Raw genomic sequence first — 110,888 nt, forward strand, 5'->3', positions numbered from 1 at the left:
TAGCTGGGGGGTGGTAGATGATGTCATCCACCCTCACTGCCATATCTTGGTCCAGAGCGCTCAAGACATGATAGAACATCATGGCATCTGAGGTGATATTGCAGAGTTGAAATTGTGCTTCTGCCTGCCCAAACTGCGTTCTCTGTCAGTGGGTCCAAAAGGGGAGAAGCTTGATGGAGACAGCGTTTACCTCTGCTGAATCCATGGTGTTTTGAGTCCAGAAAAATGTCTGGGCTTGTTGGGGTCACCACTGTGGGGGAGTGAGCAGTGGGAGAAACACAGCCACCATGTTGAGAGTCATTAACGACTGTTTTTATTCAAATTCAGTGCGTCCTTATAAGGGCAGCAGGAGCTCAGTCACCTGGTACATTGTGACATCATAATCACTGCCCAGGATGCAGCTGGAAGGGATGCTGGAGTCAGAGAGAAACCTCTGACGACGCCATTTCCCCATGGCTGCCCTGCCGCGTGGCGATACAAGCGGGGCCGGTTCGCCATGAGGATGGGGGCCGCCACAGTATAACTTTAATTATCAGAATATTCCAAGAGATTACTTGGGAATGAAAATGACTTCCATTGTTGCTTTGACTGGCAAGTCAATGTGATTTGAATTCATTCTGAATTTCTACAAGATCTTTCAGGCTTAGATATTAGATAGTGTCTTCCCTATGGACAAGAACATGGTTTTAAATTTTCTTGTGATTGTGCATTGCGATGTTTTATCTATAAATCTTTTGCTTGCTTTTTAAATAGTTCCTCTGATGTATTTCAGTAAATTATTTGCATGATAGATTGAAAGTACAATTAACATGTCTCCACTGAATTGGCCATTTTCCTGAGGACTATTTAGTTAAATTTGAATTTCTGCTAATGTTTACTGCTCAATGGCACATTGCATTCTGATGTACTTTCTCATGATCTACATTATCTGGATTCACTGAAGAATGTTAAAATAGCAGTGATATTTTTCAACTTGTTGCAAACTTGTCTTAATTTACTTCAGGTGCTTGCTCCCGAGTTGAAACCACAGCCAATAATCCAGGGCTCAGTAGATATACAGCTTCTCTGCTTAAGGTACCATCATTACTGAGAATTGTAGCTTTGGTGCTGAACATCAATTTGTTAACCATTTTCACAGTATTCAGAGATGGTCAAAGCAAGAATTTTCTCAGTTTCTTGGCATATTTGTTCCTGTTTGTTTTGGAGCCGGTTTGAGTAGGGAGTGGTTTTCTTTTTTCATTTCTTTATGATGCTAAAGGTGAGTAATTATTAATTGTCATGAATTTGTTCGAATTTCTTTGCAATTAAAAATGTATATTATTGTACAGATTTAAATATTTAAATTCTCCTTGACATACAGTGATCCTTTTAATCTGATTTTTGATGGAGAGGAAATGTAAACTGGGAAGAGAACAGGTAATTGACAAATGTTAGAATGTTACTTTTTTTGACTAAAATCATTTAGATCTCTGAATATACATATGCAAAGAATACTTGATCTCTCCAAGACACTGCTGGTGGATTGTGATCATTCTGGAAACTTACCAAATGTTGACACAATTTTTGTTTCTTCTCTACAGTTTTGCCAAAAATATCCAAGGGGAACAAAAATTACAGATTATAAATTGTATTAAAAAAACTTTTTCCACGATTAATGCATCCTATTTCTTTGCCTGTGAACAGATAAAAATGTTTACCGTAATTCTGGTATGGCACAGTGATTTTCAGTTTGTAAACTGAACACTAAACCTATGACCCTGTTTGACTTCTAATAATTATCAGTTTCTCACCTCACTTTTTATTATTACACCTAATCAGGAGCCCTGATGAGACATATTGGGCTTTAAGTAATTAAATTGTGTTGAAGTGAACCCTGAAATGAGAATGCTTTGATGAAGAGCAAGTTTCCATATGTCAGGAATATTTTTTAATCAGTATGTCTTTAGGCAATGTAAATGTTCCAGCCTGCAGAATGTGAAATGATTCACAAGCAAGGACAGATGGATACTGTTTTCTTCCAGTCTGCTCTTCAAGTTGTTCCTTTGAAATGGCTTTTCCTTTTTAGCTTTGTTTGGCCATCTGTGGCCAGGTTTTTCCTCTCTGTCGCTGTGTCATTGTCATCCAAGCACCAGCAATGCTTGTGCCTGTCAGTAAAAGTGCAGCTGAATTTTTTTTTAACCAGTTCTTTTTATAATCCTTGGTACAGGAAAAGTCTTTATTCAGCAAACATTTCCTTTAATTGCTTTCTAATATTTGCAGGAAAAAAATGAGTTAAAGCAGATACTCTTGCTATTGGCCTCTTTATTTCCTCCCCGAGCAACTGGATCGTGTTTCACTTTGTGGATCCTTGTGTTGCTGCAGTTCCATTATGATTTTCCCCATACTTTTGACACTTGCTAATATTTCTTAATGTTACTTTAGCTCTTTAATAATTTGTTTTCTTTAGAGGAGACATTCTCAAAGGGGGTCACAACACTTTTAAGTAAAAGGCTTGTTTTATTTTCACCTTGTGTAACACAAATATTTTTAAGTAGTATGGAAGAAACAAAACTTATCTGCTTTACAGGGTGTACTGACAACTACAACAGCAGTGCGAGTATAAGACAGCTTTAATAAACTAATATGTACACTAAGAGGTCTTGTCTCTGCAAGATGAACCTGGAAGGCTAGACTGTAGCTCTGGACTGCTTTACAGACAAGGTCACCGGGATGACCCCTGGTGACCTAGTGGTGGAATTACATCTCACCTCACAGGAAAGGGGAGACAATACACTTTGAGTAGAGTACTGGGGGGGGGCACAGCTGAAATAAAGGTTAACTGTTTTGGTTATTTTTAGTGTTTAATTTTGCTATTTTTCAATCCATCTTTTAAATATTCAATCCCATTTTGTTCCAAATTTGAGAATAGGCATATATGTGGCCTTCTGAGCAATTCAAAATGTATTCTTGGACATTAGGGTGAAAGGTTGAAAGGAAAAGACATACATTTGCATGCAGTCAGAACTTTTGCTTAAATTGTAAGTGAGGAAACCTAAATCTGCAGCAAAGTTTAAATGTTGATTTTTTAAAAATGCCTGATCTAAATGAATAATGGCAATCAAACCTTGAACCATCTGATCTCTTCCAAAAGACATGTCTGCTATCCTTGAATCCTGAGGTGAGATTGCATAACCACATCTTATTATGTGCCTTATTAAAATACAGAATTTAAAAGCATCTTTCTGATGTAAAAATCCAACTTCCAGCTTTGAATATTTTCTAATTAACTTTAACATTTGCTTTTCTCACAATTTCTCACATCAGAGTAGTTTGGATCAAAGGAATTCATCAGGAAGACTAATTAACCCATCAAACTTGTCTTTCAAAAAGCAAGTCCAACTAAACAGCATTTAAAAGGCACCTAAAATATTAGCCTTTCCTGCCCAGATGTACTGCTTTGAGAAATTTCTCATTCTTTTGTGCTTCAATGACAGAAGATGTAAACAATATTTAAGGAATTCATCAGGAAGACCTGATGAATTTTACATAACTTTAGTTTGATATTTACATTCTAATAATGGTATAAGAGGCCCAGTTCCATGCTGCATTTCTCATTGACGCTGTGACTACAGGTAAGACTATGATGTCCTGGATAACAGAGATAATTTAGATTTGCAGCAGAAATCTACATCTGAGAGAATCTTGATATTCACAGTTTAGATGGCGGGGACAAGAATTGCTAATTTCAGTAGAATATCCAAACACTGTCATGCTCTAAAAGCCATGAAAATAACTATTAGGTTTCAATTCCACGTGGTTTCCAGAACAATGAGAACTTAGAAATGCTAAGGCCACTTAAGGGCTTTTTTCACATCCAGAATGGTTATCACTTAACACTTGTGGTGCAAATATCACTTGTCCATGCTTGTAAGCGAGAATGGTGTTTTTTTTTTTAAAAAAGATGACTTCTGAATAATGAAATTAAACTGTCCTATCCAACCACAACAGAATGCAAATCAGGGGTAAAGCAACTGTGTAATGTTCCAGCTGAAGCTGCTTCAAGAGGACACACACTCCCATCTCTCAATCAACTCCTCCCCCTCTCTCAATCAACTCCTCCCCCTCTCTCAATCAACTCCTCCCCGTACTAAAATATTAAGGTCATAAATATTGGCCACTGACCACTCTAATTAATATCTTTAATAGCAAGCAAAAATCCAGTTACAAGTGTCTTCAATTTGATTCCCGTTGATTTCTGTTTCAATAAAGAGTCCTTGGTACAGCTTCCTTTTGTCACTGAGGCTACTCCTGTCCTGGTTCAGCTTCTCACTGCCCATAATATGAAACAAAATGAAAAAGATCAGAGAAGCTTATCTGTTTTAGGAAAGAGCTGAGGCATTTTTAGTCTGGCATTTTAAAAGGTAAGTTTCTTAGATTATGAAATATTTTTATTTTTCAATATATAGATTCTAACTTTAGAATACTTCAGATAATGATTGGTGTCATTCCAGCTCCAGTTTCCATGTTCCTGCTGCCACCATGTGGTACATTGTTACTTACAAGGTAAAACAATATCTCTTCAAACAGTGTCGAGCATTGCTCATAGATCTTGTTTGGAAACTATTCATCAACTGATTTGGCAGAAATTAATTACGTGTCAGAGTCATTCAAAGTCGCTGAGCTACTTCATGACTTTAAAAAGCTGTAGATTCCATTGTCTACAATTGTCTCTCTGCAAGATAGAAAATCAAGTTTGAAAATTTTGTGATGGCAGAAATGAAAAACTGTGAACAACCAACCAGACCAGAGGATGATTCAGGTGTATGTGTAAGTGCATTACATTCTCTTAATTTATTCATGTATTTGGGGTTATAAAGTGCTGGTGAAGTCTAATATGGTAAATATTTGCTTGAGTGGCTGATTTAGGAACAAAACCAACATTAAACATGTAATTTAGTTCATGATATTTTGTGCATTGGGGTGTAATAGTTTGAAGAAAAGATATCGTTGGCCAATCTATTCACTGTGAAGCATATGGTAGTTTTATAATTAATGAAAAACCATTCAACATTCTTCTGTTATTTCCACTGTTGAATTTTGTTTTACTTTGTCAGTATTGGATCTACCAGTATTTATTAATTGTCATACTCAGTTTAAGTAAAAAGAGACAAAAAATATTTATTTGTAGTGCTTTGTTCACAGAATATTTGTGGTGATTATTTAGAATAATTCCCTAATGAAATAGGAACTGAAGTGCAGCAGGTGACAAAAGTGGAAACTGTTCAGAATAGTGAACAATCAAGCAGACTTCAAACTGGAAAGGGCAGATGAGCAGTGAACGGACAATGGGACCAAGAACAGAGGATGAAAAGTATCATGGAGACAAAGTCATGATAAAGATGAAACATATTATTGAGAGGGAAGGAAGCAGAGTACAAGATTAAATTTAACCAGAGAATACAATAGAATACAATTCCACTGCTCAGAAAAGAAATGAAACTTCCTCCTATCTAATGTACATTTCAGAATCAAGCAACTGTGCATACACTAAAAAAATAGCAAGCCAATAAAAGTCAGTCCAGAGAAAGGGTAGTTTGCATACATGATAAGGTTATCAAACTGGTATTTTTGAGGATATAAAGTTTTCATACAGCATGCTTTTTTGACTCCCGCCAACACCTATCCTTGCAGCATTTTCCCTTGCAGCCATGGCAATGCAATGCTCATAATTTTCACCTATTCCCTTCCTACAATCCTGGAACTAAAAAGGTCTCTCCAGGTGAAGCCATGATTTACTTGCATTTCTCCCAGATTAGTGGATTACATTCTGCATTCACAATGCGATTCCTGCAGCAGTGGAGAAAATGAATGCAGATTAGATGGCAGTTAATCTGCAGGACCTCCGTAGCCACTCTGGTTTTACCCTAACAGAGATGTACCCTTGCATCTTACTGACTTTATTTTCTCTCGTCCTCAGTTTTGATGAAGTTTCTTCAACCAGAAGCGTTGACACCATTTCTCTTCCCACAGATGTAAACTGTCTTGCTGAGTATTTCCAGCATTTTCTGTTTTATTTTAGATGCATTGTTTTCCATTTTCACATCCCTTGTACTTCATTGGAGTGTTTATTCTGCATGACCATGTTGGAAAAATGTACACTTAATTTGCTTCCATCTGACAGGGGGCTAATATGATCACAAAAACCAATATCTGTATCTAATCTAAACTGTTTTTCTGATATTGTTTTTTCAAAAATTATTATTGTTCAAGAATATTTTGGATTATGGGGAAATATTAATTCGACAGCTCCACTTTCAGATGAATTTAAAGTTGTAACAGTGGTTCCACTGTCCATTACAATGAGGGGGTGTTGTATTTCCTCAATGAATGATTCCATCAGGATAAAAGGATATTCTATACCATGCAGTTGCCCGGGTAACATGCTATCCTGTTCTGTTTATTTTAAATGATGGAATGGAACATTTATTATTTAAGATATTTACAATGAAATAGAAGGCTCTTAGCTATTCAGAATGTTGTAAACATTTGAAGTTGGTTATTTTAAGATTTATATTCTTTCATACTTGATTACATTATAAATTAAGAATCTAAATTGCTGCAAAATGTAAACAGCAAAAAATACTGGTGACAAGAAAACAAGATGATTATTTGAACTTGTTGAAATATATTAGAGTTAAACAGTTAAATTCTGAATGAAAATATTGACTGTATTCCATGAACATTAATTACAAATACTAAGGATTTAATTGGTTTAAATTATGTTGATTGAGGAAGTTGTATTAAGTTGCTTTTGCAGATAATATATAAAAATATGATTATTGTTAAGAATATTCTACATCATAAAAATAAGTTTGCATTGAGAATAATATGCTGTGAAAAGATTGTAACACCAAATGCAGTTACTAGTTTAAATGCAAATCAACAATGGTTATTACAAGATCCCATACCTGAATTCCATACTACAACTTTTTGGTACTTCCCTCCAAATGCTCTCCAAAAAATGCTCATTTATCTCCTGAATAGTAAGTGAATGAAGAAATTGCAAAACATACCAGGCTTTGCTTTGTAGATTTATTTTTGCTTCTGAATTAGAAAGTTGTAATTTCAAGCCTCACTGGAGAAACTTGATATTCAGTTTAACACTGAGAGAGTTGGAAAAGTTGCCTTTCAAACTTAAAAATTCAGATTTATTATCAGAGTACAGACAATCCTGAGATTCTTTTTCCTGTGGACCAGGCAGTATTTTTACTTATTGGTAATGCAAAAAAAAACTGTACATGACAAAAGATGCTCATACAAAAGAAATGTAAACAAACTACAATGCAGAAAAAAATCAATAATAAATAATGTGCAAAGGAAGAATCCTTAAATGAGTCTAAAGCCCCTTTTACACTTGCGTCCCACTAAATCGACTGTTCAGTGTCCTAGGATAGGAATGGTGATTTTGCTGTTCACACTTGACCACTCTTAATTGGGACACTGAACAGTTTCACACTTGCAAGGAGTCATCCCCAGGGTTCGGACTGTTCTACCTTTTACCAGTGACATCATGACATAACAAGTGATGGTGGACCTGCCCTAAATCCTGATCAATGTATTATGATCTTGTATTTGAACAAAATTAATCATGCCTAGTTATAACATAATTAAGCTTTATGTACAGCACAGTATGAACCCTTCAGCCCCTGTTGTTGTTGGGCCAACCTATTATAAACCTTTACAAGAGACAGTAGAAAAGTGCTAGCAATAGCAGACAATTTTTAAACTGCATGGGAAAGTTGGTAGCGCTATTTATACAGTGTGGGAAAGTTGGTAATGCTATCATGCACAATTTATAAAGACCATGGGGGAAAAAGGGATGGTGGTCCTGCTCTCAGAGAAAGGGCTGCATGCACAGAACACTCATGCAGGGGTTTCTTTGCCACACAGAATTCTGGGAGGGCAGGTCCACCATCCCTTTTTCCCATGGTCTTTATAAATTGTATGCAATAGTGCTACCAACTTTCGTATGCTGCTTAAAAATTGTCTGCTATTGCTATTTATTGCAGTACTAGCTCTCGTGCTCTCCCCTCCCTTCCCTTCATTTTAATCTTCCTTCACATTTCTGCACTCACACAAAAACTTGGGTCATTTCTATCCTAGAATGCAATTGCCCATTCTACACTTGCCTGATTACAACACAGGCATCTGCAGAAGCCAGGGTTTGACAAGATTTTCATTTCACACTAGATCCTTTTTAGGCCAGTTGGCCATTAATTCCTGGGAAACTTGCAAGTGTGAAAGGGGCTTAAGTTTGTTTAGGGTAGCAATTGTTCCGGAACCTGGTGGTGAGAGTCTTTTGGTATCTATATCTCTTTCCTGATGGCAGCAGCGAGCATGTCCTGGCTGTTTGCTGCTGCTCTCTGACACCAGCGTTCCATGTCGATTTTCTTGATGGTGGGGAGAATTTTGCCTGCAATATACAGGGCTGTGTCCATCACCTTTTACAGGGCTTTCTGCTCGGAGATATTGGTGCCCCATATCAGCCTGTGATGCAACCAGTCAGTACACTTTCCACTACACATCTGTAGAAGTTTGCCAAGGTTTTCTATGTTATACCAAATCTCCGTAAACTCCTGAGAATTTGGAGGTGCTGATGTACTTTCTTCATGATGACATTAGCATGTTGGGTCCAGGAAAGGTCCTCCGAAATGGTGATTCCAAGGAATTTAAACTTGCTCACCTTTTCACCTCTGATTTCTCCCAATGATCAGTGGATCGTACACATCTTGTTTTCCTTTCCTAAATTCTACAATCAGCTCCTTGATTTTGGCGTCATTGAGTGCGAGAGTGCTGTTAGTACACCATTCAGCCAAGTTTTCGATCTCCCTCTGGTATGCTGTTTCATCACTTTTTTAATACAACCCATTACCATGGTGTTATTAGCAAATTTGTAAACGGTGTTGACATACTGAGCCACACAGTCACAGGTGTAAAGTGAGTAGAACAGGGGGCAAAGAATGCAGCCCTGTGGTGCTCTAGTACAGATGGAGATTGTAGAAAAGATATTCTTGCAAATCCTCACTGATTCTTAGATGACCTAAACTGAATCTTGTGTCACTCAAATGGATGCAAAATATTTCCCGTTTTATTGCTGTGGCTTGTCCTTGGGACTATTTCATTTTGCATATCTGGATGCATCATGAAGAAAAGTTTTAGCGAACTGTACATGCTCCAAAATAAATCTTTTTAAAATAAACAATGCTGCCTACATTCTTTTGTGCATTGTCCTGTTCACCTATCACTCCAACTCATTGACCTTCACTATATTCAAATTCAAGAGCCACAAAACCACTCAAAGTTCTCTGCTTCTGGCCTCCATGTATTCCCCTTCATCAAGGAACTGCAAACAGAAGCCTTAATTATCTGCTTTTCCTTTTTAAATCTTTCTTAGAAGTTTTTAGTTGTTGTTGAAGCTTATGCCAACACCGATCAGTAATTATACCTTTGCTTTCTCCTTTATTTGTGAATAATTAAGTATCCATGAAATAGTTTGTGACTTTTCCATGTTGGACATGCTAAATGAATGAGGTAGTCGCTATGAACTACAATGTAGATTTTCTTCTGTTTTATATGCAGGTATCTGAAATATCCACTTACGTGACCAATGTCGATGGAACCAGGCCTGTGAAAAGGAAAAGCCCACGAAAAGCAAATAGGAAGACCAAATTATCACAGAGATATCAATTTGGTGAAATGACCGAGTGCTTCTTTATAAACAAAAAAATTCTCCTCCTTACATTGATGCTGGTTATTATTGTAATAATAACGTGGACCCTACTCTGGGTCTTTGTTTGTGAGTATTTCACTCGCCTACATCTGTGCTAGATTACAAACAAATGACAAGTTGAAAGCATTCATTTTGTTCTCAAATCTATCTGTTTGAGTGAGATTAGATGCTGATCCAAATATTTGATCATTTTCTATGACAACGTTGTGATCTCCTGCATTTATCATGTCTGGATCAGCAATACTATTTGCTCCTACAAATGACTTTCTGTTGTTGGAGTTGATTCACATTTTCCTATGCAATGCTTGCATGATAAAATACTTGAAGCTTCTAAGATTTGGACCTTGTTGTGTACTAAATTGAATATATGTGGCACCTCATCAATTTTTCAGAGCACAGATCAAGACCAGGCTTGTAATCAATTAATTAACTGTTTTATTGCACAATGTGATGAATATTGAATCATAAAAGTCATGGAATAGGCCTATTAGGAAAGAGGCTATTAAGTCTGCACAAGCTCTTAAAAAAAAACCATTGAATTAGTCGGTCTGTTGCACTTTTTTATCTTTTTTTTCTATAAATTTAATTGATTCAATTTTTGAAGCTCTGATTAGAATGTATTTTGGAGTACTTCATTCAGTTCTGGGTACCAAGATTTGAGGGCATGTAGGGCTTGCAATGGGTGCAGTTTATCTTCCACTGAATCACGTGGCTAAATGGAATAAATTATGCAGGGAGGTTACATAGACTTGTTGCAGAGACAGCTTGATTCTCAAAGGGGAAAACACAATTAGTTGTGAATATAATTAAACAAATTGATGACCAATGCTAATTTTGTTTGGTGGGAGGATCATTTTAAATTGAGTATCATTTTGGGAGGAACTTTAGAATCAGAATTTATTGTCCTGAACAGGTCATGAAATTCATTGTTTTGCAACCACATCATAGCCCACACATTGCTGTAAAATTGCATTGAAAAATAAATTAATGCAAAAATAAGATAAAGTGAAGCGTTAGTGGTTTTCTGTCCATTCAGAAATCCAATGGCAGAGGGAAAGAAGCTGTCCTAGAACCACTAGGTGTTCATCTTCAAGCAGCTACACCTCCCTTTCAATGGTAGTAGTGTGAAGAGGGCATAGCCTGAGTTGTGAAAGTCCTTTAGGATAGAGGTGCTTTCTTAAGTTAATGTCGCTTGTAGATTTCCTCAATGGAGTGGAGACTGATGTTCATGCTGGCACTGGCTGAGTTCACAATTCTCTGCAAATTTTTCTTGTCCTATGTATTAGCCACCAGACAGTGATCCAACCAGTCAGAATGGTATACCTATAGAGTCTTTGGTGACATACCAAATCTCCTCATACCCCTCATGAAGTATAGCTGCTGGTAAACCTCTTCATGATTGTATCAACATAGAGGCCCCAGGATAGATCTTTAGAGATGCTGACACCCAGGAATATGAAGTCCTTAACCCTTCCCACTCCTGACCTCTGAGGATTGGTTTGTATTCTCCTGATTTCTCTTTCCTGATGTTCACAATCAGCTCCTCGGTTTTGAGGGCATGGTGGTTGTTGTTACACCACTCAACTAGCTGATCTTTCTCCTTCCTGTACGTGTCCTCGTTGCTGTCTGTGATTCTGCCGACAACCGTGGTGTCATCAGCAAATGTGCAGACTGCATCTGAATTGTGCCTAACCACACAGTTGAATGTAAAGCAAGTAGAGCAGTGGGCTAAGCACGCATCCTTGAGGTGTGCTTGTATTGATGGTCAGTGAGGAGGAGCCATTGTTTCCAATGTACACTGACTCTGGTCTTCAAATGAGGAAATCGAGGATCTGGGTGCAGAGGCCCAGGGTTTGGAGCTTGTTGACCAGTACTGAAGCTATGATCATGTTGAAAGCTGAGCTGTAGTCATTCAAGAGTAGCCTGATGTACATGTTGCTGTTGTCTCCAGGGTTGAGTGGAGAGTCAGTGATATTACATCTGCTGTGGAGCAATTGTGATGGTACGTGAATTGTAGGGGTCTAGATCTTAACTTGGCAATGACCAACCTCTCAAAGCATTTCATCATGGTAGATGTGTGTGCAACTGGGAAATAGTCATTAAGGCAGCTCATCCTGTTCTTGGGCACCAGGATGATAGTTGCCCTATTGAAGCACATGAGAACCTCTGACTGCAGCAATGAGTGATTGAAAATGTCAGCGAACACTCTGGCTCATTAGTTGGCATAGATTTTCAGTACTCTGCCAGGTACCCTGCTATCAGGGCCTGACCCCTTGAGGGTTCACAGTCTTGAAGGGAGTTGTGACGTTGGCCTTAAGAGACAGATATCACAGGGTCATGAGCTTCTGCAGGAATTCTCATGGGGGTTGTTGAGTTCTCCTTCTCAAAGAAAGCATAAAAGGTATTCAGCTCATTGGGTAGTGAAACATCACAGTCATTTATGGTATTCGGTCTCGCTTTGTAGGATGTAATGGCCTGCAATCCTTGCCATAGCTGTCGAGTATCTGACTCTGCCTCAAGCATCCTTCTGTATTGCTGCTTTGCTGCTATGATGGTCTTCCGCAGGTTGTACTTGGACTTCCTGCAGGGATCTGGATCACCAACCTGAAACGCCATGGATCTTGCCTTCAGCAGGTTGCAAGTCTTTTGATTCATTCATAGCTTCTGGTTGGGATACTCCCCCTATGTGGGCACACACTCATTCACATAAAGTTGATGAAGTGGGTGACAGCTGTGGCATATTCATTTAAATTTGAAGATGATTCATTGAATATCGCCCAGACCACAGATTCAAAGCAGTCTTCAGGCACTCCTCTGCCTCCCTTGACTCCATACTTTCATAGTCTTGACCAACGGTGCTGTAGTACTCCATCTCTGCTTGTCTGCTACGTGTAGAAGTACAGCCAGGTGTTCAGACTTGCCAAAGTGCAGTCTCGGGACTGCTCAGTAGAATTGCTTCATGGTGACGTAGCAGTGGCCAAGTGTGTTGTCATCTCTGGTTTCACAGGAAAGGTGATGGTGGTAGTCACATTATTGAAATCTAAATCGCTCAAAAAGTTGTTCAGGCTCTGTCAATTGAATATTTTAAAACTCTGGTTATTAGGTATGAGGCAAGTGGGATTTGAGTGCAAATCAGCTTAAACAGAGTAAAATAGCTGAAAAGGTTTGTGGGTTTAATAGCAAATTCCGAATTGTATGTTTCTGAACCCTTGTTCTTAAGAGAGGCAGTCTGGCATGGGAAGAGCAAAGGTTACTTGTACAGCATTCCAAGTGAAGAAGACTACTCTTTCTGGCTTAACTTAAATATGGCTGGACTACTAGTTGAAACTGAACTCTATATACAGTCTTCTCTTCATCCAGTTGAGCTTGAGGGCCTCTTGGCCAAACAGGAATTCATTTAAACACTTAAACCAATGCCAGCTAATATTGATAGCTGAAAGTCAGTGTTCTAGGAACCTTGTCAAACATGTAAGACATTGGGAATTTAATAATATATTTGCTTAAGAAACTTTGAATTGTTTTTGTATTTGTTGCTTGAGCCAAAGGAGTCATTTCTTTCTTTTGTGCTAAAATATAGTTTTCCTTCCACTGAACAGTGGGAATTCAAAACAACAATGCTTTGTATTTTGCTGGATTATTCCGTATAGCTGATGTTAAATATATTCCTGAGTATCGAAGAAAAGACTCTACTGAATTTCTTCACATGGCAGATAAAGTTCTGCAAGTGGTAAGAAACTTTAATGCCACTATTTTACATGTGGTCACATAGGGAAAGTATTCGTGAACAAATTGTGTTTTAGTAAAAATAGACATCATTTGCTATAAATTGATATCTGAGTTGTTTATTTGAACACAATTGTGCTTGGATCAAACCTTTGCCATTATTGCACATTGTTGCCTTTATGTTGGTCGATTTTATATCACTGGGCAAAACTCTCTGACAGTAAAGGTTTTTTTTCCTGTCCTCTTAGATTCTCATGAGCCCAATGTTTGAGGTGTAAAACCCATTGATGGATATCACACATGATAGTTAAGGGAGGACTTGGCCATGGTGGTTGTTCCTTTTGCCTTTGCTTTCTCTCTCCAAGTTTGATCACTTTCTACATAATGGAAGGATGCTCCATAGAGGTTGGCCTCTGAAGTGCTTTCTTCATTGTTCAACTTTGTAAATTTTTTCAGGCATGATTTGAGGGTGTGAGTAAAAGAGATGAAAATAGAGGAATATTTTTTCAAAATATGGTCAGAACCTGAGTTCAAATTCTGGATGACTAAGCAAGTTAATGCATCTACTTTTAAATTTTGTTATAATGCTCGCTATACGTAGCCATCAATGTTGCTGACAGACAAGTCCTCAGCAGTTAACACTGATTTTGCTTTAAATTATAACTCCAATTTTGTTATCTTTCCATGGGACGTATTAAAAGTTCTGCATATTGTAAAAGGAATATCACAATGGGAGGTTTAAACTAGCCCTGCCTAGAAGCCTGAGACACAGCCCATGACTAAACTGAATCTGTTCTAGACTTTTATTTTAAATCTGAATATTCCTGAGAAATAAATTCAGAAACTTAAAATGTTAGAAAACTGTCAAAAAAGAACCTCAAATACATAACAAATGTAAATAAATAAATCCTTAATGAAAATAATTGCCGTATATTTCAGCGTACAAGTTGACACTTCTCCCCACCCCACCCCCAGCCTCATTTTAAGGGTTTTATGGTATATCTGGCATGACGATCCCTATTTTCTGGCTGCCTGAGGTGCCTCGTTAACCGACATATTAGTCAACACCTTCCCCGGCCCCCAAAAGCTCGCGATGCCTGAGATGGGCTGTTGACTGGTGTATACGTTGACTCTCCCCACATAGATCGCACATATTGATCTGCTGGGTGTTTGCTGGAGGTGGTTGCTAACATGGAGGGTCCATTGGCACGACGTAGCATGTGCTGGAAATATGAAGTAAGCTTTTAAGTTGAAAGTGATAGAAATGGCCAAGAAAGCCAACAATTGCGCTGCTGCAAGAAAATTTGATGTGCATGAGAAGTTGGTAAGAGAGTGGAGGAGGCAAGAAGAGACTTTTAAGAAAAATACCAAGAAAGCAATGTTCTTTGAGAAAAGGAATCACTCGTTGGCCAGAGTTGTAAAATCACGTTGCAGAATGGGTACACGAACAGAGGCAAGATTGCTACACAGTCACCCAAAATAAAGTAAGAACATTTGCACTGCAGTGGGCCAAGTCACACCCAGATCTCAGTGATGACTTTGAAGCTACTGCCTGCTGGTGCAAAAAGAAACCAAATTTGCACAGAAACGACCAAAAGATCTTGATCATGGAGTTGTAGGTTTTCACCAGTTTATTATATGTAACTGGCAGAAACACCAGTTTGCATTGGCAAATATTGGAAACATGGACAAAATCCCCATGAATTTTGACAGGATAGGCAATAGGACAGTGGAATGGAAAAGTGTTAAAACTGCAAACCAGAGGTGTAGTCCATAAAAGGACCAGGTTTACCATAGTGTTATAGTGCATGGCCAACAGGACAAAATTGAGACCCATGGTAATGTTTAAATGGTGTAAGACTATGGATAGACAATTTGTGGAACAGGTGGCCAGGGGGTTTACGCAAAGAACGGAGTTTGCTGGTCTGAGATGTTTCATAGCCACTAAACTGAGAAAACTAAAAATAATTAGCACTAAATAATACTTACATGGCAGTCATCCCAGGTGGTTTGACGTCTATATTATAAAATCTCGATGTCTGCTTGAACAAGCCATTCAAAGACCATGTGCACGAGGAATGGGATACATGGATGACGAGTGCAGAATGACGAGAGCATCACGATGTGCTGTGTAACTTCATGCTCAAGCCATGGGACAAAGTTAAAGTAGAGGCTAAAAATCATTTTAAAAAGTGTGGTATCTCTTGTGTAATTGATGGCACAGAAGATGATTTATTGTGGGACACTGACCACAAAGCTGAAGCTGCCTCATCAGATACCGACTGAGAGACGTACAATAACTGTTTAAACAGTGATATTATGGATGTGCTTCCTGCCATCTTTACTTCAGATGATGAGAGCGAGAGTGATTTTTGAAGGAATTCTAAATGTGCTGTTGTTTTCAGATGATTATAGAGATTTTTGAAGGGTGCTAATTATGTTGTTTTCAAAAAAAATGAAAATCTGTCGCAGTCAAGTTTCTTTTTTGGTTTTCAAGGGTAGACTTGTACACCAGATCAGTGCGGATTGGATTTTGAGCTGGATTTAAGGTCTCAAAAGCATATATGGCGTACAAGTTGATCTCAATTTTTGAGAATTTTTGGGTTTCATGACTCCACTTATACACTGAAATATACGGTATACTATCTTGAATGCAATAAAAGTCCAATAATCTAAACTCTCAGCTCTTTGATAGTGTTAGACAAGTAGATTTTTCCATTATTGTACAAGCACACTTTTATTTCACTTTAGTATAATAAATTTTCCAAAAAGCTCAGTGAATTTAAATAGGTGGGAAATATGCAACATTCAACCTATCCATATACTTGATCCCTGTTAATACAGACCCTAATCTACACAATTGAGACTGTGGAGATTATGGCTTTAGATACACTCTGAATCCTTTGCTCTGGCCACATCCTGTTGACAGTTTGGACATTGAATAGTAGTCCCTTTCTCTCCCCAGTTTTTAATTCAGATGCATTTTGCTTATACTTTGAAAAAGGGCTCAGGCCAAAAATTTCAATGAAATATTTATTTTTCAACTCCTATCGAAACTGTGGCACAGGCCTTTGGCTCACCATGTCTGTGCTGACCACAATGTTAATCTAGACTAATGTCTACCTGCACATTGTTCATCCCTCTATTGTTATTCTACAAAATTTCAACCTCCATTAAATGTGAAGTAAATTTAATGGAATTAGTATACAATCCCTGATAATATCATCTAAATGTATTAGGGATACATTATGAACTATCATTTTTAAGGATATTGATCTTAATTTTACCATGAGATCTTGAATTGGGAGCAGAATTAAGCCATTTGGCCCATTGAGTCTTGGCTAATGTATTTGCCTTCTCACCATAACCTTTGACACCGTTACTAATCAATAACCTATCAATCTCTGTGGCAACAAATTCCACAGATTCACCATCTCTAACTGAAGAAACTCCCCATTTTGTTCTAAAATTATGACCTTTCATTTTAATTCTGAGGCTGAGCCCTCTGATTGAAGACCCTCCCACTACTGGAAACATCCTCTCCATCCCCTTTCAATATTTAGTATGCTTCAAACAAGAATCTCCCGCCCCCCCACCCCCCCTCCCCTTCATACTTATAAACTCCTGTGAGTATAGATTCAGAGTCATCACATGTTAACCCCCTCGCTTCTGGGATCATCCTTGTAAACTTCTTCTGGACCCTCTCCAACACCTTGGAATATAGTGCCCCAAACCACTCAGAATACATCATCGGTGGTCTGCTCAATGTTTTATAAAGCCTTGGCATTACCTCTTTGCTTTTATATTCTTGAATGCTCAGAATAAATGTTAATGCATTTGCCTTCCTTGGTATCATTCAACCTGCAAGTTAACCTTCAAGGAATCCTGCACTAGGACTACTAAGTTCCTTTGGACCTGCACTTTCTGAATTCTCTCTCATTTAGAAAATAGTCAACATCTTTAGTCTTTCTACCATAGCGCATGACCAATCATGCTGTATTCCATCTGTCTCTTCTCCCAACCCATCTATTTTCTCTGGTCTTCCAGCTTCCTCAACTTTACCTGCCCCTCCACCTATCTTCAGATCATCCACAATGCTGGCCACAAAGCCATCAAATCTACCATGTAAATAATTTATGCACAGCGTGAGAAGGAGCAGGCCCTACACAGACCCCTGTGGAACACCACTAGTTACAAGTAGACAGTCCTTCATTCCTGCACTTTGGCTCTGTCAGTCAGACAATTTTCTATCCATGCTGGTACCTTTCCCTTAATACCATGGGCTCTTGTGTTGGTTAGCAGCCTTATAATCTATTATCTTTACTATTTTGTATGACTCAATGGTATAATCTTCACACTTGCCCTCAAGGCATTGATGCAGGAACATCAATCTACTTTGAGTACTCAGTGATGTGTGCACAAGAATTTTTAAAAAGTCAGTCTAATGCATTCTTCAAGTCAATCTTCTTTCTGAAATTTAACTTCATTTCATAAGGAGTACTTTGGAATTTGATTTAGTGTCTGACCACTCCATCGCAAATTGACATGCATAGAGCCACAGGCTTTGATGTTTAAGGCCATATTTTGTCCTAAATATGTTCTTAACAAGTAAAATATTTGTTTTTATTTCACTTTTGAACATTGTACTTCTCTTTCAGATGAACAATGTTTATCGGAAATCACTTTTCTCCAAGATGTACAAGCAATCGACCATTTCTGACTTGAGGTATTGCATTTCTAAATGTGTTCTTAGTAAAGATCAAAGGCTGAATTACTGGAATTTATGTCAAGTTGCCTAAACATTGTGCTTTTTTAATATAAAAATGAATGAAGCCTGAGAGAACAGTGGCATCTCTGAAAAATTGCGGGGGCGGGGTGGGGGTGGGGGTGGGGGGTGGGGGTGGGGGGTGGGGGTGGGGGGTGGGGGTGGGGGGTGGGGGTGGGGGGTGGGGGTGGGGGGTGGGGGTGGGGGTGGGGGGTGGGGGTGGGGGTGGGGGGTGGGGGTGGGGGGTGGGGGGTGGGCGATGAATGGAAATGTAACAACTTGATGAAGAACAATTATTGTATCTTTGTTCTCTTTGAGGTTGATTTAAGGTTAGCATTGACAGAACACATCAATCAACAACATGGTATTTTGAAATAATGTTCCTGGTTTAAAGAGAGTTTACAATCAGCTGTTAAACCATGACAGAGTAGAGGCTGGGTTTTGGAAAGGTTCCTTGGGATGCTGGTTCGCAAGTTTCAGGCTTTGTCATCACAATCTTGGATACTTTTGTCCTTGCAAGTTAGTCTGAGTCTATTTATGCCAGTTGAAGTAAAGATTTTATGCTTGAACTATTCTCCAGAGTTTCTTTTGTAACCTTTGCTATTAGTGCCTGATCAATGATAAGAACAATGTTTCAAAAATAATTTTCTTGGAAACATTTCCGTGTAGTAAGTTTCCATATAAGGAGATATTATTTAACCTAATGAATTAAAAAAAACTGCAAATATGGGTATCCAAATTAAAAACAGAAAATGCTGAAACACTCCAAGTCAGATGGCATCTATTGAGAGAGGAAAAGAAGTTATTTCAGGTCAATTACTTTATTAGAACTGGAACATTGTTTCTCTTGTGGCTCATTTGAACATAAAGTACATTAGAAAATAAGAAATGGGAGCAGGAGTAGGCCATCTGGCCCATTGAGCCTACGCTACCATTCAGAGTTCATGGCTGATCTGATGATAGGCTCATCTCCACCTATCTGCCTTTTCCCCAAATCCCTTAATTCACCAACATTGTAAAAATCTATCCAATCTTGTCTTAAATATATTTACTGAGGTCGCCTCCACTGCTTCAATGGGCAGCGCATTCCACAGATTCATCACCCTCTGGGAAAAGCAGTTCCTCCTCCTCTCTGTCCTAAATCTACAACCCTGAATCTTGAGGCAATGTCCCCTAGTTCTGGTCTCCCCCACCAATGGAAACAAATTAGCAATGCTTTTCATAATTTTCTAATAGCTATCACCAAAGAAGTCCTCTCATTCTTCTAAATTCCAGCGAGTACAGTTCCACACGACCCAACCTCTCATCATAGACTAACCCCCTCATCTCTGGAATCAACCTGGTAAATCTCCTCTGCACCGCCTCCAAAGCCAGTACATCCTTCCTCAAGTACGGAGACCAGAACTTCATGCAGTTCTCCAGATGTGGCCTCACCAGTACCTTGTACAGTTGCAGCATAAGCTCCCTGCTCCTAAACTCAATCCCTCCAGCAATGAAGGCCAACATTTAATTTGCTGCCTTGATCCAATCTTTTGCAGTTCATGCACAAGCACCTGGTCCCTCCCCCCAAAGTACTTCTGCACGGCAGCATGCTGCAATAGTTTTCCATTTAAATAATACTCTGATCTTTCATTCTTCCTTCCAAAGTGGATAGTCTCACATTTACCAACATTGTACTCCATCTGCCAGACCCTTGCCCATTCACAGAATCTATCTATATCTCTCTTTATCCTCTACACAATTTGCTTTTCCACTCAATTCGGTGTCATCAGCAAACTCAGATACACGACACTCTGTCCCCTCTTCCAGGTCGTTTATGTATACTGTGAACAGTTGTGGGGCCAACACTGACCCCTGTGGCATCCTGTTCACCACCAATTGCCAACCAGAGAAACACCTCTATATCTCAACTTTCTGCTTTCTATTGGTGAACCAATCCTCTATCCATGTTAATAAATAACCCCCAATTCCATGTATCCTGATCTTCTGCACGTCTTAGTGACACTTTATTGAACTCCTTCTGGAAATGCAGGTAAACAACATCCACCTACTCCACTCTATCTATTGTGCTCATTACATGCTCAGAGTTCCAGTAAATTTGGAAAACAAGACCTACCTTTCCTAAATCCATGCTACATCTGTCTGATGGATGGATTTTGCTCCAGATGCCTCACTAATTCTTCTTTAATGACAGCTTCAAGCATTTTCCCAACTACAGATGTTAAACCAATTGCTCTATAGTTCCCTGCCTTTTGGCTACATCCTTTTTTAAATAGCGCCGTGACATTCCAATCCACCAAGACCTGTCCAGGGTTCAGAAAATTTTGATAAATTACCACCAAGCCTCGACTATAACTTCTGCCATTTCTTTCAATGCCCTGGGATGTATTCCATCAGGATCAGGGAACTTGTCTATCTTTAGACCCTCAAGTTTTCTGAGTATTATCTGTTTAGTGATAGCTATTACATCAAATATTATCATTCGAACAAATAACACCGATGTGCACCATTTTTTTATCCTTTTATTTCAATCACAGTCAAACCAAGTTAAATCAAATACCATCCAATAACCTCTCATGCAAATAAACAATATATTTATTGACAACACTATTTTAACCAATGAGTTGCAAGAAGAACGGTGCTCATGGCTCAGCATACTGTTTACTGTATGAATAACCATGTCAGCTAACAACAGATTCCATATAGTGGAGGAAGATGAAACTGCAGCAACTCCTTCCAAACATTTACAATAACTAAGATTGATCATCTCCACTCTGGTGTCCTATAACTGGTCACAATAAGCATCCATAAATAAATGGAAATTCTAAGCTTCAGTTTAAAACAAAAGGTGAATCCATATAATTCAAACTTAATGCCATGTTGATGGAAGTTGTTTTTGATGAGAATGAACCTACTTAGAAAGTTGCTTGTGTTTCTTCTGCAGTGAGAACAATAATGGTGGTGTCCTTGTTCATTTCTGGATCGTCTTTATGGTCCCATATATGAAGACTTTGTTTGTGTGTGAGGACTGTGTCAGTGCTATCTTGAAGGACTCTATCCAGACAAGTCTGGTAAACCGTACATCAGTTGGTTACCTCCTTGGACTTCCTGTGGACATGGACTCGATTATTGTTAATGGTATTTTTTGGCACACTGAATCTTGTATTTGTTTGAAAACACCATCTTGTGCAATATATGTAAACAACCCAGAATTTGCAAAGTAATGAGGCCAAGACTGCCACACCTGCCCTTATTATTGTTGAAAAGTAATGGGTAAATTCCTGCTTCAATACATATGCTGACAAAGGCAAAAATTCAGTTTGCTATAAATGATGTCACTTCCACAAGTTCCTCTTGTAGACTTAGCATATGGAATCAAAATGAACTTCAGCTACTTGTTATTCTGTTGTGTTGCCCAATGAGAGCAATCATGTATCATTTAGACAGAGCATCTGATATGATCTTCGTCCGATACTGCATTCATTTTGAGTGTAAAGTTGCAGTTCCACAGATTAAAAACTGCAAATTAAAAATAAATCAAATATTTGTAGTTTGCAATCTGATACTTTTTTTTTCAAAATCCTGCACATTTATCCCAACCATTATTTCACCTTGTGTACAATAATGTCATCAAGGACAATATTTCCTGCTTCATGCACGAGACTTCTTTCATCTATCTGATCAGACAATTTGGAGACTGTCCAGTGGTTGGATTTCACAGATGCTGCCAATAAGATTATATATTGAAGTTGATGTCAGATTAGGGAAACTCTATGCTTTAGAGCCTATTGAAATTTTGGACTAGTTTTTGTTTGTCAATGGATGACTACAAAATCTTGGCAATCTCTTACTGCTTTGAATCTGTTAACTGATCAACCCAACAATGGGCCATTAAAGTTTAAGTTCCAATTCATATGCACACAACTGTACACCAGTGGTCTTGGTTAAAGATGGTGTGGGGGAAAATTGAGACATCGTTCTGAAACTACTTCACTCAGTTTTGTAAAGCTGTTGATCTGTTAATTTGAATATTTCCATAAAAAGAAGAAAGAAAATGGTTAAAATCAACTGGTGAAATATTGTGATACTGCTCTTTTAGTATAATTTTGTAGCAATTGCTTTAAGTAGGTCCTTAAGAAACACAGATTGCTAACCAATTAGTTACATTAAGCTCTGAAAATTACTCAGACATGTACAAGTTGAATGTATGTTTTGGTAAAAGTTTAAATTCTACCACTGTATTTTAATACATTTTATACTGAATTCTCTTTATTTGCCAATAGCAGGTCTTCGTTCAGATTACATTGCTACAGCTACAACAGGTAAGGATTTGAAATTAAATTTCACTTTAATAAATGCTCAGAATAGGTACTTTTTAAGAAATAAAAACCTTATTCATGGAGAATCTTTTTCATCTGTGAGTACCTGAGGGATAAATATTAGCTAGTTTTAACAAATGGAATTCGGAAGGTCAGAGACCGTGATGAATGGAGAGACATGATCGCCCACGCTGAACAGCAAAGCACCTGGGTATATATAGTTAACAGAGAATATTCTGCACATCCCTTTATAATAGTTATGAATCAAGACTCCTATCTTGCATTAATTTGATTTGAATTGGCTCCCAATTAAGAGATGTGATTAAAAAGCATAGTAACAGGCAATAATGTAACTTAATTTTCAATTTAGTTCCAAGTTTTAACCTTCCCAACATCATAATTTCATAAGATATTAATGTCATTTTAGTCTGCCTAGTCGATGTTGGCTCTGAGCATTAACATTAGTTTTATTCCCCTAATTATTTTTTATTCCTTTCACATGCTTATAAACATCTACAAATTCTCCTGCCGTCATCTACTCTAGGTAATTTAAAGTTGTCAATTATTTTGCCAATCAACACATTTGGGATGTGGGAAGAAAGCAGATGGAGGAGAACATCACAAACCACATAGACAATATCAATGCTTTGGATTGAATCTAGGTCATTGAAGCTCTGGTTAGGTGGAGGAAGGAGAAGTATCACCTGCCGCTTATTGTGAAATATGATCTAAAATCGAGCTCATCTAGAATCTGAATCTGCGACCTCTCATGCAGCATGAGTCATGCCTCTACCCTACCGAGGAATATCTGCAGTTCCAAGTTTTAACCACACCACCACTGGTAGCCTTGCCCTCAACCACAGCCCTAAATCTAAATTTCCAACCTAAAACTAAGATTCTCATAATTGGTGACAGTACAGTGTACTTCTTTGTGGCTTTGTACTCATTGTAAAATATTGCACCTGTGGAGTATCAGAATCAGGTTCATTATCACAAACACGTGTCACATTTTTTTTGCGGCAGCAGTATTGTGGAGAACAGGTGCAAAATTACTATAAATTATAATTCTGGAAATAAATAACTAGTGCAAAAAAGAAGTGAGGTAGTGTTCTTGGATTTATTGCAACTTCAGAGATCTGATGGCGCAGGGGAAGAAATTGCTTATCTAAGGTTGAGTGTGTGTCTTCAAACTCCTGTACTATCTTTCTGATGGTAGCAGTGGGTGGGCATAGCATAGTGGCGAGGGTCCTTGATGATAGAAGCTGCTTTCTTGAGACACTGCCTCTTAAAGATGTCCTCAGTTGAGTAAAGACCAATACCCATGATGGTGCAGGTCAAGTTCACAATCCTCTAGCCTGTATACATGTAAACAAATACTGATAATGTAAACAAACTGTACAATACAAAGAGGGAAAAAAACAAAGTGCAAAATTAAGTCCTTAAATAAGTCCCTGATTGAGTTTATTGTTGAGGAGTCTGATGGTGGAGCTATTCCTGAATGCGATGGTGTGTATCTTGTGGCATCTCTACCCTTGCTGGTAGCAGCGAGAACAGAGCATGTGCTGTGGATCCTTGATGGATCAGTTAGTCCACTGAAAATATATTTGAAGCACTTGTGAGAATTTAGCAAAAGATGAGGAATCAAGAAAGGAATAAAAAAGGATTTCATAGAATACAAATTCTCATGTAGGTTTAGAGAATGATGGAAATAAGTGGTAGCTATAGAAAAAACTACTTGATAAGTTACATTAGTTCATGTTTTTTTGATATTTATTTGCACTATGGAAAGGAAGGTGGACAAATATTAAAAAAACATCCAATAAATTATATATAGTAATATCTATAATCATTTTTATTTTCTCAGATTCAAAATATGTTATAGATAAGCATGTGGAGCAGGCGCGAATTCCTGTTCCTTTTAACTTCTCTGCAGCCACAGGAAGAGTGAACTGTCACTTCAAGCTCACTTCCCTGCTAGGTCATGTGATTCGTCTCTCTCTCATTGCCTTGAAGATTGAACCCGACAATTGTGTTAAAGATTCACTCCATATTTATGATTCTCTCATGCCAATCAGAAGTAGGAATTTATACCGGTATGCATTGAATCACAGTCCATTTATTAATCTATTTCATATTCTTGTTGATTTTTGCATTTCTCTCTCTCTCTCTATAGTATCATGTGCATTGTTTTCATTTTGCATGTTGTAATGATAAAACAAGCATTTGGATAAGCTTAAACTATTAGAATTTTATTTCAAGCAAGCAGTTTAATCAATTATATCTGAACCTTACTGAACAAAACAAAAATATGATGCAAATGTTAGTTCTGAGATTAATGACAATGTTTAATATATTTGGAATGACATTCTTTTATTTTCTATTAACCCATCTGATATATTAGAAAAGTGAGATTTTATAAAAGGAGCAGCCTATCAATCATTAAATATTATCAGCAGGTTATGCCCAGGATACAAACTATTATTAAGAAAGTAGAGCATATTTGGCTGGTAATAAAAATATATAAACACATTGGAAAAGAAGGCAAAATAAACTAAGCGTAACAATTGGTCGTGGACAATTGCAAAAGCTAACAAAAAACTGCAAACCAGAAAGCAAAATTTTGTGGATGCTGGAAATTTAAAAAAAAATTGAAATGCTCATCTGGTCTCAGAGAAGCTAGACTTAAATTTTGCTAGGATTTGCTGTCAGTTCAGCACTGAATTTCGGACACATCCATATAAGTGCCTGTAAATTTTGTGAACTGCATGAATGTGGAAACTTACAAATTAAAGGCTAGTATAGGCCCTAAAATAGCCATGCTATTGTGAATGATACATTTTCGCCTTGAAAAGTTTTCCAGTTGTAAAGTGAATGTGCAGCTTTGAGATGCAGAACTACATGATTGTGTTTCCTTCCTAAAGTAAAGTCTGGTGCAATGCTGGCCAGAAGCTGAACAAGTTAGCCCAGCAAGAATAAATGGAACAGCCATTATGCATTATTCATGGGGACCCAGGACATCTGTACAGTATTCAGATGGAAATAGCACTGACCTAGAAATTCACCCTTTTCATTAGACATCTGTTTGTAAGTTGCTGGAGTCTTTAACAATGACATTATTTCCAGTTCATATTTCATTCTAATCAGGATAGCACATAAATGAAATAATATATTTAACTTCTAGGAAAAAGAAATAGCTAAAAAAGCTTTTTATTTTGTTCCTGGTTGTTAACAGCAGATAATTTGAGACAGTTAATGAAGTGAATAGCAACATTATTCTCAACTCATTTTAGCATAATGGATTTTATCCAGATGGTGAGCGATTGCAGAGGTGTGAGATGCATTGGGGTGTGTATATCTTGCTGCACAATTCACAAAAGACTAGAATACAGGTACAACAAACAGTAGGAATGAAATAGAATATTATCAATTTTTTGCTGGAAATTAACAAAGTGGAGAATCTGTGCTTCAGTAATATAGGTACTGGTGATGTGACATCAAAAATATGCCATCAATACTCTGTGATTAGTAAGGGATGGCTTAAGGTGGGATGTGAGTGGGAAGGGAAGGTTGAGAATCACTGCTCTAGACCCAATTGTTACTGAAATATTTTGCTTGAGAAAAATTGACATTGGCCCATTTCCGGTGGAGTTATGAAACCCTGCACATTATGAGCCAATTTGGTACAAATAATTTTTTTTTCCACCCACATACAATCTTAAGCCATCCCTTACTAATCACAGAGCACCTATGGCATGGGGAATAATTAGTGGTATGTGAGTGGAAAGAAAAAGGTTGAAAACCATTGCTTTTAATGTTCTAAGCCAAGGATGTAGCTTGCTGTTCATGTTTAGTTAAAGGCAATTGCAAGAACTGATGAGGTCATGTGTTCTCTCATATGAGTAGAGTAATAACTTTTAGCTATTTATATGTAGTTGATAGTGTAGAGCAGGGGTGTCAAACTCAAATTCACAGAGGGCCAAAATTAAAAACTTGGACTAAGTCATGGGCCAAACTAAATATTTATTGAAAATTTTCAACAACATTTGCATGTTTTCTCTTCTTTCAACATATGTAATGTTAAACTTTTTCTTATTAAAATAAATGTTTAATAATAGTTTTGGTTAAACTCTTTCCAGAAGAAGCATTAACAAATGAGAAATAAAATATTCAATAAATAATATTTCTCTATAGTCTTTAAGCTCCTTTTAAATGTATTTTTTTTTCACAAACCAACAAGTCAAGAAAATAACAACTTGCTTCAATGAAAATCCAATCTTTCAACTATGAACAGTCCAAAGTTAACCAAAGAAAATATTAATCCAAGCTTCGCTTGCTCCACTGTGATTTACTCTGATGCATCTGGGTCTAAACCAGATACTTGGCATCTCTTCTTAGATGCAAGTTCATCAAACTCTGGGGTCAGAGTTTGCCTCCCACCTGTCTTGAAAGGTCCTGTTTTCTGTCTTTGGTTTGGCCATTTTTTGGTAAGGGGTTTATTACATGTGAGTTGGGCAGATGCTAATGAATGTAAAGAGAGGAGGTGGGGGCAATTAGCGGGCTGACGGGCCGGCTCCAACACATTTGCAAAGCATTCTGGGATTTGTAGTATTAGCTGTGCATGCGCTGTACTGGCGCGGCAGCCAGCAGGCCAGCTCTAATACATATTTGATATGATCTTGTGGGCCTAATATAATTATATCACGGGCCAAATTTGGCCCATGGGCCTGAGTTTGACATGTGTGATGTAGAACAATGCCCCGAGAAAATGTGAAAATGGACAAGGAACCTTTGTGAGAAAACTGAATTATGGCTTTGTCAAGAGCATGGGATTACTGGAACATTTAAAGGTAGAGTGAGAAGTCTACAGCCTAAAGAAGAGGAGGTGAGATTATTTCAACAAAGTCACCAATGAAATGGTGATTGAAGAGAGGATAGACTGACCAATTCGGGGAACTGGAAATCACACATAGATTATGAACTTGAAAGTGGTTTCCAACAATGGGTGGAGTAAGCTTATAAATTAATTCAAAAAGATTATATGAATTTAAAAATAATGATGTTTAAAGCAGGCAACTGATATGGGTCATAAATGTATGGAGCGAGTGAATCTTGCAGAGGTCAGTATATGAATGATGAAATGGATTTTGTGGATTGTGGTAGTCAGAAGGCCAGAGAGGTGCAGGTTTGAAAAATCGTACAGTAGGTAAAGATGGATAAAGATGTGGGCTCCAGATTGATATTGGAATTAAATAGTGATGAACGTGAGGTTTGAAGCTAATTGGGTTGAAAGGACCTATCAACAAACAAAGCATCAGAGAAAGGATATTCTGAACAGAAGAACTAGTTATTTAAAGTAGGGCCCAATTTAAAAAAAAAAAATAGTTTAGTCACTGTTAAGATACTAATTGTACATTCATAGCAATGGGAAAATATAATTCTCTTTTTGGCTTTTTGTTGTCTTTTTCTCTATGGCATAAATCCTGACCCATAACACATCAAATGATGTACCACACACTCAATTCAGATTCAGTTTAATATAACATGTATATTATAAGTCATGCAATCTGTTGTGTCTTACTTATGGATTAATAGTTAAATTTGTTTATGTCAGTATTAACTTTTTATTCCAGAGCCTGTGAACCCTTTGGTTCTTTCCCCGTTTCTTTTGTATCTACTGACAACGGCATGTTTCTATCGTTCAAATCCCTCAGGGTGCATGGAAATAAAGAAATAAAGGGATATTTTGAAGCAATTCCCAAAGAAAGTAAGTTGTACAGTAGGGTTACATACTGCATTGTAACTATTCAATTTCTTAAAGCTCTGAAAGTTATTAAAACCTCAAAACACATACTCCTTTTCTAGTTCACATTGTCAAGACTTTGCAGCATAAATCATAATTTAATACTAATATGATTATTTTATTCATATTTCTAATTAAACCTAAGCTATATAAGCTAAATTGATATCTTGTGTGTATGTATTTGTGTCTATATGTGTGTATTTGTGTATGTATTTGTGTGTATATACGTATATATATGTGTGTGTGTGTATACACGTATATCTTTCTTTGTCTTGGCTTCGCGGACGAAGATTTATGGAGGGGGTAAAAGTCCACGTCAGCTGCAGGCTCGTTTGTGGCTGACCAGTCCGATGCGGGACAGGCAGACACGGTTGCAGCGGTTGCAGGGGAAAATTGGTTGGTTGGGGTTGGGTGTTGGGTTTTTCCTCCTTTGCCTTTTGTCAGTGAGGTGGGGTATATACACATGCATATACATATATACACACACGCATATGTATATACACATGCATATACATATATACATATGCATACACATGTGTATACACGTGTGTGCATGCGGCATATATATGCGGCATATATGTGCGGCATATATACGTACAATAGAAGAAACCCCCTTCAAATGCAAGAAAAAAGAACAGGTCAAGAGAACCACAACAGGGTACTTCACATTTCCTTTCATAATGTCATTTAAATATTAATACCCACATTTTGTAAATATGGCCACCATATTTTCCAAAATATTTGATATTTATCTCTTAAATTATGTAATTTTCTTAAGTGGAATACAACTCCTAATTTCTGCATGCCATCTATCCATTCCCAAATAAATATGCGACTTCTAAGTTATAGCAATACATTTTCTAGCTATTGCCACTTGAGTTTTTTAATTAAATGCTTTACCAGAATACAATACAATATAATAAATAGTTTTGTACGCTGTCCAGGCATGTCGGCTTATCCTTGAGCACCACAGGTAGTGCAAAATAAGTGACTTCAGCAAGCTTGGTTTGAAATCAAATGATCTCACTAACATGTTGAAACAAGCTATGAGAATGCAAATAAAATGTGGACAGCGAAGAATCTTTTCGAAAAAAAGTTCTGGTCAAACCATTAATAATTTTTTGTTTTTCCTCAGAATTTGAAAGCACAATACTTTCAACAGATGGAATGAGATTTGAGGGAAATATAACCAGTCCATATTATCCAAGTTATTACCCTCTAAAATGTAGTTCTACATGGATATTTAAGGTAAATTTTGATTTAAAAAAAAAAATACATTTTACTATTTTTGTAATCTAACTTCAAATGCTTGCAAGTTTTGTGCTTAATTCGGCACATCATTGATTTATCACTTCAAACTAAAATTAATGCAGGTCGACAAATGGCAAAATTTTGTATTTGTGACTACTATTTTGAAAAAATTTTTATTGAAGCTAACAAAACTTCCATGGAACAAATTGTGAGAACATATTTTCTTGTGTTAAATGAGTTTCAGACATATTCTTTGACTGAAACAAGTCTTATTGCAATGGTAACAAAGGAACAAAACAAATAAATATTGTATATTAACTCTTGTTTTAATTACTCAGTGTGTCTTTCAATTAGGTCGTTTTATTTCATCTATCTAATTTTCTATTATTAAAGTTACTTTTGTCACATTGGAAGTGTGGTATATGAGGTGAAAAAATGGCAAAAAGAGAATATTTCTTTCAATAACTTTTGAAAAGGAAATAAACATGAAAAAGTACAAAAGCTAAAAGGATATCAAGAAAATTGGATCCAATAAACAGTTCGTTCAGAGGCACAAAAGTGCAGATGCTATTTGCCTGGCTTTGAACTTTATTGGCTGATGGGTCAATTTTCAATGCTTATAAGCCTACTGTGTTTTTGGTTTTAGCAGATTTCTGCACCTTCTTTTGGATTAGCATTGAAATTTCACAACTACACCTTGAAAGAAAAAGGACTTGAAGGTTGTGATCATGGCTGGTGGAAAATAAATGAAAAAATGTATGTACTTTTTATTATTTCCATTCCATTTATGTAAAAGAATAACCAAGTTAATTTTTATTTGCTTTTTTATATTATTATTTCAGTGTTAGCACATTACAAAAATATTAGAAGTCAAGGAATATATCAGATTTCAAACCAATTTATGACATGGGAAGAAGCTAGTTGGCTTTGTGTCTATGTTGGCTAAAGAAGCTTTTAAAGCTCATGATACTGTCATCTGCAGATTTGTAGATTACAGCAGATCTGGCACTTTGAGGAATTCTGCTTCCATTCCCCTTTCAGTCATTGAGCACAATATATCCACAATCATTTTGGCGAAACCCCTTCCCTTCTAACCCTTTAACTTTAATTCTATTCCCACTGAGTTATTTATTTCGCTGCCAAATGAAATACATCTTTTCTCTTCACCCATCTCAATCTTTGATGCTCCTACATTTCTAAAAAGAAGCTTTATTTTCTATTTTCAGTGCAAAACATGTCACAAAATTCATTGTTTGCAGGCTGAGCATTTAATTGTCCATTGATAATTGTCTTTGAGAACATGAAACAGTGTAGAACAGAAAAAGGCCCTTCAGTCGACGAGCCTTCTCCAAATCGGGTGCCTAAATTAATCCAAACCTCTGCTGTTTATGCATGATACATACCCATCTATTCCTTGCATATTCTTAGCTATTTGATAGCCTCTTAAGTTCTACTATTATATCTATCTTCACCTCTTTTCCTGACAACCCGTTCCAGGCACCTATCACTCAGTGGTTGGGAGAAAAAAATATCCTACACACCTCCTTTAAACTGCACACCCCCCCCCCCCCCCCTCCATCTTAAATGCATGTCCTCTAGATTACTCTGGGATAAAAGATTCTGATTGTCTCCTCGATCAATACTTCTCATAATTATGGTTTGTGCTGTGGTTACCTTAAAGTTATTACACAGCACCAGAGGCCCAGGTTCAAATCCTCCACTGTGTATGAATATAGAGTTTGTACATTCTCCCTGGGTTTGTATGGGTTTCCTCTTGGTGCTCCGGTTTTCTCCACTGTTCCAAAGATATATGGGGTTAATAGGTTAATTGGTCACATGGGTATATTTGGGCAGCATGTAAGCAGGAAGGCCCTGTTATCATGCTGGATCTCAAAATTAAAATAATTATTTAAACATATCTGGTCTCCTCAGCCTTCATGGCTCCAGAGAAAACAACACAAATTTGCTTACCCTCTCTTTATAGCTCGTATCCTCTAATCCAGGCATCATTCTGGTAAATCTCTTCCATATCTTTTCCAAAGTATCCACATCTTACCTGCAGTGGGGCAACATGATGTCCTTTAAATTCAATTTCCTAGTCAATGAAGCTTGCATACCAAACAACTTATTTTCTACCTTATTGACATGCATGGCCACTTTCAAGGTTCAATGGTCCTGAATCCATCTGCATACTAGTAGTTTTAGAAGCCCTGCTATTAACTATCTGTGATCCCCGTACATTTAACTTCACAAGAAGCAACACCTTACACTTGTCTAGATTAAACTCCGTCTGTCATTTTTCTGACCATACCCTTTTGTATCTTTTGATAACCCTCTACATTGTCTAAAACTTCACTGATTTTTGTGTAATCTGCAAACTTGCTAACTCACCTAGTTTTCATGCAAGTCATTTGTGTCCCCAATACTGATTCCTGTAGAACACTACTGTCCATGGCGCTCCAGCCAGAATAATAATTCCACCACTACTGTCTTCTATGAGTCGGCCAATTCTGAATCCAAGCTATTAATTTACATTGGATCCCATTCATCTGAACCTTTTGGATCAACCTACCATGATAGACCTTACTAAAGTTCATAGAACAACATCCAATACCATACATGCATCAACTGCCTTTATCACTTCCTGAAAAAGGCTTAATCAAATTTGTAAATCAAGATTTGCCCGTCACAAAGCCATACTTTCCCTAATGTGACAACACCTTTCCAAATATGTGTAAATCTTCTCTATCTTACCATTATTGTGAGGCTCATCGGCCTATAAATTCCTGTTGATGGAGAACTTGAAGCATTGCAATCCTGAGGTGAATCTACAATGGAGTGAGTTCCAGGATTCTGACCCAGCCATGGTGAATGAACAGTGATACATTTCCAAGTGGGGATGATGTGTGGCTTGACTAGTGAATTCCAGGTAGCAGTGTTCCCATGCTGTCCTTGTCCTAGCTGGTAGAGGTCATGGGCACATTCAGTGCAATCCAAGAAGTCTTGGTGTGTTGCCTCAGTTCAGTGTACTCTGTAGATGGTACAAACTATTGTGATGTGTGTCACTGGTATATTGAGTGAATGGTTGTGGATGGGGTGCCTATCAAACATGCTGCTATGTCCTGTATTGTGTTAAACTTCTTGAATTTTGTTGAAGTTGTACTCGTCCAAGCAAGTGGAGAATATTCCATCACACTCCTGACTTGAGCCTTGTCGATGGCGGACAGGTTTTGGGGAGTTAAGTGTTCAGTTACTTGAGTTTAATTTTTTTTTCTTTGGCTTGGCTTCGCGGACGAAGATTTATGGAGGGGGTAGAAAGACCACGTCAGCTGCAGGCTCGTTTGTGGCTGACAAGTCCGATGCGGGACAGGCAGACACGGTTGCAGCAGTTGCAGGGGAAAATTGGTGGGTTGGGGTTGGGTGTTGGGTTTTTCCTCCTTTGCCTTTTGTCAGTGAGGTGGGCTCTGCGGTCTTCTTCAAAGGAGGTTGCTGCCCGCCAAACTGTGAGGCGCCAAGATGCGCGGTTTGAGGCGTTATCAGCCCACTGGCGGTGGTCAATGTGGCAGGCACCAAGAGATTTCTTTAGGCAGACCTTGTACCTTTTCTTTGGTGCACCTCTGTCACGGTGGCCAGTGGAGAGCTCGCCATATAACACGATCTTGGGAAGGCGATGGTCCTCCATTCTGGAGACGTGACCCATCCAGCGCAGCTGGATCTTCAGCAGCGTGGACTCGATGCTGTCGACCTCTGCCATCTCGAGTACTTCGACGTTAGGGATGAAAGCGCTCCAATGGATGTTGAGGATGGAGCGGAGACAACACTGGTGGAAGCGTTCTAGGAGCCGTAGGTGGTGCCGGTAGAGGACCCATGATTCGGAGCCGAACAGGAGTGTGGGTATGACAACGGCTCTGTATACGCTTATCTTTGTGAGGTTTTTCAGTTGGTTGTTTTTCCAGACTCTTTTGTGTAGTCTTCCAAAGGTGCTATTTGCCTTGGCGAGTCTGTTGTCTATCTCATTGTCGATCCTTGCATCTGATGAAATGTTAATTTAGTTGGCTACTAATTAGCAGCTGACGTGGACTTTTTACCCCCTCCATAAATCTTCGTCCGCGAAGCCAAGCCAAAGAGAAAGAAAAGAATTAAAACATACTTCACCCTGTCCAAGATACAGCACCAAATGTAAATAGAATGTTGAAATTTTTGATTGTTTATTGTTTGGGTAATTGCAATTTATCATTTACATAAAGGTACTGTGGTTATCAAATAGATCACCAAACAGTATTCCACGTAACTAACTTCCTGGTTAGTATCACATTCCAGTGCAGTGGAAAACAATCAAGCAAGGCATTTCTGGCTGAATACAGCAGCTACAACATCAGTCAACGTAAGTATGTTCTTACTAATTTTTAAAAATAAATGTGCACAGCCTGATTAGCTCTTTTACTGTGTTGAAGTTTTAAAAAAACCACGCAAATGTAATTGTATGAAGGATCAAGAATTAAGTGGAGATGTAGGAAAATTCAGACACTGAAATCTAGAGCAAAACATTAACAAAAATAAACTACTTGAAGGGAAGAGCATTTATGCCTGCAAAGGAATTGTCATTTCAGATTGAGACCCTGCTTCGGGACATGTATGAGCAATCTCTCTGATCTGGCAGACAGCTCAATGTTGTGACAAAAAGATGGCATTTGGGCTATTACATGCTAAATGTGAAATTATCCACTTTACCAAGAAGGGTAAAAATGTAAAACTTTTTTTTTGCAAAATGTAACATGAGCCAATATTGTGATTCGGAGGGGTTTGCACATTCATGCATGAGTAAAAGAAAATTAAACGCATGCTACCTGAGCTATTTTTGTTTCAGATTTCCAGCATTTGTAATTTTTTTTGCTTTGCAAGTGGGTTGAACTATAGTTGTAAGGAAGTCTTGCTTTGTTGGTATCACCCTGAATGATGTTTGGTTTTCTTAACTTGGGTTGTATTGGCAATGCAGATGGTTCATTAGATTGAATTTCTGGGTGGTGAGCTTTGTTCTGTGAGGAAACATTGAGTAGAATTTAGTGTAAAGTAGTAAGCCACTTTAGTCTCAAGTTTAAATAAACATGAAGTAATCTTACTGAAATATATTAAATTCTTGAAAATGTTGTAATGCATTTGGATGTTATCTGTGAGTTTTGTTCACTTTTCTAATCCCTAACAGTTTCCAGAAGCTTCAGAATTTGTGTACACACTAGCCTTTGATTTATTGGCTTTAATTTTTTTCCTCAGAGACCTCACAACCAAATCTATAGGAACATTCAAAGTGTCACTCATGTCCTCTAGACTATCCACCTGTAGATCATTTGTAGTAATGATCCACAGCCCAGTGGTAAAAGCAAGTCAACTGCTCTTTCAGTTATCGTATCCCTCAACAAGCACCCACCATAATCCCAGGAAGTTGGCCAGGATTAACCATTAGTCTGAGTAGGCTAAAGTCTAGGGGCCCAGAAGGTAAGGGGGTCCATCTGTTGAAGCACATCTTGGATGGAACTGTCCAAGGCTGGCTCTTTGGACTTTTGTATAAATGATCAGTGATGAGGAAATGGAAAGGGCAAGAGGTGTTGCGGCAGAGAGGTGAATCCACAGTGAACACTTCTCCAAGCAGTCTTTGACTCTTCCGCGCAGAATTTAATCCAGTCCATTTCCAGGCATAGCATCTTTAATGGATAGATCAAAAAGGCCACGATGCAGAATATATATTGGACAGGACTGAGTAAACACAAAGTGCCAAAGCTGAAGGAAATTGAGCATTGTAACTGCCTTTTGGAGAAAGGACTTACTAGGACACGAAACCACACACAAAACCTGAAGCATCCTGCTCACTTCCAGTCATTCCCCATAAAAAAGCCATTGCTTTATGCCTAACTCAAAGCAAACAGCAAACATAATAAATTCAAAATCATTGGTTTTACGCAAAATTGGTGAAGATAAAGAACAGAGAGCAGACTGAACTCTGGCTGCCAAAATTAATACTGCTTATTAAAATATACTATGATCCTCATTGATAATGTGAATTAAAGTCAAAACAAACGGTATAGTATTATTCAGAATTGGCAGGTGCATCATTTTGTTATTTTTTAAAAATTCAATTTTGTCTGACCTTTGTTCTAGGGCCATTTGTCCTGTCCCTGGGGAGTAGAGGGGTAACGGGGCAGAGGCCCTTGTTCAAAGGCTTCCATGCAACTGTGAGTCAGGGATTTCTCCCTTCCCCGCGCTACAGGGCCTGGGGACATGACCTCTCCCTGCCCAGTCGGACGGACCCTCTGGTCTAACATTTCATTGAAATTGGAAGGGTCAGTAAAAAAAAAAAGTTGACATTAAATTAATTGTTGGATTTGTGTATTAAACTAAATCAGTGATTTCTCTTCAAAAATACAACCAAAGCTGATAGCAATTGTTTGAACGTTAATGTGTCTACGTTTTTAATCATTGTTGTACTGTGATTTTATATATTGGGTTTTATTAATAATGAAAGCCTAATTCATTCCTTCACTGCTGCAGGGATATTTGGTCTGTTATTATTCGTGCAACAGTTGTAGAAAATGTGTAATGTGTAAATTGTTTTGAATGAAATCTCAGCAAATCGAAAGGCAGAAGCCAAACTCTTGTTTGAAAATTGAGTTGTAAAATCACAAAGCTGGAGGAACTCTGGTCTCGCAGCATCCGTAGGAGGTAAAGATGTATTACCGACGTTTTGGGCCTGAGCTCTTCTTCAAGGTATCTTTACCTCCTGTGGATGCTACGAGATTGGCTGAGTTCCTCCAGCATTTCTGTGATTTACCACAGTCACAGCATTGGATGAAGGTGGGGACCATGGGGCGAGGGGGGGGGGGGGCCTTACTAAAGCTCAGCCTAGGGTCCGAGTGGTAGTTAATCCACCACTGGGTACACTTCCAATGAACACGGAGATATATCTTTCAGACACTTTAAAAAAAAGCTGTCACTGCTCTCTCAGACCTTGTATGACTTTATCTTGAAGGAAAATTAATTGCATTATTGACCCACAGATTTCTTGGTCACCACAATCTTGGTGTTACTGCTGTGTGCAAATTACCACACAGTGACTTCACAGCAAAAGTTGCACTGGCTGAAACTGTGAAAGGTCCAATATTAGCTAAAAGTCCTTTATTTTGTCTATACAGTACTAAAAGTCTTTTATTAGGTTGAAAGTAATAAGATGGCATCTCTGTAATTGATAGTTTGCTTGTATATTGCAGATTGAATGACACTATTATGCTTTGTCTAGAGAAATGTTCAGAATTTGCCTTGCTTTTTAACTTTTATTTGAATATAATTGTCGAATAAGAGTTTTTAGCCGAAAGAAATAATTGCAACAGAACTTCCTTTTTCTCCTACAAAATATAGTTTGGACAGGACCTAAAGTTCATAACTTGAAAGTTATCACCATTTGTTTCTGATCTAAATACCATGCATTTTCTGACAAAATTAATTTTCCTTGGTTGGATACATATAAAATGTGACTTTGATGGCAAAGTTACCTTGTATGTATGGTAGAGTTTGTTCTTTTAATGATTTTGTTTCTTTCGCTTATTCCCTCCAGGACAATGTTAACATTGTGCAGATTAAATGAGTTCAATTCTCTTTTTTTTTTTCGAAAGCTTGTCCTAATGGATATTATGTCTGCTCCACTGGTCTGTGCATCCGACAGTCTCAACGTTGTGACGGATCAGATGACTGCTTTGACGAAAGTGATGAAGTATTTTGTTGTAGGTACCTCCAAAGAATGTTTTGCCTTAAAGGTGCATGAACTTTATGAAATTAAGACTGAAGACCTGGAAAATGCTGCAGATTGCAAATTATACCAGTTGACTCTGGGCAGATTTTTGATGTGTGATGCTGCCACACTATTTTCCCTGTTGGAAAAATTGATTTTTAAAAAGATTCACTGTGCGATTGATGCACAATTAAATTAAATGTGTATATTGGGCCAGACATAATTAGTAAGCTGAATGACCTTCATTGTTTTTATGCCAGTTACACTTGGACAAGGTGAGATTCATGCTTAAGTGATAACTAAAAGTTGTTGACTCGCCGATTTGCTATGCTCCATGGTTCATGGCATTCAACCATCTGTGACTTCATTGAATCATATTGATCTTCACAAAGCTGATGCTTCCGAACAACAAATGTAATCTAAACAGAGGACAAACATGCAAGTATACTTTTAAAAATCGAATAAATGCTAATTATTCCTAATTCTGTTGTCACAAAAACACAAATATTGCAATAATGCATTCTCATTTCCTAAGCTATTAATAATTTGAGCTATAAAAAATTTCAATTTGCTCTCTTTTTTCATCTGTTATTTTTCCCTCAATTTTTCTGTAGAATGGACTCATCCATTCCTTCTACTTTTAATTTTGTCATAATTCTGTCTAATTTGACTAAGAGATGCAATCGCTTTTGCTGATCACTGAGAGGTCACAGATATCTGATTTCTCTCGACATGACATTAACAGCCAGCACATGGACATGAAGAGTAGAAAATATTTGAAACTCGGGATTTTTAAATTGACATAGAGCACAGTAACAGGCTATTTTGGCCCGTGGGCCTGTGCCGCCCACTTGCCTCCAATTGACTTGCAGCCCCGATAGGTTTTGAAGGCTGGGAGGAAACCAAACACCCCGGAGAAAACACACGCAAATGCGGGGAGAATGTACAAACTCCTCATAGAGAGCGCAAGTCCCAATCGCTGGTTCTGTAACAGTGTTGCACTAACGCTGCCCAAATTTTACATTTCACGTGCAAATCTAAATCATGTTAGACACCAATAAATTCTCTTCTCCAGCAGTAGAGCCAACATTAGCAACACGTATTGGTGAATGGAATAACTTGAATGGACACAGGTGAACAAATAAATCAATTTGAACTCCAGCCATGGAAAATTAGGAAACTATTTTCTTGGTTCAAATTTCCTTTGGTCATTTGTTATCCATTATTTTTGATATATAGCCATTTTAGTACTGATTAGGTACATTTTAACACAAAAACAACTATAAATAAAAAAGTGAAGTTTATGGAATAGAAATCCCTCTGTGGAAATGACCAAAATATCAAAAAGCAAATCACTGCTTCATCATTGTTCTGTGCAGTAATATGAAGTGCTGAGTGATTTTTTTTTTACGTGCTGGGCAAAGTTGCAACAATGTAAAATGATTCCCCTCCTTAATGACTTCCACTCTGCCAAATTCCTGACATGTTGAGATGTTGGATAAAATGCAGAACAAGAGACAGAAGAGGAAATCTTGTTAACTTTTTATAGCTTCAAAGATTAATATCTTGGGGATTTTCATTCTTGCAACATCAAATTTTAATACCAGAATATACGATAAGGAATAATTAGCACTTATTATATTGTTAAAACTCTACCTACATTTTTGTGCTCAGTTTAGATTGTGTGTTATAAAAAGGCAGCAGTTTCACCAAGTTCAATATTAATCAATGATAAAACACTGACCATCCTTCTGCTTCCATGGTTTGCTGCCTGATCCACTGCATTCCTCCAGCAGTTCATTTTTAACTCCAAATTTCAGCACCTGCAGTCTTTTGTATATCTAGGTTAAAATGTTCATAGACTTCTTGAAACCCAGAGTGACTGAGAATGATCAAGAATAAATGATTTTTTTTTTAAACCAGCATTGCTTTTATTCAAGATTTAATCAGCTTGGCACTTTTATTTGCAGTTAAGAGGGAGTGATTGTCGTAACATCATCGATGTCTCAGTGTAAAAGACCTAAAATACTGAGATTACAGTAATTTGATAAAGTGACTCATTTCTCTGCCTCAAACTAGTTTCCTGAATTACTTTTTGTTGGTCTGGATTCCTCCCTCATTGTTTGAATTCTGAGACTTTCTGATCGATCCGGCCCCCTCCTTTTCTGATTCTTCCTTGAAGAAGGCTCAGGCCCGAAATGTCGGCGATATATCTTTGTCTCCTATAGATGCTGAAAAGACCGGCTCAGTTCCTCCAACATTTTGGTGGGTTTTCTGAATTAGGGTGTCTTTGTAATGTTATTCTTACCAGAAAGGAAGAGTTTTTTTAAAGCAATCCCAGGAAAATGAAATTGTAGTTCAGTGGGACTGCCCCAAAAGAGCAATTAATCAGATGATAAGACTGAAAGGTTTGGCAACTCTGACAAAGTCCTTGACCAATTTAGAAGGGAAAAATGAAGACTTGCCTCCTATCTCTTGTATGCATATGGATGGCTACGATCTCAACATGGGTGGAGAAATTGGAATGAGGCAACAGTGGCACAAGTCTTGCTTTGATGCTAGATTGTGCTTACTAACCCTTGCATTATCAGTACGAGAGTGAAGCAAAGTGCTTCCTAGGAAATACTAAATCACCATAAAACTGAAACATCTTGAGAATGAAACAAAAAAGTGAAAATGCTGGAAATAGCCAGCAGGTCAGGCATCCTCTGTGGAATGTGAAATGTTCCAAACATGTCCAAACCTTTGTTAGAACTGGGAATGAAAGAAAACAAGACGCAGAGATGATGGGGTTGGGATGAGTAGAACAAAGGGATACATCTCTAAATGGATGACAAAAATAGGTTACACTAGATAATGGGACATGCCCAGCAAGACCAAGTTATACCAATGGAGGGAGGAAAAACTGAGCTAAAACAATGACACACAGGAAGAGTGAAAATTCAATATGGAGTCCAGAAGGCTGTCATGAGTCCAGGTAGAAGATGAGGTTCTGTTCCTCAAGCTTGCATTGCATTTCATGTAACAGTTCAGGAGACCACAGACAGATACTTAAAAGTAGGAATGGATGAAGAATTAAAATTGCAAAAGAATTAGGTCTAAAATTAGACAGGTTTCAAAAAAAGATTTATTATGATTACGCTCGCAGCAGGAAAAAAGGGCATAATGATAACTTGGAAAATGGAAGCAACCTGAGAAAAAATTACCTACAATCTAAAAGACCAATGTGCTCTATTTGAACAAATTTGGGAACAATACATAGAATTTATTAGAAACTGCCAATTTCATATCTCCATCTCATGAAGTGATAAGATACAAGTATGAAAATAATTAAATATGAAATATTGGACGACATGATTTTTTTCTTCTCTTTTGTGTTCTATCGTTTATTTATTCTTTCTTTAATTTCTTGCTTTAAGTTATAGGGGGTGGGGAGGGTGGGAAAGGGGGGGGGGAATGAAAATGTCACTATATATATTTTAATGCTGAATATTTGTAAATATTGTTACTAATGTGGTTAACGGTGAAGTATTATATAAAAAAAATTAAAATGGCAGGTTACTCCTGGACTGATTGCCACAAAGTGATCATTCAATCTATGTTTGCTTCCTCCAGTACAGAATAGAGCATATTGTGAGTAATGAATTTAGCAAAACTAGACTGGAAAAAGTGCAAGTGAATCAATGCTTCACCTGGAAAGGCTGTGAGTTGCTGAATGATAGGAAGGGAAGCGGTGAAAGGGCATGCATTGTTTCTCCTGCTGCCAAGGCATTTCTGAGACCTGAAATGTTGACTTTTTTCTACAGGTGCAGCCTAAGTTGCTGTTCCTAGCATTCTCTATTTTTATTTTAGATTTCCAATATATGCATGTATTTTTATTTGCTTTTCAAATTGGTTCCAGTGGTTATTTTGATTTCTATCATAAAAATTGATTTGAAAAGTGCTAAACTGATCACAAGATCCATAATGCATTAGAGAAACACAAAAGCTTCTATTCCTTACCAAAACTTGCTTCTGAACTGTGGGGTCTGAGCTCTATGGCACTCTGCACAGGTTTTATTTGGAGATTGGGGTGGACTGAGTGAATAAGATCATGAAGCAGTCGATTATTCAGCTCGATACAGGAGTGTTGGCCTTGGAATGGGATCAGGTGAAACAACTGATTCTATAGCCGATTCGGAAGCATCAGCATGGTGAAAAGGAAGTATGAGCCATAGCAGCGATAGTAACATTGTCTCAGGAGCAAACACTTCCCTCATTGTTTGTAAAAAAAAAAAAAAAAAAAAAAATCTGTCTCCAATAGATGATGATCTTAAATGTCAAGCATGAGAGGTGACCTCTAAATGCACAATGCTCCCTCCTGTACTGAAGTTCAGCAAATATTTTTGAAGATAATGAGGCTAACAAGAGAAAAAGCTTTCTTTCAGTAATAACTTTATAATATGTTAGTTGTTTTCTCTTTTTTTGAGATGGAATTTATTAAAGAGCTATATTGATCTCGTTGAATGGCGGAGCAGGCTCGAAGGGTCGAATGACCTACTCCTGCTCCTATCTTCTATGTTTCTATATAGGTTGTGACAAATGAGCTTCATACTGCCTTCCTTTGTTTCAATTTCATAGCAGGAAGTAAGACCAGAAAATACATCAAAAATGAAATCCCACAGGTGCCTCTTGTAAGATCGAGCAGAAATGTTCGATCTGAAGAATATTAGAAAGTTGACTGGTGAAATTATTACTTGCTTACTGCTCTTAATGAGACCAAGAAAAGGTTATTGGAAGATTGTTACCAGTCTTCAAAAGGAATGCACCTCTGTTAAAATCCAAATTGTTAATTAATTCTGTGATTTAGCAGAAGTAATAATGTATCATTGGAGATTGGGTAGACTTTAAATATTCTATATATTGTAATTTTAAAAATTGTTATTATATGATCTAACTAATGATCAGAATCACATTGGATCAAAGTTTACATGCAGGTGGGTGAACTAGAAAGTGGGAAGCACAATTCAATTGAATTAAATAGAAACTGCAACTGGCTAAAATATATAAATATTGTGGTATGTATCTGACTGGCAGAAGATGTCCATTTTATGAAACAGAATGCCATAAATACAAAGAGTTGAATCACCTTTCATCCCAGCGTGAAGGGAGAAAGACTAGTATCTCATGGAAAAAGAATGCAAAAGGATAAGGCCAGTTCACAATGACCCAGGAGATGCTACTTATTGTGAGGGGAACTGTAATAAGACTACAGTTACGACAATGTCCTCAAACGGGGAGGAAAGAGTAGAGACTAGGAATAGACTGGAAGGGAGCAACATTTTCAAACAGAATGGAAGAACAGTAATATTGTTCCTGAAAAAGAAGTTTGAATGGAGAAAATCTACTAAACAATTTACATTTCTAGAACTGCTATACAATTGGGCAAATGAAATTTGAAAAAAAAAATCCAAGCATGTAAAAGATGTATAGCAGAGCTTATTGTGCCAGCCAATTCTCAGTCGCCATGCAGTCCAACAAATAAAAGACTGAGAATATTATGAAATTAGAGTCTGCTGCAAATGCAAGAAAAAGGAGCAAGATGATTTTGCAGATGTTTCAATGAACTGGAAAGCAAGAAGTAAAATATGATCTGCAGCTACTTGTCAAAAATCAGTCTGAAATGCACATTTTGTGACTCTAGTATTTCCCAAAAAGAAACTGCAAGTCAAACTTGACAGACAAATGGAAGCAGAGAATCCCATTGAGTGTGTGGAGAGACCAGATAAACTGAGAATATGATTGGATCCACATGATCTAAATAAGGGATTGAAGAAACTTTACCTAATGCAGTAAGCTCAAAAGACCATACAAAATCTGAACAGAGCAAAAACCTTCAGTATGCTCGAAGCCAAGAATGAATTTTGATAGTTGGAACTTAACAGCAAAAGTTTGGAGCTAACAATCTCAAGACTATATTTGGGAGATTTCAATGTTTAGAGGACATTTTGGATCAGCACCAAATCCGCATGTTTAAGTTAACTTTCTTATTCAGCACATTATACCTAGTATAATGAGGGTTCTTTTGTGAGCAGTCCAATATGTCAACTCTAACATGCATACAGCCAGATAAAGTGGAACATTTGCAGAGAACAATGTTACCATGAATAAAAATGATAAATTCAAAGCAAGGGCAGCGTGAGAGCACTTATCTGGAGTTCTTTCAAGTTGATAACTGCAGAGAATAAATTTTCTTTGAAAGCATGCACCATCAAGTTCAAACTCCAGTCTTTTCCCCATTGGGAGAAGGAAGTGTATGTCCAAGATGTGTTGGATCCATCAGTATGTTGGCTACTTTTTCTATGCAGTGGAAGATGGAGATGTTGGGGAAGGCTTTGTTCAGTTCTGCGCTGCACTCACGATCTTCTGTAGCTTCTTTGGATCTTAGCAGTGCAGTTCCCATACAATATTGTGATGAATCCAACAAGTGTTTCCAATGGTGAACCTGCGGAAGTTGTTGAGTGACAAGGGTGACATGACGAACTTCCTGATTCTTAAAAAATAGACATATATTGATATGGTTTCTTGACAATGTTTCAGCAAAGGGTTGTTTAAAATGCTAGAAAAATTAGCAGAAGTTATAGAGGCATTTGTGAGTTACCAATTTTGTCTGGACCATGGGCAGATCCTGTGAATTTGAAGACATTTTTTCTCAAACAGTGGTGTGATATTTGTTGTCCAGTAACTATTAGCCAGCTCGCTTAATGTCTGTAGTTGGGAAAATACTTGAAGCTATCATTGAGGAAGAAATAGCGAGATATTTGCTTAGATGTTCCATCAGGCAGATGCAGCGCAAATTCAGGAAGGGAAGGTCGTGTTTGATAAATTTACTTTGAGGAATATAGTTACTGCAGTGGATAGAGGAAACTAGGTGCATGATGTTTACTTGAATTTTCAGAAGCATTTAGTGAAGTGCCACACAAAAGATATCCATGAGATATGGTGGCATGGAGTTGGAGGTAAATTATCAGCATGGATAGAGGACTGGTTAACTCTGAAGGCAGAGAATTCGGATGAATGGGTATTTTCTGGTTGGCAATCACTGATGACTGAAGAGCTACAAGAGTTGGTGCTGGGTCCATAACTGTTCATTTTATATATAGAACACAGAACATTACAGTGCAGTACAGGTCATTCAGCCCACAATGTTCTGCTGACCTATATTTTTAAACCTACTCAACAATCTACACCTTCCCTCGCTCCCTCATACTCAACACCTTCTATTTTTCTTGCATCCATGTGGCTGTCTAAGAATCTTTTAAATATCACAATTGTACCAGCCTACACCACCACCCCTGGCAATGCATTTCAGGCCACCACTACTGCATGTGCAGGCTGATCACACATTGATTAAAACAATTGTGAGAAAGATATTCCTCCTCACTCCAAGAGATTATAATAATTTGTGGTATTCAACACATATGGAATAATATTTCGGCGATCTACTGTAGAGCCACTTAATTGTACATCATGTGTATCTTGTTGCACAAGAAAAACTTGTTGTAATGTAGATATACAGAATTGGAGCAAGATAACAAAACGAAAAAATCTGCGTATGACAGTCATGATGAAGGCAGCAAGATTAGTGCAACGCTCTCCTTGTGTCTGTGTCGGTTTCCTCCAGGTGCTCAGGTTTCCACCCACCCTCCAAAAATGTAGGGAGGTTGCAGGTCAATTGGGTGAAATTAGATGACACAGGCACGTGGGCCGAAATGGCCTGTTACTGTGCTGTATGTCTAAGAAGCTATAGCGTGGCGCAATGCTTCAGGATTTGCATGTGGCTGGCCAAGTTGGTTAGAGAAGCAGGAGGAGTCCCTCTAGTCTTGCACTTTCACATTTGAGAAGAGCTCAGTATTTTTTTCCTTTTGATAAGAGTATGGGACAAAAATACATGAAGAGAAATTCTAGTGTATGTAATTTATCACATCCAAGAGAGAACAGCTCTTTCAGGATGGCTGGTGAATCACTGTGCCTGACAGGAATGAATTTTCAACAGTGAAAAACTACACACAAAAGTGTGATGCAGACTTCAAAGGCAAGGTGGTAGAAAGAACATGTGTGAATAAGTTGCTGAAATTTCATGGACATCAATATCAATGGAGATGTACAAAACCGAAACAGGCCCATAGTCCACGTCGACTATCAACCATCCATTTACGGGAATTCCATTTTTAATCCACATTCTAGCCCTCATCTATGCAGTGAGGGCAATTTATTGTGATCAATTAACCCACTGACCCATGTGTCTTTAAGATGTGAGGCTTCCAAAATCAAGGCTCATGGGATTGGGGGCAAAGTATTGATGTGGATTGAGAACTGGCTGGCAGGTAGAAGACAGAGAGTTGGGATAAATGGCTCGTTTTCTGAGTGGCAGGCGGTGACCAGTGGGGTACCACAGGGATCTGTACTGGGACCCCAGCTGTTCACAATTTACATTAATGATCTGGATGAGGGGATTGGATGTAATATCTCCAAATTTGCAGATGACACTAAGCTAGGAGGGGTTGTGTGCACGGAAGAGGGGGTCAGGAAGCTCCAGTGTGATTTGGATAAATTGAGGGACTGGGCAGATCCATGGTAAATGCACTACAATGTGGATCAATGTGAGGTTATCCACTTTGGTCATTCAAACCGGAGGGCAGATTACTATTTGAATGGCAATAGATTAAGAGATGGGGAAGTGCAGAGAGACCTAGGGATACTTGTACACCAGTCTCTGAAGGCGAGCATGCAGGTACAGCAGGCGGTTAAAAAGGCAAATGGTATGTTGGCCTTCATATCAAGAGGGTTTGAGTCTAGGAACAAGGATACCTTACTGCAGCTGTACAGGGCCTTGGTGAGACCCCACCTGGAGTATTGTGTGCAGTTTTGGTCACCTTATCTAAGGAAGGATGTTCTTGCAATGGAGGGAGTGCAGAGGCGATTCACCAGGCTGATACCTGGAATGGCAGGAATGACTTATGAGGAAAGATTGCACAAATTGGGATTGTACTCGCTGGAGTTTAGAAGATTGAGAGGGGATCTCATAGAGACCTATAAAATTCTGGCAGGACTGGACAGAATGGATGCAGATGGGATGTTTCCAAGGATGGGAAAATCCAGAACCCGGGGCCATGGTTTGAGGATAATAGGCAAACCATTTAGGACCGAGATGAGGAGGAATTTCTTGACCCAGAGGGTGGTGAATCTGTGGAATTCATTGCCACAGAGGGCAGTAGAGGCAGGTTCATTAAATATATTTAAGAGGGAATTAGATCTATTTCTTCAGTATAAGGGTATTAAAGGTTACAGAGAGAAGGCGGGGACGGGGTACTGAACTTTAAGATCAGCCATGATCTCGTTGAATGGCGGAGCAGGCTCGAAGGGTCAAATGACCTACTCCTGCTCCTATCTTCTATGTTTCTATGTTTCTAAATCTATGCAGTTACAGGGAGAATGTGAACACTCCATGCAGATTGCATCCAAGGTCAAGATTGGGCCAGGGGCTGTTTGTATTTATTTGAACACTAGGATGGTGGATTTCATGTCGTATAGAATATTGAAGCATCAAGCATTTCCAGCTCAGAGCAGGTTACCATGATGGAGGACGACGAGGACACAAAGTCTTGTCAAAACTCAGAAATAATGTTATGTTATGACTCACTAAGAATTCACTGAAAATGACCAGGAATATTTTGCATGAAACTGATAGTGGACAGCATAATGCCACAGAGTACCGCTGGTGGCTGACATCACAGCATTCAATGACAAGTTCTATCCCCTAATATGTTTAATATATAGGATGTAAAGATTTTAAAATGAGTGGCACTCCATTCACAGAATATCTTCACATCCTCAAAATGTCAAAAATGCCACAATTTCTGCCACAAGGCCTGATAAGCAATAAGATAAATTGAACAACAAATTGTATTATTTTCTTGTAAAGTTAATTGAGGCAAGTAATTTGGCCATGGCTCTAGACCAGGGATTTCGGCTCTCTTTCTGCAGTAGTAGAAAACTACTCGCATTCTACTACCACAGAAAGTTAGCAGAAATCCCTTTTACACAAGCAGGTTATTTGGACCATTTCCAGCAAAATTATAGCAACACAGTGAAAGCATCATCAAGGACACTTCTGAAGTTTGGACAGTTGCTAGTTTTCTCCTTTTTTTAAATATAAAGGTCTATGGGTATTTGAGTGCCTTGTTTGAAATGCTTCCAACTCCGAACAATAGTTCACCCTCATTATTACGTTGATGTGTTCAACTATTATTCTGTGCACAAATCCCCAAGCCAGGTGAAGCTGGCGGGGTTTACACAGAAATCCCAATAAGTGTGTTACTTGGGCAAAAGAAATACTTAATTGATTCCTGAGTGCAATGGGTGCTCATCCAGGCCTCATCCAACACAACAAAAATATTTGGTTTATTTTCACCCAAGGTTGTCCAGGTATTTATTTAAGCAGTAAATATTTGATTCCCAATTAGCTTGAACCTGAGAACAGGGTAATTAATTTCATGATTAATTCACAGAAAAAAGCTCTTGTTTTCATGTATATGTCAACACCATTTTCAGACATGCTTTTGACTTCCTTTCACTTTTGGGTGACTAATCATTTATACTCGTTGTTTGGATGGTGTGTATTTGAAAATATTATCTGTGCCATTTGTCAAATTTCCATTGGTCAGAAAATTGTCAGAATTTCAGAGACTACCAATGTGCAATTATCCTTTCTCGGCTACGGATGAAGTCCACTTTGACTCATTTGATCATTTACCGATAATTATTCGACGGCTTTTATTTTCAGGACCAGGTGCTCAGTATCTAATCTCCTTGGTTTCATCTGACTATATTTCCAATGTCTGTCAATATCTTCAGCAAATTCTCTTTTTTGTGAGTTTGCTCTCTGCATCTTAGAATTCTGAACAATCCCTTTACATTAGCAAAGTCATTTCAATTTCAATGAAGCCATTTCAATGAACCCATCTCCTTTCTGTGGATGAATATTTCAAATACTGTAGCTTTGGTACTTAACTTTTTTGCATGTATTTCAGTTTTAAAATAAAACTTAGTTATAAATAAATTTGTTCAATATAAATACAATAAGTGTCACACTCATTCTTATTGAAGTGTCCTGAATAAAGAAGTTATTTATTAAGTAATGAGCTATTAATATCATTTATGACTGATTTTAATTTAGCTCCACCACCAAAGGTATGCAACACAAGTTCTCCACGACATCATCCCTACTTCACCTGTAACGGAGTCAAAGATTGTGAGAATGGCACCGATGAACTCAATTGCACAGATTGTAAGTATTTAAATCACCTGAATTTAAAAAAAATATAGAATAGAATTTTAAATAATTATGAATTAATGTTAATCATTTTTAGCTGTGCCCTGTACAAACATCACCTATAAATGTAAGAATAATCTGTGTATTCAGAAGAAGACTGCAAAATGTGATGGAACTATAGACTGCACAGACGGAAGCGATGAAATGAGTTGTGGTGAGTACCTTTTCTATTAAAATGGGGGCCTCGCTACTGAAACTTAATATTTGCTTAATTTGAAAGAAAGTGAAAATTCCCTTACCATTTCAAATTGTAGTTCTAAACTTTAATCTTACATTTTTTACTTCAAAGCTGATAAATAGTTGATGCAAAAGATGCTAGAAATACTTCAATTTCAGATTTATTGTCAGACTACATACATGACAACACGTACAACCCTGAGATTCTCTTTTCAGCAGGCCGAGGCACAATCACCACTAATTGGTGGAGTAAAAAAAAACTGTCCACAGCATATACATGTAAACAAATAAAGAACTGTTAGCAGATAACGAATGTCCACAAAATGGCTAGCAGGCCAAGCACCATTCTTTCTTTTACGTCAAAGATCTTTTATTTCATTTTTGACTTCTGGCATATGTGATATTTTGATTTCTGAGAACATTTAACAACTTTGAACTTTGATACCTTAACAAAGAGCTCAAACCCGAAACATTGGTTATGTATCTTTTTTGTTCTATATAAAGTTTGACCTGCTGAGTTTCTCCAGCATTGTATTTTTACTTCAACCATGGTTTCAAGCATCGAAGTACACGAGCTGGCAGAGTCCGCAAGCATCGAATCCATGCTGCTGAAGACCCAACTGCGCTGGGTGGGTCACGTCTCCAGAATGGAGGACCATCGCCTTCCCAAGATCGTGTTCTATGGCGAGCTCTCCACTGGCCACCGAGACAGAGGTGCACCAAAGAAGAGGTACAAGGACTGTTTCAAGAAATCTCTTGGTGCCTGCCACATTGACCACCGCCAGTGGGCCGATCTTGCCTCAAACCGTGCATCTTGGTGTCTCACAGTTCGACGGGCAGCAACCTCCTTTGAAGAAGACCGCAGAGCCCACTTCACTGACAAAAGACAAAGGAGGAAAAACCCAACCCCAACCAACCAATTTTCCCTTGCAACCGTGCCTGCCTGTCCCGCATCGGACTTGTCAGTCACCAACGAGCCTGCAGCAGACGTGGACATACCCCTCCATAAATCTTCGCGCGCGAAGCCAAGCCAAAGAAGAAGAAGAAGGCGTCTGCAGACTTTCGAGTTTTACGTTCAGCAACTTTAGATAGTTTTCCCCACCATTTAGAAATTCTCCTTATCTGGTCTAAAGTATCAAGTTCCAATTGATAGGGGTTAATTTTTGTTTAATTTACTCCTGAATGAGTAGTAGGAAAATATGTTGTTAATATGATTACATGTAAATCAAATAATGCAGATAATTGACCACAGTTTCCACTGTTGTTATTATTGTTTTTACACATCTGTCTTGCAGATTGTGGTAATAAAATGCAGCACCAAAGTCGAATTGTAGGAGGATCTAATGCTCAAGATGGAGAGTGGCCTTGGCAAGTCAGCCTTCTCTTTTCTGGATCACCTTACTGTGGGGCATCATTAATAACAAAGCAGTGGCTTTTATCTGCAGCACACTGCTTTCAAGGGGAAAAGTATGCTATGAAATTTTCAGTCTAAGTATTGTTAGTCCAGAAATGTTACAGATCTGGTATCAGTGAATGAAATATAAAAGTTAGAATTGCATATTATTTTTATCTTTGTACATCATTACCCAAGTAGATATGAAATTCTATCTTGAATTTTAGGAAAATTTGTGGCCTGCAGATGTATATCAGCTGCAAGCATGCAAATGAAAAGTCAAAGCCATTTACACCAGAAGTATACCAGCTTTCCCTTGTAAGTAAAAGGACCATATTATGTACACAAAATGCTTTTCAAACATTTTAATGTTCATAAATAACTGAGGATTCAGGCAAGGAAATCTTTTGTTATTATGCTTTTGACCAAAGCCTTGCTATAGGGTCCACTGAGAATCTTCTTCATTTACTTATTGTTATATGGAATAAAGGTGTTGGGAATCACTCTATTCCTGTTCCAAATGAGCAGTAGAAAAAAAACATTTATTACATGAAGGAATGAGGGTTCATTGCCAAATACATAAATGCAACAAAAGTTTGTCTTGTTGCAGGTTCCTAGATACATAAAATACACAAACACAAATTAGGTATAACTATGAAACCATAAAGAAAAAAATGAAAAGAGAATAAATATAAAAGGAAGAGAAAAGGAAATTGGTATAAATATCCAATGTTGGTTATTAATAGTTACAAAAATGTGTTCTGTCAGTAGTATAGGCAGATCTTTGATCTTCAAGTAATATTATGGCTCGGGTGATATGGGGAAGTTTTAAGACCTCAAGGTGATGGACTTGAGGCTTTAGTAACTTTTTCCTGAAGAAAGCAATGAGAAGAGAACATAGTGGAGGTGGTGGGGTCTGCAATGATATTGGCTGCCTTCTTGAGGCAGGGCCTCCATGAATATGGACAGGAAGTTTGTGCCTGTAATGCACTTTCTGCAACATTCTTCATCTCTGAGCATTTGAGTTTCTAAACCAGGCCATGACACAACCAATCAGTATACTTTCCACAAAAAACTTTTAGAAGTCTGTGAAGGTATTCAACAACATGCAGATCTTCCCAAACTCTTGAAAGCTTGCTTGGTAACCTTTCTGGATGGTTGTTTTGATGTGCTGGCCCCAAGGGAGGTTCTCTACTAGGTGAACACCAAGAACTTGAAGGTAGTAACCCTCTCCACTGTTGTCCACCGATGAAGCCGTGTGTGGTCCCACAGCTTACCATTTCTAAATTCCACAATAACTTTCTTAATCTTACTGATTGAGAGCAACATTGTTGTTTTAGCACAACACAACGAGATTCTTAATTTCTATCCATTATTCAGCCAACAATTTTTAAAGATGGAAATAAGGTAAATGTTGAAATTGTGTAACATTTTAAGTGTTTGCTATATGAATAAAAGTTCTTTCCTCCTTTATTCATGCTCACAGGTCCAGAAATTAACTGATGCTGTACACTTTTAATGATTGTATTAACACTGTGAAATAATTCATATGTAATTATGTTTATTCAGATTTAGAAATGCAAGTGCCAACCTATATTGAACAATTGAAATCTTTCATATCTCACACCCATAACCCTCTTTTTTTTTTTTTTTTTTTGCAAATGTGTGCCTGTTGAAGAGTGTGTCCCTGTTATACCTCTTCCACCATCACCTCTGGCAATGCATTTCAGACACCCACTACTACGTTTTTAAAAAACAAAATACTCACCCCTGATGTATCCCTCAAACATTCTCCACTCACTTTAAACAGATGTCCTCTGGCTTTTACTACTGTCTCCCTGAGGAGAAAAGGCACCTGGATGCCCACCCTGTCTATGCCTTCCATAATCTGTTAAATCACCTCACATCATTCACTCCAAAGAGAAAAGCCTTAGCTCTGTTAACCATGCCACAAGATACATTCTCCAATCCAAGCATCATCCTGGTAAATCTCCTCTTCATCCTCGCCAAAGCTTCCATATCCTTCCTGTACCCAGAGTTTTATAGAGCTGCAATATTCTCTCACAGTTTCAATCTCTCCCTGAGCAGCGCTGTCGTACCAATGTGCTTCAAGGTGGTCACTATCATCCCTGGGCAGAAGAAGCCCTGTGTCCTGCCTCAACAACCACTGTCCTGTCACACTCACATCCACTGTCATGAAGTGTTTTGAGAGGCTAGTCAAGACTCGGCACCCCCCATTGGAACCCCTGCAGTTTGCATACCATCCCAACCAATCTACAAACGATGCCCAACTAGCCCTCACCCACCTGGAAAATTAAGACTCATATGTTCCAATACCATTCTAGACTTAAGCTCAGCATTCAACACAATCATACTGCAGAACCCGATTAGGAAGCTGAACCTGCTGGGCCTAAACTTCTTCCTCTAACTGGATCTTCGACTTCCTCCCTGGAAGGCCTCAGTCAGTCTGGATCGGAAACAATATGTCCAACACCATTGCCTGAACGTCAACAAAGGAGATGGTGGTTGACTTCAGGAGAGCCCGGGGGAATCACTTTCCGCTGACCATCGACAGCTCCACTGTCAATGGAGTCAAAAGCACCAAATTCCTTGGTGTGCACCTGGTGGAGAATCTCTCCTGGTCCCCCAACACCAGATCCATTGATAAGAAGGCTCAACAATGCCTTTACTTCCTGCAGAGGTTAAGGAAAGTCCATCTTCCACCCTCCACCCTCACTACATTCTACAGGGGATGCATTGAGAGCACCCTATGTAACTGCATCACCGGCTGTTTCTGGAACTGCACCATCCCAGAACACAAGTCCCTGCAGAGGATAGTAAAGACTGCTGAGAGGATTATTGGGAAAGCACTCCTCCCACAATCTATTCTCCCTCCTGCCATCCGGAAAGAGGTATTGAAGCGTTCGGGGCCTCACGAACAGATAGTGAAAGTTTTTTTTTTCACCCAAGCTGTGAGGCTTCTGAACTCCAGGGACACAGAGCATATATAAAAGGTTTATAAGTGATATTTATAAAAAAAGTTACTGATTTCATTTATCCATGTAAATAACCAGCTCCACAGTCCAGAGAAACCCTATCTCGTTTTCACTATGCACTGCAATGGTTATGGTATGAATGACAAATAAACATGACTTAATTTAAGTTCTTGAATTCAATCCCTTGACTAATGAAGGCTAGCCTACCATAATCCTTCTTGACTACCCTATTGACCTGCATGGCAACTTTGGAGAGGTCTGTGTATTTGGACCCCAAGATCCCTCTATTCTTCCACACTGTTAAGAATGAATGCTAACTAGTAAGATTTGGTTTGGTGTCATGTGATTGAAAAGTTGTCTTGTTAATTTGCATTCCATAACAAAATGTATTACTGAAAAAATGTTAATTTTTTTTGAAAGAATGTCTGATCCCAGATCATGGATAGCTCATTTAGGAATGCATACTCAAGGAAATGCAAGATTTAAAAGTGAGCTCAAAAGAATCCTTGTCCATGAATACTATAATGGTCGAAACTATGACTACGATATTTCACTGCTCAAACTGAAAACACCATGGCCAGACAGATCAACATTAACTATTCAACCAATTTGTGTCCCTTCACTGGCTCAAATTATACCAAATGGAGAGAGGTGCTGGGTAACCGGCTGGGGACAGAAACAAGAAAAAGGTAAGTTTGTATTATATTTTTAGGAAATTATTTAAACAAAAGATTGTCCATCATGCACTTGTTTTTGATAGTTCTAAGTTACATGGCTCATTTTTTGAGATGACTATAATGGAAAAAGTTAACAAATGTTCATATTATTTTACTAATGTATTATCTACAGTTTTTAAGCATGTTTCATAACTATATATGGTCAATCATCGTGAACAATCCTTTTTCCTGTATTTACTCAGGGATACAATATTAAATATAAACATACTTGTATTTTTTTCTTACTGAAGATAACAGTGATCCTACAGTTCTTCAACAAGCAGAGGTTGAGATCATAAATCAGTCACTCTGTCGTTCCACCTATGGGCTCATCACTCCACGCATGCTGTGTGCTGGATTATTATCTGGGGAAAAAGATGCTTGTCGTGTAAGTTTAAAAGAAAATGCCTTAAAGTTAAAAATTAATGCTCAAGATTATGTATATTATACATTTTCATTAAGCCAGCAAGAATGGTTATAAACATTGTATTTTGTACACATTCCAAGAAAATGGGTCTCTTTTACAAAAAACTATTAGTGTCTGTCTGTTGTGTTCTTCTAGAATTGATATTCCAAAGTTCATTACCAAATTAATCCTGTAGGTAACATTGATTATAGTTTTAATGTTGGTATTTTTATTAGTGCCCCTAACGTGGTGGATTTACATTGGGGTACTGTATTTACACCAAACGTGTTATTATGAATACAGCCTGTTGATAATATACCAAGCATGGGAGATAGCATTTGCTTTCTGAGATCCAAAAACAATATTGTCAGGAAAGTTGGGCATAAAGCCAAATGTTGCGAGAAGGAAAAACTTGGTGGCTGCTTTCCAAGGTTTACGCAACTTAATTGTACAGTTAGTTAGATTTTAAAAGAAGGGCACAAGGCAGCAGCTAGAAGCTGGTTGGAGGGAGAACAATTAAGAATAACTTTGTAATATTACACCCCATGTACCTTCAATGAGGAGCAAGATTGTTTAATAGAATGAAATGTTTAGAGAAAGAGAGATAGACTGAAGGATCATCTTAAAGCAGGTTAAATCATAGAAGGTAAAGAGAATTCTTTGGTCAAGGAATTCTAGAGTTTGAGGCCTTGGATGCAGAAGGCATGGAAATTGATTTAGAAATTGCAATCAGGGATGTTGAAGAGGCTAGATTTGAATGTGCATGGTTGAAAAGACAAAAGCAATCAAAAACTGTTTTTACACCACAGGGGAGCGGTGACCCTACTTTGTCCTGGTGAAATTCCTGGGAATTCAAGACCTCCTGGGCTTTTCACACAGCACTTCAAGTTCCTGGGAATATGCTCTCCTCAGCAATTTAGGGAGGGGGGTGTTTCCCCCCCCCCCATCTGATGACTTATTACATACTCACAGGAATAAGAGTTAAGTTCACCACCCCGGTCTGCTCGCTGCCCGCCTTGCGCTTCAGCACGTCGCAATGGCGGCACAACGATGATGAATGTTCGACTTAGTTTCCCATAATGCCTCATGCAGCTGGAACCGCTGTGGGAAATCCAGTTGTGTGAGGGATCATGGTTAACGAAGATGGCCGTTCATCCCACATATTGCTGGTGTCGCAACTCGCCGAAGCGGCCCGCTGCTGTCAGGAGGTAAATATTTTAATTTTAATCGCCTATGTGACGCGGCATGCAAGCAGTGACATCATGAGGCCTCTCCTGCCTCGCCATTTGCCCCTTTACATCTCAGGTCTGCGAAAATTGCTCGGGGCCGCAGCCTGGACCCATTTAAAATTCCCAGGCCAAACTTTTCACACTGTAGGTTCACGGGGAAAATTTCCCGAGAATCTTCATTATCCACTGCGGAGTGAGAAGGCCTAGTGAGATTAGAAAAGAGAGGAAGCATGGAACTTGGAAAAAAGAATGTGAATTTTAAAATTGTTTTTGTTTAACCACGAACCAAAGCAGTTAAAATTAAAAATCTATATCCAATTATCAATTAACCGCGTGCCCTTCCTCATCTCATAGAGCAGATGCATGGAGCATGAGTTAAATAAATTTAGTAACGTCTGATCATAATAAACAGAGATGAGATGAGACCCAATGGAAATAACAAGTGGATTGATGGAAAAATTAAGTTGAATAGTGGAGAAAACAAACATTGGGGTGAACTAGGTGGTCATTGACAGGACTGTGCACCCTCTTATTTCACTGTACACAAATTTATATTAGTCAAGGCTGTTTTAACGTGAGCACAATGTGGCCGCATTGCCACTTGTGTGGAGAACCCCAGGCGTCGGCCATCATTCTTCATTGATGGCCCCGTGAGCGTGAGTGGGCCTCAACGGCCCAACCTCCACGGGGGAGTCCGCCATTTTTATTCCTGCTGACTGACGGTTGGTGATGAGGGCCCACGGGCCCCCCTGGGACCAGAATGGAGTGAGGAAGCCGTTACCCCACTGGGGGTTCGGCCGGGAACGACTCCCTCTTGGTCCGGAGTTGCTGGATCTCGGCTTCGGACGCATCTGGAAGCGACGTTCTGACCCCGATGGATGGGCTGGGTCGGCACCTGACTTGAGGCCACCCGGGACTTGCAGCAGGTGGAGGCAAGCCGGGGAACCCTCGGCTGGCCCAGCTCCACCTGAACAAAGGCAGGAGCGCGAGTTTATGGTGTCGTGAACATAGCACCATATGGCAAACCAGGCCCAGTCAACAGTGGACCAGCAAACGTCCAGGGAGTGATAGGTAACATAGCCATCATTCCCTTGTCTGAAATTACAGATGGATGGCCTGCATTTGAGGTATTTTCATCATGATGTGTTAATTTGTGATAATATCGTGTTAGGGGCCCAGAGAACCCCAAAACCCAGCAGCAATAGATTTTGACCAAGACGAATGGTTACTTAAACAAAAATTGCTTTTAATTATCTTTAAATAGAATCACATTTTAACATCACTATTGACTTAACTAACCTAACTTAACCCCCTTCTAATTCTAAGCACAAGTGTATGTAATGTGTGTGTAAATTTAGAAAAGTTATTTGATTCACAGTCCAATCTCACTTCTCATTCCTCCAAGTTTACTGGTTGCAGGCAATTCTTATACTGTGCACAGAATTTAACATTTATAAAGTTCACCAGGCTTTGGTGCTTGAAAAGTAAATGGTTACTGCTCAGGAAGGTTCTTGTCAGTTTTCAGTGAGAGATTCATTGTTCACTAGACACCCACAACTGATTCCTTTTTAATCAGACACTTCAGTGTCTTGCTGAAGAAACTTGCCCCCTCAGGGTTTTCCAGATGATAACCTCTTTCTTTCAGGTCATCACAGAGCTCCTTTTTGTTTCCCCTATTTCAAGTGAAACATTAGGCAGCCAGTCTTCTCCTCTTGCATGAACCACAAGGGCTTTGACCAAGTTGAACTAAGCACTCACAACCTGTCTTCCAAACGGGGTTTTCCACAAGCTTGCCAGCTTGTCCTGTTCCAGTCCCAGCTGCTGCTGCTGGCTGTAAAACTGCAGAACTGAATTCTCTCTCTCTCTCTCTCTCTCATAGAGAGAAAGCTTGTTTTATTCTCTCTGCTTGCAAAACCACATGACCCTCTTAAAACAGCAAGTTCCACTCCAAACAGACTGGAGCTCTGCCCAGTTCCTTCATCTGTTGCCTTTTTGTAAATCCATTAGTGAAGTCTCTTGGGCACTCTACAAAGCTTATGAAAAGGCTCTAGGGCCAACATGTCTGGCGTGATCAGAGCTCCAGTATTTTAAATGAGATCTGTTTTGAAGTGTTTGTATGTGACCTACACTAAAAAAACTGTGCTGATTTATTTCCCAAAAACCTATCTATACACAATACAAACACAACATAATCTGTCACAATTGTAAGAGATGTTTTTATTCATGTTCCAGGGTGATTCAGGAGGACCATTATCTTGTCAAGAAAAAGTTGGTGGAAGGTGGTTTCTCACTGGCATTGTTAGCTGGGGTCATGGATGTGGAAGACCAAACTTTCCTGGAGTCTATACAAGAGTGTCAAAGTTTGCTGCATGGATCCAGCAACATGTCTCTGCTTTGCCAAAAAATGATGAATTTACATAGTATTGTAGCTGCCAATTTTTAAATTTTAAAGTATTACATTTTTAACAACGTGATAATAAAGCAAATTTAATGATTTGTAATTAAGGACATAATTTCCAGAATCATTGCAAGTTGTGAACATGATAGATAAATATCTATTTCTACAGCAAGGATGATATATACTACAATTAAGGTTAAATTGCTGCTGTTCTTTAAATATAGACTAATTGGTGGACTCTCCCCACAATTTCTATTTTCTTGCGTGTGCAAATTTCTTTTCAACTGAGACCTTTCAACCCATTCAGTTTGTGCCAGCTCCAAAAGCAATTGGATTTCCTATTTTGTTTCCTTGTAACTCATTCTTTTTCACATGCCCATTAATTCCACCCTGATTCTCTATATTGCTATATTCACAGTTGCTAAGTCATTGCTTTCTAAGCAATTTGATGCTTCCAGTTAGAATACTGCTCCATTGAATAGAATTGGGAAGTTTCACTTGGAAATTGCTCTCATTTTACCTGTCACTGTTGATATCCAAATTTTCTGCAGTTTTCTCAACAAATCTCAGATTGTGAAGAAATGAAAATCAATGGAAAAAGAAAATTTTCACAATGTATTCGTCAAATGTGAAACTTTAAATTTCAAGGCAGCTAATAGCCATTCGTGCATATTAGGCACAATGTTTTAAGCATTTAATCATGTCAGGGGTTGTAATTTTAATGTGAGTGACTAATACCATTAAAATAAATCCAAGCAAAAGACAAATACAACAGAAAATACAATGTCGTTCTCATGGAGAATCACTGAAGTTTTATTTTCATATTATAAAATCAAGTTTTTCCCAGCATGCTTGGAAACGAGCTTATTTTTACAGCTGTATTTAATCAATATAAATATTTTATGATGCAAAAGCATGAATGCAAAGTAGTAGAAGAGAGCAATTACATTGCTACACCCATGCATTGATCGTTCCTTAATTTTTTTGAGATATGGGGTAACTGTATTTGTTGCTCATCTTTCATTCCCCTTGAGACAATGGTGGCAATCAACCTCTTGAATTGATGCAGTCCAGATGAAGGTAATTCTACAATGCTATTGAATAGGAAGGTCCAGGACTTAATCCAGTGATGATGAAGGAACACCAATGGACTTCTTCGTTAGAAGAATATGCAACTTGGAGGACAAATTGCAGGTGGTGGGTTTCCTTGCATCTGCTACCATTGTCCTTCTTGGTAATTTAAGGTAACAGATTTGGGAGAAGCAGTCTGAGTTGCCCAGGTGAGTGATAGCAGTACATTTTGTAGGTAGTGCACATTGCAGCCTCTGTGAACTGGTAATGGAAGGTCTATAAAAGGTGGATTGTTCAAGATGCTTTATCCAAAATGGCACCGTGCTAATACAAGTAAAATGGAACGTGTTCAATCACACCCTTCACTTGCCCCTAATAATGGTAGAAAAATTGTCAGGAAGACCCACACTCACCATAAGATACTTAATTTCTGACCAGCTCTTATAGTCACAGTATTTATATAGTTCCTTTAGTTTTTGGTTAATGCTGATTCCAAGGCTGTTGATGCTGGGGTGCTTGGTGACGGTAATGCCATTCAGTGTCAAGGGATGGTTAGAGTCTGTTTTTTTTTAAGTTCATTAGCACCTCTGATGGGAAGTTACTTGCATCTTATTAGTCTCTGCCTGAATGTTGTTCAAAGGTTCCTTTTATTGTCACGATATAATACGTTACAAATGTAATATACGTAATAAATGTTAACTTTTGTCTGCTGTAAGGCAGAGTTGCCATGAGCATTGCATGGCACCCCTTATGTAAGGCAAAAGAGAATCCCTTCAGAGACACTGAGCATCTGGATTTGCTTCTGCAGCTGCGCAGACTCCAGCCCGATTCATCGGCAACTCAAGCTCCCGATATAAATCTTCAATACAATCAGGAAGCTTCAACGCCCAAGGCCCTTCTAGAGCTCTTCTTGCCTTCAGTACCCTTTCGAATCCAGGTTCCAAAATCTGGTTCCCATGAACCAGTTTCCAGCAGCCCACAGCCTGTGTGGGTCCTTCAGCCACTTATTTGTCTGCTATTGTGGTCACCTTGCCTGTAGGGTCATCTTTGCTTCTCAATTGGGGCCGGGGGGGGTGGGGGAGGGGTGTTCTCCCAGTTTCTGGTTCCTTGTGCTGGTCTGCTGCTCCACAGAATCTGCAGATCCTCATGGACACTGCTCAGCACAGGTGTCACTTTCTTGGAGACCGATCTTTGCAGTTGCAGGATTTTGTGTACCAACGCTGTTCATATTTTTGCAGCAGTTGTGGATGAATTAGATTGCTGAAGGATTAAACATTGTAACGCCGGTGAACTTCGGTCATTGCTGAAGCTGTTGAACATGGATGGGGGTCGGACACGGCCTGGAGGGATTCCTGCAGTTATGTCCTGGGCTGCGACAATTGATCACCAGCAAACAAGGCCATCGTTGTGTGGGTTTTACTCTAGTATTTGAAGTGTTTTTCCTTTGAGATGTACTGTAGTCAACAAAATGTGGCCTTGACATTCTTCCCCCACCAACCAGAATATAGCCTTTCATCCCATGTTTGGACCAAGCTTGTGTTGAAACCTGGAGCAGAGTGGAGCTGGTGAAACCTAAATTCAGTACCAATGAGATGGTTACAGGTGAGTAAGTGCTTCTTGATTTCACTGTTGATGATACCTTCCATCACTTTTCTGAATGAGTAGATGGAATGAATGATATTTAGTCAATTGGGTTTATCCTGCTTTTCCAAAGGGGACATTCCTGGACCATTTTCACATTGTCATTAATTCGATTGGCCCCTTGCCTGTGAGGTCGAAATTCTTCGTGTTTCTCTTTCAGTGCCAGATAAATGGGAAATTCTATTGTTGCAGATATGTTCCCTTTTATTTCAAAAAAATCACTGCATTTGCAGAACAGGTGACGTGAGAGCATCTGCCAGGTGAACTCTCCTGCCCTTGGTGTTCCATGTCAGCGTAATATAGAGGCTTGACTCTTCCCCATCTGGAAAGGACAAGCAAACCATTCCGTTTAAGGACACCAGATGTTGTCTGGCCTGTTAATCTTTAAGGCTGGTGATCAATAACCAGAAGTGAACGCGTAAGTACCGAGGAATAACAGACACACTGGCGCTGGGTGCCTTTCTTTTTGCCCTATTTTGGAAATCTGTCGAAAGTTCGCAGCGGTGCTCAGGGCAGCGCGGTCCCCCCCCCCCCCCCCCCCTAAAACCCGTGCCCTCCGCCCAGAAAAGTCATCAAGGTGCTCACTGGATCACTCGGCAGCAGCCAGGGGTGGAAGTGAGTGAGCATCGCGTTTTTGCAGACGTCTGATGACCAGGCCAATGAGAGGGGCACCTGGGCAGACAAGGAGTCTCGTTGTTTCGTTCACGGTGCCTTTGCAGGATCGACAGAGGGTGGAACTGAGCTGATCCTGAGCAGGTTCTGCTGTGAACGAAGCGGGGCGATGCGGGTACTGTCAAAGCAGAGGATCAGTGAGGTCTTCACTATTTCAGAAAGAGTCGCACACGGGCAGAAACAGGCAAGACTCACTTCTGGCCAGGTAAGGACGCATCTGGCCGCAAAGTAAAGCAGCTCGATGTTCACCTGCTCCAATGATACAGTCCAAGTCATGAAACCTAGTTTTCGAATCTCCCGTTACTTAATTACATTCTGCAATTCATGGCCATATGATTGAAAAGTCTTGTTAAGTCGAATGTATTCTTTATGAAGGATAAAAGAATATTTCATTTTTTTTCTGATGGCTATTAATTGTTACACGTTTATTGTCGACAGATACTTTAAGAAAAACGGTCACCTGGAATGAAATATTTTAAAAGAAGCAAAACGTGGTGCAAAATATTTAAAGTTAGTTCAGCATTTGACTGCCATTGTTGAACAGAGCGAAAAGATTCAGAACTTGTAAAAATTGCATTCGTCCCCGTTGGTTGCACGGCAGTAAAAATGTTTCTGTAGGACTTTTGAAAGACACCGTCTCAGGAACAACATTTTGATTTTATTCCGGAGAACAAGCTTGCAAAACAAGGCTAAACACGTTTGAATCACTGCGTCTGTTTCCACACTAGACCTTCATCAAGGAACGGTATTTTAGGTAATCCATTCTTTCTCTGCTTTTTTTTCCAGAAATATCCTATTGCAGAATACAACAAAGACAGCTTGCCTTCCGATCAGTGTCTCAATCTTTCATCAGTCCATTCTGTTCATCCATTAGCACTCAAACCCTACCTCTGCCCTTTGAAGTTCTCCCACAGGCTGGCAAGAAGTGAACCCTGCAGAAGATGGATCCTTGGCACCCTGCCTGTAATCCCCTTGACAGCAGCAACAATCATTGCGGTTCTTTGTTACTGTCTGTGTAAGTTTAAGTCTGCATTTTGATGGCATACATTACCAGTCAAGCCGCTATTGTCCAGGCCCTTTGATTGTGCAGTAAACATTCAGCTGAATTGCTCTATTCAAGTTAACAGAAGTTCTGTTACTGACAGAATGCAAGTTGTGAGTGTTTTCTTTTTCAGCACCTGCTATCTCCATTTTTTATCTGAGTGGAAGTCTCGAAATCTTCAACCTCACCTACACCAATGAATTGGGAGACCCACACTCAAAACAATTTATCTCACAAGCACAAGCTGTCCAAAATTATGTGAGTTGGAAGTTTATTTTTGTATTACCAAAATGCCATGAACTGATTTTTTTTTGTTTTGCCCACTGTCTCTGAACAGGCAAGAAGACATTTCGAGATCCAATTACAGGCAATTCAAAATAAATTCATCTTGTCTTAAAACTCAATTGGCTGCAGTTTTTTTTTCATAGAGAGTAAAGAATTTTGTATTTAACATGACCACACACAGTTGAGTGCTGACATTAATTAATGTCAGAGAGAATTACTGGAATTGCTTTTTCATTTAACCTTGCAAAATTAACCATGAAACTTTCATTCAAATTCATTTGAATTCTTGAAATCAGCATAGTTTTAAATTAATAAGCCATTTGAAGAAAAAGAAACATCGACTTTGATTTTCTCCAACAAAAAATGTATTTTAATAAGAAATATAAAGGTACATATTTGCAATGCAGCCACTTAAAATTTTTTAATTTTTTAGTCCTAAATACAAAATACCATATAAACATTGCAAGAGTTGTCTACCCCAGATTCAGTACTCGGAGGAAATTATAATTTGCTTATATGGAAATTTGATTGTACTTTTGAATTCCTTTAATTGTAATAAGTTTGGTTTCAACTGCAACAAGGTTGTAGTGTTCCAGCAAATTCTGATTAACAGCTCTGTTTAAATATTTAAAAAAAACAATGGAATTCCATAAAGTCGTACTTATTTCTGCATGTGGTATCTTCTTGCTACCATGAAATTTGTTTTGGTACAAATTGGAACATTTACAAATAATGTTTTTGGGAACTTGGCCAAGTTGATTAGGTTTGTTTACAGCATTGCACTATTTTGTTGGAGTCTTTTATTCAAATTGAGAAACTCGTGTTAATATTCAAAGAACAGAACTTCTTCAAAATAGAGAAAATAAACAACAATGTCAATTAGGAAGCGGAGATTGGGTAAATGAAACATGGCTTTAGGAAACATCTACTTTGGTTTTTTCCAACAAAAATGTATTTTAACGAGAAATATAAAAGTACATATTTGCAATGCAGCCACTTAAAGATTTTAATTTTTTAGTCCTAAATACAAAATGCCATATCAACATTACCAGAATTGTCTACCCCAGGTTCAGCACTAGGAGGAAATGTATGTAAATCGTTGAAGTTAAAGATTGAAGGAGAGAAAGTATCTTTGGATTTAAGAATGGGAAAAGAGAGGGTAGGGAACTGCTGTGCATAATGATGTTGTAATGGTTAAATTGCTTGCATCACGACATTTTAGATAACAAATCCACGTCAATTGCTGGCTGGCATCGAAAATTAAACCACAATTTTAATCTGTTAAATAGTTTTCAGAGACTGAATGCTAATTCATACAAACATGTAAGAATGCCAACCTCACGGATCTTCACATTGAGAGCTTTAATGATTTAATCTGACTAAATGAAGAAAAATCAGGTGAACTTGAATATTGAGCTTTTGGTAATAGACCTGGTTTGGCTAGATATACAAGAACATAAGAAATAGGAGAAGGAGTAGGCCATCCAGCCTGTTGACCTTATTCTGCCATTCATGGCAGATCTGTTGATCTGCTCATCTCTGCCTGCCTTTTCCCCATATCCCTTAATTCTCTTATGTAAAACTCTATCTATCTTATCTTGAATATCTTTACTGAGATAGCCTCCACTGCTTCAATGAATTCACCAGCCTCTGAGGAAAAACAGTTCCTCCTTTGTCCTACCCTGAATCCTGAGATTTGTCCCCTCATTCTAGTCTTCCCTCACCAATGGAAACAATTTATCTATCTCTATCTTATCTATACCTTTCATAATTTTGTTTCTGTAACATCCCCTTTCATTCTTCTAAATTCCAGCGAGTACAGACCCAGATGACTCTTAGGCTAACCTCTTCATGTCTGGAATCAACCTGATGAACCTCCTCTTCACCGCCTCCAAACCAGTACATCCTTCCTCAAGTAACTGCATGCAGTACTCCTGATGTGGCATCACCAGTACCTTGTATAGTTGCAGCACAACCTTGCTCCTCCTAAATTCAATCTCTCTATTTGCTGCCTTGATATCCTGCTGCACCTGCAAACCAACCTTTTGCGATTCATGCAAAAGAACTCCCAAGTCCTTCTGCATGGCTGCATGCTGTAATCGCTTGCCATTTAAAAAAAATAATCTGATCTTCCCTTTTTCTTTCTTTCAAATTTACCAACATTGTACTGCATCTGCCAGACGCATGTCCACTCACTTATCGACATCTCTTGGCAGTCTCTGTATCTTCTGTACAATTTGCTTTTCCACTGAATTTGGTGTCATTGGAAAACTCTGACCCCTCTTCCAGACCATACTGTAACCGGTCAGTATACTTTCCATAGCATCCTTGTAGAAATTGATATTCAACCACATTCTCAGACATCTTAGAAAGTAGAGTTGTTCATAATTCTTTTGATGATTTGGTTTCAGGAGAGCCCCTTTGATATGCCAACTCCCAAGAAATTGAGGGTGTTCACCCTCTCTACTTCCATCCTATCATTGAAGAGCAATACATAGTCCTTCGGCTTCCTCTTCCTAAAGTCTACAGTAAGATCCTTGGTCTTACTGATGTTGTGGACAAGATTGTTGATTGGCGCCACACAACCAGATTCGTGATCTCCATCCTATATTCTGGTTCATAATTTCTGTTATTTAGTCCACCACAGTGGTGTGGTCAGCAAATTTTTTATTGTTTTGGAGCCAAAATTGGCTACACAATCATGAGTATATAGTGTATAGGACAGGGGAGGTGATGTTGCCAATCCATAATGACTGGGGTCCACTGAGGAAATCAAAGATCAATTTGAAAAGGAGGAAGTCTCACTTCCCAGAGTTGGAAAGTTTTTTTTTCTGTTATGCTGGTATCAAATGCTGAGCTATAGTCAATGTAATTTACTTAACTAAATTACAATTAGATATTATTCCCCTTTGACATCATTAATAATTAGTTACACTCTGAAGAATAAACTCTTTATAAATTTCTCATTTTAGAGAGAGGACTACTGACTAATATCAACAATAAGCCCACAGGTCGCTTTCTCGGCTATGCTGTGTTCTTCTCTGCTTATTGTAAAGACTTCATTCCATTCTCCAAGTTTTTCCATCAGTGCTGCATGCTTCCAACAATGCCATGTTGCATATCAGTTTTTCCAGTATTTCTTGCCCCCAGCCATGTTGTCCCCTCACAGATGCTGAGGATCTCTAGCATTTTTTTTCTACTAAGACCACCTATTCTTCCTCCTTCTGAGATGAAAGACTAACGTTTGCTAGATCAGAGCTTTAGTTGCATCACACTTCACCTTCCTAGAAATGTGAAAATGGTGATGGATTTTGAGAAAAGTTTGCTTCATTTCTAATTGTAAACTGTCATATCTGAAAGTATGCAGTGTTTGTGGGTTTAGAGAGATATATACAAATATTTAGAGATGGGTATACATTAGATAAATCCTTATCAATGTTTTAATGCTCATCCAATTTCTTCGATGGCAAGGAAGTCAATTTATAAAATGGCATCAGTTGCGATACAAACAAGAAATTCTCTTTCAGTTGTATTTTGGATGAAATCAGTCAAATTAACTTCTTTTATTTGATAGAAAGCTACATTTTCTGGAGTCTGGAAAACGAGAGGTAGTTTTATTTAAATGAAATTGTTGGAGGGGTTAGCAGGGTAAATATTCTTTCTTCTTGTTGATGTCTGGAAGGCACTGTTTCAGGTCTGAAATCTTTTCATTTAGATTTAGATGGTTACAAATCTTAAGAGATTTCTGCTCCAGAGGTCTGCAATTTCTTGATCATTGGTTTTATTGTAAATGAGATCAATAAAATATTGGGCACGAGAAAAACTGAGGGAGAAGGTTGTGAAGTGGTGTTTCTGTTTGAGATGAGTCAATCTTGCTGAATGCCCAAGCACACTCAGTTCAATTTTTTTGCTCTTATCCAGGTTTTACTGTTTGAATCTTTTAACCAAATATACTAAGTATTTTTAAGAGTCCTATTTGATTTTAATGAGAAAAATAAGTATGATTCAATATTTTCACATTGTTACCTGGGGTGGCTTGTTCCCCTTTGCAGGTGGTTGTTCTTTGATACGTAAATTGTGGTTCAGCAGACTAAATTATTTGTTTTTTCTTTGTTTTTGCACTCTTTAAATGTTAGTTTTCAGAGCTTTATGAGCCGTCCTTATTGGGGAAATATTACCTCAAATCAGTCATCACTGCATTTAGGTGAGTACTCGAATGTGCTTAAATTCTTCTGTATTCCTCATGTTAACTGTGCTTTTATGAGTATTTAAATATATGTAACGCAAAGTATCACATAATTAATTGCCAAAGTATAAATAGTTTGTGGTTAAAATCACTAGCACATAATTCATATCTTTTAAATAAAGCATCCAAAGGATTTGATTACCTTTGTTTCCCGATCTGCTTTTATTTCAAGAAAGCAATATTTATTTCAGCCAATAGACCACGAGTGCATTACAATCTTTTTAAAAATATTCATGACCCTGCGTCACAAAATTTGTTGTTCTGTGGCAACATTATTGTGCATTACAGGTGCAAAAATTGCTATAAATTACATTTCTGTAAATACACTATTTAAAAATAAATTAATGCAAAAGAAGAGGGGGAAAAAAGTGAAGTAGTGTTTGAGGTTCATTGTCCATTCTGAAATCGGATAGCAGAGGAGAAGAAGCTGTTTTTGAAACGTTGGGTGTACCTTCCTGATGGTAGCAGTGAGAAGAGGGCATGGGCTAGGTGGTGAGAGTCCTTAATGACAGAGGCAGCTCTCTTGAGCCATGGCTTCTTGTAGACAGAGATCAAGAAAGTGGGGAGTGTTGCTGGAGATGGATCAAGTAAATTTGAGTAAAAACACACAGAAATCCTGGAGGAACTCAGCCGGTCTCATACTGTCCAAAGGAGGTAAAGATATATTCCCGAAGTTTCAGGCCTGTGCCCTTCTTTGAGGTCAGGGTGCAAGTTGGCAGCGAAGTGGATGAAATTGATGAGCTCATTGTGGATGCATGAGGCAGCACCAACGCTGTCGTCAATGTGGTGGAGAGTTGAGGAGCTTTATCTGTGTAGGCTTGTAGCATGGATTGCTCCACAAGATTATTTTGAAATTTGAAGTTGTTTACACAGTGACATGAGTCAACAAAAGACGTGAATATGGGAGTGTGGACCACGAGAATTGGAAAATATTTTTACCTCGTCATGTGGAGTTATTTGTATGATGCATTGCTTAATGTAGTTTAACCTTCAAACAGCAATAATTGTTCCCAACAAATATTACATTTGACACTGTTATGCAACAGTCTCCACAAGTACTCCAATCGCATTCTTTAAATTTTTTTAATTAAAAATTTTTTTTAAAACTTACAGCACGGTAACAGGCCAGTACCTACAACCCCCTGTATGTTTTGAATAGTGGGAGGAAACCAGATTCCCGGGAGAAAACCCACGCAGATATGGGAAGAAGATACAAACTCCTTATGTCAGCGCGGAATTTGAACCTTGGTCCCAATCGTTGCGCTAACTACTGTGCCAAACGTACTGCCCCATCAGCAGCGACGGGCTTTTAAAATAAAAAGCCAAAAATTTAAAAATTGTAAAATACACAAGGGACTTTTCTAAAGTCTGTGTAAACAGTCCTGCTGGGCATTCATCTCCATATTTGTACAGACACATTGTGCATAAATGGGTTATTGAATTCTAATAATTAAATATAAGGTAGTAGCCAAGATTTCTAACATGTCATGGGTCATGAAAGGAAGTGAAAATATGTGAATACTACAGGAAGAGGGAAAGTGAAATGAAGAAAGTGAGCGACATTTGGTGAAAATTGATTTTCGGAAAGAATTAGGAAGTGAATATGCAGAGGTTAATTAGAGTTGACAATAAATAGAATAAAGAAAAGACAAATATGAAAGAGGATGGAATTAAAGAGCAAATCAGAAGTTAAAGAGAATACATTTTTTAGTGCTTCTGCCCAAGGGCTTCATATCCCAGGAGGAACGTAGGATGGAGACATAAGAATAACAAGCAAACTTCTGGAGCATCTTGGTACATCAAGTGGAATCTGTGCAGGCGAAGGGACTGTTGACATTTTGAGTTGAGACCCTGCTCTGTAAGAGGTCTGAGTACAGGCCTATATTTGGAGTGTATTTTACACAAAGCTTGGTTTCCTGGGAGTGTGTTAAGGGTGCACATTTTTAGTCTTTCTCCACCAGTTTGTGACAAATGGAGATTTTTCAGTTACATGCATGTAAAAGCTCTGACCCCTTTTGCTCTTTTTTAATGTTGCAGTGAAGGAGAAGAAGGGCTTCGAGCTTATTATTGGAATAAGTTCTCCGCTCCAGAGGACGTAGCATACTACATCAGAAATGCAACTACATCTAATTTGCAACAAGTCAATGGCAAAAAGTTGAAAATCCCCCTGCTGAACTCTTCTGAAGAGATTTCCTCTATTGAAGAAGATTTTGATGTTTACACAATTGAGTTATTTGGTAGAGTTTCACTTACATAGAATAAATATTTGTGCAGAACTAATATTCACTTTTGTACTTAACCCTTGCAGACCTCATCTCTTTTTTATTTTTAAAATATTTTAATATTCTATACATGCAGTAACTACAATTATTATAAAACAGATATCAAAAAAGAACAGATTGATTACATACATGCTTTTCACCCACCTCAAAACACCTCCCTCCCACCCAACCTCTCCCCCCACAAAAAGTACAAATTGAGAAAAAAAATTATAAAAGGATAAGAAGAAAAGCAAATTGAATTTCAGTATGCCACTTTGGCATCGTTTAAGATGTATCCGATTTCCAAGTAATTACAAAATATTTTCTTGCTAATGCTAATTTGACAAATTTCAATTTATAAAATGATGGTTTAAATTTAGGAGTTGTAACTTCAATATTTCATAATAAAAACAGATTGGGAGTTAATGGAAAAACTTGTAAAAAAAATTATTTGTTGACACCTAAAAGGGTTTCGCATCAGACAAGACCAAGTTGACTGTACGAAAGATCCTCACCACACCTAAAACATTGATCTGATCAATCTGATTTCAATCTATTCAACTTCTGTGGTGTAAGATATAATTGATGTAAAAAATTATATTGATCTAATCTATACCTTACATTAATAGTGTTAGTCATAGAATCTCTACATATATTTTCCCAAATTTGTTGATCTATTGTAATATTAAAATCTGTTTCCCATGTCTGCTTAGATCTTTACAATCCTAATTTAGGAGTTCCTACTTGTAAAAACGAATATATCAAAGAAATCATTTTTTTCACAATCCCACTCCTAATAAGAAGTTCTAACTCAGTACAATCAGACAAAAACTTTGTTAGCCCTATTTATCTCTCAGATATGCCCTTAATTGAAAATAACAAAAAAAAGTACTAAGTGGTATAGCATATTTGTTCAAACGTCATTAATTGTCTTCTTTCATAGCAGTCTTCTACATTAACAATCCCTTTATGATACCACGTATTTAAAAACTGATTATCTCTTGAAAAAACCAAAAGAGGGTTAATCAATGGCATTTTAAGTGATAAAGACCCTCCACCACCACCACCAATATCTTAATTTATTTTATTCCAAACATTAAGTAAATGTTTCAATAGGGTGTGCCTTTATCAGCAACCAATGATTTTGATTCCCACTTATGTATAAATTCTTCTGGTTTCTTTTCTCCAATTTTGTTCATTTCTATATTGACCCATGCCAGATTTTCATTTTCAGAAAAAGAAGCAAGGAATCTCATCTGTGCCGCTCAATAATAATTCTTAAAATTAGGAAGTTGTAGTCCTCCTAATTCATATTTTGAAGTTAACTTCTCTACAGAAACTTATTTTTTTTAATTTTTTTTGCAGCTTCAGGTTCTGAAGAATATGATTTAACTGTCAAATCAGGTGAGGATTTTTGTTTGAGTATCGTCTTTCACATTGGATAATATTAACATTAATTTAAATTTAGTGGCCTTCAGAATGTGGTTTTAAAGAAGCCGAGCTTGGATTTTGACAGGGCTTTGGGTTGCTTGTGGGCCTTGCAATGATGCAAAATCTACTAGCTTTGTCAGTTAATTCTCACAATTAACCTCCCATGCATTCTCAGAGAGTTTACTCAGTTTGGGGTTGGAAAGGGATATCTGTGTGTGATTTTTTTTTTTGGACCAATTTCCCCCATAAAAAAATTTGAATCACTGTAACTACATCTCCTGAAAGAGGGGTCATTCAACTCGGGTCATATTGTGGCTGGCAAAATAAATTATTTACAGTATCATTTTACATGGTTGGATGCAGAGTTTTGTGCACTTGTTGGCGCTCAGGATGCAGCCTTAATGACAGAAGACAAGTGGGCACTAAGTAAGGCAATGAGACCCAGGCAACATGCCTGATTGGGTACTGAAGGATTGTGCAGACTAACTGACTGAGGTCCTTGTGGAGATCTTCAACACGTCATTGCAGCAGACTATCGTCCCTGCAGGTTTCAGAGTAGCCATTATCCCAATACCTAAAAGGACACAGTAACAGAAGTCAACAAGAGCTGCCCAGGAGGCATGGCCATGCGAAGGACTTAGACATGTTTTCATTTGGCTCTCAGTGAAGAGTATCAAAAAGATGGTTAAAACTTTAAAGTTAAGAATTTTTCACTAAAAAATGCACAAAACAACTACCAAGAAACCAAGGCACCCGAGAGCAAAAAAAATTAAGTTTTTACTCAGCCAGGAACATTGAGCAAAAGCCCAAAAGGAAGCAGTGCAAGAGAGGTCTTGGGACCGGCAGACACCAGCAGAACTTGGGAGTCAGGACAAGAATTAAATATTATCCTGGAGAAAATGGAAAACTTGAGCAAATGGTATGTTGGCACTGAAAATGTAATGAGAGACATGACTGAAAGGATGTCTGAAATTAAAGGAATCCTTGAATAGTTAATGGAAAGAATGACCCAAGCAGAAGTAGACTTTGTAAAAACAAGATAAGCTAAAAAGCTTTAGAGAAAGATGCGAAACAATGGGAATTAGACAGACAAGGTTGACCACATGGAGAATTTTAGCAGATGAAATAATGTCTGAATTATTGGACTGAAAGAAGGAATCGAGGGAAGAGATCCAGTGAACTTCTTTGAAACATGGATCCTGCAAGTGCTGGCTGAAGACAAATTCAGAGTAAAATTACATATTGAAAGGGTTCAGAAGAGCTGGCGATCAGCGACCACAAGCAGTCCTGGTAAGACTTTTGAATTACTGGGAATGGGAGACATGCCTGGGAGTAGGATATAAATACCCTAAGCGAAATAATGGTCTGCCTGAGAATGACCATGAAAAAAATCAAGATTGTAGTCGTACTTTGATTAAGCAAAGGAAGGAGTTTGATGATGTAAAAAGACAAATGTGTTCCAAAAACTTGAAATATTTGATGATGTACCCTGCGACTGAGGGTCAAATGATTTTTCAAGACTAAGAACGAGGTGGAAGACTTCCTGCAAGGTTTATGAAAAAGTTAAGATTGCCAAAGAGGAAGATTGAAGAATGTTTACAACGGGACTAAGTAAAAGTTGTAGTTTTTAAAACAATCTGTCTTATTGTTTGAAAGTAGATTTTATTGAAATGTTCATGGAGAGCTCAAAAAAGAGAGAAAACTTGGGAAAAGTAGTAACAAAGTGGAGTCTCCATTCTAAGGGGGAGAATGGCACCCGGAGAGGATAATCTATAAAAGTTTGAAAACCACTGTTTTAATCATTCCAACTCTTTATCATAAACTACAAGCCAACATTATAACTGCAGGGGCGTCTTCTGTCCCTGCCAACTTCTTTTCCTAACTATTGAACCACTGGCAGACATTAATCAGGAGAAATCTGGAGAGCAAAGTGTTCAGCGTTGGACAGGAAAAACAAAATTAGTTTATTTGCTGATGACATGCTAATATATATGTCTGATCTAGCTGAATCCTTGATAAAATTACAAACAACATTAGAAAAATATAGAAGAATATTAGGTTATAAAATAATTATGGACAAAGGGGAACATGAGGGGAAATTTCTTTACGCAGAGGGTGGTGGGGATGTGGAATGAGCTTCCGGCAGACGTGGTCGAGGCGGGATCATTGGTTACATTTAAGGAAAGACTGGATCGTTACAAGGATAGGAGGGGACTAGAGGGGCATGGACAGTGCTGGTCAGTGGGACTAGGAGGGTGGGGATTTGCTACGGCATGGACTAGTAGGGCCGAACTGGCCTGTTCTGTGGTTATATGGTTATATATGGTTAAAAGTGAGATAATGCCATTGAAAATGTTTGATTATAAAAGATTTCAAAAAGGTAGTAGATTTAAATGGTAGATGGGATCAACTATTTAGGAATAATGACAGATAATAATTTACTGAACTTGTATAAATTTAATTACACTCCTCTTTTTGGAAAAAAAGTGATAAAGATTTACAGAAATGGAAAGATCTGCAAATTACTCTAGTGGCAAGTCTACGTTGTATTAAAATGAAGGTGATGCCAAGATGTTTTTCAATCATTTCCTATTGTACTACTTAAACATTTCTTTAAATTATTTAATAATTATATAAGGCAAATCCTATGGAATAACAAAGTGCCAAGAATTTAATTGGAAAAGCTAATGTGGGACTATAAACTGGTAGAACTTAGACTTCCGGACTTCAAGAAGTATTTATTTATCAGCACAAGCAAGATTTTTAAAATGTTTTTTAAGAAGACAGTCCCCTGTCTTGGATCTGAATGGGATTGAATTCAATAGAAGAAGAAACAGCAAAGGACTTATTAGAGGAATGTTGTTAATAACAAAAGAAGACAGGTAACCCTATATTGATACATATGATTAGAATATGGCAAGAAATAAATGAGTGTATTGAAAAAAAATCAGGTATATCATTAAGAGCACCATTATGTAAAAATGGATTGCTGTGTATAAATCTGGGTAATAAACTATTGAATTCATGGTATGATAAAGGAATAAGATATATTGATGATTGTGACATGGATGGATCTTGTGTCTTTTGAACAATTAAGAAATAAATACGGAGTGCCTAATGGGACTTTCTTTTGTTTTCTCCAGCTAAGCTCATTCCTAAGGGAAAGATGAGGGCCAAGTTTGGCCCCACTTGAAATTAGTGAAATGGAATGAACAATTTGGTTGGGGAAATACACCTAAATTTATAACTAAGATGTACTATGCTCTCCAGAATGAAAGTGTTAATCCAGGTTTAAAGAGATCGTGAGAGAGAGTGATGGGAATCGGATCTAGGTGTTGCAATAATGGAAAGATGTTGGTCTGATTGATATTTGGATAGCACAACATCAATTATAAATGCAAGATACGGATGAGTGCAATACAATTTTCTACACGAATTATATCTCGCACCACAGAAGTTGCATAAATCAAAATCTGAAATATCGGAAATGTGTTTTAAGTGTGGGGTAGAAATAGGAATGTTTTTACATGCTACATGGTTGTGTGTGAAGGTGAGACCTTTCTGGCAGGATATCACTGAAATAGTAACAAGGATAGCAGAGGTGGCCTTCATGGGCGACACGGTGCTTTATCTTTTGGGCAACTTCATTGAAATAAATAATAAACAAAATCTAAATATAATTTGTTAAAATAGCCTTAGCAGTGGTTAAGAAATGTATTGCAATTACTTGGAAATCCAACTCCCCTCTACATGTAGCATGATGGACTGCTGAGATGAATAGTTGCATACATATGGCGGGGGGGGGAAATTACATACAATTTAAAGAACAAATATATTTATTAAGATATGGCAGCCATATTTGGATCATATAGGGGCCCAATTGTAATTATAAATACCATAATAAAAAGGATAATAATCAATGCTGCTGTAATATAGATGCAAGTGACTTCCCCATATAGAATTTTTGATGGTCAGCATAAATGTGAGCTCTGAATTTATATTGTGAAAATGAGGGGGGAGGGGTTGTTTTGTTTGTTTTATAAAAATATATACTTTTTAATATTAGAGACTTTTTCTCTGTATATTTATGAAAAAAACAAAAATAAAATGTTTTAAAAATAAAGAAAAAAAACAACAGCCCAGTGGCACTGACCTCCATCATTATGAAATGCTTTGAATGTCTAGTGATGAAACATATCAAAGTGCACCTCCCAGAGACACTGGACTCATTTCAATTTGCCTACAGATGGAACGGTTCTACTGATGCTTTATCACTGAGGTCTGTCTCCCCACACATTGATGTAATTTACCAGGATCATAGTTTAAAGAGGGCCTGATAAAATCGGGGAGTACCCTGCCTCCTCGCATGCAACATCTTTCAGTTACTCCCATTGGGAAAAAGATACAGAAGGTATTAGAACCAGATCACTAGGCTGAGGAACAGCTGTTTCCCATGGGCAGTGAATAATTTGAAACCACTCTGTGACTCTGTTAATAATGTTCATTTTAATAAATGTACTGTGTGTGTGATCTGCATGTATGTTACATCTGTACATGTGTTTTGCACTGTTCTGCATCATAGACTAGAGAATACAGTCTCATCAGGTTGTACTGGTACAATTGGATGACAAATAAACTTGAACAATGACAAGTGCCCTGATCTCAGGAAATTAAATGTGAGTAGAGTGTTTGTGACCATCTTCCCATCAGATGGCACCCTATTTCCTAAGCAGCTCCGACAAACTGGATGGTAGAGATTGAAACATCCCTGGATATTGATTTCAAGGCTCAAGAGGCTTGTCAATCTTATCAGGATACCAAGATGGGAGTAATGTCTTACAGGCTGCAACTTCCTCCATCAGCTTTTGTTCTCTACCACATTGACCAAATTCCTCTTTGTTTGCTTCATTTTTAATCAGAGCATTTTGCCATATTATCCTCATTCCACTTTCCTTCTGCCCATACCTGCAATCAGGGTCTTTTATTATGTTGCTTAACTGTAGGGATATTTCCAACCCCTGCTGTTCTTGTGCTCTGAGATGAGAATGCATCATATGCCCTTGCAGCAGGTCTTGCACTGATGGCAACTTCAGAAGTGGAAAAGGGATGGCATCACAGTTGTATCCTTTTTAATTTGACCTTTTCTCATTCCTTTCAAAGTCATTCATGCAGATATTCTGTTTCTGCTCGGCTTTGCTGTTTATCTGCTATGATGTACTTCCCTGACATACAGATGCTTGGATCTTTCCTGTTTCATCAGGCTTTGTAACATCATTGCAAGTACAAAAGAGGACCTCAGGGAATATCCATTCAAAAATGAAACATTCAGCTGTTTAGAAATTGAGAGCTCATTTGGGGTAGATCGTGAGCCACATAGGGTTGAGCAAGGTGATCCATGAAATCTCTCATGCAGGTAGGAGCTCAATTCGACATCTTACACTGACACAAGTCAGTGCAACTCTTGGGTTCTGTCCTGCAACATCAACCTTGATTTTTTTTTTTGTGTACAGACTTTCAGAATAATGACCCCACAACTTTCTGACTCAAGTCAAGACCAACACCAAATGTGCTACAGTGGCCTAATTGCTGCAGTTTTGAGAATGTGGAGCAGAATGGTTACAATCAGAGAATTGGCCAAAGAGACAAGACTATGTAATCTACCATGGCTTATCCTTAGTAGTTCCCTGGAGATTCATGTGTCCTAATATAGAAGCATTATAACTCCCATTCTCAGACAGCTATTTTTCTCCCTTCCTTTTGGTCTCTATACTATCTGAAAGTCCATTGCAGTAGTTTGTCACATCTACAGGATGCAACTTGGCAAGATTCCTTGGACAGTACTTTCCAAACCCATGACAAGGTCAAGGGCAGCAAAATCTTGGAACTTCCCAAAATCTCGCCACCTTTTCAGGATAAATTTTGAATTGGTAATTAAATGTTGGCACAGCCTGCAAAACCCATGTCCCTCAAATAATAAAGCCCAATTAATTTTTAAATGGTTCTGGAATTTGATCATTATACAACTGGGTATGACATTTGAAAAGTATACAGTTTATGTCATGGATAAATTCTGATGCTTTTGCCAATTTATAGATATATTTTTAAATGTCAGGTGAATCAGATTTAACCAACATTGTCTTATTTGTTGTATCTTTGATTACCTTAATATTTACTCTGTCTTTTCATTTTGAAAATTATATTAACTCATCTGATATTTTACACTATTTTTAAAAACTCAAACATGTGATAGTTTATTTCCATATTCTTCTTGTACTGTGACATTTGTTTATCTTATTTTGCAGCGATTTCCTTTGATCTGTATGCAAAACCAGGCAACAATCGGACACTGACATTAACTCGGCCAAAACGACCCTATTATCAATGGAGGCTGCGAGTTCCTGCAGGTCATATTGTCCATTTAGTGATTCTGACATTACGTGGGGCCATTCCAGGAAACTGTGCAATCCATAAATTATCAGCCTACGATTTCCTTCTCCCCATACAGAACAAAATAATAGCACGGTAAGACAGCTGATGAAATTTCCATTATGAAAATATGTTAACGCTTATGGAGTCTCATTTACTTTCTAGTACTTAAGCTGCCTCTTCCTTCATAGGAGTAAATTTGAATTTATTCATCATCTATTGACAGCTGACATTTCATGATTAACTTGTGATGTAGATTGCCTTTGGGAGCAAAACTTGGATCATTTGCTCCTATGATTGGCACGTTTAGCATAGCGGTTAACACAGTGCTGTAAGCACCAGTGATGGGGTTCAAAACTAGCCTCTCTAAGGAGTTTATAGGTTCTCCCTGTGTCCGTGTGAGTTTCTTTTGGGTGCTCTATTTAGTCCTGTTCAAAAAAACCTGCCAGGGTTGTTGGTAAATTCCGTGTCATTGGGCAACATAGGGCAACGTAGGCCGAAACTGCCTGTTACTGTGGTGTGTCTAAATGTCTTTCTTTTTCAATCTTTTTATTCATTTTAATATATACTAAATGTGTATTTGAAATGTTTTTTGTGGCTTATTATAAAATAGTACCTTTCCAATTTCCTTTTTGAGTTTAGTCTTTCAAGAGGATTTTGTACTTGTATCTGAAATTCTAAGCATACTACCAAATCTGAATGAAGAGACATGTGATTGGAGATGCTGGAATTCAGGACAAAAATAAATTACTAGAGCAGCGTATGAATCTCTGGAGGCAAAGAAATGGTGGACATTTTGGGTCAACAGCTTGCAGCAGTTCTGATGTTGACTATCACTTTGCCTCCAGAGATCTGCTTGATCTGCCAGTTCTTTTTTCACTAAATGTGAGCATTGACTGCAGATTTGTGGAGCACTCGGGAGTATGAAATGCAAACTTCAAATGGCTAGATGTCGTTTCTGATGATTTTTTGCTAAAACTAGAGCCACTGACTCTAAAAAGTTCCTTTTTTTTCTTTTCAAGTTCATGCCTGGACTTTTGACTTGGAGTCAACAGTCCATTTGCTTTGGAAAAATAATCATGAATTGTAAATTGACAAAACTTTATAAATATCCTACCCCTTCAAGTGTTCTCAGTCGAGAAATAACTGTTTGGATGGAAATGCAAAACTTTAGGCAGGAGGTTGTTTACTAAATTCTGGAAATATGGAGAATATTTAGTGCAACGTAGAAATCTGGGCTATAGACTGAGTTGCTCATTGTGTTACTGTTAAATGGCTCTGACAAATATACTTCTGGGTAATTCTTTTTGGGTTTTTTTACTAAGAATATTGAAGTTGATGCAATTTTTAAATCTAAAGCTGCTTTATATGAAAATAATAATATCAGAGAATATGCTGTTTATGGACATTTTTAATATTATTTTGAACAATAAAATAACTGTTTTCAGGTGGTGTGGTTCACCTGTCAGTTGGAATCCTCCAATTATCAGATTGACTTCATCTGGCAATGTGATGTTGGTGACATTTTCATCAAAAGTTCCAAGAGATGGTGCTGTATTTAAAGCCTATTTTGAAGCAATTCGTAAAAGAGGTAGATATGTGAATATTGTTTTATGGAAAGTATTTTGAATTATTTGACTAAAGTAGATTTTCCTGTTTAATTTTAATAACCTGAAACTTAAATATTGTGTGGGCGTCCGTGCATGTATGTAAAAAGATTCCACCCAGATGAATTGTCACACTTCTAGGGCATGTACAGTTTCACTTTCTAGGATTATCGGAGTATAAAGTCAAAAAACTAGAGTGAAAAAAATTATTATTCCCCTTTATTGTTACAGTTACAGAAAAATTGTAATTTTTTGAGGTTGTATTTGAGATTTAAAATGTATTGTTCCCTTGCTAGGTTGTGGTGGTAACTTCATATCCTGGAATGGTTCCTTGAGCTCTCCCTATTATCCTCGCTCTTACCCACCCAAGATTGACTGTACCTGGACCATAACTGTGAGTTGTAATAAGATTTTAATTTTTAAAAATTCTTGTCATGGCTACTGAGATACAATGAAAAGCTTTATTTAGAGGCACCATTTTTCAAAAGAAGAAAGGACAAAAAGGAAAGAAAGGAAGTTCCCCCAGAGAGCAAGTGGATAAGGATCACGCCACCTCCTCTGATTTTTTATCTTCAAAATACCACCCTTGTGCCACCCCCCCCCACATCCCTTCCCCGGTCAGCTAAGAGCAAATAACTAGTTGACCAGCTGCTGGTTGATGAGAGAGAAATCTAACCAATAATATTTCAATTATTTATATAGATACAGTGAATTAAAGTTCTTCATATTCCGTTGTTGATAATCACAGTTTATCAGAACGAGCAATATCACTTTAAATGCCAAGTTTTACGTACAGTTTCATTTTCTGAATTCAGATGGTTGTCACTCAAAAGCTAAGGGAAGGAGACAAAACACAAATAAAATAAGAGTTCATAATCATTTCACGTGGTCCAGATTGGTAAGAAGGAGAAACTAAATGGGAAGATGTTGCAAATATTGCAGTTTTTGGGGCGTTTGCCTGATGAATGGTGTAAATACTGTGCAAGTGGAAATTGATAAAAAGATGTTGAATGTAGGTTTGATGATGTCATCATATTGGCAGTAATGACACCTATAAACTGATGTCTGTTGGAATTAAAGGTGAAAACCAGGGATGTTTTGTGTGGTGGAGGGAATGGAATGATTGTGAACAGAAGTGCAGGGATGAGAATGAGTATTGCTGAGGCTCCATTGGCAAAATTGGAGAGGAATTTCCATTTGAGGAATAGGGAACATATTCTAATGAAAGATTGACACTCAAAATCAGAATTTATTGTCATGAACAAGCCATGAGATTTGGTGTTTGGCAGAAGCGTCACAGTGCAATCATTCATAACCACCTTACAACATTACTATAAATAAAAATAGTCGTGCATGAAAAGTAAGACAGCGTCTTTGGTTCATTGGTCATCCAGAAACCTAATGGCAGTGGGGAAGAAGCTGTCCTTGTGCCGTTGAGTACTCATCTTTAGGCTCCTGTAACTTTTCCCCGATGGTAGCAGGATGAAGAGGGCATGGCCTAGATGGTTGGGGTCTTTGAGGATAGAGGCTGCTTTTTTAAGACACCTCCAAGATAAGACAAGATAGATGTAATGGAGATAGATTCCTTTCTGTTTTCCCAATCTCTTTCAGGAAGCAGAGTGGGAGGAAATGGGCCAGCTTTAAATTTCGGCCCATGAATCTGTGCTGCCCGATTTACAGCCAATTAACCTATACCCCCGGTACGTTTCGATCAGTGGGAGGAAAGCAGAGCCCTCAACAAAAACCCATGCAGACATGGGGAGAACATACGAACTCCTTACAGTGCGGGATTCGAACCCTGTTCATGATCGCTGATGCTGTAAAGGTGTTGCACTACCGTGCCACCCCCTATTATTTCTTTGAATATTTTCAGAGTGGTGAAGGTGAACAAGTGAAGGGAAGAGCCAGAGCCAGAGGCAGACCAGAGGAAGATAAGAAATGTGGAAATTGTTCACAAATTTATGAACTTAGCAAGGTTAGGGAGAAAGCAGGAAACAACAATGACAGTATTCAATGCACTGAATCAATATCTGCAGTGCCGACAAATGGGGACTGGCTTGGTCTTCTATAATCGTGTGCCCATAGGCCATCCTAGTGGGAAGTGGAAGTGTAGAGAAATTGACCACATTGACTCTTGTTTCCTTAACAACAACAGCACCACCTTTACAAACTGAATGAAAAATAGTAAGGTGGTTGAATGTCTGAAAATGGAACATTTCAATTTCACCACCAACAGAAATAATAGTAAAATAAGACTTTTAAAAATTTAAGCAAGGAATGAATTGATGTCGATATTAGAATGAATCATTTTTTAATATGCTAAAAAATGTTTTACAACTAATGGAGTGTCATCTCTTTTAAGCTTTTGACATCCTGAAATTTTAATTAATGGAAATTTTGTCTAGAAATTGTTTGCATTCTGCTTTACACGGCGATTGCCTTAGTTAGATATTTTGGTACATTTCTAACTCACTTTCAAAATCAAATGTATTTATTGATCAAATGTAATGTGTGTCATGTTCTTTAACAGACACCTGCTGTAGGATATATTATAGCCCTATCTGTTATTGTTTTGGAAATCCAAGAGAGATCCCAAGGTTCAAATTACTGTGATAGAGACTGGTTGGAGATTGATGGAATCAGGTAAGACAGTAGATTGTAGAATTTTATTACAATGAGTGAAGCATTTTAAATATACATTGAAGAGAGAACATCTGATCCTATCAGGGTCTTTAAAATTACATAGGGTAGACAAAAGGAAACTAATCCACTGAAAAGCGATTCGCGAACACTGAATGCCAGAAATTCAATGTCTGTAAAATAATTTGGAATATTCTGAAGTCATGAAAGGTCGCAGGAAAATGAAATGTTTCAGATGCTATGCTGTTGTGCCTTTGTTTCAGTAGATAAATTAAAAGGCAGCAGTGCCTCCTAGTTTCCCACTGCAAGTGGTGGCCAATCAACATCAGTGTTCTTGTCTTGGATTTTAAAATATTTTGAAGTGGTTTCCAGACAAGATTTGACATCAGCTGACAGCCCTACACCTGCCTCATGTCTGCATGAGAGTGACCTCCACTGTTCTGCAGAGACAGTCAGGAGCTGAACTATTCATAGCTTTTAAGAATGAGAAGCTTTCTTTGTTATTTACAGATGTTTAAATGTATGACTGCAGACCACTAAATTACCAACATTCTTGAAATCAGAATTATGATGTTGTAGAGTCAGACAGCATGGAAATAGGCCTTTGGCTGACTGACCATCAAGCACCATTCACACTAATCCAACTCGTATTCTGATCACCTTCTCATCAACTCCCCCCAGATTCTATCACCCACCTATACACTAGGGTAAATTGACAGTGGCCAATCAACCTTCCAACCTAAGGATAAGCTCTCAAAAAAACACAGGAGCAGCAGTCGACCATCTGACTCTTTGATCTTGCTCTGCCATACATTAAGATCACAATTTCCCTTTTTCCATTGATTCCCTTTGTATCCAGAAATCTATAAATCTCTATTTTGAATGAAATCAAGAACTTGAATCTCCACAACTCTCAAAGATAGAGAAATCCCAGGATTCATCTTCTGAGTGAAGAAATTTCTCTTCATCTTAACCCTAAATTGTCTTATTCTGAGACTGTGACTCCTATTTCAATAAAGCTTCCTCACATTGTTCTAAACTCTGTAGAATACAGGCCTTAACAATTCATTTTCTCCTCGTATCGCATATCTGGCATCCATTCAATCAGTCCAGTACATCTTCACTGTAATCCCTCTCAGGCCAATACATCTTTATTGGGTAGGGAGTCAAAAATTGCACACAATTCTCCAGGAGGTGTCTTTCCAAAAAGCTACACAACAGTGTAAAGACCTTCTTACTCCTGTTTTAAGTTCGATCGATTCACCTGCATGGGGGCTTTCAGCAAACTCTGAGCCTTTGAATGTCAACAATACTCAATCTCTCACCATTCAACAAATATTTCTTCTTGGTGAAAATCATGTTCAGTATAATAGGATGTCTCAAGAAAATCTAAACAAACTCTTCTGTTGCTTCACACCATCTCCATTGTATTGTTCCTCATCTCTTCAGGTGCTTTACATAATCAAATATTGAACAAAACCAACACTCACAATTGGACAGTTTAAAATTACGGCATTTTGTGATGGAAACTATTTTTATTCTTGCTCAGCTATTAAAGGGCATTAATAATGAAAAGATCCCAATTATTGTACATTTCAGTCCAAGTCTCGTGAGATTTATTACATCAGTTTCCTCCCAGAATTGGACAAAGATGTTGATAAATTAATATATAAAATACCATGTTAGCTGTTCTGTAGGTGCATGTGATGTATTCTAGTTTTGTAATAAACATGTAATTTCTGCCTACATTACCCCTGTAGTGACGTGTTTCAGTATATCTTTCCACCAAATTATTTGAATCTGATTACAATGGAACTTAACTCAATTTTTTTCTGAGAAAATAAATTCAACTCCAGTCTCTGTTTACCCCAAGAAAACTGGAAGATTAAAAGCTGGAAAGATAATTGTCAGCTTGAAATTGTTAGTTCAGAACTGTCCGTCCACTTAGAAAGTACATCTTCTACAATCATAACTTTTCCCATTAGTGGACTTGCAAAATTCACATATCCTCAAAATGCATTGTTCAGCTAAGGCCAGGGTCTGAGAAGATTGGTAGATTCTTGAAACTGTTTACATTCTTTCATTGTTTCCATCTGCAAGCCTTTTCCAGGCCACTAGACAAAACTTCTGACAATTTACTTAATCCAGCACTTCTGTGCATGTGCTTCAGAATTGCTGTTCTTTGCTGTGAAGCCATAACCACTCTGGATTCCCAGAGAACCCTATAATTCTGGTTGTTTTTCTTATACCCGTACCTTTTTGTAATATGGTAATAATATGTCAACTCTGCTCTCTACTTCCCTGCTGGTTGGTATTCGTGTAACAATGAAGAGATATGGCCGTGTCTCATCTGCGTGGCAAGAAGTTGATGTGTGCCTGGAATATTACATGTGTATTCCGACAGTGACATCATCTTAACCAGTATTGGGACCTTAGATGCATGCACATCAACTGGCAGTCAGCTCAGTGCATCAGTGCATTGACTGATGCTAATGAATGGTGGAATTTGTTGCGTGCAGTCTACCTTCTCTGAGGGCATCGATGGATTCTCCAAAAATACCTTGCGGAGATTTCTGTGAATATGCAAAAGGATTTTGGGCAAGTACTTGGTGAACTTTGTCACTTTGCAGATAGTAGCCGTATTTCTTCCACCCAGTTGTGAGTAAAGCTGTTCTGGTTTGGAAGGAAAGAAAGCAGCAGTAATTCTCTATATAATGTGAGAAAACCACACAAATGCTGTAAGTTGGTGCATCACCGCATAGCAACTGCACTGTCACTGAGTCATAATGGATAAGCGATTCACTTCCATTCAGAAACTCGTGCAGAGATTGCAAAACTGTTCTTAATGAAAGCAGAAAATAGATTCAATAGCTCAAGAATATCAACAGGTTTTCAACTGTCTGCTAATCCAATTACATGAATCCAATAGCACTTGGATTTTTGTCCTCAACTGGGCAGCATTCTTCTTGTGTTCCCATTCTGTTTCTAGACACCAAGATGTCATCTAGGTGCCTGGAAGACGGGCAGATATTTGATCAAACAATCTCGGGAAGATACCGCAGCTGATGCCAAGCTCTGTGGAAATCTGCCGTGTGCAAACAATCCAAAGTTAGCATCAATTGCTGAATTTTTCATTGGGCCTTTGTATAACTTGAAATCCTGGTAAGAATTTGACATAATCAAGGGATGTGAGGATCTGCCATCCCAGATAATCAACTAAATCAACAGTCTAAGATTCCAAGATCAATATTTTAAGGCAATCAGGGAAAATAGGATTTGTTTATGAAAGTGAAGCTTAGAGGTGAGCTATAAGCTTATTGAATGGCAGAGTAGGTACGTATGATCACTATAGACCCTAATGGTGCCATCTTGTCTTCACTAGTCCAAACAATAAATTTGTCCAGTTCAACTAAACATGTTTCCCATGCTTTTCCTTCAGACTGTAAGATACAGACTGTTCTTTGAAGAATCAGAATGTAAAATACTGCTCCAGCTGAATTTTGGGTTGGATGCCTTGAATACTTTCGAGTTCATAACGAAAAACCTTGGGGGTACTTGGCAGTACAAATGCAGACAATTTCTCCATGTTTATAATCTTCAGTTTTGGATGATTAAATTTGACCCTCACCCTGGGACAACAAGGGGAAGCTTTGTTCACTCCCATTGCTTCTCACATTAACTTCATGTTCTTTTTATCTTTTGTCATGGCAGTGACTTCAAATTCACTTTGTAATATCACATAAATTCTTGCTCATGAATCAGTGATACTACAGCACCAGCATCAATGATATTGATGTTCTTTTCCCTTCAATCTATACAGACATACAGAGAAGTTCTATATCACGTGTATTGTGTTTTCACTGTTCTTTCCAATAGCCTTTTCACTGTTTGGTTGCTTGTGTTTATCATGGTCTTTCTTTGGTTCCGTTCAAGCCACAATTATGCCATGGAAACTATGGTGTTTGCATTCATTAGTTGGACTCTCCTTCTGCCAGTTGTTCACTTTTCCCAAAGACGTTGAAGGGCAAGGCGCCAACTCGTCACCCTGAATCTCAGTAAAGGATGATCTGGCAAATCCAATGTTTGCTTTAAATTTGGTTTATTCTCTCTGTCCTTAGAGCGCACACATCTTAGGTTACTCAAACTATATTAGCAACACCCAAATGCGATGTTCAGCAATTTGTTTCAAATCTGATTAGTGTTAGGTCTGCTTTGTTCATGAATGAGTGAGTCAAACACCAGACTGAGTCGAAATCAAGGTTCTTTGTTCTTTATTGCCGGATTGTAACACTTGCAACTAACAGTGTTAGTTGGAGAAGGCGCATTCTGCCGTTATCAGCAAGTGGTGTTTTTTTTTATACCTCAGGATACGTACTTAGTAAATGATCATACCGTGACATTGTCCAATGAATAAACTGTTGCTACCCTTCTCTGTTAGTCTGCTGCACATCATTCTTGTTAGTGCAAAGCTTATCTTGAGTGGACAAGGTCACATCTGCATTCTGTTACGGCCCAGCACTGGGTGACTCCTTCTTCATTCCCAGCTCATGATGTTTTTACCTAACATTAGTCTGCAACAAATTTATCTCGATGTTCATTCCAGCTCCTAATCTTGTATCAATGAACTATGCGACTAGGATTGGAATGCTCATGCTGTTCAACAAGTTTGGGAAATGGGACTTGTTAGAATTATCTTCAGGCATACAAGCATCTCAAAACTGGCTAAAGTTCAAGACCATCAACATTAGTACTCTTTATTTCACTGATAACAATTTTGCTGCTGTGAATCTCATGCAGTTATGCTTGTAAGTGAAAAGTTGAACTTGGAGTCAGCTCGGCAATGTATTAGAAAGAGACCCTTTTCTTGGAAATATGAATCATTCCCAGAACAGATGTAGCATTCAACAATAATAAGAGTGATGGAATAAAACCATAGAAGAGAGATAAAATATCTCTAAAATGAAACATGATGTGGAAAGTGATTTAAGTTATTTTGTGGGAATGTTAAATATGGTGTTGCCATTTGACACTTAATCATATATTTACTTTTATAGATACTGCAACCGAGTAACTGAGGGTGGTTTCCACAAAGTTTATGGAAGATCTGTCAAAATCAAGTTTTCCTCTGATCAGTCAGTTACCCACAAAGGATTTTATTTGGAGTACAGAGCTTTTAGCCATGAGGATCGTAAGTAAACCTGTCCCTTTAATTTGCAGGAATTAAATGTTTATCCATCTGAAGTAAAGATAAGGATATTTAATATTTTATTTATATTGGCCTAGGCTACCTGTGTTGCTTCTTCCCTCATGTTAACTTGCAGTTGTGGAAATAATGGCATGCTTTTCATTCCTGCCACTAACTTTTCAGTATTCAGAAAATGTTGCATTGCGGAAGGTGCCAACTTTCAATTGAATTCTTAAATTGAAGCCCCCTCTTTGCTCACAAGTGAAAGTAGCAGATTTCATGGTAAATTTCAAAAAGTTACATGGAAGTTATCCCTGTTCTCTTGTCTAACATTTTGTCCCACAATCAACAATGGTTAATCAGACAATTATACCATTGCTATTGCAGGGATCCTTCTTTTTCCATATTTCATAGATTCCAACAATGTGAACACTTCATCAGTATTTCGTTGGAAGTTCTTTTTGAATGTTTGGGAGTTGCAGAGAACACCACATAATTACAAGACTTTTCCTTTAAATACAAATTGAGTATCATATTCATTCTGGAATAAATACATCCCTAAACCACCAACAAAAAAACTATTTTGTTAAAGTCTATTACTCAGGTACATATTGCATCTACAAGTTATATTGCGGAGAAAGTTGACCATTTTACCAAAATTACTAAACTTTATTTAACCAGCATGCCCGAACCAATTTAAATGCAAGGACGGATCATGTATTTCTTTAAAGAATCACTGTGATGGATGGTCCGATTGTCTCGATGGCGGGGATGAAGCAAGATGCAGTAAGTTCTTTCATTGCTTCTTATATTAACTGCTATTTATTAAAGAGTAATCAAATGGTAGAATATTCATAAATACTCAAAAAATCTAAAAAAAAAAATGAGATGCAAACTTTGTGTTTTACTTAAAAGACTAAAGTCTGCAGTTTGTGGAGTTAATGGGACTTGAGATCTTGCTGTATAGTATCAGTTTTCTGATGGTAAGGTATCCTAGAGGATTGTAAATTTAAGCATTCTTGATAAAAGAATAGAATCAATTTCACAGATCTTACTGCACCATGATCGAAAAAGGGGTGAATCAATTTGAGACTGATATTAATTGACTTTTGAAGTCGAAGGATATGCAGCATAAATTGGCCAGGATATTCCAATGGAAAAAGTAATGGTGTTATAAGGAGAAATGCAGGATACTAGGGGTTGATTGTGGGGTGGATATTTTTCAATTTAATCAAGAGACAGAAAAACTAGCAATCTAGAACTCTTCTTGTACTTCCCTTTTCATTGATTCTGTTCTGGTGTTGCTTGATTTTTATTTTTGTGTGTATGTGTTTTAATACAATGTACTCATCTATTTGGGGAGAAAGAAATACAAGAAAGTTTTAACCTTCAGTTTTTGCATATAGAAAGGAGGGCACGGAAACAAACTACAGTATTCATTCCATTGTTGCTCGCTCTCAAAACTCTTACTCTCATTTCCTTGTATTCATTCGTATTTTCTTTTCGTTTATTTTATAAGGGTTGCCTCACCTGACATTATTTTAAAGAATTTGTGCGATAAGGATACTTTCTGCAATGACATTTCTCAGTTGGTTTATACCTGAAATGACAATTGGATTTTAGCCTTTTTTTTTAACCACTTGCCAACCATTCAATTGGAACATTTGACAATTTGACAAAGGGTTGTGCCCCAAAACAGTGACCATTCTTCTTCTCCTACCAATGCTGCTCAACCTACTAAGTTCTTTCTGCAGATTGTTTTTTTTGCTTCTGATTCCCATATCAGCGGTACTTCCAATTCAAAACTATTTCATTAATTTATAATCCCAAATCTTATTATTTGGTGAACTTCATTGGAATTCCATTTAATTTTTTTTCAAGAATTCCTTCACATTTGCTCATTCTTGGTAAAATTCAACTGAATTGTTCCTCCAATTTTTCCGATATACGGCCAGCAGAACAGTATGCTAATTTCTATCTATGAACAAAACAATATTTTGTCATATCTAGGCTGTTGCATGAAAATTCAATTCCCCATTTGTTCTTTTGATGTCCTTTTCCATCTACATTCTCACTGATTTATGTGGACTTCAAGGGGTTAATCCTTACAGAGCAGTATTGTTAAAAGACATTCAAGGAAGATGGAGAGTTTCTACTTTGTCCTGCACCCCTCACAGAAATCAGGCCCCAGCAAGGAACAAACTCACAAACCTTGGTTTACAAGACCAACGCTCTAACCTCTGTAGGGAATGGGTATCAAAGTGGAACACTAGGGAGCTCACTTTTCTTTACCAATACTTATTCCCAATTGACAACAATCACCAAACAGGCCAGCTTTGAATAAACTCAACATATGTTGGCCTCATTAATGTATGACTTCTTGTTGACCTTGTGAATGTACCCACTATCACTTGTTTTTGATATAATTGCAGATTGCTATTTCACATGCCCAAGTGGTACTTGCATTCGACACAGATCTGTTTGTGATGGAATAAGTGATTGCACAGATCAAAGTGATGAACTAAACTGTACAAAAACAAGTATGTGGTTTTTATATTTAACTTTCATCTTATTTTATGATAATTCTACTTAGAAATAAATAACGGCTCAATGCATGAATGAAATAGTCCATATTTCTTTGAATTTTCCAACTTTTTACAGGTCTAAACTTTTAACAAGGTTGACTTTATGACTTACGGTAGATTTCGTAGATAGGCTTCAGTCAGCACAAACTACTAGGAGTGATACTGCAGGTGTGATAAACTCGTAAGCATTATCGTTCATGATCTTACAACTCAGATGTGATAATACTTCTCACTTGAAGATGAGCTCATGGTGTCCTTGTGGGCAGTTAACTCAGAATGCCATGGACTAGTTCATTCAAAGTATTGTCAGTGCATACTTGACACGACATACAACCCTGAGATTCTTTTCCCTGTGAGCCATGCAGAATTTCTGCTTATTGGTAGTGTAAATTATACTTTAGAAAAAGCATGCACAAAAGAAAGAAATGTAAGCAAACTGTACACCGACAGAAAAACATATTCAGTAATAAATAGTGTGCAAAGTAAGAGTCCTTCAACGAATCTCTGAGTGTTGTTTAAAAGTCTGATGGTGGAGGGGTAACAACTGTTCCTAAATGAATGGTAAGTTTCTTGTGGCATTTGTACCTATTTCCTGATGGCAGGAGTGAGAACAGAGCATATCCTGGGGGATGTGGCTCCTTGAGATTGCTGCTCCTCTCTGACAGCTGAGATCCGCGTAGATTTTCTCAAGAATAGGGAGAGATTTGCCTGTGATGTCTTGGGCTGGGTCTACTAGCTTTTACATGGCTTTCCATTTACATATATTGATACCCCTGTTCCAGGCCATAATGCAGAGGTCAGCACACTTTCCACAACACATCTATAGAAGTTTGCCAAAGTTTCCAATGTCATACTGAATGTCCATAAGTAAAATAGAGGCACTGATGTGCTTGCTTCTCCATGACATTTAGAATGTTGGGACCAAGGAAGGGCCTACAAGATGGAGACTTCCAGGAATTTAAATTTGATCACCCTCTCCACTGCTGATCACCCAATAATCACTGGACCATACACATCTGGGGTTCCCTTGCTAAAGACTAAAAAGAGGAAGTAAACTCTAACATTTACAATTTTGTGAATGGATGGAATTTAACTCTTCAAACCAGGGGTGTCAAACTCAAATTCACAGAGGGCCAAAATTAAAAACTTGGACTAAGTTGAGGGCCGAACTAAATATTTATTGAAAATTTTCAACAACATCTGCATGTTTTCTCTTCTTTCAACATATGTAATGTTAAACTTTTTCTTATTAAAATAAATGTTTAATAATAGTTTTGGATAAACTCTTTCCAGAAGCATTAACAAATGAGAAATAAAATATTCAATCAATAATATTTCTCTATAGAGGATTTGTCAAATGTTGCTAGTGTGCTGTCGAATAGTAAAATCTGAGAATGTGGGAGAATAACATGATTCCTGAAACAATCAAATGGGTGACTGATTGTGGGCATGAACTCTAGCAGGGTTATTTGCCATGCCCTTTTTCCATTGGTACAGATATCCTTTGATTTACACACTTTTCAAGTTTTATGCCTAATGAGCTTGTATCCAGGTGCAGGACCATTTTTAACCAGGAATATATTTATCACTGTGACATGAAACTATTGGAAGATCATTTTATCCTGAGATTAAAGTTCATAATCCTTACTCAGGCCTGTGTGCGGGAGGGCGGGGTTTGCGGGCGATCGGGTTGGACAACGACAGTGCGGAGGCATCGGCTCTCGCTGCAGGGCGGCATCTCGGCGGATCAGCGGCCCCGTCACCGTGAGTCGCGGGTCGGCCTGCGGCAGGGAGGGGGAGTGGGCAATGGTCCTGGCAAGGTCAGGCCCCCCTGAGTTTCTGCCGGACCCCCCTTGACCTGCTGAGTTTCTCCCGGACCCCCCTTGACCTGCTGAGTTTCTCCCGGACCCCCCTTGACCTGCTGAGTTTCTCCCGGACCTCCCTTGACCTGCTGTGTTTCTTCCGGATCCCCCTTTGACCTGCTGTTTTTCTCCTGGACCCCCCTTGACCTGCTGAGTTTCTCCCGGACCCTCTCCCCTTGACCTTCTGAGTTTCTCCCGGACCCCCCCTTGACCTGCTGAGTTTCTCTCGGACCCCCCTTTGACCTGCTGAGTTTCTCCCGGATCCCCCTTTGACCTGCTGAGTTTCTCCCGGATCCCCCCTTGACCTGCTGAGTTTCTCCCGGACCCCCCTTGACCTGCTGAGTTTCTCCCGGATCCCCCTTTGACCTGCTGAGTTTCTCCCGGACCCCCCTTGACCTGCTGAGTTTCTCCCGGACCCCCCTTGACCTGCTGAGTTTCTCCCGGACCCCCCTTGACCTGCTGAGTTTCTCCCGGACCCCCCTTGACCTGCTGAGTTTCTCCCGGACCCCCTTTTCTTTCCGTGCCGGTGTCCCAGGACCTTTCCAGGGCAGTCTCCGTGCTCAGGACCGCGCTGGGATCCCGGTCAGCGGTGGAGGAGCAGGTGAGCGCGGCTAATCCTGATCCAGCCCACGCCACTCTCGAGATTGGCGGGGGATTCCACCCTACCTGCCCGACCAGCCTCACTCTCCACGTGTACTCCGGGCACCCGCCGCTGGTCCGGTGGGAAGGCGCAGGGTGACCGGCGGCCGGCGCCCCCATCGCCCGGTGGGAAGCCCCAATCTTCCCTCCGGCGTCCCGACTCCAAGTGCAGCTCCAAGAAACGCTGTGCCACTGGGGTTCCGGGCGCTGGGAAGCAGCCTTGGCTTCCCCTGACACCGGCCAGGCCGCGCTGCGGTGGGGGGGGGGTGGGCGGGGGGACACGACAGCGTGTTTATAAAACTACCCACCACTACTTTTCAAGGACCAGGATTTTTCTTTCTCTCTCTCACCCTGGGACACAGCAGTTACTGTGCATGCGCTATACTGGCGCGGCGGCCAGCGGGCCACCTCTAATACATTTTTGATATGATCTTGCGGGCCAAATATAATTTTATCGTGGGCCAAATTTGGCCCGCGGGCCAGAGTTTGACACGTGTGGTTCAAACTGAAAAAGGCAGCCAAATGTGAGTTAATTCAATGTAAGGCAACCTTGCAAATATTATCAAATCTTTTTTAACATAGTTGTGCAATAAATATGGTCAGTTATTCCAAAGATAACATTGGTATAAAGGCATTCAGAAGTTTTGTTTATAATCTAATTAATTCAGGAGCTCAAGGTATTATGATAATTCCTGCAGTGTGAAATCAATGATTTTGATTGGTTTTAAAGAAAAGATTCTGAAATATTGAGAGGTCAGAAACTTCTGTAGAGAGAAAATCAAAGTTGATGTTTCAAGTTGAAGATTTTTTACTGAGTATGATTAGCTAATTCTTCTCATCTCTATTGGAGTAGTTTATTATCTGCAGTTTTTTGTGCATTTTGTTCCAGCTGAATATTAGTTGGACCATAAAAAATACATTTCAGGGGCAGGCTGGTCAAGTAGCAGAGTGAGATAAAATGTTAAACTAAATGAGAATGAACTAACCCTAACTAACTCACCACTTTAGCACTAAAAGTGGTGGCAAATTTTCTCATTTTCTTGTAGCATAGGAGGCCATTCAGCCATGAGGTCTATGCCAGCTCCTACCAATTCATTTTTCCACTTAATTACAAGCAGTGTATTCTCTGTCACATGCCCAACAACTCCTTCCCAATTTCTGCCATCAACCACTTACATTGTAATACAATGTGGCCCAATGAGCCTAACACATTTTAGGAATATAGTAAAATGGGAAATCTCCAGGGGAAAACCATGCAATCACAAAGAGAATATGCAAGCTTGACACAGTCAACAGTAGAGCCTGGATCACTGGAACTTTAAGGTAGCAGCACGACCTGCACCTTGCATTACTGATATTTTGGTTGGCTTTGACATTCTCTAAATCTTCTAAACATTGGCAGAAAATGGACTTAACTTCTCAAAGTGTAAAAGAAAACATTTCACCAAATGTGTAAGTAATGTGAAAAGTTATTTTTTGGGGAAAAGTAAGTTCTTGCACGACCATGAAGATTGAAACTGTGCAGGTGACCTGCTGATAAAAGGGGTGTTGTCAGTGAGTATTATTGTAACCCATGTCACCATTTGCTTGATGTGGAAAATATTTGTGTAGTTAGATCCAAGTGCATGGATTTATTCACAGCCAAGTTATTACTGCAGGTAAACAAGATATCTATGTGCTCAATGAATAGGAAAAGTATTAAATATCTTGAATTATGGGTGTATTCATAAAGATTTGAGAGCTGGAACCTTTCTGATACTAAAAAGCATGCAAATTTAAAAAATATTTTCATGATGTTTCTGAGAGCCCCAGTAGATGGTGCTATTGAATTGGATTTGCATTTAATTTGTATCTTGTCAGCAATTTATCAATGACCAGTATTTTTCCATGCAATTGGTGAGCATGTGAGTAAAGTTGAAATATTTTTTAAGAAGCTCTACATGTTTTTAAATTTATGAAAAGTAATTTTTGTTGTTATTCTTTGGATATGCTCTTTTCACCAGTGATCTTCCCTTCAGTCCATAAAGGCTGCTCCTTGTCTTCATATAAATGCCAAAATGGAAAATGTCTGAATAAAATCAATCCAGAGTGTGATGGGAAAAGGGACTGCCAGGATGGTTCAGATGAATCAGGCTGTGGTATGTTGAGGTAAAATGTGGAAGCAGTAGATAAGAAAGAACAATTAAATGTCACTTTTGCTGGAAATATTTTTATTAGTCTAATTCGTGAACCTATAGAGAGCATCTCTTTGTTACACTACCAGTGGTCCTCAACCTTTTTTTGGTTTAAGGCCCATCTGGCTTTTGGCCTAACATGCCATGATCCACTGGTGGCAATGACTGAGCAATACTTTCAAGTCCTAGGCAGCTCTGTAAGAAATACATCTTTATCTAATTTCAAGACCCACATGGCAACATGCTTTGGCCCAATGGTTGATAACCACTGAACTGACCTAGGTATTCTGTTTGTCAGTGCATGTCATTAAATTGTCTCTATGTAATTCTGCTAGTATATTAGCACTGAGTTTAATCTGTGTGTATTGAATTGTAAGATAACAGTGGGATTGTGACGCAGTATTTCAATGTTACTAGCTATGTAAAATAGTTAACTTTTATAGAAGTACTTTATTGTTTTGAGAAATTCTAGTTAAACATCAGAGCCAGCTTCACAATATGTGACATTGTCCTCCCCTAAAGACAAAACCCAAGAGAGATTTGACAGTAAAATGAGTGTTTCAGAAGTCCTTACTAAACTTACAAATTGATAGCAAAGCTGTTTAAGAACATAGAGCAAATATGTACAGAGCTTTAGAAATGCTTTTTGATTTCCCTAACCTGGAACTAATGGAGATGATGATATCACCTGGTTCTCTGCCATGCTGTTCATGGGTAATATAATTAAAATACTGAAAAAGCCAGGTGTGTCATTTCTCAACCAAATCAATGGAATACAATGTTCTTCTAATTACTGAAAACCTGGGGAATGATCCTTTTGAGATTATTTGGAACTTGGGGGAAAAAATATCTCTATCTAATAAAATGGTCAAAATACAATGGGATATATGGTCAACAGAAGGGAGGATTTCTTTTAGTGTTACTGGGCCTTCATCTTCTATTGCTATCTTTCCAGAAGAAATATAATCAACGACAGTTTTTTCCTTTGGACAAAGGAGCAATTGTTAATGCTTTACCGCAACACAAAATAGGTGCAGTTTATTTTTATTACAAGTATTTTTCAGATGAAAGGCAGCAAAAGAAAATGCTCCTATTTACAGCAATCCCAAGTGAACCCTGTAAACTAACTTTTTGTGAATCACATATACACACTACAGCATCTGACTCTCTCTCTTTCGCTTCCATCTATCTCCTTTCACAGGGCCAAGATCAATTCTTACCTTTCCTCTTGTCATAATTAATATATTTTGAATGTGGTCTGGACTCTTTTCCCCCTACCTTTGTTCAGATGCCTTCCTGTTTTTTACTTATACCTTGAAGAAAGCCTGTAGCCCAAAACATCGCTGATATACATTTCCCTCTTGTGGATGCTGTGAGATTGGCAGTTCCTCCAGCATTTATGTGTGTTTTTACTTTCTGCAGAACAGTATGCTGCAATTTTTAATCATTTAAATAATAGTCCAATGAATTATTTTTCCTTCCAAAATGGATGACCTCACATTGACCAACATTGTACTCCAACTGCCTGATCCTTGCCCACTCATTTAGCTTGTCCCTATCTTTCCTCAGACTCTGTCTCTGCTACCCTCTTTGGATTTTCACTTAATTTAGTGTCATTAGAGCAAACTTGGATATACTTCACTTGGTCCCCTCCTCCAATTCATTTTGTATTACTTTTGTGAACAGATGTGGGCCTGGCAAAAATCCCTGCAGTACACCAATGACCACTGGTTGCTAATTAGCAAAACACATTTATCCTAACTCTCAGATTGTTTAACCAATCCTCTATTCATGCTAATACATTGGCCCTAACTCCAAGCATCCTTACCTTATACAGGTCTTTTGTGTAGCACCGTATTGAACACCAGAAAACACCTGAGATGCCTGTCTGCTTTTTGCTTATACCTTGAAGAAGTGGTCAGGCCTGAAACGTCAGCAATATATTTTTTCCCTCCTATGGAAGCTGTGAGACTGGCTGTGCTCCTCCAGCATATCTATGTGTTTGTTCTACAATCTCAGCAACTGTAGACTTGTGTGTTTCGCTCCACCTGAAAATTTAGGTAAACCACATCCACCTGTTCCATTCTGTCCATTGAGCTCATTATATTTCCTAAGAAATTTACTAAATTATTTAAACATGACCAACCCTTCCTGAATCCATGCTGTGTCCCAGTCTTCAATACCCACCTCCTCCCTCATTCCCTTGTAGTCTTTTGTTTTGGCAAAAGGTAATGGTTTTAGATCCTTCCCACCCTCCATTCTGCATTTGAAATCCATCCATACTTGACCACTCTTTCGGAGTGGATCCCTGAGTGGATCATTAATTTTACCTGGCTCATTGCACAAGACCAGATCTGAGATAGCAAGTTCCATTTTAGCTTTCGTAATTATGCTGTTCAAGAAAAGGCTGATGGATTCCACGAACTCCTTCTCCAGGATACTTCAACCAACCTGATTTGGTCAATCAATATATAGCTTTAAATCTACCATGACAACTTTCATATATTTTGCGTCTGACGTTGTTATCTCTAATCTCTCATACTTGTGCATCAATTGTTTTTGGTAAGCTCCTTGTCACTTTGCAATCAGACACCATGCCTTATCACAATGCAATATTATGCTACTAACACTTTAAAAGTTATTTTCTGTTTCATTCCAAGACTAGTCATATTATACTCACTACTCAGATCCATCCCATTTCAGAAGTGTAAATTATCAGCATATCAAATGATATCCATTTCAAACTTGAAGGATACATAAAGAGGAGAAAATGTCGGAGATGTCATCTGCTTCATGGATTGCCATGCTGACACCCAGAGATTTAGTGCACAGTGTGCCCAACATTATAGTTTGGTAGAACACAAGAACATAAATATTCAGAGCAGGAGTAGTTGCCTTTGAAGCCACCCTTCCTTTCATCAAAATAATGGTTGATCTTCCACCTCATTACCATTTTCCAGCCTAATTTTTATACCTCTAGATACTCTTTAATGCCAGAAATCTGTCAACCTTCATTTGAAATGAATATAGCAATTGAGCTTCCATAGTCCTCTGGGGGAGAATTCTAAAAGTTCACCAATTTCAAAAGAAACTGTGCTGATGTCTTAGGTTAAAGACCCTTTGTCAAAGCAGGGAGAAAAGGTGTGGGAGGAAAAAAAAAAGATGGGTCTGATGAATAAGGCAAGTGCTGCCATTGGGTTAGGATGCAGAAGTAGTCTGGCCAAAGGCAGTGAGAAAGATGAAAAATTGGATCAGAGCTATGTGATGAGGAGAGTGAAAAATTAAGCCAATACAAGAGATGAAAGGCTGGCAGCGGAAATGGCCAGTTCTTAAACATGCAGAGAAATTTGCAGTTGTAGAATTCAATATTGAGCCCAAATGGCTTGTTGTGAGTGAGGAAACAGTTTTGGTCGGTCTCAAAGGACACACAGTTTTGCTAGAAGATGAGATAATGTTCCTGATATTTTGGATTTTATTATAAAAGTCCAGGAGGGTGTGAACCAATGGATCAGGGTGGGAATACACTTGATTGCAAGAAGTTCAAGTGAATTGCTGCATCACCTCCAAGAACAGTTTGGATCTGTGATGAGTAGAGGAAAGGACAAATGTTATAAGTCTTGTGATGGGGATGTGCTGTAAGATTGGGAGTGGGGGCTGGCAATGTGACAAGCGGACTAGAGAAGGGAACAATCTCTTGAAATGCTGAAATGGGCAGGGAAGGATTGATGTGTCCAGTGGTAGAATTCTGTTGGAATTGTGAAGGACAAGCCATTAAATGAGGAGACTTGCAGCTTTCTTTTTGTCCCTCTTGCCTTCAGTGAAGGGTTTTGAACCTGAAACATTAACTTTGTGTCACTTTCCATAAGTTCTATTTAATCTGTTGAGTGTTTTCAGGATTTCCTGTTGTATCCCTATTTTTAGTTGCCTATTTTCTCATTCCCTCTACATCAACACTTGCAGGAGCCATCTAGGAATATATGAGCAATTTAGGATGTAAATGCCTAGAATTCTATAGAAATCCAATTGACCAAAGTGCATGAACTTCAGGATTATAAATTCAAGCAGCCATTTGTCTTATCAAACATCTTTGGTAATGTTCAGTAGAATCTAGCATCTCTTTGAGATTGGTAATGCATTCATAACATTTACAATGCCCAGACAGCCAATGCATCCATTTCTGAAAACTCTATCATATAATCTCAACGTAATGGAGTATTTACACTACTGACAAGTAAAACTTTTGCCTGGCACGTAGGAAAAAGAATCTCAGGTTTGCATGTGATGTAGAACCATTGAACATTACAGCACAGAAACAGGCCTCTTTGACCCTTCTAGTCTATGCTCAACAATTATTTGCCTAGTCCCACTGACCTGCACCCAGTCCATAGCCCTCTGTACCTCTCCCAACCTTGTACCTGTCCAAATTCCTCTTAAATGTTAAAATTGAGCCTGCATTCACCACTTCATCTGGCAGTTTATTTCACACTCCCATCACACTCTATGTAAAGAAGTTCCCCCTAAATGCTTCCCCTCTCACTCTTAACTCTTTCCTTTGGTTTGTATTTCACCTACCCTTAGTAGAAAAAGCCTATCAACATTTACTCTGTCCAACCCCATCCTAATTTTAAATACCTCCTTCAGGTCTCCCTTCATTCTTCTACACTCCAGGGAATAAAGTCCTAACCTGTTTAACCTTGCAACTGTTCTTGAAGACCGGGCAACATCCTAGTAAATCTTCTCCGCACCCTTTCTATCTTGTTGATATCTTTCCTGTAGTGTTAGGTGACCAAAACTGCACACAATCTTCCAAATTTGACCTCACCAATGTCTTGTACAACTTTACCATAACATCCTAAATCCTGTATTCAATGCTTTAATTTATGAAGGCCAATATGCCAAAAGCTTTCTTTATGACACTATTCACTTGTGATGCCACTTTCAGGGAATTATGTATCTATTCCCAGATCCCTCTGTTCTACTGCATTCCTCAGTACCCTATCATTTACCGAGTATGTCCTCTTTTGGTTTGACCTTCCAAAATCCAACATCTCACACTTGTCTGCATTAAATTTCAATTGCCATTTTTTTTCAGCTAATTTTTCCAGCTGATCCAGATCCCTCTGTAACCTTTGAAAACCCTCACTGTCCACAACACCTCCAATCTTAGTGTCATCTGCAAATTTGCTGATCCAATTTACCATATTATCATCCAGATCATTGATATAGATGACAAACAACAAAGGTCTCGGCACTGATACCTGAGGCACACCACTAGTCACAAGCCTCCAGTCTGAGAAGCAACCATCCACCACTACTCCCTGGCTTCTCCTATCCAGCCATTGTCAAATTCAGTTCACTACTTCACCATAAATACCTAGTGTTTGAACCTTCCTGACCAACCTCCCATGCAAGATCTTGTCAAAGTCCATGAAGACAACATCCATAGCCTTTCCTTCGTCAACTTTCCTGGTAACCTCCTCAAAAAAACTCTATAAGATTGATTAAACCTGACCTACCACACACAAAGCCATGTTGACTATCAGTTCATGGCTATCCAAATAATTGTATATCTGATCTCTTAGAATACCTTCCAATATTTACCTACTACTGACGTCAGGGTCACCAGCCTATAATTTCCAGAGTTACTTTTGGAGCCTTTTTAAGTGGAACAGCGTGAACTACCCTCCAATCCTCTGGCACCACACCCGTGGCTAAAGACATTTTAAATATTTCTGCTAGAGCCCCTATAATTTCTATACTAGCCTCCCTCATGGTCCAAGGGAATATCTTGTCAGGACCTGGGGATTTTATCCACCTTTATTTGCTTTAAGATAGCAAGCACTTTTTCCTCTTTAATCTGTATAGGTTCCATGACCTCATTGCTTGTTTTCCTTCCCATGACTCTGTGCCTGTTTCCTGAGTGAATACTGACAGAAAAATATAACACCTCTCCCATCTCTTTTGTCTCCATACAAAGCCAACCACTCTGATCCTCAAGGGGTCCAGTGTCGTCCCTTTTGCTCTCAATATACCTTTAGAAACTCTTAGGATTTTCCTTCACATTGTCTGCCTACATGTCTTCTTATAGCCTACCTGATTTCTTACTTGAGTTTTTTCCTGCATTTTTTTTATATTCAAGTACGTCATTGCTTCATGTGCTATACCTGTTATGCACCTCTCTTCTGCACCAGATCCCCAATATCCCTCAAAAACCAAGGTTCCCCATTCCTTCTAACCTTGCCTTTGATCCTGACAGGAATATAAAAAACTCTCTACTCTCAATTTTTCACCTTTGAAAGTCCTCCACTTACCTCGCACATCCTTGCCTGAAAACAATCTATCCCAATCCATGCATTCTAGGTCCTTTCCTTTTTCCTCAGAATTGGTCTTTCTCCAATTTAGAATCTCAAGCTGACACCCAGACCTATCTTTCTCCATAATTAACTTGAACCTAATGGCATTATGGTCACTGGACCCAAAATGTTCCCCGACACATACTTCTGTCACCTGTCCTGCCTCGTTCTCTAATAAGATATCCAGTATTGCACTCTCTCTAGTTGGAACCTCTATATATTGATTTATAAAACTTTCTTGAACACATTTGACAAACAAGCCATCCAGCTCTTTTATAGTAAGGGCGTCACAGTCAATATATGGAAAGTTTAAATCTCCTACTATCACAACCTTATTTTTCCTGCAGCCATCTGCTATCTCTCCACAGATTTGCTCCTCCAATTCTCGTTGACTATTGGGCTGTCTATAATACAACCCCATGAGTGTGGTCATACTTTTCCCATTTCTCAGCTCTACCCATGTCCTGCCTGAGCACAACTATGAAATTTTCCATTACAACCAATGCCCTTTCTCCCCTCCATTTCTATTGCATCTAAAACATCAGAATCCCAGAACATTGAGCTGCCAGTCATGCCCTTCTGCACCCAAGTTTCACTAATGGCCATAGTGTCATAATTCCATGTGCTAATCCATGCTCTTAGCTTGTCCACCTTTCCTACAATACTTCTTGGCATTGAAATAGCTGCACCTAAGAGCATTTCCACCATATTCAACCTGCTGACTTCTAGCATTGCATTAACATAATATTTTCCCTCCTCCACTTCTCAATCTTCTCTGGCACTGGTTCCCCTCCTCCTGAAAATCTAGTTTAAATCCACTGGAGCAGCACAAGCAAACCTTCCCACAAGGATATCAGTCTACTACCTTTCCAGATGCAAACCACCCCACCGGAACAGGTCCACCTTCCCTGGAAGAGAGCCCAATAATCCAGAAACCTGAAGCCCTTCCTCCTGCACCATCTTTTTAGCCATGTGTTAAGCTGCATTATCCTCCTAGCATGGGTAACAATTCTGAGATCACTACCCTGGAGGTCTTGTCCGTCAACCTAGCACCTAACCCTAACCCTAATGTTTACCTTTGCTTATTAAATTGTGGTAATATGTATATACTGCCCGCCCACTGATGACTCGGTCCCTAGTAACTCCTCCCTTGTGACATGGCCATAAAGGTCACCCTCCCTCCCCCTATCCATTCATTCGAGCACATGGAGTCGGGCCAGCTACAATATAAAGTGTATTAAAGCCTATTTCTCACTCTGTCTTTGGAGTAATTGATGGTGCAGTTCAGAAATCAAACCTGAAATCATTCGATTAAACCATTTTTTTTCTTCAAAATTAAATTTCTGGAACACAGAAAGAAAAACATATTTCCAAATTTGTTTCAGGATGTGGAAGAAGCCCATCCAAGAAAACAAAAATAGTTGGGGGTGAAGATGCCAAGAATGGAAAATGGCCTTGGCAAGTTAGTCTGCAGATGGGATTGTATGGTCACATATGTGGAGCAACCATCATCTCAAACCGTTGGCTTGTTTCAGCAGGCCATTGCTTCCAAGACTCGGACTCTATACGGTACGTTGAAATGATATAATTGGCGTCCTGATTTTTGTCACCGCAGCAAAGGTTATTTTCCTTCATACCCATGGTCATATCCAATTTAAGAGTTGGAGCTCTCTGACCATTATTTCTTGTGGTTTAGTTTTAATTAAGCAGCTTATTAATAAAATTTCAATGTCAGAAGTGCTTAAATTCAAATCAAATGCAGATTCTTATTTTAATGCAAGAATGTAAGCATCTAAGACTTTAAAATATTTAATGCTAGGTAAATCAATTTATGCTTTAGTGTACCGTCTCGCCAGTGCATACATGATGGGTTGAGTGGCCTTCTTCATTCAGAATTGTTACATAATTCTATAACTTGAAGGAGAAACATGTTTAAAGAATTCTGTGAATAGTCAAACCTATTAATTTAGCAAGTATATGATGAAAGTTCAATATTTTGATGCAACTGTCCATAATCCTTGTCAGGAGTAAACATGTTGTTACATCTGCTGTTGTTCAAGAGTGTGCATTGAGGAAATTCACATTCTTAACTGATGATTTCCAACTATAAGCTTTTATGAATGCAAAATTATAGATAGGGAAGCCCATTTACTGGATGTGCCAAATACTGTAGCAATAGAATGCTTAGACTTAAAAAGATAAAGCAGCATGAAAAGTTGCCAAGAATGATAAATTCATCCCTACAAAATAATGTTCCACAAAAAGAGAAATATTTGAGGTTGCAGCGGACATTAATCCAAAAATGGAAAAGAGGAAATAACAAATTTGCTTCTAAGATTCATAGACTTGTGCGGCATTTGGCGCATCCCACTGCGCTGACATTTTTGCCCATCTCCACTGGTCCTGTTTGTTTCCCATAGTATCTTGAGATAAATCTCAATTGATCCAGGGTATTTATCAACCCTTGTATGACACATGACATTGAACGCCACCTCTTTCTTAATATTGACATGCACCACTTTGAACATTCCCCTCCTTGACCTTGTCCTTTTTCTTGGTGATTACAAACGAGCAGTATCAGACTCCTAAACAACTAACTCAATCAGAGACTTGTTTAAGGACTCTTTGCTCCATATTTATTACTGAATATTTATTTTTTGCTATTTGCATAATCATGTTATTTACATTTCTTTTTTGTTTGCATTTGTTTCTTTTGTGAACATTTTTTCTTCTTGAGTACAGTTCACAGTTCATGGTAATTATTAATTCTGCCTGGCCTGCAGGAAAAAGAATCTCAGGGTTGTATGTGATATCATGTATGTACTCCAAATAAATTTGAACTTTCAACTTTTGATAACTTGCCATTTGTAGAGCAAACAATCCATTTTTTTCTGGTCTGGATGGCACATATTATTTGAATCAAAATTTCAGTGGATGAGCAAGCTTGTATTCAAAGTTGATTATTTTCTTGATTTTTATAGATATTCCACACCATCAGCTTGGACTGCATATCTGGGCTTGCAGTTGATGAATAGAATGAACTCCAGGATAGTGACCAGATCAATTCGTAGAATTGTGACTCACTCTAAATATGATGAATTCACATCAGATTATGACATTGCACTGTTGCAATTGAAGACGTCTGTCTTCTTCAGCGATTCCATTCAACCTATCTGCTTACCAGCCACTACTCATGTCTTCAGTACTACTGCAAATTGCTACGTTACTGGCTGGGGCGTCCTGGGAGAAGATGGTATGATGTATTGTAAAAGGTTATTGACAAATAGAAATGAACCGAGGATTAATACATTGAAATTCTATGTGCATTCTTCTTAAAATGCAAGTAAATTACATCAATGATCATTCATGAATTGTCAATTCATTGATTTCAAATATTGTGAGTACTTTAAATAAATATTAATTTGTTTTTTTAAAACTAATGTCACGTTTCAGAAGCTACTTGATTTTTTACATTTGACAATATGTAGCTTCAAATATAATAAGATGAATGCTAATAATTACACAATTATTATAAATCTAGACCCTTATATATAGATGTATTTAATTGCTGTTAAAATGTTACACTTCATACCTTGAATCCTAGGGTCCGAAATGTGTATCAATTAGAAGTATTAGTCAACACAGAAATGCATGAGTTAAGTGAAATTAGATGGAGAGACCAATTGAAAGCTTCTGCATTCACTGTTAAGTGCAAGAAAATAACTTTTTGAAGTTTGTGAACAATTGATCAAATTATTCTATGAATAATATTTGGTAAACAAAACCCTTTATGTTTGTTAGGTGAACTAGCCACTGTTCTTCAGGAGGCTAGTGTGAAAATTATTCCAGTTGGTATTTGTAACAAGCTATATGAGAACTCTGTGACTTCTAGAATGCTCTGTGCAGGCTATCTTCATGGTGGAGTTGATGCATGCCAGGTAAGAGGCCTTGTATTTCAATTCAAATTATTAACCATCAGTACACTGCTACCAAAATATTAAAGCTTTTACTGTTGATTAAAGATGGATCTTTAATAAGGCCACATCTTAAAAGAAGAATCTGATTTGCATTTATGGCCAAATCATGTTCTTTTTTTTTTTACAAATGATATATTTTATATAAGAATACAATGTGTCCACCTATGCTTTCAACAGAACATAAAGTACTACAGCACTGGAACAGGCTCTTCTGCCCATGTATCTGTGCTGAACACAATCTAAATCAAACTAAAACTCTTCTGCTTGCAAATGATAAATGCTATTATTTTTCTGCTTCCACCACTCTTCCTGGCAGCCTGTTCCAGGTACTTGTCACTCTCAAAATAATTTGCTCACACATTTCCTTGAAACAATCCGCCTTAGACACATGCCCTTTATTGTGTGACCTGTTTAACTTGAAGTAAATATTCTGACTGTCTACCCTGTCAATGCTTTTCATAATTTTACGAACTTCAATCCAGTCTCCCCTCAGCCTCCAGAGAAAACAACACAAGTTTACCCAATCTCTCTCCATTGCCAGACTGTAGAGCTCGTCAAAAGAATCAAAGACTTGTTGATCCAAACCAAGGTTTTTATTAGCAAAAGACAGGAGCTCTTCACAGGTGGCCGACCAGTCCGGAATGATCCGACCTGGCTAGGGACACAACCCTTTAAGGCCCAGACAGTAGGCGTGGCTTAGCTCTCAGCCAATCACTGTAAGCACAGTCTAGATACTGTAACTATATACACTATATACATTGGTGATAGATCTGGACTATCACACAGACCTCTAAACTGAATAAAATCCTAGTGAATTTTTTTGTACCCTTTGCAAATCCTCCATGTCCTTCATGTAATGGGATGACCAGAAATACACATTGTATTTCAACTGTGGCCAAACCCAAGTTTTACATATCTGCAACATGACTTCCTTGTTTTTGTACTCCTTCCAATGAAGCCAAGCATTCCAGATACCTTTTCACAATCCTATCTATTTGCATTGCCACTTGCAGTGATCTATGAGTGTGGACCCCCAAATCTCTCTGCACATATTTTTCAGAACCCATCCATTAATTGTATATATTGCTATTACATTTGACGTTTCAAAGTGCACCACCACACATTTGCCCAGATTAAACTCCATCTGCCAATTATCTGCCCATATCTGTAACTGATTTATGTCAGTTATATTCTTTGATTCCCCACTTCACGGTCTGCAACTTCACCGAACAGCTATTTACCAAAATTTTGGTATAAAATAAGATTTGGTGTTTTGTATTGCACAAGGTCTATACATTCAAAATGAGTAACCCCTGTCACTTCATTTCTCACGTTAATTAAACCATATTCATTTGACATTGAAAAGAGAAGGAAACCTGAAGCTTTTTAAAATTAAAATAAATGTTTTCTCCATTCTCAAGACTATTAATCAACAAATACTAGTCACTGTCCATTTACAACCTCAATTGGCTCCTAAAAATATAAACATTTGGTTCTTTAGATGCAGACACAGTTTGATCTACAAATGTAACTCTCATGACCAACAGCTTTTGTATTTCTTTACCCTTGTAGCCAATATAACTGCTGTTCAATAAGTTTACATATTCAGTCCCCATTATAAATATGAACCCAGACACTTGCAAATATAATGACAGAACAAATGACTTTGAAATGTGGGTTTGTTACTTCTACGTGTCCTGTCAGGTTTTTGCTGATCATTATCTCCGTTACCTAAAGATCATGTTACCCTTTTACTCTCCATTGCTGCTTCATTTTAATTTTGTTTTTCATGCTATACATTCTTTTCAATTCATTATCATTTTTTTCACTGCATATTGTTAGATGTTTTAAAAAAAATTGAAGAACATTAGAAATTTAAATAAAACAGTAAATACTGGAAACACTCAACAAGGCAGGTACCATCTGCAGAGAGAGAATGAAAGTGAATGTTTCAGTTCCAAGATGCTTCATCAGGTCTTGAACATTAAACATTTAATTCTGTTTCCCTTCTCACACAGCTGCAGGTTTCTCTTTCTACACAGTAGATGCTTGGAATATATGATAGTATTTAAGTGGCTTTTCAAGATGGACACATGCATATGCATGGAATAAATGCATGGAATAAATGCATGGAATAAATGCATGGAATAAATGCATGGAATAAATGCATGGAATAAATGCATGGAATAAATGCATGGAATAAATGCATGGAATAAATGCATGGAATAAATGCATGGAATAAATGCATGGAATAAATGCATGGAATAAATGCATGGAATAAATGCATGGAATAAATGCATGGATATGGATCTTGGTCAGGCAGAAGAGATTTAGATTAATTTAGTATCGTTTTTGGTACAGACATGTGGGGCAAAGTGTCTGTTCCTGTACTGTTTTATGTTCTGAACCTTCTAACCTAACAAGTGTTTCCAGCACTTCTGCTTTTATTACATATAATGATTGTTTCTACCCATTAAATATTGGCTGAAGAAAGTCTAATAGGGTAGCATATGTTTGATCCAAAAATAGGATGACTAAAATTTGATTAAAAGTTGGATGTTATTTTTGTGGAAATTACTGTGAGTTTATAATAATATATTTTAGGGTTGACGTGGCACTATCAGGAAAACAAAAGTTCATCATTTTCATGAATACACTGCAACAGGATTTCACTTGGGCACTAGATCAGTGCTATTGAGTGATCAGCTTCCTTTGCAGTTTCAAAGTACTTGGTTAGTTTTCTTTGGAACCTCATGACAATGTCTCTTTAATTGAACACAAATGATTCTCATAAAATGGAAACAGTTTCTTTTTTGGCCAGATAGACTTGGGTAGAACAGTACGATGTTAAGTAGGATATCACATATCAAGGTATTGTGATGTTATTTGCATATATCATGAATTGTCTCGTAGCAGGCATCAACTAAATTAAAGATGGTGTTGCACAGCAAGATCCCACACAGCAGTAAACCAAATAACCAATTGATCTCTTTTTGAGGAATGATTGGGGGTTGTGATAAAGATTCTATCACCAATGTGTATATGTACATATGTACAGATGGTAGTGTAGGATGACTGTGATTGGCTGAGAGTGTAGCCACACCTACAGTTAATAAAAGCCTTGGGTTGGATCAACAAGTCTTTGGTTCTTTTGACGCACATTACAGGGATGGAATAAAGCTAGACAGACTCTTAAAATATTGTCTCTTATATGAAACAGGAGTAATGTATAACAGATCACAGAAGGATAGGCTATCAACATTTAAGGGGAAATAACATATAATATTTATGAAAGACAATGTTTTCTGGGAATTATTATTGGATCCTCTGCAATGTCTGGATCACAGTGGGGAAAGAAAAGGGTGCCATTCTGATTAGACAAAATTCTGATGGCATAATAAATGAAACTTATACATATGGAGTGATTTGAAACATAATATTGCCACGAAGTATGCAGTAAATAAATTAAAAATAAACATTAACTATTCATCTTCTGTCTGATACAAGTTGTACGGTAGTTCGGAAATGATAGATAGTACATCTCGTGCACAACTCCTGACCTTCATACATTGAAATTCAAACTTCAAAAAAAAAGCAAACATAAAAAACTAAACCATCAACCTAAATCTGCTCAGAATATTCACTTAGTTCATTGCTAATCAAGAAAAGTAATTTAATGCTGGAGACATAGTCTGTAATCACAGAGCTACTTCGTAAGCCATTTTCCTAACATAAAGAGACAAATTGATGGTTCTGACTCTCACCCTGGTTTCTAACGCTCTTTTATTCTCATCTCTGCTTCCTGATTTTTCACTTGAATGCATGTAGCAGAAATTGGATTTAGTCATTTGTTGCTATTCTTGGAGTCCTGCACATTAGGACTAATTGGGTCCTCAATTCTCTTTCAAGATGCTAATTTTTCCAGCAAAGATAACACCATTATTTAATTTCCATTCGAAACTACTTCTGAACTGCAATCTCTTCTGTGCTTGCCATCAATAAATGCAAGGAGAGCTGAATGTCACCAGAATTGTGACCATACATTCAACTGCCACTGTCATTTTTCTCCCTTTTCTCAGGGAGAAACTCCCTTTAAGATCATTTCTGCCCTAATGCAGTCCTTGAAAGTTTTTCTAGCATTTCTTCCATCTCCTTTCATGCTCTATTGAGGTCATCTAGTCTTGCTCGTGTGTTTTATTTTTTATTTGCAACGTGTACATTTTGAAAGGCAGGAGGAAACCAGAGCATCCAGGGGAAATCCATGTGGATCACCAGGAGAACGTACAAACTACTTACAGATAACACCGGATTCAAACCCAAGTCATTGGCACATTAACCACTCCACTAACGTGCCATTTTGATCTTATTCTCATCAAACTATTGACCCCATTGATATTTTTGATACTCCTCACTGCCTGAATATTGTCTCAGCTTTTTATACAGTATGTTCCTGCCTAGGCTACAATGAGCACAAGTCTTAATTCATACCAAATTTCCACTTATTTGAACTATAGAACACTACAGCACAGAAAACAGGCCATTTGGCCTTTCTAGTCTGTGCTGAAAACATCATACAGCTAATCCCACTGACTTGCACTCATTCCATAACCCTCCTGACCTCTCTTATCCATGTATCTATCCAGTTTATTTTTAAACGTCAAGAGTGACCCCACATTTACCAAGTCAGATGGCAACTTGTTACACACTCTCACCACTCTCTGAGTGAAAAAGTTCACCCTAAAGCCATGTCCTCTTGTATTTATCTCTCCTAATCTGTGGAAATATCCTATTTGCATTTACTCTGTCTATACCCCTCATAATTTTGTAAACCTCTATCAAATCTCCCCTCATTCTTCTATGCTTCAAGGAATAGAGTCCTGCTCTGTTTAATTTTCCCCTGTAACTCACTGAAGGCCCAGCAACATCCTAGTAAATCTTCTCTGAACTCTTTCAATCTTACCGATATCCTTCATCTAGTTTGGTGACCAGAATTGCACACAATACTCCAAATTTGGCCTCACCAATGTCTTAAACAACCTCACCATAATATCTCAACTCCTACACACAATATTTTGATTTATGCCAAAAGCCCTCTTCACAACCCTGTCTACCTGTGATGCTACTTTCAGAGAATTATTTGCTGTGTATGTCCTACCTTAGTTTGTCCTTCCAAAATGCAACTCCTTACACTTCTCTGCATTAAATTCCATCTGCCACCTACTATCTCCACCATGAAGCTCAATTTTGCCCATTCTCAGTTCATAGAGAAATCATTCTGGTATTTTAACCTTGTGGAAATCCGACTCTAGCAGGATTTCTCCAGCCTCTTTTCCTGTGATCTTGTGTGTCTATTGGTTGTCTTTCAAAGTTATAATTACTCAAGCTATGTGGTCTCCTTATAAATCACTTTGTTTAACTTATATTCCAGGGAGACTCTGGAGGACCATTAGTGTGTCTGGGCAAACGAAGAAAATGGTTTCTAGCAGGAATAGTTAGCTGGGGAGAAGGATGTGCTCGACGTAATCGTCCTGGAGTTTATACTCGTGTTTCTAGATTTTCTGACTGGATCAAACAACAAATCAATTGAAACTTCAGTTCATTCAATGAAGATGTTTTTCACGGTTCTTAATTGAATGATTTTAATAATACAGTATTTTTCATTTGTGCCGTGCGAGAGAGCCTGAACTCATTAAATGACTCCTAAACATCACTGAAGATACAGCAGCTAGAAACAGGCATTGTCAGAACAAACCAAAACTTGGTAGGAAAAAGATGCACAAAATAATGATTAATAATTTGTGAATTGATCCCACTAAGATTTTGTAATGTTAATAATTGAAATAATATAATCAGAAGAATTTGTTATTAGTCCAAATGTTTTATTAGAGTGCAATATCTATATATTTTATTAAGATTTTCAAAATAATTATTGTAGATATTTCTATATATAATTACATTAAAAGAAGACAACGTGTACCAATGTTACACATTGTAGATCAATGAACTGCTTAAGTATTAGAGTTATGGCAAAGTTTTTATTTTGAAATGGTAATCAGATTTTGGAAAAATGTTTGACAATTATGATTGTAATTGTAACCTGGTACAATGTTCAGAATTTATAAATAATTTCATGCCAAATATTTACATAAATGTTAAAAATATTTTCTGTCCCTTTCCAGATTTCCTCTCTATTTTAACTTGCACTGGGCATTAACACAGTAATAATCCTATTTTACATGCTTTGCTGCACAAGAATAACTGAAGAAAATTCAGTACTTGGGGAAATTTTTGATTTGTCGTTACACCGTGGAAAAGGAAGCACATTTATACATCCCTATATGGTTTCTTAATGGACTTCTTTGTATCTTTTTGTACCTTCCTATCAGTTTCCAAGGTTTAATGAACACTTCATGAAAATAAACTCATGGCATGTTAAATAGAGGAGAAGGCAGAAAAACATGAAGTTAAGTGTTTTGATAGGAAAAAATGAATACTATTTAAATATTGTGAAACTACTGAATGATGTTGTTCAGACAAATCTACAAGTAACACAGCAAGTTGGTATACAGATGAAGCACGCCATGAGGAAGGCCAATGGAAGTACAAACCTTGTGAAAACATGACTTTGTTGAGACCACACTGGGAGTACCTGTCCAGTTTTGGTGCTTTTATTTTTTAAAAAAACATAGCTTGGAAAC

The 110,888-nt window shown here is 38.2% G+C and overlaps 2 protein-coding genes across 18 annotated transcripts; both read left to right on the forward strand.

The window, feature by feature from the left end:
* Positions 1-330: 330 nt before the first annotated feature.
* Positions 331-58,200, forward strand: tmprss7 (transmembrane serine protease 7). Of its 17 annotated transcripts, none has more exons than XM_069888543.1 (22): positions 334-591; positions 1,004-1,258; positions 1,361-1,416; positions 4,491-4,542; positions 4,754-4,806; positions 9,619-9,835; positions 13,366-13,496; positions 18,151-18,218; positions 21,202-21,395; positions 22,541-22,579; positions 24,441-24,669; positions 28,207-28,340; positions 29,512-29,624; positions 30,274-30,383; positions 33,875-34,011; positions 37,289-37,396; positions 48,623-48,733; positions 48,816-48,932; positions 50,251-50,422; positions 53,765-54,033; positions 54,312-54,448; positions 57,928-58,200. In XM_069888543.1, exons 3-22 carry the CDS (start codon positions 1,384-1,386, stop codon positions 58,114-58,116), a joined length of 2,613 nt encoding a protein of 870 aa, XP_069744644.1. In that variant the 5' UTR covers positions 334-591; positions 1,004-1,258; positions 1,361-1,383; the 3' UTR covers positions 58,117-58,200. The 17 variants fall into 17 exon arrangements, with proteins under 17 accessions (XP_069744656.1, XP_069744653.1, XP_069744644.1 ...); XM_069888544.1 differs by having other exon boundaries at positions 1,004-1,074; XM_069888548.1 differs by having other exon boundaries at positions 335-591; positions 1,004-1,074; positions 4,723-4,806.
* Positions 58,201-61,422: 3,222 nt separating this feature from the next.
* LOC138738416 (suppressor of tumorigenicity 14 protein) lies at positions 61,423-110,075 on the forward strand. Its single transcript, XM_069888567.1, has 18 exons — positions 61,423-61,682; positions 62,264-62,492; positions 62,653-62,777; positions 66,941-67,008; positions 69,088-69,287; positions 70,677-70,715; positions 77,045-77,264; positions 78,617-78,759; positions 79,072-79,169; positions 81,306-81,418; positions 86,470-86,603; positions 87,282-87,386; positions 89,033-89,140; positions 93,690-93,824; positions 101,599-101,782; positions 103,195-103,466; positions 104,015-104,151; positions 109,619-110,075. Exons 1-18 carry the CDS (start codon positions 61,587-61,589, stop codon positions 109,775-109,777), a joined length of 2,565 nt encoding a protein of 854 aa, XP_069744668.1. The 5' UTR covers positions 61,423-61,586; the 3' UTR covers positions 109,778-110,075.
* Positions 110,076-110,888: the final 813 nt, after the last annotated feature.

Source organism: Narcine bancroftii, chromosome 7 (genome assembly GCF_036971445.1).
Source record: "Narcine bancroftii isolate sNarBan1 chromosome 7, sNarBan1.hap1, whole genome shotgun sequence".
Taxonomy (NCBI): Eukaryota; Metazoa; Chordata; class Chondrichthyes; order Torpediniformes; family Narcinidae; genus Narcine; species Narcine bancroftii.

Bases quoted from the DNA above. Each gene is read 5' to 3' on its own strand.
- LOC138738416 (XM_069888567.1), top strand. From the start codon at position 61,587: ATGCGGGTACTGTCAAAGCAGAGGATCAGTGAGGTCTTCACTATTTCA. The intron at 70,716-77,044 runs GTGAGGATTTTT...CTTATTTTGCAG, and splicing joins TGATTTAACTGTCAAATCAG to CGATTTCCTTTGATCTGTAT. The intron at 79,170-81,305 runs GTGAGTTGTAAT...GTTCTTTAACAG, and splicing joins ACTGTACCTGGACCATAACT to ACACCTGCTGTAGGATATAT.
- tmprss7 (XM_069888539.1), top strand. From the start codon at position 561: ATGAAAATGACTTCCATTGTTGCTTTGACTG. The intron at 28,341-29,511 runs GTAAGTTGTACA...GTTTTTCCTCAG, and splicing joins TGAAGCAATTCCCAAAGAAA to AATTTGAAAGCACAATACTT. The intron at 48,734-48,815 runs GTAAGTATTTAA...AATCATTTTTAG, and splicing joins TGAACTCAATTGCACAGATT to CTGTGCCCTGTACAAACATC.